The 135,632-nt window shown below is 40.7% G+C and overlaps 2 protein-coding genes across 2 annotated transcripts in view; both read right to left on the reverse strand.

The window, feature by feature from the left end:
• Nucleotides 1-25,546: 25,546 nt before the first annotated feature.
• Nucleotides 25,547-115,364, reverse strand: DERA (deoxyribose-phosphate aldolase). Its single transcript, XM_053921766.2, has 9 exons — nucleotides 115,217-115,364; nucleotides 86,724-86,821; nucleotides 85,434-85,581; nucleotides 83,894-83,989; nucleotides 81,597-81,731; nucleotides 67,456-67,584; nucleotides 30,910-31,022; nucleotides 26,496-26,645; nucleotides 25,547-26,130 (listed from the first exon to the last, which is right to left on the reverse strand). Exons 1-9 carry the CDS (start codon nucleotides 115,245-115,247, stop codon nucleotides 26,074-26,076), a joined length of 957 nt encoding a protein of 318 aa, XP_053777741.1. The 5' UTR covers nucleotides 115,248-115,364; the 3' UTR covers nucleotides 25,547-26,073.
• A 9,716-nt stretch (nucleotides 115,365-125,080) lies between these two features.
• The window catches only part of STRAP (serine/threonine kinase receptor associated protein), a 21,978-nt gene continuing 11,426 nt past the window's right edge, over nucleotides 125,081-135,632 (reverse strand). Inside the window, exons 5-10 of the mRNA XM_024575666.3 lie at nucleotides 135,330-135,426; nucleotides 134,307-134,444; nucleotides 131,605-131,741; nucleotides 127,040-127,189; nucleotides 126,340-126,405; nucleotides 125,081-125,632 (exon numbers count right to left, since the gene is read on the reverse strand). Of these exons, the coding sequence (XP_024431434.1) occupies nucleotides 125,571-125,632; nucleotides 126,340-126,405; nucleotides 127,040-127,189; nucleotides 131,605-131,741; nucleotides 134,307-134,444; nucleotides 135,330-135,426 (650 nt within the window). The 3' untranslated portion in view covers nucleotides 125,081-125,570. The remainder of the gene's footprint in view (nucleotides 125,633-126,339; nucleotides 126,406-127,039; nucleotides 127,190-131,604; nucleotides 131,742-134,306; nucleotides 134,445-135,329; nucleotides 135,427-135,632) is intronic.

Below are 135,632 nucleotides of genomic sequence, written 5' to 3' on the forward strand. Positions count from 1 at the left end.
TGGCTGCCTCTTCCACGCCCCCAACCAGATACTGGCCCTCGACCCAGGCATGTGCCCTGACCAGGAATGGAACCATCAGCTTTTTGGTTTGTAGGCCAACGCTCACTCCACTGACCCACACCAATCAGGGCATACAGCCCTAGTTTTTAAAAGAGTCATAAAACTGTAGTGGAACAACAATAAAAAAAAATTTTAATTAAATTTTAATGATTAAAAAAAAGAGCCATGAAAATATGGTCTAGGGTGCAGTGTCCCAGGGCTGTTCCCAGTCTGCTTTGCTCCTACAACTGTTCTGCTCAGATGGCTGCTTCTCAGAGACAGTGTGCGCCAGGGTACTCTCTTAGCTGCTTCTACCGGCCATGCCTTCAAAGTGAACCTGGCAGCCTGCTGGCACGCCTTCACGTCTCAGGCCTGACCGAGTTCATCTACATGGCAATCGATTCCCTATCCTGGGGGCTTCATTTCCCAAGACACACAGCCCGTCCTCTCTGAGCACTGATGTCAGCAGAACACCTGGACACCTCACTCTTACAAATGCGGGCCTTGCAGTTGATGTTATGTATGCCAAGTAAGTGTGACAGATGAAAGAGGAAGCCTTTCCCAATGCTGGATCTAATGAGGGTACAGGACTTCTATCCTTTTAAGGCTGACTGGCTCTTAAAAGCACTTTGGTTTCAATGTCTGTCAGAGACGGGTAATGTCTTGTGGCATCAAATCACAATAGTATCTTCACTAATGGGGATATAATAGTAATAGATACTAGCATAGAGTTACACAGCATGAAACTATGGCTTGTCATTTCTATTTGTATCGTTTTTCTATAAAATGAAATAGCATCAATACAGATACCCAGCAGTCTCTGTTTATCCTGCTGCTCTGAAGAAATATGCTAATTATATGCTGAAAGAAAATCTAATGTATTAAGGGCAGAATCAATGTCTGTTCAGTCACCATTTACTGAGTCTGGTGAAGTTACAAGGAGAGATTATCTTCTTGCCCGAAAGTAACATACAATCTATATTTCCTGCCAAAGCTTTCTGTGGGATTCTGTCTACTATACTTCATTACAGTATTTTCCTCTTTTTTATGATATTTCGGTATTAGATGAAAGCAGAACGCTGGAGAGCTGCACCATATGACTATGGGAATTTTGTTGACCATTACTGTAAACACCCATCTCCTTAATCTCGAAATGCGCATCCTCATGTACTAAAGAATCTTGGGAAAGGGAAACAGTTGGAAAGTAAATTTAAACCTGGTTCTGTTGAAATGTCTTTAGTAAGCAATTTTTATATGCTAGAAAAGTGTCACACAAAAGAAAACTCTACACAGCAGCTTTGAGTGTTTCCCTGTCGTTCTTGGAGACATAAAGGAAAAATAAGATCTACAAGCAGTAAAAGGTAGTGGGCCTAATAACCATCCCTTTTAAGAAAAGAAACACGGACAGCTACTGTAAATCAAACTTATTCAGCAATGATGTCTTGCCACAGAATGTAGAGAATAAGCTTGATGAGTACTAGTGCAAAGAATGGAGGGAGGGTGCTGTTGAGAGAGGAAAGGGGTCAGAGGTACAATGATGATAATTAAAATGATAGTTATAAGGCTAACTAGCAGTCCCTGAGCTTTTTCAGTGAGCCAGGCACTTTCTGAGACTCTAGGTAGTGTATTAATCAGGGTTCTCTAGAGAAATGGAGAACTCTGACATATACACATACACACACACGGCATATGTATGTATACATATATGTGTATGTGTGAGGAGAGAAACAGACAGAGAGAGATTTATTATAGGAATTGACTCAAGTCAATTGATTATGGAAGCCAAAAAGTCCCATGATCTGCTGTCTGCCAGCTGGACACCCAGGAAAACTGGGGTATAATTTAGTCCAAGTCCAAATGCCTGAGAACCAAGAGTGATGGTGCCCAAGGACAGGAGAAGACGGACATCCCAGCTCAAGCAGAGAGACTGAATTTGCCCCTATTCCACCTTTTTTTCTGTTCAGGCCCTCAATGGGCTGGATGATGCCAAACCACATTTGAGAGGTCTTTCTTCCTTACTCAGTCTACCCACTGAAACGCTAACCTCTTCTGCAAACATTCCTGGGTGTGTCTAAAACACACCCAGAAATACTATTTTACCAACCATCTGGGCATCCCTTAGCCCAGGCAAGCTGACATACAATTAACCATCATAGGCGGCCGCTGTTATTATCAAGCAGCCCGACTCCCCTTTTAACCACGCTGCTCCACTGCATATTTCTCCAGCTGAAAATAGAGACATACACGCTTTAACACGTGTCAACATACTTATGGATGAGCATGAGGTTTCCATTGGTATTAACTATAAAATATAGAACCCTTAGTTGCTATAATCTTTACTTAATAAATGGGAACAAAAGGAAAACAAACATTTAGGAGACTCTGACTTGCCAAGCATCATAGTAGGTGATTTGATAAATGCATTCCCGATCTTGTTAAAGATCTTGTTAAAACGCATTCCCGGTGTTGTGGGTGGTAAGCAGTACTCGGTGTCTTTGGGTTTACCCTTGTGTCAATCCCACCTTCTGATGACAGTGTCCGTGCTGGAGGGATGAAACAGATGTCTTGGAAGCCCATGAATAAACCCGTGTGATGGCGTAGCAACTCAGAGTGGTTCGGGTGAAGCAGAACAAAGACACTCAAAGAAGAGTCATAGTTTTCTTGATGTTGCTTTGATTTTATATACCAAATGTGTTTAAGAAAAAATAAAGAAAGCTTTAGTAGAAGGCCATAGGGGTCTCCCATGGAACTCAACTGCGAGAAGTGTATCCAAGTCCCCTGCAGATAGAACGGGGAAGGAAAATGTTGATAGAGTTTGCTCTTCCCTTCTCACCAATGGTCCTTCTCTTTCCCTCTGCTCTCTATGGTGATTCTTCTCTGTGTCGGATTACTGACCTCTTCTCTTTGCTCAGGTGCCTCAGGGCCACCCAACCCCAAGATGCCTCCAGCAACCTTGGGAGAGAGGAAATATTTGGTCTAATCCACCTTTTAGATGATCCACCCTTACATCCAAACATCTATGACCCGAGAGGGAGGATCAGAGTCATAAAATATAAATGTGTGGCTATAACGCCTCCACCTAGGGCTAATGAATGTGTATGGGGGAAAGGGGAGCTGAAGGTCTTTCAGGCAATTTAACCAGTATCTAGTGTACATCAACACTAGAAGGTTACTGCTACACTGCTTCCCAGGGGAACTTGAGCAAGATGCTTGGCCTCTGCATATCTCAGTTTCCTCACCTGTGAAATGGGGGTAGTAAGACTTTTGTAAGGGTTATGTGACTTAATTCACATGACATGCTTAGAATAGAATGCATTTTATCTATTATTATTATTATTGTTTGTTGTTATTGTCTGGGGTCAACTCCTAACCCCTATAACTTCAATAACCTAGAGATTCAAAACCATTCAGCACACTCTTTATTTCACTGAGATAATCACTCCTTTCCCACATGAAAAATTTAATATTCTATCGATTTGGAGGTAAAAGTATAGAAAGATTCCAGACTAAGAGGAATGAGAGGTTTAATTCTTTTAGAAACACATCACTTTAGGTGACTCACACTTCCCCACTCTTTAGGCATAAATAACAAAGTTTTATGGTTGATAAACAATGGAAACTTTGGGATTCCAAGGAGGAACATGTAGAAAAATGAGTCCCGGGCAGTGGTCCTTTGGGCAGTTGGCCGAACTACTGTGACGGAACTGTCCAGTCGGTTAGTTCCAGCAACCAATTTCACTGGCTGCACCATTCAAGGGACTGGTAGCTCTGGAATGTGGGCGGTTTTGAACAGAGCAAAACAAAGTGACCCATTAAAGCAGATCTCAGTGAAAGACACAGGGCCCTGCTGGGGCTGGTTTCCAGTAAGCGGCCCCACTGTGCAGAGCAGAGGCTTTCTTTTCAAATCTTCATTATTTGGAGTTACTTTGTGGTTTCTCGTGTAGATATAGTTTTGGCACCATTCTCTAGCCCTTGAAACTGTCTCCCCTCCGTTTTGAGGCTTCTGTGTAACATCGTTGACAATTATTCTAATTCTAGTCACTGTCTTAATTCTTATTTTTTCTCTGAAATCTAAAATTATACACTTCATTTAAAGAATTTAGATAATTTCTTGCTTTTTTTTTTTTGGTGTGCCTCCCCCTCCCTCTCCCTTTATTATCATTCACTTTTTCTGCCTTTCTGCATCTTCTGTCAAAAAAAAGCTATTTTTTAGTTCTTTCCCTCTGTACTGTCACTTCAGATTCACAGTTGCTAAGTGTTCCAGGAGCCTACGAAAGGGACTTTCTCGTGGTGTGATTTGCAAACTTTGAAATAACACCCACCAGCAGAAGCACCATATGCTACGAAGTTGCACAGTAAACTGACAGGAGCATCTCATTTGTCATCTGAAATTCAGAAAATGTCAGCAAGTTTCATATGCAGCAACTGCCTAAACGCCTATCTGGTTAGCAAGGAGTAACATTTACTATAAATGCACATGAAAATATGAAATTTTATACTGTGATTCTAGAGGAATAATAACAGCAATGCCAGTAGTAAGACCTATACGACTGGATGAGCATATGGACAGACATAGCAAATTTATATACTCATTTAATATTCTATGTGTGTATCTCTAGATGAATGATTTTATCTGTAAGGTTTATGGCATTTAGGCTATTCACATTCTATAACATTGGTGATTCAAATGTGCCTTTTTATGATAAAATATAATACCAAAGAATATTTTTTAATCCATTAAAGGCAAATTTAACATAAAACCCAAGCTGTTCCCTCTGTGATTAAGCTAAGTTTTCATCCAGCTGCACTTAGCTGCAACAGAGCAAGAGAGAAAACTGCTACTTGGCAATCCTTCCTAATTAAAGGATGTTAATTACTGCTAAATACTATACACTTTCTATGTTATAAAGGTTCATCTACAGCAGTGTTATTACAATACTAACAATACTAAAGAAATTAATGATAATTTCAAATCTAGCAAATGTGGCCAAAGTATCCATTAGTTCATACTTTTAAGTGACTTCACAATGAAATTTCTGAACCGGTGTTGCAGAAAGACCGGAACGGCCTCACACATTCAGCACATCCTTTATGCTCTAATCCCAGCACCTGGTGGTGCCTCCTCTGCAGAAGCAAAGAATGTGTGACAATGAAGAATGGAACACAGTAAGACTCTAGGTGTTTCCTTCCCTCTGAATTCGCCTTGGCCAGCGTGGCCTCCCTGGAACAAAGGATGTACCACCGAGCACTCCACTCTCTGTATGACCAGCAGATCATGACCAGCAGGGAAAGGGAAACTAACACTGGGTCATGGAAGCTTTCTCATTGGACACAACAGTCCTTCAGGGTAAATGTAAGTACCCCTGTTTGCACATGAGGATTTGGAGGCTTGGAAGTGAAAGCTGCTAAGTGTACCCAATTAATAGGTGGCAGAGCTCTACTTAAAGCCCATTCTTTCTGACCTCAGTTCGTGGGTTCTTTCCATTTGGTTCCTTTTACCATACATCAGGGAAATCTGAAAACATTTTGCCTTATGAGCAATTATTCTGCCTTCCCTTATCGCTTGGCCACAAGCCCTGCTGTGTCTATTTGAATTTTGGCTCTAAAGGTGACTTGTAAAGGGAACTCCAGACTCGGCTCTACCACTGATGGAAAGTGTAACCTAGAAAAGTCACTTCGTGCCTTTGAGCCTCAATTTCTTCACCGACAAAACAAGTAGTCACCCTAAGTCTCTCCTAAGGTTGTGATGATGGTCAAATAAGGTAATGAATTGGGAAAGAAGGTATTTATAAAACTATAAAGTATGATACAAGACAAGGCACTTTAGTAAAGTTCTCCACAGCAGAATGAGTAGAGAAAAAGAGCAATTTGGACTCTTTATAACCCACACTGGGTAATTATTTTTAAATAATTAAAATCCACCAATGGTTATAGGCGGTTGCATATCTGAGGTATTACGGTACTGAATACTTAAAAATATGAGCTCTTGGATCAGACGGATAGACACAAGTTCAAATCCGGGCTTCTCCAATTTCTGTTTGTTTGAGCTTAATATGTTACTTAACCTCCCCCACGCCCCATCAGTGTCTCATCTAAAAAACAAGAGAAGGTACTACATCACAGCCAGGGCTGCCTTTATAGACATGCAGCCTGGGCACTTACACAGGAGCCCATGCTCAGACGGGCTCCACACACGGTTTAAATGCTCTGCTGTCACTAACTTGAAATCCTTCATAGTTTTATCTTTGGACTTGTGTTTTGTAAGTGAAGTCCAATGTGACAATGGAACATGCATGTGAGAAGAGGAGACATGCACAGTGCATGTCTACCTGAATTCCTTGCTACTCCCCTGGTGTGTAACACTGAGGCTGCCCCGTGAGCACAGAGTCATGTTCAGGGAGATTTAGAGCAAGTGCAAGATAAGCGTGTTCGGTCTACGAGTGAGTAAATGGAAGCATTGACAGCCTGAGACGCTATTCTCATCTTTTGACCTAGAACTTCTTTGAAATAAAGAAGCCAAGTGCATTCACACAAACAGAAACAACTAAGGAAGCTTATCATACCCTTTTTTACATAGATGATACTTCCCTGTGTTAGCCAACCATTTACTCTGAAAATGACGACACTGAAGGGAACCCGTGGAGTCTCTCCTTTTCAGTCCTTCCTCATTCATCAGTGAAACAAAGGTAGAGAGTATGGAAGCAAATGTGCATATTTCAAGAAGTGAAATAAAAACACTCAAGTTAGTTTTGCACAAAATTCTGCTATTCTGATAAAAACAAAATACATAGACATGTATGAAATACAGAATACAAATTATATAATTTTTGATAGTGCATATGAGATAAATGTTGTTATATTTCCATTTAAAACTGCTTACAAATAGGAAGATAAAGGAAAAATTTATGTTAATAATTAATAAAATTGTTTAGTTAGAATGAGATGAGGTACCAAAGAAGAAACACCATTCCCAAGCTAAGAGAGACAATGGAAGAAAGGAAGGAGTTTTATATTTCAGTGCTTTTCTGAATAAAGGACTCCGCGTCTTCACTTCCCCACAAATGATGTGCCCCTCTCTGCTCTTGGCATTTGTGACTGCGAAATCATTTGGCCAAGGGTCTCATACTTACTCAAGACACAGTAAAGGTTGGCTACTGTTGTTGTGACTGTTCCTGGGGTTTTATGCTGTTAAAAGTGTAAAACAGGGGCAGTAGAAAGCAGTTCTGGAGCCCGACAGCCTATGTCCAGGTTAAAATCCATATTCTTTCACTTTGTTGTAGCTGTGTGATCTTGGGCAAGTCACTTAACTCCTCTGAGCCTCAGAAAATGACAGTGCGGACATCACAGGGTTGTTGCAGTGAACCGGTGAGTTGGCGCGCCTAGAATAATGCCCGGGGGACGTGTGAATGTTCATTACACTTCAGTTATTGGGAAACAGAAGAGGGAGGAATTAATTCGATTTGGGGGAAGTTAAGGAAGGCTTTACAAGGGAGATAACATCTGAGTTGTCCCTTACGCACTTCACATTCATAAGTAAAGAGTGGAGATGAAAAGCCAGCCACATAGACAGCTCGAAAGGGCCTACACCGCTTACTGACTCTGAGGGCCAGGCCACATTAACCAGAGACTCTTCCGAACTTTCCGATAACTCCTGTAAAACTATTTAGGCCAGCATGCTATTCTCTTTACATGTTGATTTATGTTCTTAGGAAGACCATTATAAGAAAAAAATAAAATTCTTTAAAAACACAGAGTTGTCAGAAACAATCCAAGATTCCCTCTCTGGAAGACTGCATAAGAGAACCTCTTAGCAGAACAAAATTGCTCCTAATGTGCAGACACACACAGGAATCAATCAGCCCTTTCCCGCAGCTCTTGTCTCTTCATTTTATATCGTTGCCCAGTTTGACAAGAAATCCAGAGAAGGGCTGAGGAGTGTTGTCAGCATAAAGATGGGAGAGAAGTGATGTACTAGGCTAATAAAAAGACTCACAAAGGTCCCTGAAGTCATAAATCCTTCTTGTGGCTTTTAAAATCTGTTCCTTTGTAGGACTGCAATGATGGAGCTTTGACAGAGTGCCCTTTCTGTCCTCTCCCTGGCATGTCAGGAACCCTGAGCTAAGCGTGTGGAGAGAAAACAAAATGCAATATAACTTCCTGCCTTAACTAGTCTTCTCTCCCTCCGTGTGGGTCTGTTGCAGCCTTGCTGATGGAGACAGTGCCGCCAGGGGCCTCCTCATTCATTCCTAGCCCCGCCTCCTTCCCACGTGCACTTGCAGAACTACCTGATTCTCTTAGGCATCAGTCTAAATCCTGGGGCTAATCCTTACTGATTTTTATTAAGTAGGTGGGCTTCTTTTTGGTTTCAAGTTAGGTTCTTCAGGTGCATCTGGCATGAGAAATACTGTGAATCCCGCGCTGGATTTTGACTTACCACAACGTATGGACAGGACCCAGGAATTCCACAAATGGGTCATCTTTGAGTGTGAGCGATGGTAGCCGTGTTGGGGGACGTGGAGATGTGACTTCCAGTTGATCGGACAACAGAAGGCTCCTGCCCCGCTCCCTGGTCCTTGAAATATACGTTCTGTCCTCCGCTTTTGTAGCCAGCCACAACCTTGAGGGGGTAGGGTGTTGATGTGGACAATGTATGTGACTGAAGCCAAGATTCTGGCTTCTGTGTGGGGAGATTGACTTGTCTTATAAGCACCCAAAACCAGTCTCTTTTGTAAATTCCCTTGCTTATTAAAACTGCCACCTACCCATCAGGTGTGGTCTGCCTCTTTCCTCTCTCCCTCCCCTCTGTGGCTGGGGTAGCAGAATCCCCCAGGGGAATTTCAAACCAACATTCAGACACACTCAGCTGCCGTGTTTCTATATTTAGGATAATCTGCTTCCCCCCACTTGTAAAATACAACTGATGTTTATGTTAATTCAGGTAAAATGCAATTAAGAAAGTGAATTGATAAAGGCCACTACAAAAATGTACTATCCAAAAGAAAACACTAACATCTTTTTGTTGGTGTTTTTATTTACCTATATATTGGGTTGGCCAAAAGTTTGTTTGGTCTTTTTTTCCCATAAGATGGCTCTAGTAGTGCTTAGTTGTCTGTAACTTCAATTCAAACAATTTTGTTATATTGTGTTGTGACAGCTGTCCTATCAGCATACATTTATACAAAATATCCAAAATGGTGAATTTTTGTGTAGCCATTTTGATATCAAAGATGGAAGAAAATACACAAAATTTTCAGTATATTTTGCTTTATTGTTTCAAGAAGGTAAAAATGCAAATGAAATGCAAAAATAAAAAAGAGTTGTGCAGTGTATGCAGAAGGTGCTGTGACTGATCGAACGTGTCAACAGTGGTTTGCGAAGTTCTGCGCCGCAGATTTCTCAATGGACAATGCTCCAAAGTCGGGTAGACCAGTTGAGGTTCATAGCAATCAGATCAAGACATTAACTGAGAACAATCAGTGTTATACCACACAGGAGATAGCTGACATACTCAAAATATCGAAATCAACAGTTATTCGTGAAAATGAAAAATGTGTCTTTTATTTTATGGAAAAACTAAACGGAGTTTTTGGCCAACCCAATATAACTTTTCCTTACACAGTGTAAACATTTCCAAGTTGCTGGGGATATACAGGAAGCTAAGTGCCCTTCCCCCAACAAGGACATTTAAAACAAAGCAAAAAAGGAAAATCTACCCTTTTAAAATAAATCTAGTTTTTCCTTGAACCATCTATAGCAAGTAGTGTGTTTATTCCAACTCGACTGCCGGTGTCCCAAATGTGTGTGAGTGTGTGGTTCGCTGTCTCCTGTATGTGGACACAGGTTCCAGAGAGACAGACCACGTGGAGCAGGTTCACGCTGACCCAAATGCAGTGCGAGCAAGGCGCAAACCTGCTGCGTGTGAAAGCATCATCCCCTGGTCCGTGGTGAGTAATTCAACGCGGCATTCAGTGCTTTAGGAGAAATCTAGTCTCACTGCTTCGTAGCCACTTTTTCATCCTTTAGTTTCCTTGAGGCTACGCGTCATTCACTGCATGTCAGCATGCCTTCAGGCTGTTTTAACAAATCAATTTTGCTCTTAGAGGATGAGGAGCACTGCCACCAAGTCTTAGTCGCTGCTCATGGGGATGAGGGTGGGTGCATCCGGTGTGTAGTCGTGTCTCTAGGGGTTGGACGGGATCATGGTCCCTAAGGTCAAGCTGGACCAAGAGAGTTTTCTCCTAAGCAGCCTGTAGCACCTTAGGCAGGAGGAGAATCAGGATCATCAAGAAGAGAAGTGAAATTACAGCTAAAATTGTGGAGCTAATGGTCATGTCTGAATTATATAAGACAAGTTGCAAATGGGAGATTAAGTCATGAACTCAAAAACTAGAAGGATCAGAACAGAGTGAGGATATGAAGAAAGAAGAGACCCAGGATAAGAAGCCTAAGACTTAAGGCAATATATGTTTGAAGCACCCTTTTTTTTTTATAGAACCACAGAATCCTGAAGATATTTAAAAGAATGTTCCTAAGACTCTGGAGGCCGTTCCAAAATAGCAATTCTGAAAATGTTTTTTATCAGTGACAAAGTAACATTGAAGTGTATAAACAGCCTACACTGAGGGGGAAAAGCACCCATTCGGGTGTGTGAATTCTGGCATATTTGTTAAACATCAGACACATTAGTTTAGAGTGACTCTTTAAATATGCAATATGATCGGATACAGGAAAAACCAAGCTGGAGCACTGGTGTGTTTTATTTCTGTATTGCTAGAGGTCCTATACTTTTCTTTGTTGTCTTTCTCAAAACACAGAGTCTTCTTACTTGAAAATATTTATGTGTGTCTGAGAGCATAGGAGGTTTTTGTGCATTGTTCTTTGAAATGTTTTTTCTACATTACTGCATTCTCACACATCTTTTTCCATGGGGCAGAATGACTGTTTTTCTTTATAACCATAAGTTCACAAATCCACAGGGACCCTAGTTCTGAAAGATTGGGCGGGAAGCTATATTAACTTTATATTAATAGATGAAACAACTCAGCTTTATTTGAAACCTTTATCAGTCTGACCCCACATGGAGAAGGGCCTTGGTGTGCTAGGTCACCGTAGGTCTGGTGACATATCTGATGCCTGCGATTCAACTTACAGTCGGATTTCACCAGTTTGCTTTGAGATTCGGGCAAAATCATTTCACCTTCTGGAATGTGTTTCTTCTCCCGGTGTTTCCCACTCACTTCACAGAGTTCTTATAAATATTAACATCCACAGGCATTAAGCACTCCTGAAGAAAGGAATGCCTCCAAACGCACGGCTCCACTTCATGATTATCATAGAAAAAATCAAGAGGATTTTACCAAAGCACAATTACTTTGTGCTAAATCCGGCTAAATAATGAAAAAAAATGCATGAAAGAGACAGAAACTAACATACATCCTAAAGATGTACATACAACAATATTTTAATCAGGGTGAAAATAAAAGTAAATCCGTAAGCAAACTTTGCAGAAGGTATTTTACACTGTTGATGTGCTTGATTTTAAGTTATTGTCTTTCCCGTTTGATCAAGAACATAGAATTCCGTGCAGGGGACAGAAATCTAACCAAATGTTCAACGTCATTGGTCACCAGAGCAAACACAAGCTAAACTGCAATGACATGGCTACACACCCAGCTGAATGGATAAAGGTAAAAAGACTGGCATTACCAAAGGTTGGTGAAGATGTTAGGCGCTCAGAAAAATAAATTACTTGTGGGAGTGTTAGCTGGCACTTTCTTATGAAGTTGAATGTAACCCACACGATGACCCCACAATTGCCTTTCTAGGTATCTACTCAATAAAAATGAAAACACATATCCACAAAAAGACTTGTACAAGAATGCCCACAGCAAATTTATTCATAATAGCCCTAAACTTGTAATAACCCAAATGTCCATCAATGCCATCCACAGAGGAATAAATAAAATACATATGCTCATATCATCAAATACCTTTCAGTAATGAAAAGGGGAAAACTGGTACAGCAACAGGATGGATACAGCTCACAGTCACTTTCTCGTGTGAGGGAAACCAGACAACAGAATGAGTCAGGTTCACCTTCACTATTCTGCTATCACATCGCAAGGACTGTTGCCCATTTCTAGTCATGATACATATCTACACACACACACACAATTTGTGGCATGTTAGAATGTAAATCATTACATTAAGATTAAATAAATTCAAATAATTTTAAATTTTTGAGTGCTTTCTATATGCCAGGAAGTATGGTAGGTGTTCTACATGCATTGTATCACTTAATGGCAAAGGTACTATTATTATTGCCATTTTAGAGGCAAGAAGAGCGAGGCCTAGAGAGGGTGATGGCAATCACAGAGCTAAATGTAGAACTGGGAGTCAAACTCACATCCATCTGAGTCCAGAACCTGAGGGAAGAACCAATGCCTTCACCCAGCCCTCACTGTTCAGTGCTAGCCTTGTTTTCACAGAAATACAGAACTTAATCTATCAGCCCTTATTAACCTATGTGATTTATCACATTGTGATAGAGAAGAAATGAATCACGGAGGGACTATTTACTGGAAAATATCTACATTTATCAGGACCTAGTACTCAAGAAGGAAGAGAAAGTCCTATCTAATCTGGAAACAAAAAATACAGGTCGCTTGCAAGAAGAGTCCCCTATATCGGTGATATAAAAGGATTTACTGTGGTAGTGAATGCATGAACTGCTTTGGTTCCCCACCTACTGCCGCCCCCAGAAGCTCATAGTAAGTCCACGCACCTTCATTCTCACACCAGCCAGCCGAGTCCTAGGACCTTTACCCTCAGGCAAGGTACAAAGACTCAGACTTCAGCTCCTCCAGGAATTAAGGCAAAAGAAGTAATTAAGCATTTAAACAACCAACACACATACGCATGAGTACATGCCTCCATGTACTCATGTACATACATAGGTACATAAGTACATGTACACATGTGTACCTAAGGAGGCTTACTATCAGTCATTCTCCCATGTATTCTGACGCTGACCAATGGGACATCCTGTGTTCCCTTGCTGGCCCTACATTCTGGAGTCTGGCAGCCCAGGGGCAGCCACTGGCACCCCCCATACTGCCTTGGGTGAAGTTCTCCTGGCCCGTGTGTGCGTCAAGTCTCGGGAATGGATTGCCACTTTGATTTTTTTTCCCCCTTCTGCTTCTCCTGCTCCCACTTCTTTGGGGACTAAAGCCTTGACTCTTGGCCTCATAAAGTGAAGACACCCCTAGTTAGCCATGTTTCCTGACAAGCTGGCCAGGAAACCCCACAAACCAGATTCCCTCCTGTGAGTCCTTCTGTTTTTGAGAGCTACAGTGTTCTGATAATGCTTAAAGATGGATTCTTCCAGGATAATGCCCTGATTTACACCATTTTTGTGACGTAAATACTGCCACAATGAATAAATTCAAGCTGCCAACACATCATCATTTGCCATGAAGTTGGGAAAAGCTGGGTGGCTGCGATCATATAGTGCTTATACTGTATACTGTACAGATACAACGGAATACAGGACCTCAAAAGCATCAGTGAGTAAAATGGCATCAATAAATTGGGAAGTCTTAAGTTTTGAGTGTTTATTTTGTTTCCAAACTTTCCAAGTTATACTTCTTGTATTATCACAACTCTCTTTGTTGAAGGAAACTAACAGTTATTGACCATATTCTGTATACTAGTCATTTATGTACCAATTTTACTTAATTCTCATTATAACTCAGTTGATGCAGGTTCTGTTATCCCCATTCTTAGATGAGAAAACTGAACCTTCTTTTAAACCAACAAAGGTAGGATTTAAGGCCAGATCTGTCTGACTGCCAAGTTCATGTTTTCTTCATACAGACTTCCTCTTAGCTCTCTACACAGCTCTACTTGATTTTCTGCATGTTGAGGTGTGCCTACCATTTCTATGTTAGCTTATCCTTTAGATTATAAGCTTTGAAACTATAAAAGAGTATTGTTCCTATTCCACCTCGAGTAATGGAAGTTTAATGAATTTGGTTGACAGATTTTATAAAATCTGTTCACTTATTGCATTAGTTATGAAAGTAATACATTTAAAAACAAAAAACAAAAAACAATCACAAAGAAGAAAATAAGCCATACATAATCCCACTGCCCTGGGGTATCCAATTATTGCCATTTTGTTATTTCCATATTTTTCTTTCTATGTGTAACCTTTGGAAATATAATTGGCATTATACTATACATACACTTTCACATTATTTTTGACTTTGATTTTTATACTTCATATTATTTTCCCATAGCCTTTAATATTCTTATATGGCATTCTCTTGTGTTCATTTAGCCATTTTTCTATTATTATTCTTTATGATTTGTTATTATTATAAATAATGTTTGATGAACATTCTTATAGATATATTTGTGCACATCCTTATTTTCTAAGATAAATTCTCATATGCAACAGTGCAATTTTCTGGGTCTTTGTGTATTATCAAGTTGACTTCTTCCAAATTTTGCCAAATTACCCTTCTACTAGAAGTAGATCCAGTGCCTAATTACCCACACACTTGGCAACATTTGGCATCATTGTGTCCGTTGCTAATCATTGCCAGGCTGATAAATAGAAATCAATGTCTTCTATTTGCTCTTTCCTGACTGTCATTGAGTTTGAACAACTTCATAAATTTAGCTGCCTATGTGATACAAAATGCCTGTTCCTTTTGGCTCACTTTTCTACTATAGCACTTTATTGATTGATAAGCATTTTATATATCAAAGCATTGATTTTTTTCCTTGTTGTGTTGCATATGTTTTCTCTAGATTCTTTTACTTCAAAAACTTCATTTTAAAATAGTTATAGATACACAAGTTGCAAAATACAGTACGGAGTGCACCTTTCATCAAGGTTCCTGCATTGGGACATCTTACATAACTGTAGAATATTATCAAAACCAAGAAACTGACATTGGTACAAGCTGGCTATAGACTGCAGACCTATATGAATTTATTTATTTACTCTTTAAATCTACTAATGGATATTTTTGACAAATTTTAAAGCATTCATTTTTTTTTAATTTTCCACTTCTGGTTTCTCATTTCACATGCAAGAAGCTTGCAAGCATTCACACCATCTTAACAAATAAAAAGCTGAAGAGACTGTAAAATCAGCAACTCTTCTTGGATCCATAAGAGAGGGGAGGACCCAAGAGAGAATGCTGCCCCCAAGATTGGAGAGATGGGCAAATGGAGTCGTGGCTTCCGAGAGCAGACTCACAAGCAGAAATCACTGTGGGAACCAGTGCCGGGGGAGGAAACTGTGAACTGCAGTTCAGGAATTGCTGGAATTTCAATGCAGACAAGCCTGAGAGTTACAAAGTCTAACATTTTCTGTTTACAAAACCGCTAGTCATCCTCAAACATTACCTATTGTATGAAGCTTAACTTGCTGATATAGCCTCCCTCTGCTTACATAACATTTTGGTGCATGTCAATAAATCCACGAGTGGTATTAAGACTATTACATGCAAGGTACAACAGACACAAATGAGGTAATATTCTGCCTTCAGAAACCTGGGGTAACTATATCTATGACAGCATCTCTCAGACTTTTACCCTCCACGTTTATTCTGTCAGCAAACTGGGAAGCACTGAGCACACAGGTACCCTTTTCTATGAAACAGTTTGCCCATGTCATCGCACCATCTAAAACCTCTCTACGTCATTCGACCCCCACAAATCCATACTCAACTTTCACGACGTCCCTGAAATTTTTCCAAAGTACTCTCCACATCTAACCCAACCAGCATTACCAGTAATTACCCCCTAAACCTAACAATTCATGTTTTATCCTTCCCATTTCCCTAGTAATTTTATACTTAGGTAGATGCCTTTGTGCATTTGTGTGTTTCGTATTTATAGCTGTAATGGTAGAAACCTACAGTAACACAGCTCATTATACAAGGATGTGGAAATAACACGGGCCAAATCCCAGATCCTAAGGCCCAGCAGTAAATATAATAAAAGCCTAATATAACATATTTAACCTATAAGGAGGGCACTGTTTCCGTCCCCGAACAGCTCATTACAGAGGTTCCACGGCATTGCTGTTTCCCCACATCCACGGCAGCCTGCAGACTGCTCGAGAGCATGACCATTGGCAGGGTGGTTAAATGAGCATTGGGGATCTGTTTTCGCCCGCTGAAACTCTATGAGTTTCCTGTTCTTGGAATTATGGCACAAAGGCTGCATTTTACCAAAGTGCCTGGCTCAGAATCTGTCACAGTTGTTAAAAGTACGGATGCTGGAGCCAAGAGTAACTAACTAGCCTCAAATCTCAGCTACGAGTGCGACCTAAATCACTTCACGTCTCTCTGCCTCCAGCACCTCATCCGTACAATGACAACAATCATACCTACCTGATAGGTATGCTGTGAGGATTACGTAGTTATTACATGTAAAGCACTTAGAACAGTGCCTACCCCATACTAAGTATACGGTAAATTCTGGATTACTAGGCCCTACCAGAAAATGTGTTCAAAATATTCTACAATTCTATGAATTCCCAGTTACTTAAAATACACATTTAATAAGAAACACTAGAGACTAATCTTGAATCTGAAATTTATAGATTTATCCAAATTCTTTAAAATACTTTGTTTCATTAAATTGAAGATTTTTAAATTAGAATAGCAGTTAGTCTTTTTTGAAAACTAATCTTCAGCATATATAGCAGTCATATACATGTTGAGTCTACCAATGAATCCTATTATAAGTCCATGCTTGCATAATTTTATTATATTAGGATATTTATATCCATTTTTTAGAGCTCAAATCAGGCATTTACAGGACCATAATATCTCTTCTTTGCAAAAACTTGCTGCAGGTGTGTCAAATGTTCTAATCACTCCACCAGGTACAGACACTGACAGCAGTTAAAAGATATAATCAAGCAACATATTAAATAGTTCCAAAAGCTGGGAAAGTGAAGCTAACTTTCAACCATGGAATGGCTTAAGCAGTGGGTAAATTTGGCATGTTTGCTCTTAGGTCATTTAAAAAGCATTAAAACATATTTCAAAGATTTCGAACATGCAATTATTTTTTCTGCCACTCAAAACATAAAATAAACATTGCCTTAAAAAAGATATGTGCTTTTTTTATCTAGCAAAACAAACAACTTAATGAATAAAAATTGTTTTCCCAAACCATTTTTTCATGCATTTGCAACTCATCTGGCAAGTTTTAACTCTTAAATTATAGAAACTATTTGTAAAATATATCATGGTTCTTCCCCAAAGTAAATGCATTAAACTCAAGTTGTGGTTATTTTATGAACAACTCCTCTGAAAACACGTACCGTGCATTTATTTAGGAATTCCGTTCACAAGTAAAGCTGTATTTTGTCCACCTGGACGGCACTGATTTTTTGTGCTTGTCTTGTGGATCAGTCTTATTTTATAATCATGCCTTCCCTGTACGTATCTACACTAATCAGTATGCTCTAAACTAATTCAACAAATTAATCCGGAGCACCTACCCTCTTTAAGGTACTCTCCCAGATATGTGAAGAGGGTTAAAGTGGTTACAAGGCTGGGCACAGAGGCCACGCAGACAAGCAGGCCGAATGCAAGGCTATGTGTTTCCTCCCTGTCATTTTACAAGTTCCAAGCATAGTGTCATCACGATAAAGGGGGGACACACAGGCCAACCGACCACTGTCTCAGACCATCCCTGTTTGCCACCTGCTCCCCATTTCTTATTCTGTGATCTCCTAGTTTTTAAAATGTTTCCCTATACTTGGCCCAGGCTGGCACGTTCGTTGACTCATTGAGAGACTCTTTGCTGGCTCAGACTTCTCTCCACTCCTAACTGCCAGACTTGCAAAGCTCCACGTAAGAAACCGGCGTGCCAGTCCTGACGCTGCCTAGTGCATGACGTCCCCATCCCTCACCCAACCTTCCTCCCCAAACCTGACAAGCCATAAAAGGAGATCAGAACAAGACACAAGGCAATACTTTTATTATAAGAATAATTTCAAGAATTATAGAAACCAGTCTTTACTATTAAATCAGAAGACGGGGAGAAATGGCTTCTGATTTGGAAACTTCTGTTCTGATGATGGATGGGCTACAAGGATGACCAGCAGGAGGAACTGGAGTAGGAAGCATATTTATACTCATAAAAATATTAGGTTTTTTTAAAAGATTTTATTTATTTTTAGAGAGAGGGGAAGAGAAGGAGAAAAAAAAGGGAGAGAAACATCAATGTGTGGTTGCCTCTCACACGCCCCCTACTGGGGACCTGGCCCATAAGCCAGGCATAAGCCCTGACTGGGAATCAAACCAGTGACCCTTTGGTTTGCAGGACTGCGCTTGATCCACTGAGCCACACCAGACAGGGCAAAAGATTAGGTTTCTATTACCAAAATAATATATTTTACACGGATGATTTTCTACTTTTTTTGTAGTGTCATCATGGTAGTAGAAAGTATAATGGGAACTTTTTGAACAGCTTTTATATGCCAGACACTTTCTAAGTTCAGTGTTACTTATTATTCCCTCCATAGTCCAATGAGGAAGACATTTCACCTGGGGGTTAGATATGAATCATGCCATAAGCCTCAGACACTGCAGCTTCAACCCCCATTTCTCAGCACTGTTTTAAAGTTGCTATTGTTTCTACTATTGATTTCAAAGTGAAATTCTAAATCCTTTGCATCAGAAAAAGTCAGCAGATCAAAGTAGGTGTCACGCCCTAGGCAGGTGGACCCATGACTTCTATGGATCAATAAGGACAGGTACATAGACTGGCAGCAGGAGTCCCCTGGACCCAGTTTGGCATCAAAGAGAAGCAGAGGAGTTAGGGTTAAAGGAAAAAAAATCATGTAGCGACCCCATATTTGCAGGAAGCAGCTTGTTGTTGAGGCAGAGCCGGAGAACAGAACTGTAACGTGAGTAGGCCTAAAGCCATTGTTCTCTGACAAGGGGTAATTAAGGCCAAAATAACTCATTCACACAGTCTGTGTTATAAGGAGCTATGTGTCTGTCAGTGAACAGTAAGAATTCCTGTTGGCCCAGGACACGGGCATGGCATCTCTCCCACACAAACTTCCTGTAGTAGCTGATCGGAAAAAAAGCATACTACCTATGCAAAGCTACAACAAAAAGTACGAGAGGAAATGCACAGAGATAAAATGGAAGACAAAGAATACTTACCAGGAAAACAATGTCTCCATAAAGCAGATAAAAATTAGGTCCAAATGTATTTGCCATAGACTTAAAACAAAACAAAACAAAACCCTAAACAAAGCTACCTTATCTATAAAGTAAGAGCTCACATCAAATATACAAGAGCTTGGGGAAGATATTGCCACACAATAGGAAATGAAAGACGATTTGGGAGAGCCCAGGAAACGTATTTCACTGGCAGCAACCACATTCTGCTGAAAAGCTAAAAACATGGAAAGAAACAAGAATGTTAGGAATAGAAAAAGAGTGCAATTCTTTTGAGTAGAAAAAAAATTCAAAAGAATTAGAAAAAAATACTAGCTAGACAGAACAGATAAAAAAGACCTTGCTATAATGCAATAAACTGAATAAACTTCAGTATCCTGAAGAAGAGGTGAAAATAATAAAATAGGAAAAAAGTTAGATACACTTCAATATAACTTTCCAGCAATATAAGTCATAATTCTATAAATTGAGAGGGGACACTGGACTCCAGGAAAAATTATACAAAATTATTCAACCCTAAATCATGTTTTAGTAAAGTTACTGGAATTGAAAGGATAAAATAACTGTTGTGAGTCGTGGCAAAACGCTGAAGTCAGAATGTTACTTTCCGCAGCAACACTCAATGTTAGAGGACATTGGAGAACAGAACAGTCCTCAGGAAGTAAAGTGTTTGATCCAAGAATTGTACACAAATAGTCATTAAAATGTGATGAAGATGAACATTTTTTTGCTTGTGAAAACTCAGGAAATACACCCCAAACTCTTCTTGAAGAAACTACTAGGTCCAAGTTTTGAAAAGCTGAGATAAATACAGTACTAATACTAAACATTGACTTCATTTAACTGTACACCTAAAACTAACACGATTGCGGAGAATGTGGCCACTGCACAAAATTACACGTTACAAACTCTAGTGATGTAGAGATAACAACAGCAAAGGCTTGGAGCCGAGGAAGACAGATGGTGGGTAGTCATGTCAATATGCTGATTTTCTTATCTGATAGAGCTGAGGATAGGAAGATCATTGAAGCTGATAAATCATGTAATAGAGCTATACGTATATTTCTAAGTCTAAAGAATATGATATGAAAAATTAGGTAATATCAAGAATAAGGTGAGTTGGGGAGGAATTGGAAAAAAACTAATTTTATTTTTACTCCTGGTAGGAAGTCAGTAGATAGCTGTCTAGAGATATAGAAATTTAAGTATTTCGGGGAAGATGCAGTCTCATGTATTGCTGGCCGGAGTAAATGTAAGGGCCTCAGGGACTTCTCTAGCCCCACTCACTGTATGGAACCAAGAGACGAGGGGCGACTACATACAGAATTCAGCTGTAGAGACTGACTGGAAGTGGAAATTCAGCCAAGGGGCAATGAGTCCTTTCCTATCCCAAAGTATGAACAATCGCTCCAGTACCACTTTGTCATAGTGGAGTTGACTGACAACTATCAGTACCACGTGCCACTTTTGAATACCACGTGCCATTTCCCCCCAGAAGGCCAAACGTGCATTCCCAGCTTCCTTTACAGCTAGAGCGCAGGGGTGTGACTGAGGCTCCAACAAAGTGGACAAGCCACACAGGTGTTTGTTACCCAGGACAGCGATGGAAGAATCCATCTTTGGCCCTTGTGTTAAATGAGGGCTCGGCTTGCAAGGGCAGCAAAGGCACTGATTTGGGTATCAAGTGCCCACAGGTGGTAGCGTTGGGTCTTCCCTGGAGCAGCTAGTTCTAAAGAGAGGTTTCAGGCGTTATTCCTAGCCAGCTGCCTCGATGCCCAACAGTCTGGCCTTCCTATTCCGTAAGGTACTCAATATGCTTTAAAAATAAGTTTCTTTTCCACTTAAACCATGTAGAGAGGAGTTTTGTTTTCTGCAAGTATGAACCATGCCTGACCATGTATAATCTGGTAGAACACACACTTAAAGACAAAACATTTTAAAACATCTTTTTGTGTTAAAAAGAACAAGGACCTAATGTTTTCATTAACCCCAGTCTGGAGATCATTTACATAGTACCTTCAAAGTAAGAAGCCAAGTATCCGTGAAACACCGTTCCTTCCTAGAACCTTTTATCTAGTTCAAATGTAAGTTAAAGAAAGGGCTCTGTTAAAAATAGGTCTTGGTTTTAAGTGCAATTATATTGGAATCACCAAAAGTTAAGGCACTCTAAATAGGTAAAAATCACATACAGCTGAGTCTTACTATGTCAGCTTGCTGAAATCCCTTGGAAGATTTTGGGGATAATGAGTCTAACCTCATCTAAAATGTTTATTCCAGGCTCCAAAGCTTGCTTTTAAGCCCAAAGTATAATTGAGTTCACTGCCTACTGTGAAAGGATTAAGGGATAATGTCATTTCTATTGTCCTGTCTCTTGTTCTTGGCTATGAAAAGCAACAAAATGTACACACTTATCCCGGAGTTTCAGGACTAACAGCTGCTCCAGCTGGTGGGTTTTACTACTGAAAGCTGCACCTACTTTGGAATCTAGGTGTTGAGTGCAGGCTTTCTAGTCGAGGGGTTCTTAAAGTGTGGTTCCCAGGTCATAGCATCAACAGCAACTGGGAACTTCTGGGCAATGCCAATTCTGGGGCCCCACAGCCAATTTACAGAACCGGAAACGCTAACGGTGGGGCTGGAATTCCGTGCTTTATAAACTGTCCCAGTATTTCTGTTGTATACTAGTTTGGAAAAGTAGTTAGGATACTGCTTTCTTTGGCAGCACAACCAAGCACTCCCATCAAAGGAGAATCCACTTCTGAAAGGGAATAGCAAATGTACCACCTTAATAACACATTTCAGAGCATTAAAGGAATCCTTCCCTAGAACTAACCTAACTTCACATGTACCATGACCTCATTTCTTCTTCTACAGAGGAAATGCAGAACTCTCACTTATGAACACCTACTGTAGAGGTACCCATTCCTGGGGCCGTTTGACACCAAGTGCCCTTCAGTCTTCTCCCGGGTCCCTTTACCTTGTAATTTTTTGAAACTCTTCATCATCCTTGTCAAGCTCCAGAATCAAGTATAACCTCATTTTACTACTCATATAATTAAAACGCATTTCCTGTCACTGAATCATAGAAAATGCCACAAAACCTAGGCTTTGTCTATTCTACCTACATTTTACACGACAAGATGCACCAATACTACTAAAAATTTTTAAAAATCAAATTTTGTTCTTTCTATATATTCAGATTCCTCCCCCTCACCTCTGCTCTTTCTAAAAGTTTCTAGTTCCTCATAAGGTCACTAAGTAGTTCACACACATCGCATTCAACATTCTGATCCTCGTTTGTCCTATTAAGTAAGAGCTGACCAGATGGCTATTCCTCTGACTCTCTCTCCCGAGCAGGTTTTAGTTCATTAAAAATGATTATTTTTACTACATATTTCATATATCAGCCAGATGTTACCTGTGGTCATTTCTGGGAAGGATCATTTGGTGGTGGTTACAAAATACATATGTTCTTTCGGGAGGGAAGACTCTTGCGCACGATCGGGAAAACAACTGTAGAAGTTGATTTCGCCTCATTCCTTTCTCGTAGTGCCAAAGTGGGCACAGCATTTCGTTTCCTTAGAAAGTTTAATCAAGTTCTCCTTCTTTCTATTCCTGCACTCTGGCCCTATTTGTGTTATATAAAAAATGATCACGTTGATGGAAAAAAAAAATTAATACTGGTCTCCCTCTGAACTACAAGTGCAAGTTGATTTTTCCAAAGAAACTGATTTGGTTTTGCTAGATTGGGCTTAAGACATGTATGTATAACATAGCAAACTGTCTGCTCCATCAGGAGAGACACTATGTCATGTTCTCGTGAGGGTGCACGTCCAGGCAGATATTTGAAACAGTTCCCAGGTTGAACAGGTCTCCTCAGACGCTGTATTTCATACAAACTAATTTGTCTCAGTTTCCCGTTAGTGCTGAAATAATCCACAGTGAGACGATACTGTATTTATGAAACTGTTTTGTGACTACACTAGTCATTTTCTCTCCATATGTAGACAAACTAGAATCCAAATAAGCCCCCATCTTTTTTTTCCTTATAAAAAGCAACACTGAACTTCCTTTTTTAAAAAAATTCAGTTCTTGGGGTCACCAAAAATCCTGAAAGCCTAACAGATAAAATTAACCACATTATCATTCGGACTAAATTTATTTAGATGCTTGGTGTTTGCCAAAACACTACTCAGAAGGCCAAAATGAGGCTTTTGCAAGTCTGAAGTTCACGTGCTGACAAACATACTAGGTATGGCAGGACTTATGAACAATTAAGGAATTTTCAATTCCAAAGCCCTGGCTACGTCTTGTAGAATCTCTCATAGCACGATGTGCATCTCGGTTATGGGCTCAGCTATGACTTTCTATGTGACCTTGCATAAGTGTCTTTTCTCATATAAAAAATGATGGGTAGAACTTTAAGCCCCTAAACTTTATGACTGGTTGTACTCAAATAACTTTAAGACTTAATATGCTTTATTGGACAATTGTGACAATTTTCAGGGAGATTGCCTTTATTGACTTAGAAGCTTTAAACAACGCAGCAGAACTCATTTTCTGATTGCACAAAGCATCTGACCCCAGACAGATCTGCTTGCGAATCACAGTCACCTCAAAAACGCCCTCTTCCTCATGTTTTCACAGCCATCAGCATTTGCTGGGGTCGCCCTATTAGTCACCTAAGTTACATTTCATTTCGAGAGCCAGGTAAGGTGCAGACATTCCTGATGAAGAAGCCAACAGTCCTTGGAATAAATTGTCTCCCCAAAATACAAGATTATTTACCTTTAGATCAGGCCATGCTCATCAGCCTCTAATAAGTCTGAGGGACTCACTAGTCTTAATTTCCTATGTGAATCTATAATTGTCTGCAGAGGTCAATTTCAGTGGATGCCTCATATAAATTAGAATTGAAGATAATGATGCCTGTTCACTTGATCAACTAAAATGACCAGCTGGGTTTAACAGGAGGAAAACAGAACCACTGAGAAATTGGAATAGCTTCAAAGGTGATAGAATGTAATTATTTACTGTGAAGTTTCTTCTCCAAAGGTGACTGACCATTGAGCTGGTCAGTCACGTTATGAAGGAGGATATGGCATTTGGAGTCACTGACCACATCTGAAGGCGTAAGTCAGAAGTCAACTTTCTGTAGTGTTGGATGAAAGCAGGATTACTTTTCCATTCTTATTTTAGTCCTACCACTTACAGTCGGAGAGGTGCTTTGAGGGACTTGCCTAATTGACTCCTGAGAGGCAAATTCTAATTTAGATTGCTACAATCAATTTTTCTCTTTATAGCCATAAAACATTTTCTTGGATTTGTTTTAATTATCCTTAGGGTACTATAACTCCAGGGCTGAAAGCACCTCGATATCACCTGCCTCAACCCTTACATTTTACGGACGAAGAAACTGAGGTCCAGAGAGGTGAAGTGACTGGACCAAGGTCACGAAGCTGGAAAGAGGAAGAGGCTGAGCCAGAATTCCGCGGATGAGAGATGCAAACACAACTGACTCCTAGTCTAGCATTTCTCATTTACGAGTAGCTGGAGATTCATTCAGGAAGGAAAAGATTCCATAAAAAAATCACAATTTAAGAACAAAGAGGCGCTATAATGTGGTAAAGGTGCTAGCAAGCAAAACAGGCAGAGGTGTAAAGCTGAGACCTCAGTGGGCAAAGGAAGCAGTAGACGACGGTGCAGACTGTCATTCTGCGTAGCCCACAGTGAGCTCAGTGTACGAGTCTGTGTGTGCACAGGGACCGGTACACACGGGGGTGACCGCACAGACTCAGGAGCCACGCTGTCTGCCTCGGCTTGATTCTGGACTGCTACTTTTAAGCTCTGTGATCTTTGGCAACTTACATAAGCTCTCTGTGCCTCAGTCCCTCATTTGTATAAAAGGATGATAATATCAGTATTCATTTTTGGAAGGATTTAAACCTTAATGTACTTACATAGCTGTTGAAGGGATTAAACAAGGATTAAATAAACTGATGTATGTAAAGATTTTAACACTTACTGTGCTACATTATTTTCTGCTGTTTTATCCTTATTCGATATACCAGAAAAATCTTCAAAGTTTCAGAATATGTACCTAAGTTGTATTCACTAATAATGTACTGGGAGGGGGTGTTTATCTGAGATAAATACCCAAGGAGTCTACTGGAGAGATTCAGGATTCAAAAAATCATTAACAAAACCTCTTCATATATTTCATGGATTAACTTTTCAATATGTACTACCACCATTTAAAGTTAAAAAATAAACAAGTACACGGGTTTGGGTTTTTATTTAAAACAATGACACCCATAGCTTTGTATAATAATGACAGAAACTTCATTAACAAAACAATTAATAAAAGAGCATATCCTGCAACAATTAAAGACGGATTTTCATGGCAGGAAATCAGGGCCGAGTCAGTGCCTCCTGAAGTCGTTCGAGTGCCGTGGCGTTTTCCTTTGCTACAGTACGTTTCTTGGGCGGTTTAACATTTTTTCCCTTCGAATTTAATGTTGTCAAAGCTATTGTCAACATTTAACTCAGAGTTTTTAAGAGAAAACCTTCAGGAAGTTAACAGTACAGATCTAGTAATTAAGACCATTTCACATGTGCCTGAAATGAGTGCCGTGTGTGGGTTAGTTGGTATGTTTCTTTCATTCTTTGAATTACATTCCATGGAAATTTCAGGGGAAAAAAGACAGTTACCTGTTCCCTCTTTTTTGAATTAAGTAATTTTAAAAATTATGTAGAAAAATAATTTTTAAACATTGTAAAAAAAACTTCTCTGGAGTTCATTGCTGATTTAAGACATTGGAAGATCATGATAAGCTGCGTATCTTCCAGTCACGTGATGATAAATCTGTGAGGAAAGCCGTTCCATTAATTAGTAATCATTATATTATTACACATATCAATTAATAATTATACTATTAAATAACAATTCATCAGTTTAATCAATGTTTCATAATAATTATACTATTATATACTAATTAATAATTTTAATTAACATTTCATTATAAAGCCCTACTATTATGCACTTCAGCAAAATCTCCATCCAACCTACTTCAGGAAGGAGCAGGTTTGCTTGGAAGAAGCAGACTTGGGTATGATGATGTAAATCGGATGAGTGTTCCTCTCTAGTTCTCACAGCCCTAGAGATGACTTTTCATTGCTTTCTCAGAAACAGTCGTCAGCTTGTTCTAAGGACAGTGGGTTATTACTCACCTGTCTCTCGATGTCCAAAAGCAGAGCACTGGCACCTATTCGGAAGAGTTCTGGCTTCAGCCACTCATCTCCCAGCTCCTCCTTCACGAGGGAGAGCCAAGCGAGGGAATCCTTCGCTGTGCGGATGCCTCCTGCTGGCTTAAAGCCTACCTAAAAGGGAAGGTGGGGAAGAGAACGAAGTTTGTTGTTGCCAGATTACTTTTGAAAATGGTACTGCATTCATACAAGACTTGATTCTCTCACTCTCCTTTTTTCGTCTATTTCCATTCACCCAGCAAAACAGCTTAGATCACTGGCTCATGTCCATTCACACTACAAAATGACTTTCCCAGGATTAATGGGAGGAATGTCACTGCTTCTGAGCAGACACTAATGAGAGTGAATAACCCTCATTAACATTTCACTTATCGGAAAGCCATAAACCTCAACCATTTAGACTACAGCTGTGAACCTGAGATAAACAAAAAAAAATGTGTCAATAAATAGGAAAACATATCACAAAAGCCCATTCATTCTATATTCCTACAGGTAAGCCTGTGTAGACACCTTTCAGACCTTCCTCTTGAGGTGAAAAAGACATGTAAGTGTATTTAAAACAAGAGGAGCAAATCGACAAGGTCACACAACCGAATGGGCAGCAAGCAATCAGCAAGGAGGGTTGACAGTTGTTTTAATCAACTTAACTGCAGGGACTTTTTTACCTAAGTTGTAAGTAGACAGTTTTTGAGGTCTGTCTGGAAAAAATCTAGCCATTGTTAACATAACGAGAACAGTTTGGGCAACATTGATGTAACCTGGCAGCCAAAGAGAGTGGACTGGAATGCGCATGCATGAACAATGATGACTTCACTGTACCCGTCACTGGGGACAGTAGATGCTGCTGAGTGAGCATGTGTACTGTGTGGTTGTCACATTCAAAATGACTGAACGAGTACAGCAATAGATCTGCATCAAATGTTGCATTAAGCTTAAACATTCCTTTGTGGAAACTATTCGGATGACTCAGAAGGCCACAGCTATGGACAACTGGTGATTGGCAGCTTCATCACAGCCACACGCCCACTCAAGTATCATGTCTCGTGCAGAGTTTTCTAGCAAAACATCAAACACCCAGATGGCTCAGCCCTGCTACAGCCCAGATTTGGTGCCCTGTGATGTCTGGCTTTTCCCCAAACTAAAATCACCTTTGAAGGGGAAGAGATTTCAGACAGTCAATTGGATTCAGGAAAATACAACAGGGCAGCTGATAGCGATTAGGAGAACTGTGTGAGGTTCCAAGGTGCCTAGTTTGAGGGGGACTGAGGAGTCATTGTCCTGTGTACAGTGTTTCCTGTATCTCGTATCTTCTTCAATAAATGTCTCTATTTTTCATATTACATGGCTGGATACCTTCTGGACAGACCTCATAAAAAGTAGCCAGACCAGTTAAATAAGCACAGTAGAAAAAGACAGTGTAGGGGCTCTTCCCACTTCAGTAGTTTTTGAGGGTGACCAAAAAATAACACAATCAGCCAATACGTGATGTTTACAAATGATGTCCCTGAATCCATCAGAAAAGGATAAATGTGTTTCACATATAGTAAAATCTGCTTATCTGGATTTACTTGTCTCAAGAACTTGACTAGGCAGTAGAGACTCCATCTAGATGGAAGCAATCAAGAAAACACCCCATGGCCCAAACACTTAAGCTCGCGCACTTGACCGCTCAGAGCTAAGGGTTTCATAGGCAGCACCAGCAGAGTGCTGCTGACAGAATACTAGAGAAGGGAGACAATACCGAGCCAGGCTAGAACCCTCACAGTTACTATGGACTCTACCATCTTCCTCATCACACCTCTTTCAATGGATGAGCAGTCAAGCCCTGACTTCTTCGCTTCTATATGCCCCCTGTGCACACGTTCCTATCTACTCTCACCTCCACTGTTTTAGTGTAGCCCCTCACCAGTTCTCACAAGGAGTATCAGCAAAGGCCTCCCCCAACTGGTTTCCCTGCCTCAACCACATAATGTCATACAGCTAAGCAGCAGCTGTATAGATTCTAACTCTATCTGCCGATGGCTCTGGAGCCCCAATGACTCTGGAAGAGTGAAGGGAGCTGGAGGAGTGGGGAAGATGAATGGGATGAGGTTATTTATTGAGAAGAGGCAAAAAATAAATAAATAAATAACATCCCAATTAGCCAATATTAGCATACATATTAATCCCAGGAGCACTTCTATCATTAAGGCCCTTCTGCATATAGATTTTCCATGTGATTCAGTTGTGTTAGCGAGTCTGTGCGGGAATGCTTCTAAGGAGAGGGTCTTGCATAAGTTTGTACTTTTTTAAGGGAAAGGATATAGAAAACATAAATCTGCAATGAAATTATGAAATATTAAACCTCTGCTTCTCAGGAATGACACTAATCATGGTCTGAAAGGTGGCTGATCACATTTTAAAATGCCCCTTAAATCAATAATGTAGAAACTTCACAGTCTAGGGGCTGCCCGGGCAACTTGTCAACAACCTGGAGGATGCACCTGATTTGCGAGATACACCTGCAGCACCTCACTGTATGAAATCAAATGTGATTAAAATGAATACAGTTTGACTTGTACCTGCCCATATCCATTAACATATTTCATTAAAACTATCATAACTTTGCTTATTAGCTGAGAAAAAGGGTCGACACAATCACAAAAAAAAGTATTGAAAGACAACGATATATCCCTCACTCTCTCCATTGGTCTAGAACATTGAGCATCTAAAACTTTAACTGAAATTCTTTGCTGGTTGTGTAGGGGATCTCCTGGGAAAAGACTTGTACATTTTTGTGTCCTTAGCATATAGGATAGGTTAACATGGCACATAATTAATGACTCAATAAATGTTTGTTGAAACCAAAACAGGATTGGGTTCCCAAAGGATGCTTTTAGTGCCGGCTAAGGAGCTTACGAAACGCAGAGATGCCTGAGGTCTCCCCTGGACACAGAACTGCAGGGAGGAGGCCCCGGCCTCCGCACGACAAACAGATTCGCATTTATTTGTGTGTTCGTGGGCTGAGGATAAGAACCTCTGGTGTAGTAAGTGGTGGGTCCACTCACTCCATTGTGAGAGAGGGGTGCTGAAGATAGGGGTGTCTCATTTTTTATAGCTTTACGTCATTTTTTTTTTAAATGTGGATCACTGCAGAAAAGCTACCAAGTAGAGATGACTCAAGTTGGGTCAACTTTCACATGTAGATCACAGAAGGTACTTCACCTATTTGTTATTTTTTTAAGATATGAAGTTATTCTGAAGGAGAAAATTCTAGAAGGAGTTCATGTCCTCTCAAATCTAGTACATTCTAAAAAACGTCTCTAAGTCCAAAACAAACTAAAGCTATGGTCACATATAAAGTCATCACATCCAGTCGGCAAAGGGATTAAAGGTCTTTTGGAGGGGTTTCTATTTGGCAGAAATCAGGAGATTGGTTTTAAAAGATGTTTTCTGAGGAAAGGAAAGTCCCATTAAAAAAAAAAAATTACCTTTCTCTCCAGTGATGTACGAAAAAAAAAAATTCTTTGAGATAATTTGCAACTAAACAAGCAACTTGAAGTAAAAAAGGAAAATCCAAACTCACTTTAAAAAACACCTCATACGCATTTTTTCTTTTAACTTCATGTTTCAAAAAATATGTATTATTTTTCGAAAAGCTGACAAAAGCCAGCATACACCCTCCTCAGCTTAACAGTCTTCCGAAGAGCACATCTAACTGCCATAAAACGCAAAAATGGATATTTAATTCAAGAGCTATATAACGTCTAGCTACCTTTTCCCTGCTGTTTCACAGCATTTCATTATTTTGTTTAATAAGTTCATCTCCTCAAGAATTTTCTCTTCACCTCATATTATTAAAAGTAATAAGTTTTTCTGGACCGGGGGTTTCCCAACAGAAAAACCAATTTATGTGTGTCCTTCAATAATGACAGGAAAAGATTATTTCCCATTATACTGCACACTTTTCATATCGCCACCACAGCTTATCATTCAATAAATGTTACTCCGCAATTCTTTCCATTCCTCAAGGAAGTTTAATTTCTGCATTAACCCGCTTTTGCTGGCCAACGCCTTACCAGAAAGCCTCTGTGTTGCAGCAGAATTAGTTCGTTAAAGAACCCATTTAGGAATTTCTTGTCAGTGATAAAATTGTCTTCGGTTAATAAAAAAACGTAAAGTAAGTTTACATGTTGATCATACTTACTGACTCCCACCCTCACACTCACTTCTGCTAATCACTCATTTTCTCCGCGAATGTGTTCTTTTGTAGTGAAAGGTAAATTCAACATTTATCTTACTAAGGGGAACTCACACAAAGACAGTTATCGAGGTTCTAACCAGTATTATAAATAACATTATCTTTACTTTGAAGAAAGATTTGCCAGCAATAAAATACCTTGTTTCCGGTTTTCCAGAAGAAATCTCTAATGGCCCGCAGCATTACTATAGCCACCGGGAAGGTGGCATTTACTGTCTCTTTCCCAGTAGAAGTCTTAATAAAATCTGATCCTAAAACAAAAGGAAGAAACACTGTATGTTAATTTAAAAACTTATTTTTTTACACTTCTGAGTCAATGGAAGAAATGAGTTATGGACTTTTTTTCCTGAGGAATACAACTTTATTTTTCATGAATTAGTTGAAAAACTTTTTTAAAAAGATATATGTGTTCTTTTAAAAATAATTCCTTCCATAATTTTTCTTCTCCTTATTATAAGATGAATTAAATTGAGCACCAGATGGATTGTCATGAACCCCTGGGGCTCCTGCCTCTGTATTTCCATATCACCAATTAAAATCAAGTTGGTTTATTTAAGGCACAACTAAGATGAATAAAGCAATTTTATGCCCTCTGCTTAACATCACATAACACTTAATATAATAACATATAATACTACAAAACTGGAGTGCCAAGTCCTTTTCCCCTCACGTCCTCATGCTTGCTAGAAAGGACGCGGCACAGCTGTGACGGCACAGACGAACCATTAGCTAGCTGATTTCACTTAGTTGCGTGCTAATAACAGCACTGTCTTCCAACCAGATGAGGATTTTCATGACAGACACCATGCTATTTCATAACTTGCAATATTTTAAACAACTTCCTGTCTCTCAAATATATCTTTTTTAAAAAAGAGACTTCATTTATTTTTAGACAGATGGAAGGGAGGGAGAAAGAGAGGGAGAGGAACATCAATGTGTGGTTGCTTCTCATGCTCTGCCCGCTACTGGGGACCTGGCCTGCAACCCAGGCACGTGCACTGACTGGGAATCAAACTGGCAACCCTTTGGTTCACAGGCCGGTACTCAGCCTACTGAGCCACACCAGCCAGGGCTCAAACTATCTTATACCTATTGATGTTTAACAGAACAACACAAGGAGACAAAGATAAAATAATAGCAGTTAAAATTCACTCTGGGTGATGCACTGTGCACTACTTGTAGTTGCTCCAAAAGAATTAACTCAGTTAATCCTCATGACAACTGTAAAAGTTAAGTACTAAAATGGTCCCATTTTTAAACAGGAAATTGAGGCCCAAAAAGTAAAGTAACGTGTGTGAGGTTACATAGTGAGAGGAGGTAGAATTTTAACCCAAACGATATAGCTTACCCAATACGCTATAGTGTCTCCAAGAAACTCACTAGGGCCGCACAGATGGCCAAACAGAACTTCTGTCTTCCATGTGGTTCCCTATCCCCGAAATAATCAGAGTGTGGACCACAGACCAGCAGCACAGGTACTGCCAGGGAGCTTGTTAAAAATGCAGACTTCTCAGGCCCCACACTAGACCAACTGAATCTGAGTATCAACAAGGTCCCTAGGTGACTCCTGTGCAAATTTACGGACTGGCCCACTGCATCTGTGGATGCACAGGTAACGTGAATCTCTGATTCTCTCAATGTCTGTCCGAGAAGCAGGCGATGCAAGTGGAGGAAAAAAGTGGCCAAAACGTCTCCCTCTAGTTTCGGCTGGAAGAGATACTTCCACCACTATTCTGTGGACTGAAAAGTTCAAATCAATACACCTTTAGTAAGTGCACTGTGTGTAAAGCACATGAATAATATAAAAACAAGTCATTAAAACCCTTGCCCTCAAAACCATTCAATGTGGAGATGAAACATAATTCTGGGTAATCACTTGATGAGCTAGAAGTCAGCAGATCTGGTTTCCAGCTCTGCCTCTGAAATACCTCGCAAATTCCATCTCCTAATCGCTCCCATTTGTAAAATAGACCTGAAAATTCTTACTGGCTTCAAAGCATTATCCAAGGAATCAAAAGAGACAGTCTAATGTGAAAGCACTCTGAAAACTGTCAAGTGTTACACAAATAGGAGCAAAAACCTCGGTAGGCTCGCAATCCGTAGAAATACCATAGGAATTCTGACATATTGAATAGGTCACTGGGAGCCTTCTTTTCTTTGGGTCTGTAGGTAGGTAGGCCCATTTGGGAGAAATGGAGACATACCCATCATTCATGCATTCATTCAACAAATATTTACTAAGTGCATACTATGTTCTAGACTGTTCTAGATGCTAGGAATAGGCCACTAAACAAAACAGACAAAGTTCCTGCAATGGTGAGAATTTCTAGACGAGAAAGGCAATAAATAAATATATACATGTAACAAAAGCCAGGTGGAGATAAGCGCTGTGAAATAAAATAAGTAAGAGAGTGATGGACTTGGGGAGAGGGAGCTGTATTTAAATCGAGTCTTCACAAAGGCATCTGATGAGAGAAATCCAGAGTGAATAAAGGGAATCTGTGAAAAGAACTTCACAAGCAGGGAAACAGCAAGTGCAAAATGCAAATGCTAAGTTCATTAATAAATGAATGAATGAATGACCATGGAACCTAGCTCGTACAACATCAGAAGACAAGCAAAATAATAGATCAAAGCCTCCAAATAGATGTAAGAAGGTGAGGGGAACATCCCAAAATAATTCATGATGGGCCCAAGATCTGGTTTCTAGTATGGGACACTGTGGATTCACAAGAAGGCTTTTAGGTACAACACTGGACATCATCTGAATTCCTGTAAGCACCTTAGAAAAGAAGACTATTAATATGAAAGACAGAGACCACATTTGGGGACCTAAATTAAAGGTATGGTTGCTTAAAAAGCACACCATCTAATGTTAACCACAAGAAGGAAGGGTTTGGAGGCCGGGTAAGGAAGGAGAGTCTCCTAGTGTATTTGGGAGGAGCAGAGCAGAACTCCTACCCTGGGAGCAACAGCAGCCCAGGAGTAGTAACAGTGGCCTACACATTATTTGTCTGTCTGTCTCCCTTTCTTAACTGTATTGTAAGCACATCCGAGGGCGGGTGCTTTATCTTTCTTACGCATGTCCCTAGAGTGTGACACATGTGAGCAGCTCAATAAACACATTTTAGATGGCGATTGGACAGATGGGTGAATGGATGGATGGATGGCCACAGCTACCAAGAAAAGGCACATTATTTTCCACCTTGCGCTGACCGAGAGGGAAAGGAAGACAGTTTGGAATTTCATTCTAGGCTCACTATCAAAGCTGGGCAGGCGGCTCAGAAAAAAATATTATTTTAATTTATTTATTTTTAAGTAAACTTCTAATTTTAGAACAGATTTAGATCTACAGAAATACTGTGAAAAGACAGTGCAGAGAGTTTCCTTCTATCTCACACCTACTTTCCCCTGTTATCAACAACTCGGGACAGCACATTTGTTACAATGAATGAACTGATACTGACATATTATTCTTAACCAAATTCCATACTTCAGAGTTCCTTAGTTTTACTCAGATTCCAGTCTCACTCAGGATCCCACCACACATTTGTCATGTCTCTATAGGCTTTTTGGGGATGTTTCTTAGACTTTCCTTATTCTGATGACCTTCGTAGTTTTGAGGAGTACTGGTTGGATGTTTTGTAAAATTTCCATCACTTGGGGTTTGTCTGATGTTTTTCTCGTGATTACACTGGGGTTATGAGTGTCCAGGGAGGGAGACCACAGAGGTAACGATTGCCGTTTTCGCCCCATCGTACCACACGTACATACTGTCAACAGGACTTACTACAGGGTGATGTTCACCCCAGGCACTTGGTGGAGGTAGTGTTTGCCAGGTATCCCCACTGTAAAATTGCCCCCCTTTTCCTATTTTCAATACTGAAACTTTTGGAAAGAAGTCCATACAAGGAATAGGGAGTCACAATCGACCTCCTTTGCGGGAGAATAACTACATAAATTATTTGGATTTTTTTGCATGGGAGATTTGTTTCTTTATTCACTCATTCACTCATTCACTCATTTACAATCATTTATTTATTTCAGCACAGACTCAAAAGACATTTATTTGATACTTGGCTTTATAATCCAGTATTGCTTTATTTTGTTGCTCAAATGGTCCTAGCTTTGGCCACCAGGAGCTCTTTCAGTTGCTTCCTGTATTCCTTTGCGTACCCCCATCATATGGACTTTTTGTTTTTCCAGCCTTTTCTGTTAACAAATGCTCCAGGCCCACCTGGAGTGTTTTCTGCCCCAGTCTTGGAATAAGCCATTTCTCCAAAGAGTGCTGCCTGCTTTTGGTGGAGACTGGCACTGGAAACCAAGATCCTGGTGCTGGGTGTACTCATTGCTACTGAAGGGATCTTGCTTTGAGGCCCTCCCAGCTGACTCATCAAGAAAATATATGCATGCATACTAACCCATTGATACACACATATCTATCAATAATTCCACGTGGAGCTATCTATATGTACATTCAACTAAACACGAGCTGTGCTGATGTGTCCAACTCTTGACCCATTACATGGATCACCTTAGCCCTCTGCCCTTGATTAACTGTAAACTCCCACTCTAGCTTCAAGAAACCTGCCACCTGTTTGATTGTTCACACCCAGTAATCACGTACAGTGCTATCAGAATTGTTAACCATCCATCAACAGACACAACTTTATCAACATCAGGAGAGTGCTAATGTAGTTTCTTTGCCTTCAGCTTTATAAACCACACTCATTTATGAAGTTACATAGGTCAGCACTTTTTTCTCCCACCTCCTTAGTGGGGGGTTTTCACACATTTGTAATACAGTCGGCTTCTGTGGTCACAGTCTGCATTCTATTTTGGAATCCCTTGGCCCCCTAAATGTTTTTTTTTATATGCATGCATTAGGGTTCACTCTTTGTGAAACTTCTACTGGTTTTAACAAGTGTAGAATGTCAAGTGTCCATCATTTAGTATCATGCAGAATATTTCCACTACTCTAAAAAACTTCCTGTGTTTCACATTTTCATCCCCCTTCCCACAGGTGACCACTGATCTTTCTATTATATGAACAGTTTTGCCTTTTTCAGAATGTCATATAATTGGAATCACAGAGCATTTCAGACTGGCTTCTTTCCCTTGGCAATTGCATTTAAGGTTCACCCATGTCATTTCATGGTTTCATGGTTCATTTCTTTTTATTGCTGAATAATACTCCAATATATAGATATACCACTGTTTGTTTATCCACTCACTTATTAAAGAATATTGGCTGCTTCTGGTTTTTGGCATTTATCACTAAAGCTGCAATCAACATTCACATGCAGATTTTTGTGGGGACAAAATCAGTTGGGTAATTGCCTAGGGAACAATCGCTAGATTGTATAAGATCAAGATAGCTTTAAAAAAAGTGCCAAACTATCTCCCAAAGTAGTGGTACCATTCTGCATTCCCACTAGCAATGAAGGACAGTTCCTGTTTCATTATTTTTCAAATAAGTTTTCAATTTCTTGCTCTTCCTCTTCTCCTTCTGGCATCCCTATGATTCAGATGTTGGTATGTTTGGAGATATCCCAGAGTCTTCTTATACTATCCTCATTTTTAAAAAATTCTTCTTTCTTCCTGCTATTCTGGTTGGACGCTTATTTCTTCCTTATGTTCCAAATTGTTGATCTGAATCCTGGCTTCCTCTCCTTCATTCTTGGTTCCCTGCAGTTTTCTCTATTTCACTTAGTGTAGCCTTCATTTCTTCCCTTATGTTGTTGCTGTACTCAGCGAGTTCTTTGAGCATCCAGGCCACCAGTGTTTGAACTCTGCATCTGATAGGTTGGCCATCTCCATTTCATTTAGTTCTTTTTCTGGGGTTTTGTTCTGTTCTTTCCTTTGGGCTGTATTTCTTTGTCTCCTCGATTTGGCAGCCTCTCTGTGTTTGTTTTTGTGTATTGGTGGAGCTGCTTTGACTCTATAAAAGGAACCTGTAAATTGTGTGGGGAGGAGCCTTAGGTAATCACCAGGTTGGGGCAACCAGTTTCACCATTTTGTGGCTCCACTGGGGGGAGGGTTCAGGGAGGGGTCACTGTCACTGCCTAGTTTCTGGAGGTTTGCCCAGCACCCTCCCCATTTCCAGTCACTTCACCAACTCCCTGTATGCAACTGGCGCCCTTCCAGCTGTTGCCCTGCTGCTGAATCCCAGAGTGGGTGGGTCTGCATACGTTCTAAGATCGTGCTGGCCCTTCAAGCAGAATCTCTTCAAAACCCAGCAGTTACTTCTGCTGCCCCACCCCCCACTGATTTTCACAGCCAGAAGTTATGGGGATTTATCTATCTGGCACAGGAGCCCTGGGCTGTGTAGCCTGGCTTGGGGCTTGGATTACTCACCCCCAAAGTATCTTTCCCAATTTTCATCCACCTCAGGTGAATGTGGGACTGCCCGTTCCACCACTGCTGCTGCCTCCCCACACCACACGACGCCTCTCTCCAACCTCTCCACATCTCCGCCCTCCTGCCTGTCTGAGAGAGTTGTCAGACTTCCATACAGTCCGATTTTCTGACAGTTCTGAGTGTTTCTTGTTTTGAGGTTTAGTTTGTGGTTGTGTGAGGAGGCAAAGTATGTCTACCTACACCTCCATTATGACCAAAAGTTCCTAACCTCTTTTAACATTTCTTATAGGGAACATGTGCTGGCAATGAATTCCCTCAGTTTCCATATGTCTGAGCTCCTTTACTTTTAACAGACAATCTCACCGAACATAGATTTCTAGGTTCGTGGTGGTGGGGGTGGGGGTTCTCTCAACACTTTAAGTATTTCACTCTATTCACTTGCTGACAAAGTCTCTAATAAAAAGACTACAAATCATTTCCTTTTTCTTCGATAGGTATTTTCTTTCTCTAGAACTTCCTGGATCTGTGGTTTGGCACCTGTCATTTAGCTTTGGAAAATTCTTGGCCATTACTACTTCAAATATGTTGACTGCTCCATTTTCTTTTTTCCCTTTGGTATTCCAATTACATATATGTTACACCGTTTGCAATTGTCTCACAATGTTTGGATATTCTGTTCTGTTTTTCTCAGCCTTTCTTTTTTGTCTTTCTTTTTCACATCAGGAGGTTTCCCTTGACCTATCTCAATGGGCATTAATTCTTTCCACATCTACTGATAAGCCTGGCTACTAATGGGCTCAATCCTATCTACTGAGGAGCTCATAAAGCATTCTTCACTTCTGTTCCAGTGTTTCTGATTTCCAGTGTTTCCTTATCATTATTTATTAGAGTTTCCGTCACTCTGCTTACATCACCTATCATTTCCTGATACTATTTTTCCCATTGGAGTCAATAATATATTAGTCATAGCTCTTTTAAATGTTTCTTTCTGATAATTCCAACATCTCTGTTATATTTGAATCTGATTGTAATGCCTGTTTTTCTCTACAGACTGTTTTTTTCTTGCCTTTAGCATCTCTCATAATTTTAGCTGAAAGCCAGGCATGATGTATTGGGTAACAGGATATAACTAACATACTAGTATAAACAGGCCATTAACAAGATTTTATGCTATCCCAAACAAACTCAGAGGAGTATTAGCCCCAGTCTTTTAATGTTTACTATATCTATAGGGACCAGAGTCTTCAAATCCTATAGTATCTTTGGTTCCTTTCCTTTCCCGCTTACTTTGGGCTTCCTAAATATTCCTCATCAGATTATCTCCCCCTTCCTCTGCCAGAGCCAAGAGGGGAGGGATCTTTCTTGGCTCTTCACTGTGAGAAATTGCATGCTCCTGGAGGTAAAACCCACAAAAGTCCTGGGGTCATACTCAGTTTCCAACTATTTGTCCAATTTACCATGTAAGTGTTCCTACCAGTTTATGATTCTAGCAGGTAAGCAGATCTCAGTTGTAACTCTCAGGATTTGCTTGTCTCTCCAGATTTCAAGACGAGAGTTTGCCCTGCTACATAAGTTCTTTAATGGGTCTCAGAAAATCCATTGACTTTCTATTTATTCGGCGTTTTCATGTTCTAAGGGACAGGAATGACAACCTCCAAACTCTTCATATGTTGCAGCTGAAACCAGAAGTCCTTAAATATTAAGGTCAGCCTTTATGATCTAGAAATCAGGTATGGATGGAGACACAAAGTACAGATGGTATTTATGGTATTTAGACATATGACAACAAACTAATGCAGTCAGCTAGAAATGGAAAGATTCAGAGTAATTCACTTTAGGTAGAATTTGGTATAAACCTTGAAGGAGAAATAAAATGTAAAAAAGGGAAGGCAGATAAAAGAACCACCCCAGTAGAGGAAAAAAAAAAACAAACCACAACAAGCACAGAAATTGTAATACTCACCCAAAGGATAATAAATGGATCCATCTAAGGAAACCCTGTGAGAGACACAAGGCATGGGGTTGGGTGATGGTGATACCTGGGGAAGGCGGTGCCAGTATGTTTTTGAACATGTGATGTAAAAGTCCCTTAGGAAGCATGATTTCTGACCATCTGAAATCAGTGTTTAAGATGCTAAACCTTGTGTCTTGTAAGACAGCTGGAGGAAAGACAACGGACAGTCAGAGACGCACAAGAGAGTGAAACAGCAGTGCAGGCACGCAGGCGCCACAAGCTACTTCTTTAAACGCAGGAATAAGACCAAGCTTTAATCACACAAAATACTTTAGAAAGTACATTGGTATTTCACTACTGTCCAAAAAAAAAAACCAATAGATTTTGCAACGGGACTAAGTGGGAACACACTTTTATTTTACTTCTTATTTGAAAATTGCTTCCTTTGCCCCTCTGCTAAAATAAAATTACCTTAGAGAAATAAATGCTAGATTTCAAATATCCAATACCACAGAACACCAAAGACTCTCCTCAGAGCTTATGTAAATCCAACATTAGCTAAGCTCACTTCTGCTCAGCTCGAGGAAAAAATCTTACGAGAAATATCTCACAATTAGAATAGCTATCCATATAAGTGTTTTTTCATCAATGCCCACAATTTCAATGAAATGACTAACTTAGGAGATGAAAGATCTGGAAAATCCAAAGTAACACGTTAAACAGGATAGTACTCAACTGTAATTAGTTGAAATTAAAATTAATAATAAATTTATAGTATTATATTAAATTGTATTTTTTTATTTTCCTAACTTGAAATCTCTAGCACAATACTTTTTTTGTGGTCTAAAGCAACTCAAAGCTTTTCTAAGGCTCATAATTACAAGTCTCCATGGTACAGTTTCATTAAAAACTTTCATTAAACAACAGCTGCCCTTGTATATGGTCTTCTAATCAATTTGGTCAAACAGAATGACTTCTAATCAGCTGTTGATAAAAATAGAAGATGAAATTTTAATTCTAATAGATTAACCACAAACTCAAGACAGTCTTCAAAATCCATCTAGCTCTATTCTCCAGTGGATTTAATGACTATTCAGCAACTCATTACTAAATAGAACAAGATGAACATTTTCCAGTTCATTAAAGAAATGTACTATGTATTTTTGCATTGTCCTCATGATTCGTTACAGGGAGTCTTAATTACAAGATAATGGATAATGGTTATTAAATGCAGACTGCAGTAATGAAGCTCTATTCATTTGCGAACCTCAGAGACTGCAAAGAGAGGAAAATAAAATTACTAGCTTCAAAAGATTAACGGATCAAATTATTATTCAATTTTGAAAATCTCATTCAGACTTCATAGAAACAAGAAGAGATTAAAAACTAGTATTAAGACCAAAGTAGTACATTTAAAAAAATAATATCTTAAGGCTATGGCTGTATAATAAGCTTCAGATGTGATTATTAGAAAAACATACAGCCGACAATGGGAAAACATCCATTTTCATTTCCTGAACAACCCTTATTTATGAGAGAGGAAGTTACTAGTGGGATCTGAAAGACGGTCTTGGTGAGTATGGAAGATACGTGCTACTATGCTACGAGAGAACAGCACAATGGAAGGTATTATTAACATTTTATACTTCACTAATGAAAAATAGGATTCAAATCAACTGCTGCTTGAGGAAGCTTGTCATTAAGTGGAATTCATGCCAACCCAATAATAAGAGCTTCTGGACACATCACTCATTAGCACCACGTTTTCTATCATGCTCTAAAAAATGACTGATTCAAGTTAGCGAGGGAGTTTTATATGGTAATTCTGATACTAATTTATACTTGCAATCTGCAATGGGGCACCTTTGTTTTCTAACAAATATAATGTAGAAAAATAGGAAGCCCCAACTTAAACGTATCCTTTGATATTATGTTATTTCATTCAACAGAGGCCTGAAAATAATTTGGGGAGACATAAGGATGCAGCGTTGCGGTTGAAGCACTGGCCGGAGTAAAGATGAAAGCAGAAGGTCCCCGTGGAGGTGTCAATATGGTGCTAATACTCAGTCTGGAGACCAATTATACCACAAAGACATCCTTACGTGATCCAGAGATAATAACCTTGTGAAAAAGAGGGGAACCGTTTTCTAGAAGAGAGAGGAAAAAACGTAAGAAAGAAAGAAAAAAAAAAAAACACTCGCTCTCTCACTCACGAGTGAGCTCTGGAAATACTTCCCAGTCGGTCCAGTCTATCTGATCAGAAAGGCAACAGTGCATCAGAACTAAGCAGTGCGGCATGTTCAAGCTCAATGGCAATCAGAAAGCAATCACAATCTTGGAGTTAGAAGCTATCCCAAATACCCCAAGGGTAAGACTGGCTCGTGATAACCACATTCCTTGTAGTTGCCTTCGCCTCAATAAAATAAAAAATGTGGCCATTTGAAGTAATGTAAAACAGTATGATCCAAATGCAATACAAGGTGGGAACTATATAATACTGGGTAATTGACAGGAATGTCCCCTATTGGCACAATTTTTTAAGCAATTATGTTAACCATACAAGGATATGTGGCAGAATCCCTTGACACAAACAACAGTCTTTAAATTATGTCTAATAAGCCGGAATTTTCCTTCACTTCTAAAACTTAGTTTATTTGAAATGGCTTCAGAGTTGTAATAATGCTAGAAAGTTATCAATCAATGAAAATATCTATTTTAGAGAGGATTTAAATTGTTTAATATATTTCTTTTTTTAAGACTTCATTTATTTATTTTTAGGGAGAGGAGAAGGGAGGAAAAAAGAGAGGGAGAGAAACACTGACAGGAGAGAAACATCAATTGGTTGCCTCTTGCATGCCCCCAAATGGGAACCTGGCTCGCAACCCAGGTATGTGCCCTGACAGGAAATCGAACCAGTGACCCTTTGGTTCACAGGCCCGCACTCATCCACTGAGCCACACCAGCCAGGGCCTTCCTTAAGAATATTTTTAAACAGTGGTATCAACATTGAGAATTTCATGCTGTCCAAAGAGAATTTTGATGAAAGGGCCTTATAGGACCAGCTCCCTGACTCCAGCTGGGAGTCCCCGGCCCTGCCCTGTACGCAAGCGAAGCCTGCACCCTGTGCCACGGCAGGCGCGCGCCTGCGTGGCTGCCGCGCACGTGAACAGCGGCTAGTCCGGACTGGGATGTGCTGTGAGTATAAAATACACGTGGGAGTTCGAAAACATAGAGCCAAAAACAGTAAAGTCGCTCACTATAATTTTATATGGATTACACACTGAAATGATATATTGTGGATTTACTGGGCTAAATAAAATTTATTATTATAATTACTTTCACCTGTTTCTTTTCACTTTACTAATGTGGCTATTAAAATTTTTTAAATTACATATCTTTATTAGGCAGGAACGGTCTAGGGCTTCAATGAGACACTGAAATCTGTATTCACCCTGCCTAAGCTACAATTTGATGTCCTTTTAAACTAATATCCTTTAAGTGTTGGTTTTAATTTATTTAGGAAAAAAAAGGCTTAAACCTGCCCGAGGTAGAATAAGAAGTTCCCTGGTGACAGCACTTAACTATTCTCTCTCATCTAAACAACTGTCCCTGTGTCTGAAGACTTCACTTACCAAATGCAAGTTCCGTTACCACCTGGACTCACCCTCCTTAGAATGCGGCGGATTATCTATTTGGAGAACATACAAACAGGTGCCTACTTCTTATGTCCAATCCCAACCCCACACAGCGGAGGAATCCTAGTAAATACATTCTTCTCTTGTTTTGAACATTTTCAGTGGTTTCAGTGCCTCTTATGGATTAATACCCTGGGAAGCTGGCCAGCTAGCTGGCCCCTTAATCCTGCCTGGAATTGGTCTTGTTTTCAGGTTTCAAACACAGAGAAATAATTCCAAACCATGCTTACAAACTGCATGTGACTTGTGCTCACAGCTTTGTGCTCAAGCCAGCCACTCTGTTTCCCCATCCTTCAACACCCACTCAGCTAACATTCACTGAGCACCTACTATGTGCTAGTACCACTGCACACACTGGGGACACACCAGTGCACAAGACAAGACCTTCCTTAATGGGCCTCTGCACTGTTAACGGCAACATTATAGAAGTTGTCTTCTCTCCGCCTGGCTACCTGAAGAAAAAAATCTTTATCTGTCCCCATCATATTTCCCTCCGTTTTTCAGAGATGGTAGTGGCACTGCTGAAAAGGAAAAAAAAAAAAGAGATTCATGACATTAGGCTAGTACCCAGTGATCAAAAGAAAATGCCAGAAATGCGCATTGTTATTGTATAGATGTGATGGTTGGAATAAAATAGCAACGAGTTTTAGACTCAATATAAAGTGAAAATATCAACCTGTAAATCAAATCACTGATGCCAAATGCCTCAAAGTCAAAATGCTTCCCTTTTTTGGCCAGCCTGTGCAGCTGAACTTACTGGTGGAGGGATTTATTATGTTAAGCAAATATCCTCTATTGATATGGTAGTTTTTTAAAGTCATCTTATCTTAAAATGACACAACCATATCTAACACATTCTTTTTTCCTTCTCATTTGCTGGGAGAAAAGACGGAGATAGAACCTCAATATGAGGTAAAATGTGATTTGGTATCACTATATTTTGGCAAAGAAGAGTAAAATGAAGAAGCATTTTAACAAAATAACAAGATAGATATGCTTTTAAACAACTGAATTTCATTCTGATTGTGCTTCCCATTGTGGAAAGCAAGTTTGGAATACATAGTATATGTTAGCATTAAAAGTCAGGTATGCTTGTGTGGAATCTATTAACTCGAGAGAAAATTACTCAAATTGAAGAAATAGCTGTTAAAATGGATTTAGAAATATATTTTACTGAACAAAGCAAGCTAGAAAATTAGGCTACTTTATCAGGATTAGAAAGTGCTATGAATTTTAAACACAAAGCTTTTAAAAACAATGCAGAACATATTTGAGATTATCATACCTCAATGTCATTATAAGTCTTTTTCTCAACAACTGATGATTTCTGCGGAGTTACTTTTTACAGTGACCTGTCTTTCGTAAAAAAAAAAAAAAAAAATTGTGCTAATTTCTCTGTGGGCAGTTTTATCTCTGCGACTGCTTCACTGTACCTGGAGACTCACATGCTTTCCAATAGCAGATGTATAGATGGGTGAATCTGGAAAAGGCTCTGAATGGGAGCTCGTCAGCATGTGGAGCTCTTGGTTGGGCCGTGTGGGTTACTGCAGCTACCACTTCCCGACCACTTACAGAGACAATGCTGCCTCTCAGACTGTTCACACACAATTTTCAGGTTAAAATCCCGTCTCTATTTTTCAACTAGTCACACCTCCATTTTAATCTCTATTCCTTTTCACTCAGCCACCGCCAGAGACCTTGATTCCTCAACAAAAGAGGGATGTGCTGGGAAAGGAGGCCTCGCAAATCTCCTCCAGGGTAAGAGTCTAATCAGAAAGGGTCACCTCAAACTTTGGCCAAGTCCTGGGCACCATCAGGATATGAGAGTCATTCACGAATTCCTGAAAACACAGGAGGCAAGGAGAAAGGATGGGAAAAGGACGTCTGTGAACTGGGCAGGGAGAATGGTCCTGACCTAGACTCCGGAAAAGTTATGAATGAATACAGCATGCCTGCGAGCTGGATCCATTCTGCTTATTCACTAAAAATTATCTGGATCTCCTTGGATGTCACACATTTGTTCTCAAGGCACTGAACGTGTGTGTGTGTGTGTGTGTGTTCTCTCTCTCTCACACACACACACACACACACTCATATCCTGTAGTTTCCTCATAACAGATGGGCTATGGGTTCCTTTTTCAACAGTCTTCAATAGAAATTACATATAACCATATGGTAATGATGTATGTTTCAGACAAACAGTTTAAACTACACACTTATTACAGAGGTTTTATCTGCCTCTCACAGAACTTCCTATTACAAAACTAATAGGTTTGAGTTAAGGCTATTCGTGTTTAGATTTCCCTCATCAGAAAACAGAATATAAATAGTTTCTTAATATGGATAGTTAGATATTAACCTACCTCCCTTTTAAACCCACATTTAAATGTTTATGCATATTTAATGTGTTTAATACTACCTGTATAATTGCTTGGAGTGTGGCATTTATTTCCTCCCCATTAAGGACATGTTATATCATAGATGTAATTTCTCCCAAGGATTCCAGAGGAATTATTAAATGTCAAAATCCAAAGTGAATACATGAGTAAACTTAAAAATGTAAAACCTAAGTGAAGAAAATATTTCAGCTGTTAAGTCTACAACCAAAAATGGGAAATAGAATTTACAGTGATACCCGGTAAGGTAAAAGGGCATTTAGAAATTAAGTTAGAGACAGTTAACAGTGTCAACTTACGCTGGACGTCCACGTACTTTGCTTCTGACACAAATGTCATAAATTTACTCTTGAGAAAGGTTTACTGGGTTGACTTGGCCCAGTTTTTATATTTAATTTAATACATGAAAACTAAAGAGCACAAAACTTTTTAAGTATGAAGGGCTACGAAGTATTGAAATACGGAATGGACAAATAAGACAGGTTTGTTCATGGCATCTCAAAACTGACAAATGCTTAGAGAATAAAATTCTAGAATTTCTACTTTCCAGGATCTGAATTCAGTCTAATATTCCATTGGTGCCTTCTGCTACTCACCCTAAAGTATCGTGTGCTCTAACAAATTCTGATGATGATGACAATGACAATAATAAAAGCAATAACAACATTACTAGCAGTAGAATACATCTCCGTTTTGAGAACTCACTAGGTGCTGGGCTCCAGATACACATTTCATGTATCTACTCCCATTTAATCTCCACAATAACTTAAAAGACAGGTACTCTTACTATCTCCATTTACAGATGAAGAAACTAGGGGTTATAGATACCGAGAAGCTCATCTAAGACGACAATTTATAAGCGTCATGAATGGAATTTAACACAGCTTTTTTCTAACTCAAAGTCCAGACTTCTAATTGCTACACTTCTGTCTCCTAAACCAGAGTACTGGTAGTTGTTTTGCAGAAATACCGTCTACCTAATCAAATTTGCATCCTCCATCCATTCTATCCCTGACAAAATCATACCTGGCCCAGTTCAACTGTTCCCTTCAATATGAAGCAGCAGAGACATTGCTTTCTTCCTTTTGAATGAAAACATGATGACTGGAGCTGTGGCAGCCATCTTTCAACCATGAGGAAAATGAAAAGAGACAGGCACCAAACCTGACATCGATTATGAACTAACAGCAGTGATGGACTACACCTCCAAACTTTTTTTTTAAAGATTTTATTTACTTATTTTTTAGAGAGAGGAAGGGAGAAAGAGAGGGAGAGAAACATCAATGCGTGTGGTTGCCTCTCATGCACCCCCTTCTGGGGACCTGGCCCACAACCCAGGCATGTGCCTTAGACTGGAAATTGAACCAGTGACACTTTGGTTCACGGGCCGTCACTCAACTACTGAGCCACACCAACCAGGGCCATCCAAAATTTTTTTATGAGAAAAGTAATTCCTTACTTATTTAAGACATTGTTAAGTTCAGTGCCATTTGTAACCACACTCAGTCCTAACTGCTGAGGTCCCTGGACTGTTTGCCTTTGCTCTGTTGAGCTAGAAATCCAACGGTGCACTACCTCTATTAATTTCCCTTGGGCATCGCTCTCTGCAACCATGGACACGAAGCATCTCCCCCTCCACACTCCCTCTGCTCTGCCTAACTGAGACCCCTGGATACCACCAACTCCACTTATCCAGGCTCCTAGCCCCCCACTCATCCACAATGGTAAATCACAGGCTGTCAGAGTTCCCCTGAATAAAATGTGGAAGAAAAAGGAGCCAGTGAAAGAGGACGCTGGTAAGCTGTAGGTATTACTGGGAAAGGCTAAAAGTGAAAAGCCTCAGAGAAACAGAGATGTCTGCTGGCGGAGCGACCATCCGAGGCTCCTGGATGAAGCGTCTATACACTGATCCGTCTGACCGCACTACTGAAGAAGCAGAGGAGGGAACTGGTTCATCGACAAACAGAGAATATAAGGAGTTCTAGCAATAGTGAAAACACTGGAGGAAGTACTCAGGTCCAAGTCCTGAAAAGCTAAGTGGAGAATATACCGAGCCTCCATAAGCGAAAACAGTGTTCAATGAGTCTGCCCATCCCAGTGAACTACACGCCTTGAGGCCGGGGCTGCCTCACTGGTCCACACTATACTGACCGTACATCACTAGCACAGTGGTCACAGTGTAACCCTAACAAATACAAAACCTAGATAAATTCAGGATCAGGTGAGCTTTAACAAAGCATAGTGTCCTTACAGAACACAACTAACTCGATGATCCCGCAGCTGTCTACGTGTATAAATAAGTGGGATTCTATTTAATTAATCTCTTTCATAAGCACTTATACAGCACTTAGCATGTACTGGGTACTGTTCTGAGAGCTTTATACATAACCTGACAAATATTTAAAAAATTCAGCAGTTACCTGACACGTCAGGCTCCGACTGAAGCCATCTTGCTGAGAGAGCTTGGGAGAAACATGGGGAATAGACCTGTTTTCAGGCTATCCAAGAAGTAAGCTTTTCTGTAAATGAAATGTATTGGGGTGACCTTGGTGAATAGGGTCATCCAGGCTTCAGACGCACATTACTATGACACATGACCTGTATATGCACTGTGCCCACACCCCACAGTCACACCATCTTCCATCACCACACATTTGGCCCCTTTACCCTCTCCCGTCCCCCACGCCCTCCCCTCTGGTAACCCCCATCCTGTTGTCCGTCTGTGTCTCTGAGTTTCGGCTTCATATCCCACCTATGAGTGAAATCATACGGTTCTTAGCTTTCTTTACTGACTGTTTTCACTCAGCACAATGTTCTCAAGGTCTGCCCATGTTGTCGTAAATGGCAGTATTTCACCACTTCCTGTGGCTCAGTGGTATTCTACCGCACACACGCACCACATCATCCTCACCCTGTCCTCTACTGAAGGACACCTCGCGCTTCCATGTCCCGGCCACTGAATAATGCTGCAGTGAGCACAGGGGTGCATATACCTCTGTGAATAAGTGTTTTTGAGTTTTCTGGTGCAGATACCCAGAGGGGTTGCTGGGTCATATGGTAACTCTAGTTTTAGTTTTTTGAGGAACCGCCAGACTGTTTTCCATAGTCCTTGATAGCAGCACAGGCTTATGATTCCCGGCCCAAGGGACCTTTCCTCAACCTAGTCCTATCCCAAGTATCTGTGAATGACTACTGTGTCCTAGGCTGTGTGCTCAGCAATGACTAACAATGCCTAACTTTCCTGACTAGAAACTGCTCCATTCTGGGAGAGAGCCAGGCGTATGTGCTAAGTGGCAAATACAAGTGTTGGAAGGACAGGGACAGTCAGGAGATGCAATTGGGCACCACGACAGATCTGCAGCCCACAAGGGGGCAGGCGTGAGGCAGAGAAGGGCTGAGGTTTCTTTCTTCAGCAGGGAGGAGTCGGAGGAGAGGTATGTGCAAGAAGAGTAAGTTATACAACTCTAGGTAAAGTTTGGGTTTTGTTTTTCTGACTTTAGACCTAGTTTTAGTCCATTGAACTGAGCAAACTGATATTAAATTTCTTCTGCTCTCCTTGTCTAGGCTATGTAGTTAGTCAGAGCATTAACACAAAATATCTTGATTGGCAACACTGTTTTCAGCCTAAAGAGAAAATGTCCTGACTTCTTTTCATGGTGGGGGTGGGGGGTGGAGTTCAGGGTGAGGAAGGGATTCTAACCCTATGGTTTCAACTCAGTGGATACGTTTTCATCCCATATCTCCACAAAGTCCACATCTAATGCTCTTCATCCATCAAGGAGTTTTGCCCAAGTAATAATGTTACACAGTTACTGAACCTGTTACTTCTTTTTAATGGATTTAAATTGTAACAGGCTTAAACTAAAGACTGAGGACCTAAGAGTGGAATTCCAGGCATTAGCCACAGGCACAGCAGGAGCGGGGTGGTGTTCAGAGAGCCTGCAAGGGCCGTTTTCTAAAACTGGACCACTTACACCAGCACACTTAGCTCCTATAGTCATGTGTTCACTGTAATCTTATCTGCTTAAAAATGTACACTCCCACAGCGCACAATCTTCTGTGTCTACCGACCTGACAGAACCTAGTGATATCCACTTCCTCTGTTCTTTGGTTCAACATTAATGATGATACATGAGAAAACTTCGCCATATGTAAAGTAAGTTTTCCTCTCCGTAAACTTTCAGGGTCTTTTCTAAGTGCCTGCGCCCTGTGAATGGCTGACAGGGGCATATGGTACACAGTTTACACTAACACTTTCTACCAAAGTTTTAGGGCCATGTGACGGAGAAGTTTTCACTGAAATACTGTATCATAGAACACAGTTTGGAGATCACTGTTTTAGCTGAAAATTGTCCCAAAACATACAACCTCTCTTTATTCATTTGGTGGGAGGCAAGCAGGTCTTTACCTTTTCAGTTCAGACACTGTTTTACTAATATTCCAAATCATCCAAAAGCAAGTGGTGTCAAATTCATCATACTGGCTAGCTAATGACAATGTGTTTTGAAGTAGACTGCATGAAAAGAAAGAACACAACCTTCTAAACTTTAAAAAAAAAAATTAAGTAAAATTTAATTCGAACTCCATAGAGTGTGAAACCAAATCCTCAGTTGCTGTTTCTTCTTTATCAAATTATTCAGATTCTAATTTTTAAAATATGTCCAAAAATCCTATTAAATTATCAAAAGATTTCTAACCCCTTGCACTAAGAAACACACATATATAGATGATCTTTGTAATTTATAAATCAATGTTTCCTAACCTTGATTTTGGAAACTCCCAAGGTATTTCTATGTTAGTCTATACGATTTTCTTTAAGTCTCAAAAAAATTAATGAACATAATCTATGTTGATTTTTGAGAAAAAGAATGCAGCAAAGAACCAAGGCCCCGTTAAGTCACGACTGCTGTTGTGTGACGGATTCATTCGCAAATACTGTCTTGTCTTTAAGAAGAGGGCACACAATTTAACACACTAAGGAGATTCCTAAGAAAAATTTAAGAACATGGCTGGTTCTTTTTTTCCTTATGTCAGAAAATACTACCCCCCTTTCCACATTAGCTTCATTTTTCTTTTCAGTGCATTAACAAAACCTGAGAATCGTTGCATTTAAAATTAATCTCTTATTAAAACTATAAGATGGCTAGATTCATAAATCAAAGGAAAAACAAAATCCGATGAGGGAACAGGGCTGTGAGACAGCAGTTGGTCTTTTTTAGCTCAGTTTCATTTCGTTTTCTGTGGTGGCTCCTTGGCTGTATGTAAGGTCTCAGGCGGAATTACGTGTGCTTTTAATTTTTTCTCTGTATCTATTTATGTATTTTGAATACTTAGATTCATATTTAATAATCTGCCTATATTAAACTGCTAATTGACTACACAGACAAACCAGTTACATTTTCTACCTTTAATTATTAAATCGAACCATTTGATACACAATTTTCCAACCTTTGAATGGAATGCATTCCCAAGGTTTGTAAACTCATAGCTGGCTGCAAATTAAAATGTTCCTCTAGAGATAAACAATATTCCACCTGATAGTAAGTCCCAGGTCAGCCCAGGTAAGCATGTTTTACCTTCCCTAAACGTAAGACCTACCAACCCCTACTAAGCGTTCCACATATCAGTGTTTTCTTAGGAAACAGAGGACAGCCAGGTGATACATGTGTCAGGCTCTACAACCCATCACCTCTATGACTCTGTCATCTGCCAGGTGGGGGATGGGGTCACTCTGAGCTTTAAATTACCCATGGAGCTTGCATTTTGATGAGGAATTTCAAGATGACAAGGTGAGGAGGGCTGGGTATCCAGTCCTTGGGGGGAGTGGGTGGTGAGGAGTTACGGGAGCTGAAAGCTTCTTAGGCACCAATCACTAGAAATATTTCTCACTCATGAGTCACGTCCTAGTCACTCTTGCCTCCTGGCAATCCGCCACCAACCAGACTCACTTGCATTCTTCCTTCAGCCCTAGAATCTACACCCTCTCCCCTGCCACTTACTGGGTGCTGTAGCTGATGTGCAGCTCGCCACAGCAGAGAAATACAGTCTCACTGCTTCTTTTCTTCCGGAAACAAGCACTCAGCCCTTAGACACATGAGCAAAATGAGCAAAAAAGGTCCTCCTTAAACTCTAGCTTTGCTTTCATTATTTAGAACTCGTTTCTTATGAGTTGAATCGTGTCCTCCCCAAACTGCCTCTGTCGAAGTCCTAACCGCCAGCATGCTGGAGTCTGACTTTAATTGGCAATAGGGTCACTGCAGAGGTAATTAGTAACTAGAGTAGGGTGGGCCCCTAATCCAATATGATCAGTGTCTTTATAAAAACAATGCAAAGTGAACGAACACACACACACACACACACACACAGTGAACAGGAAGGCAGAATTTGGGCTGATGCCGCCCCAGAAGCTAGAGGAGAGGCATGGAACAGATTCCCCCTCTCTGCCCTCAGCAGGGACCAACGCTGCCACCACCGTGACCTCAGGCTCCTGGTCTCCAGAACTGGGAGACAATAAATTTCTATTGTTGAAATCACTCAGTTTCGGGTACTGGTATGTCAGTCCTAGGAAACAACATAAGAATCGATTTCAAAAGATAAGAACGACATCACACACATAAGCATTAAGAGGTGAGTCTTGAGCAGTTCAAAGTTAAGTCACTTACATTTCAGGACCACATTTCAGAATAAATCCAAACTCAACTCTCCAGGGTGTTGCTGCACAGAGCTGGGGCTGGGTAGGGGACTGACAGGGAGATGAGCTGAGGAAGGAGGGTGCAGCCAAGAAACTGGCCCCGGGCCTGGCCAAGCAACGGCTGCAGAGGAGAAGACGTGAATGGGACTGCCTCCCTGCCCAAGACAAGGTGGCATGTCAGGAGAGGGTAAGAACACAGTAACAGGCAGCGACTAGCTAAGGAAAAACAGAAGAGAGAGAGGGAACTCCCACAGGGCAGCTCTAGGGAGCAGGGGCATTCCCAAGTTCTCTGCCGCTGCTCTGGCTAGTTCCTGGTCACATGTTCAAGCCCCATTAAAGTCAAGGTGACACACACTGGATCCTACATCTGTAACTTCTCTAGCAAGTATTTAGAGTTTTTAACACAGTATCTGGCAGCCATGATTGTAGTTTTATCTGAGTGACCCTATTCAGGTCACAGAGAAAAGGGACCTTTTGACTGAAAATCCACAGTGGGAATTACTTTTTAACCACCCAGAGCACCTGAGCTGTAAGAAAGTTTCTAGCCAATGCCTCCTTCCCCAATGAGCCAGCAGTGTATCCATTTCTGACTCTGTATCCAATGTGTATCCATTTCTGACTCTGGGAAGCAGCATACAGAGCACTGGGTCTTCACGTTCCCCCAACTCACGGCCTCGGCCTCCTCAGAAAATTCTTCCTCTGATACCATTTACTCTACTAACACTGTTACTACTATGTAACAGGCAGAAATTCAGGCAGATCCTCTGGAAATTGGTGGTCAGTAATCCCATGTATATCTAGAAATACTGAAACACTGCACAGCTGGAAGAACATCAAATGCAACATCCCGTAAGATCGTGAGCCTGTGGCTTCACAAGGGTCTCTGCTTCTGAGCATGAATCTCCTTCCGGCCTCCATGTGAGTCGCTGTTCCTCTGCGTCAACTGTCTTGAATTTAAAACCCTGAACTTTCCCACCCTGCTGAAGGAGCAACCAAAGAAAACTGTTAGTGGAAAGGGGTGGGTTAACTAAAAAGTATGTTCAGTGATAAGGGAATGCCTGATCAGCTCACAGGAGCACGGGTGTTAACAAGCAGAGCAGGAGAAACAGTATCAGCTACGCCTGGGTGTGTGCTGACCGACAGCAGATGAAAAATGTACTTCAAAAATAATTTCAGCAGAAAAGTCTATTTAATAAGCGCACAATTTAGAAAATACCATCTCACATGAAAATGCCTCCAAGTAGTTTGAAAGATTTTTATTTTATATTTTTGAAAGGCATTATACTAATGAGTACTGGAAGGTGAGAACGCTGGGAAGGGGAGAAGCAAAGGCGCTTTTTACTTATCCGAGTTATCGAAGCTGCAATCCCAGCTAGAAGCCTCAACCTCTGTGAATGCAAATGTAGGTAACATCATAAACTCTGAGGTAATTTATATGCTTTTTCTTTTTATTAAAAAATAAACAGGAATATTTTAATTATTCACTAGAATGTTAATATCAAACCACTGTGATAGCAGCTAACATTCTACAAACAGCCTTTCGCTGGCTTTGTGTGACATGGATGATCTAAATTCTTTCCAATTTCATTGACTATTCAGTGCCTCCCCATTGTCCCTGCCCAATTTAGCAGCTTTGCAGCATAGAAAACATACTTTCAGATGCCCCAGTTGATGATAAATTTTTTACAAAATGCATACTTGTAACACTCATTCTTGGGTCACACGAGCAACACAAAGCATCACCCCAATAATTCAAGTCAAAGCAGGAATTTCCTTTTCCTCCTGAATCACTAAAACAACTGTGTTAGTTCTCCATTTTGCTTCACGGGCCTTGTCTTGCTAATGCTGTCTTTCTTTCATCTTCACAGCCTGAGTCAGATTTCCTTAACAATGTTACACAGTTTCTTCCTTGTTACAAGAAGAAAAAAAGAGAGGGGCAGTGGTGAAACTGACAATAAAAGGAACAAGTGGAGGAGGTCTTAGAAAGGGAAGCAGAGACACGGATTCCTGGCCTGGGAAAAGGCCTTGCTTCTCTAGAGTTCCCCATCCGGACAAACGGCATCATTAGAGGTTGTTTTGTCCTCTCCCTCCCTGCTCAGTAAACAATCATTCATTCATCAAACGCTATTCATTCTGCCCCTTTATTTCCCATAGCTGCTCACTCCTCCCTGTTCTCACTGCACTCACCTCCACCATTCGGCCCCTAACTGTGGTCTGCGAGACTGTTCCAACAGCTTCCTAACCCGGCGCCCTGTCTCCAGCCTGCAATCTCTGCCCAGGGGATGTTCCCCAAACCAGAATCTGATCATTGCTCCACCACCACAGAGTGGAGGAAGGGTGTCTTCTTGAAGACCTTTATCCCCAGTGCCTGGCACTTGGCAACTTCACTAAATCCTAGTGAAGAAATGGAGGGAGGAATTACAGTAAGTCTTCACTTAATGTCATCAGTGGGTTCTTGAAATTGCGACTTTAAGTAAAATGACACATAATGAAGCCCATTTTACCACAGGCTAATTGATGTAAACAGAAGTTAGGTTACGTACAGCATTATTCCTGGTCACAGAAACATCACCAAACTTCTAAATAAGGACCCAAAGCACTTCTAATATTAAACACTGAAATAAATGTGAGCTACACATACACTTAAGAAAGATTAATAAAAACCAATAAGGCCATTCTTTCCCAATCGTGTATTACAGTCCAGGGTTGTGGGTGGCTGGAGCCTCTCCCGGGGGCGGGGGGCACAGGTGGGAGCCCGCCCTGGCCTGATGCCCTTCCATCCCAGGGCGCACGCACACCCACAGCCACACCCAGGTGGGATCATTCAGACACACCAGTTCACTTCATGTGCTCGGCTCTGCGATGTGGGAAGAAACTGGAGTCCTGGAGAAAACCCACACAGACGAGGGGAAATGTGCAAACTCCACACGTGCTGGCCCCAGCTGGGAACTATTTTTTTTTCTTTCTCATCAATGTTAAAACAAAACGTTGAACAAAAGAACACTCTTTGAGGATGTGTTGTACTCAGTTACTCATTTCACAGGGTAAGAATTTTCCCTACCTGCAAATGGGAAACCCAAATTCTCTAGCATGGCAGTAAGCCCCAAGCTACTTACCAGCTTCCTCCTGCACCTCTCCCGCCACTCCCCCATCCCCCTCCCTCCCAGCCACACCAGCTTTCTCACCGGGACACGCTCTTTCACATCACACGTGCTTTTCCGCCTGAACCGCCCCTCCTCCACATCTGCACGTAACGGCTCCTGCACAAGCACCACTTGATTCTGCAAACCGTGCAATGACCCCTCCAGAGAAGACTGGTCAGGTTCCTGCAGGACGTGGCATAAATGTCCCAGTGGCTCCGGACTTCCCAAAAGGGTACAACATAAACCCTATTTATCACTTCCTCATCAGACAAAGAGCTAATGTGAGTGCTTACAGGGAAGGGGCTATGTCTTACCTACTTTCCTCTCCCTTTTCTCCCTTCTGATCCTTCTACAACGCCCAGAATAGTGTTGGAGAAACACTAATGTTCATTAAACGCTTGCTGGATAAGTCTATTCAGAGGGAAGACATGTCCCTAGGCATGAAGATGACAGATACATCCTAGCTCTCTCCTCTTCTTGACTCGCCTCCTTCCCTCTCCCCAAGTCCTCAGTCTTCAATGCAGCCCTTACCGGCCCCTTGTCCCTCCTTTCCTTCCACTCCCAGCACGGCTTCACGTTAGGGAAGTCGTCATTCAAATCCTAAGCTTTATAGGTCGAAGATGAAAGAAGGAGAAACTACGATCTTACTGCCAAGGGGGTGGAAGAATAAAAAATGTTCTGAGAGACCGAATTAAAAATATAAACTCATGTCCTTCCAAAAGAAAACCAAACAAACGAACAGTTATGTATGTTGGTTGGGACCGATGCAGGATCAGAGGTGTCCAACCTTTGGTGTCTCTGGGCCGCACTGGAAGAAGAAGAGTTGTCTCGGGCCACACATTAAATACACTGTGACACGTAATCACAAAAAAATCTCATAATGTTTTACGTAAAATTACAATTTTGTGTGGTGCCGCCTTCATAGCCAACCTGAGCCGCAGGTGGCCCTCGGGCTGCAGGTGGGACCCCCCTGTGTCTATATGCTAAACTATGGACTGGCCTAGGGACCAAATACCCAGGTATAACCTTGTTTCTATGGGACTATAATAGGTTCAGAGTTCTACATAAACATTCTGTAAGTTAACTAATTATTAGGACCCTCAGTGTGTTAGTCACGGCCTGTCTCTACTAAAGCGCCCCCCACCCCCTGCCGCTAGAATTTGAAATTCTCTCTCTAAATAATTTGCAGACCACCAGTGTGAGAGGAAAGAACACTTGTTCACATCAGGGAACCTGGATTTCAGGTCAGACCTCTCATTCCTGCCCGCAGGGGAGAGGCAGCCGCGGAAGTTTTAAATAGGACTAATTCTCTCAGCTCCGTTCAAGACCAAGCGAACCTGGAATCTCTCGTGGCAGATTCTTTCCGGCTGTTTATTTAAGAAGACCTTCCGGAAATTCTCGTGTGCAGCCCAGGTTGAGAACCTCATTCTAGATGGTGGTTTGACTTTAGCTATTTGTCCCTGGGCAAATGCCTTGTGAACTTGACCCTTAGGGATCTTGGTCTCCCCACCTAACAAAATGAAAGTTTTGTGGCTGATGCGACTTCTTCATATTTTATAATCCTTTTTGGTTTCCAAAGCATGGACAACCTTTGTCTTGCTTCAACCAACTTTTTCCTCAGTTAACACATATTTCCAAGTTTAAAAAATATTATTTCATTTATTTGGCTTATAAAATAAACCCAGAAACCTGCAAATATTTTTTTAAAGCAAATAAAGAAATATTCACCCATGCAGAACAAAAGAGAACACAGGAGAATCACTTGTTCCATTTTCTAACTTTCAAATGTTCAGTTGCTCCATTTCTCTTGCCTTATCTGACAATGTACAAATCAAGGAAAAACAGACATGAATTTGTAAAAAACCTTTTAGTGACTTAGACAAAGGGGGTGGCAGGCAAAATTCCAGTATGAAAGGTATGTTTCCCACATACTAACGAGTTCCTGGGAGGACAAAAATAACATACACAATCACCGAATTTTATGGATTTTGTTGAGAGCCATTATGTTAAATTTTTTAAAAAGGAAAAGAAGCAAGCTCCATCCTATTTCACCCTCTCAAATGTACAGTTTCACCATTCTAACAAAGACTTTTTTTTGCATATGCTTCCATTAAAGTCACGAGTGCAGAATAAGCCGATGATTTCAGTGACACCCCCTCACTTCTTAAGTCGCTTTGCTGCATGGCTTGCTGAGCAATTTAACACACACAGTCCCTAATTTCTTTATGCCAGTGGTGGCAATACAAGCTTTGTCTTGCTTCAACCAATTTTTCCCTCAGTTAACACATCTTTCCAAGTTTAAAAAAATATTTTTTCATTTATTTGGCTTATAAAATAAGCCCAGAAACCTGCAAATATTTTTTAAAAAGCAAATAAAGAACTATTCCCCCATGCAGAAGAAAAGAGAACACAGGAGAATGAGTTGCTCTGGTTTACAATATTATGGAACACTGTGTAGTCTTCTGTCAGTATTTATTATCAGTCATTTAGTTTATGATCGAGAATAACTTTTGATTACTGATGCTTGTAGTATTACTCACTCTGTCGTGGACTGTTTGAAGATCTGTATTTTTATTACAAAGTCTAATAAAAATAAAGTGAAAAACCCATAGGTCCCAAAACTGATTCCTGGCTTGTGTTGTATGTCACTCCTTTCCAATCTAAAAAGTAGTTCTTTCTGCTGTTGGTCCCTGTCTCTTGCTCATAAGCGAATTTATCTCCTAATGCCTCATTCTTTATTTTAGCCATTAATCTCCCATTGAGAACCTTACCAAATGCTTTTTGCTGATAAAAATATTTAATATTGACTAGATTTCCCCTACCCACAAAACCATCCAACATTGGTTAGAGGGGCAAAAAAAAAATCAATCTTTTGTACCTGAATTTAAGTTTGCTGATTTGACTCAAAGTATTTTTCTCTACCTTCTGTGGGTCTTTACAGGAAATAATAGAACCATAGTGCAAGAACCCTATTTCTCTTTGTTACAGGTTGAACTGTGCCTCCCCCAAAAGATATGTCTAAGCTCCAACCCCCAGTACCTCAGAAAGTGAAGGGACATTGCAGAGGTAATTAGTTAAGTAAAGATGAGGTCTTGCTAAGTAAGGTGGGGCACAAGATGATCAGTGTCCTTATAAGAAAATAAGTGGCACAGATACACACAGGGAGAGGATGGCCACATAAAGACAGAGGCTGATGCATATAGGACATTTTGGGGCCCTATTTCACACATGTGTGTGCACACTGTGTGTACACACAAACAGAAAAAGCATCTCTAGTGGTTGCTGAGGATCACTTCATCTAACAGTATTTCCATCAGGCTGACATCCTGCTCGTGATTTGCGCATCTACCTCCTGATGCGGCCCATCTAATTTCTGACACCTGCCAAAATCCATTTTTCCACAACTTCTAAAAGTCGGTCCCTCCTACCTTGGGGTAACAAAGAACAATCATCCTTTTCCACAATGCGTGTGTGTGTGCAGGCGTTTGACCACAACATCACAACCCCAATGCCTGTTCTCCTCCTAAATGACACATCCACTTTCCTTTGACTCGCTCTCCCTGGGAAGGTTTCCGTCTCCCCCATTCCCTGCTGGGAAAGTCCTCTGCATAGGCTCCAGTACCATTTCCTCTCTCCCATGCCCTTTTATCTCTCACCCTTCTGCTTCTTCATCCTCCGACCGCCCTCAGCTTTGACATCTCCCCTCGTCCTTCATCAGATGGACAAGAGAAGGATAAGTCCACTTTTACTGTCACTCCCTAGCTGTCCTCTGCATGCCTCAGGTGGGGGAGTCTGAAAACAAACAAGAGCTTTAGTCCAGAAGTCAAGGGCAGTTGGTAAGTCATGACCCTGCGGGTGTCCCCAGTGCATCAGCAGGGCAGGTAAACCGCTCTTGCCGCAAAACATGGAAGTGCCTGAGTGACAGTGCTCTTGGCGTCCTCTCTCTTCATGTCAACGGGCTTTACTGTGGGCCCACCAAGCGCTTGTTTTACTCTTCTCTTTGTTTACTTCATGTCTGTCACCTCCTACAGTTTTTCTCCAAACACCATGTCTCCCTATTATCCTACTTTCCTTGTCCTCCAAAAAAGTACAGTTCGACATACAGATCTCATTCAGTGGCTCTAGAAACGCATCTGTGCCTCCAAAGGCTAAACGCAGTCTGTGTCTAGTATGTCACACACACGGCAGCTGCAGGCTGGAGACGAGGACTGCGCAGTAACTAAAGTACGGAACCGGGAGCCAAAGTCCTTCAGGTTTCTGCCACATCCTCAATGCAGGACGGCCTCCGTCTAGTCACTGAACTTCTGAGCTTCAAGGCTCTCACCTACTAAAGGACAAGGTATTTCCTCATTTCCCTCTTCAGGCAACTGCAAAAAGAATATGTAAACTGCTAACTTCACATGACTCATTAACCTTGATTTGTTTCATTATTCAACAAAAATATGTGTATCAAGTACACCCATTCAAAAATTCTAATTTCCCAGCATTTAGGAGTTTGCTAGTAGATCAGTAACCACCTGGTACAGACATTAAAGAATAATAGCCACAGTTAATATGTTAAGAATTAAAGATAAAAGAATAACAATATCAGAGACAAGAGCAAATGTCTACGGACCTGACATCTATGTCATGTACCACAATTTCACTGAGAAAAAAAAATGCTTAAGGTTTGTTTCACTGGGAAAATACAGATTAAAAAATTAAATTTTATACATGTTACTTATCAATGTATCTACTGATGCCCCTGTACCTGAAAACCAAACCTATCAATACGCATTTCCTAGGCATTTAGTACGTGTTAGCCTGTGTGCCCACGAATTTCTTCTCCAGGCAAGCCAGGTCCGGAGAAGGCAGCTGTGTGATTCTGAAATAAGGCAGATTACATTTCTAAAATTTCACTCAGTAGCCCTGGCCGGTGTGGCTCAGTGTACTGAGCGCCAGTTCGATTCCCCGTCTAGGGCACATGTCTAGGTCTTGGGACAGGTTCCCGGTAGGGGGCCCGTGAGAGACAACCACACATTGAGGTTTCTCTCCCTCTCATTCTCCCTCCCTTCCCCTCTCTCTAAAAATAAATAAATAAATAATCTTTTTTAAAAAATTTCACACAGTAAAATTTTACACAGGCTAGTATGTGCCACATAAAAAACTAAGCTTTTCCTTTTCTTCCTTTTGAACCCCAGAAGCCAAGCCAAGAGGAGGGAAAGAAAGTGTTTTATGTCTGAGCGTATAGACTCACCCTTTTCTTGAAAATGATTCGCATTTACCAAATTCACCGTCACTAGGTCCTGCACTGCTGGGAGGCCAGCAAATATAACCTCTTCTGCAGAGCTCTTTATTTCGCACTCAACGAAGGAGCGGGGAGTGGGGGTGAGTGGGGGTAAACTTTCTGAAATTTTTTCTTGGGGGGGTCTCAATTTAAACTTACTTCCTGAATGAGATGTCAAGATAATTAGTTTTTACCCTGTAAGTGCTGGGATTTTCAGGGCTAGTTTAAGAAACTGCAAATAAATTCACACTTTAAATCCTTTAACTCTTAACCTAACACACATTTATAGTCTTATGCTTTCCTCACTGATAAACTTTCCATTGCAGCAAACCTTTCATAAATTGAAATGCTTTTCTATGAAAAGCAAATCTTATTAAAAAAAAAAAAAAGCTGGAACACCCAGAGGGCTGGATGTTCCATATGGACCAATACTCCTCCAGCACACACAGATTCGTGGCCTGAGACGAAGGACTCAGTGTGACTTGGGACAATCTTTAGAAATATACAGCTACAGTGCCATTTATTCCACTATTTGATTCATATTTAAATTTTTTAATTTTTTTAACCTTAGATGTTAATTTGGTATTAATCACAGTATCTTTTTACGGGTTTGATGTCCTTCAGTCATAGCAAGTTTCCACTTTTCCCCCCTTTATTTATTTATTTTTAATGGCTTCTCTTATATTTTCTTGTGTTTCTCTGCTTCACCTCACTGTTTTTGTATTACTTTGATCTCGCTGGGTTAAATTTTGAATATCCCCTCCCCTGGTTCCTAGTTTGTTTTATTCTTTGTTTTCTGCACATTACAAAATCCCAGCCAAGTGTCAAACTCATCTTGCATTCTTTCAAGGTCTGCTTTTCTCAAGCCCCATCGTTCTGTGTTAGGACTCTTCCTTCCCACAGACCTGCATCCGCAATTCAAACCTGACGACGTTATGATCTCATCTTCAGTGTTTTCCTACTCCACCTTACTTATCAGGCCTGCATTACTTCCAAAGATAAGGTCGAGAATAACTTCAGAGCAGAGCTTGTTAACTATTGCGTGTGTGCAAACAGCCCACCATTACTGAGAGATAAAGCCACTACTCTACATTCTGGCATTTGCTGGGCTAAAATCCCTTAGCAGGAGATTGACCTGCTTTCAGACTTCTCTTTTCTATAAGCTTGTTTCCTTTTCTATCTTTCTTCCTATCGCCTTGTTCTTGCACAGTCTGACGAAAAGAATATGGCTCTCCTTTCTCCTCCCTGGTTATATTTCCTTCAAGTGTTTACTCCCACCTCACCTCCTTCTTTCTTTCTCTTTCTCCCACCACAGCTCCACTAGAGTAAATGGAAGATCAATTTTCTTTGACAAAAAGCCACAGCAAAAAGTTTTCATTAGAACTTTTTTGCCTCTAATGACTACTTCAAAATCCTCAAACCTTTAATATGTCCTACAACTTTTGGATTGCCTAAACAATGCCATCAATATATAATCTATCTCCTGTTATAGGTTTGCTCTCAGAATAACATGTCCAAACTCTGCAAAGTTGTGGCACGTCTGGAAAGATGAATCTGGATCTTAACATTTCACTTTGCTTGTTTTCACTTTTCCTTATACTGTTCTCTTTTCTTTTCATTCATTCATTCATTCGTATATTCCAAAATATTTTCTTAGGCTCTCCCAGATGCCAGGCACATAATAATCACAGGGAATACAGATAAGTAAGACTTAGTCTTTGGTCTCAGGGAGGTTCACACTTCTGCAAAAAATCTAAAGGTAGAGCAATTGATGATAATACTATGTGACAAATGCTACTGGTATTTACAACTGCAGTATATACAATTAATTAATTCCACCTTAGAGGATCATGGAGCGCTTTGACAGAGTACGGAAATCTTATTTAAATCTTTAAAAACAGATAAGGAGAGGAGAGAAGGCTATAACAGGAGGAGAAAATACTACATAACAAAGACAGAAGACCTGGAATATTTCCAAAAATCAATAATGACCATATGGAATAGAAGCAAAATATCCTTTGAACTGTATTCTTATTTTGCCATAGGAGAGTACCTGCCTCATAGATCTGCTATGAAGAGTAAATATAAACATACATAAGTTCCTTCAGTCCCTGGCATATGGTGAATGCTCCAAAAACGGTAGCTGTTATTATTTTATTATAGATTACATATGTGTATTTCATCTTTCTTTTCTTTGCTTTTCCCCCCGGTTCACGGCTTGGTTTCAGATCATTGTGGCTGCTGAGTGAGTGATGTCCAGTGAACTGACACTCTACTTGGCACACATCTCAGGAGCTGAGGGGTCTGTTATAGCTTCCAGAGTAAAACAATTAGGAGCGATGGCAAATAAACACAGCCGAGAAGTATACCATAAAAAGGCTAGCTAGACCACATCTAATTGTTATTCTCAAATAATCAGACTCTTTTTACGCCTTTCTTTTTTAAGAGGGAGTCAAGACTTAACAAAACAAGTTCATAGCCAAGATTCATTGAACACTCCTACCAATATAGTAAGCCTTGGGGTACGTACAGAATGAAATCCAGCTCAGTAGCTTCTATTTCCTAAAGCTACACAAAATGCTTTTGAAAACTGATGTTCTGAATAATGCTTTGTAATAGTCTGTGGGAAAAAGAGATTCAGTTATGTTCCTTTCTTACTGAGGTGGGATGGAGTAGGAAGGTGTACTGATATTTTCTAGTAACTTGCAAAGTATTTAATTTAGAGTTATAATGCAGTCATATACATTACTTTATTTGAATTGATAATCAGATTAATTTATTTGCTCAAGGTCACAAAATGTGCAAGAGAGAACAAGGCCATGCAGGTGTTCAGACTCCAAGGACCAAGCGTCTTTCCCAAAGACAATTTAAAGGCTGCTAATCATTTAGTTAACCAACATGCAAAAACCTTGGTTAACTAAGTTTTTATACTTACAATGATGTATAATCCTAGACTAACATAATTATATATTTCTATCTCACTCTCTCTCCAGAGAATTATTTTTGCAATAATCTAAATGGCTACCAAAGTCATAAGATGAATTATAAATATAATGATAAACCCCTTTTCTTTTGAAGTTCTGATGCTAAATTAATGAGAAAACAAAAGCAATGAAGAATTCCAGACATCACAGAGTAACTGTTACCAAGACTTGCCTTCTTTCTATAAATAACTTTACAAGTGAACAAAATATATAAGGCAACTATTTCAGGTTCGGGAAAACTGGCAGCTTAAGGTACACTCTAAAATAATCCAGATATACATTAGCAGATAAGAACTTTCAATTAGCTATTACAAATATGTTTGAAGACTTCAAGGAAAACATAATCTCAATGAGTGAAAAACTCACTGGATACAACAACGGTGTGGTGATTGCTGGCGGTGGGTATAAGGTGACTAAACGGTAATGAAAAAATACAATAAAGATTAAATTTAAAAAAGAAATAAAAATAATAGTAAAAACAGAAAACAAAAAATATTAACATATTGTCCTATTTCCTTCTTGCAGTTTTTTTTCTGTAAATATTGTGTATGATTTTTAGCCCAAATTGAGGTCATACTACAAATCTTAGAATCTGTTTTGTGTTCCCTAACTGTATGTCATAAGCACTTTCTAATGTTATTCTAAAACATATTTCAATTCTTACAAAGTATTTAATAATATAACTACATAATGATGTTAATCAAAAAGAAAAGTCAACTTGAAACTCTATATACAGTAAACTATCCTTAAAACATGGGGGTGAAATAGAGACATTTTCAGATGAAAATAAGCTGAGAGAATTAATCCCCAGCACACGTGCAGGAAGGAATAAAGATAGAAATAAAGATGGAAAGAATAAAGATGGGAAAATATAAAAGACTAACTTCACTTAGTTTCTGTTAATTTCCTTAAAACACAAATGATTGTTTAAACAAAAATCACATCGTTGTACTGAGAAGTTCATAACACAGGTGGAAAAAAAACATGAAAATAATCCAAAGGACTAATGAGTATGAGTGGAACCATATTAATTCTAGCTAGCCAGTGGTAAGTTAAGGATGCATACGGTAATTGCTAGAGCAATTTCTAAAAATATACAAAGAGGTTATATAAAAAGCCAATAGAAAAAGAATAAAATAAAATAAGTTATTTGATATACCCCAAGGTAACAGGAAATATGAAACAAAAAACAGATCAGAAGAGGAAATAAATTGCAATATGACAGAATAAATCCTACCTTACAATAGATATCGTGAGTGTAACAGAATTTAAAATTGTAAGTCAACAACATGATATCTGGAAAAGCTAAAATATTTGAAAAGTAAACATTTCATTCTAAATAAAATTCTAACATTCTAAATAATCAGAGAAGTCCAAGGGAAATTAGAAAATATTTTAATTAAATAATTTTTTAATTGGCTCTTTGAACACATTAATAAAACTGGCAGACCCCTACTAAGAGTCTTTTTCTAAAAAAAAAAAAAAACCCAGAAAAGCAAACGAAAAAAAAAAACCCATGACCACTATAAGGAATAAAAAAGGAGATATAACTACAGACCCTATAGACATCAAACTAATGAAAGAGTATTAGAAACAACCTTATACCAATAAATTTGCCAAGTCAGTATACTTGCACAATGGAATACTTCTAAGCAAACTCATACGCAGAATGACAGGGATAGATCCCATAGCTATTAGCTTTGGTTGGGGGAGACAAGCACGAAATCTCATGTGATGCTCTGAAACTAGCAAAGCGAATCGATGGTGGGTGATTAAATCAGATCAGTGGGTATGTGGGGCAGAAGGTCAAATGAGTAGAATTCACTGGCAAGGGGCACATATGGTATTTCTGGGGTGATGTAATATACACAATGTGAAGACTCATCTCACTGTACACTTAATACCTGAACCTTACTGAATAACAATTTACACCAAAGAAATTAATTTTTAAGAAAAAATTAAAAATTACCACCAAAATAGGAAGCAATGTGAATTTAGTTCAAAAATTTTTTTTAATTTAAAAGAATTCTTCAAAAGTTTAAAAATACTTTATTTCTATTACACACCTTCCTAACAGAATAGGAAGCAAACACTGTGGGCCAGGAAGTGTGCCACATGCTTTCACATGTGATGCTTCACAAAGAGTGTGTCTTTAATTCATGGTAAGATCTAGCACGGTGCCTTGGGAGACAGAAAAGGCAATGAAGCTGGGCCAGAAGACCTGGGGTCAAATAATGATTGCATGTCATCTCTTGGTTTTGTGACCTTAGGTAACTCAATTTTAAATTTCATCAACTACAGGACTGACATGAAGATGAAAAAGGAGTATTTTAAAGGAGACACTGATTAAAAGAAGGAGATAAACAACATAGGGACAGGGCTACAGGAGACGGAAGATACAGGGGAGAGCCTGTTTCAAGTCACGTGTTTGTCTGTGGAGGGGTGGGGGAGAGGGTAGAATGGAGGCATCCAAGCGTGATGCCTCAACACCACATTCCTACCATGAGCGGTGGGTGCAGTGACAGGACAGGGTCAGCTGATGGCCCAGACTGCATATACTTCCATTGTGAACCAAATGACAGCATTCTGGGTGGACAATCCCTTGTCCCGGCAAGGAGCATGAATGGGAGGCTCCTTGGCCACTTCAGACTCCAAGGGGCTTTACCCAGTTTCCTAAAAGCCGCAGGGAGTTTTCTATTACTATAGCTCTTCGAAGTGCCAATACGACTGATGCCCATCCATTCCTTCTAACCCCAAGGTTTTCAGAGATTTTGCTCTACACGAGACAACCAGACCGGAGCTCTTCTGGACACGGCAGCAGTAACCAGAGCAATGCCATCATTAAGGCCTAGTCGGCTGATCTTCGGAATCAGTAGGCCGAATTCTAGGGAACAATGTCAGGCCTGGCAGAGTATTCTAAAAGTACCTGAGTATAAAAATCTGGAGGGTGACTACAATAGAGGCCCAGATTTAAGACCTGAGAAGTCTCGTATCTTCACCCAAATACGGAGCCACTAATAGGGCACCTAGAAATTCAACCCTCCATCACAGAACAGTGTGGTAAGGTTTTATCTGACAGAGGTTTCAACTGCTGGCCGTGGCACAATGAGGAGACAATGAGCCACGTGATGGGAAAGGAGCAGCATCGGGAAACATTCTTTAAGAAAGGTGACACCTGTGCTGAATCCAAAGACAGTAAGGAGGTATTCAGGCAGAAGGTATTTCAAGGCAGGGGTCACAACACAAATACTCAAACGGGTTGAACGTGCCACCCAAAGAAAACTGCAAGAAATTCACAGAGCTGCAGCAAATGATGCGCAGGGAGAATGGGGAGACGACAGAGGCAGGGCCTGGGGAAGGACCGTTTTACAAATCAGGCTGAAGGAATTTACAGTTTACCTTGAGATGAAGAAAAGCCACTGAAGGATTTCAAGCAAGGAGTACCACAATCAAATTAGCATTTTTAAGAGATCATTCTGGCAACCGTGAGGAGAAAGGACTGGAAGGGGACAAAAGTACAGACAGGGAAACGAGTCAGGAGACTGTTGAAGAGACCCCCCGCAGGGAATGACAGTGGCCTAACACAGCAGCACTCAGAGTGGAGGGATGTATTGGGACAGAAAAGAGGCCCAGTGCCCTAGACTTGTTCCCTGATTTACGTGAAAGTGAGAGAGAGAAGGAGTCAAGCACAACTCCTGGGCTTCAAGCTTGGATGTGTACTAGAATAAGTCAACCTACATTTGAAAGCATCAGAAACAATGATACTGCACTAAATTTTTCAAAAACGTATCAGCACAGAGGCACAGGTTTCCTTAGACAGTATGGGTACACCATCACTAAAAAAAATCAAACCCTTAAATTCACAGCGAGGAATAAGCCAGAGCTAAAGAAATTCCTGTCTAACATGTTGATGAGTGAATAATCAAATAACAAGGAAGGCAATTCACTAACAAGAGAGCCATCTACTGCCTTACAAGGATAGTGCAGCAATGAGATGCCACCAAAAAATATGGAAGAAAGCCAAGTGTTTTATTTAACACTTCACATTGTACATGTACTCACAAAATATCTGACCCCTCCTCCCCAAAATCCAAGTGGTTAGCACTTTTAGCTAATAACGAAATGTTTTCACTTACTTATTTCACCTAAAAACATCAATTCAATACATATCATCATTTGAATATAATATGCTTACCTGCCATCATTGCTATCATACTGGCTTTGTAGACATTAGTAAGAGATCCAAGTTCTCCTGTGGCTAAGATGGTTTTGAGATGAGCTGTCCCACAGGCCTTGCGAAACTGACGAATCTCATCATACAGGGCTGGAGAAGGAAATAATTGAGACAGTTACAAAGCAGGCAAGTGATAACATGACTTGGCAGCCCTTTAGAGCTGGTAGAACCCATCTCAGATTTAGGAAACATAAAGCATTTGTCACTTTCTAAAAACCACCCCAATTTAACATAGCCTACAGCGTTCTGTTGTAGGTCCCATCCTGCCACGAGGAATGCTTAGTTTGCTACCACGAAACCGTTTCTGAGCCTCGGCCCCAGGTCCAGAGCCACGAAGCTTTTAAAATACCATTGTAATGACATGCAAATTTCCAATAATTTCTACCTCTTCCAGATGACAGACACTTATAAGAAAAAAAGAAATTTACCTACTATACATGTAGGGGCGCACCACTTTGCAAACGAAAGAAAAAATTCTTCAGCTCCTTATTAATTCTTCCATTCACACATAAGAAGTTGTCTTGTTGGAATATAAAGTAGGACTTTCCTGAGAGCTCGGCTAATGACGATAAAGACATAACAGCTTGTCCCACTATCTGCCAGGGTATGTGCCTGCAAATCTGACTGAGAAGTGTCGAGGCAGTACCGGATGTATGGGTGCGGAACCTGTGTAGAGGCACGTACAGATGCAGCCTTGAATCTATGAACCCCGTCCCTAGACCCCATCTGGCTTTCTGGGGCTCCATACAGCATCCTGAAAGCAGCTTGATTGTCACATTTAAACCAAACACAACAAAATAAAATCAAAACAAAAATAAAAGCAAAAACACTTCAGAATCAAAGTAACAGAATTTCAGTAAACAAAATGAGTATAGTAAGAATAGTTTTAAAAAACTATTTTACAGCCTTTGGTCCTGACACCAGTGAATTTGGGCTTTCTCTCGCCCTCCATCAGGTTGGCCATATTAATTTCTTCAACTTAAACTATTGCAAATTAGGACTAAGATCGGGGCCTTTTCGTTCTTCTGTGTGTGTGTTTCAGAGTAGTTTCATAAGCACACAGACTAAGCTGAGCAGAAAGGAGACATTCATAGAAGGGTTAGGCTGAGGGTAAGCATTTTTTAATACAAAAAGGAAAGTTCTATAGTTCACAAGTTTCCGAAAGTACATGTAAAAGACTTAAAAGACAGCAAACTCAGTCAAATCCATGGAAGTTATAACAAGAAGAACAAAACTTGTCTTCCCAGTCCTAGATAACCTGAACTGAAGTTGAAGCTTGAAAGTGAAAACAATACAGATAAAGCCAAATAGTCTATTACAAGACGCTAGGTAAACTTCAGTGATTGCTGCCACAAGAGATGGTACTTGCAGATTTTTAAGAAAAGATGGAGTATTTTCACAAAGCCCTAATAATCTCTAGTTTTGAGTATTAGAGATGATCTGAGAAGCCACACCACCTGCCTCACCCTGCCCATCCTACCTAAACTGTGAGAAAATCACCTTACCTGTGCATCCAATATGACAACATGTGTGACAATGCTACTAGGTATCAACAGTAAAAAGACTTTGTGATGATAATAATTTACATTCTTTTAACTCATTGCCTGACTTACTGAACCTAAAATGAGGGAGTTTTCTCTAAGAAGTAGTGACAAAGAAATCTCTTGATCTAAAAATTCAAGAATGCTAATCCAGAATTAACTTGTGATTTAATTAATGACTTTTCTTCCACAGCGCAGTGTGGCCATCAAAAGCAAGCTGGGGAGTCAACAAACGTGGATTTAAAACCCAACTCCACCACTCACTGTGTGACCTTGGGCAAGTTATTTCTCTTAGCCTCAAAACCATCCTAAAAGTGTCAATACTAACATTTATTTTATAGGGTTCTTATGAGGATTAAATATATATATATATATATATATAAAGTACTTAACACATTGCCTGGCTTATTATAAGCACTCAAAACATGTAATCCTTATTAAGCTCAGAATGCTAGTAAAATGAGTTCCGTTAAGTGCTGTGTGATGAAAGTCAAATCTTGTTTCGTGGCCTGATCCTTGTACTGCACTGAAAGTTTTTATAGGGATTAGTGCTCATAACCAGTGAGCCATCAGATAAGGCTTGAAAGTATTTTATTACAGCACTTCTAAAGTGAACTTTTGCCTACATAACAAAATTCTTAACACTGGTCTCGACCATATTTTGGACAAAAGCACCATCCTCTTTCTAAAGAGTATTACCTTTTGATATCCGATGAATTTCCCCATCTACAATTAAAATCAACCAGAAAACCTGGACATATTTTATGACTCAATTATCAGCCACCTGGAAGTTATACTCTTTAATCCATGATCCAAAGAGAATGAACCAAAAATGATCACTTAGAGCTGAGCTGGATTCAACCAGTGCCGTTTTTGCCTTTAGCTGCCAATTCCTCAAACCATTTCACTGACCTATTTCACCACATTAAGAGGGACAGGTTTTTCTGAGCAATATCTTAATCTGTGAAGTCCAACACTGGGAAAGTTGCCATTTGCTTCTGTTACTATTCTTCCCAGAGCACACCAGAACAGTTGAAGAAGAAAGCATATCTAATGTGGCCTTTTTAGTTTCTAGTTTCAGGGTGCGCAGGGTGAGGCAAGTGCGGGAGCGCGGTTCCTAACCCTTTTGACCCAGCAATTCCACTGTTGGGATGATACCCTAAGAACCCTGAAACACCAATCCAAAAGAACCTATGCACCCCAATGTTCATAGCAGCACAATTTACAATAGCCAAGTGCTGGAAGCAACGTAAGTGCCCATCAGTAAATGAATGGATCAAAACACTGCGGTACATTTACACAATGGAATACTATGCAGCAGAAAGAAAGAAGGAGCTCCTACCCTTTGTGACAGCATGGATGGAACTGGAGAGCATTATGCTAAGTGAAGTAAGCCAGGCAGTGAAAGACAAATACCATATGATCTCACCTTTAACTGGAACCTAATCAACAAAACAAACAAGCAAACAAGCAACCAATAAAATATAACCAGAGACACTGAAATTGGGAACAAGCTGACAGCAACCAGAAGGGAGAGGGTAATGGGGGAAAAGGGTGAAGGGTTTACAGGAACAACTATAAAGGACACATGGACAATAACAGGGGAAGTGGGGTGGAAACAGGGGAGGGAGGTGGGGAAGGTTGGGGTGGTGGGGAGAGGTGGGGGGAAAGGCAGAAAACTGTACTTGAACAACAATAAAAATCAAAAGTATTAAAAAAATAATAATAATGTGGCATTTTTAAAATGTGGCCTGGGCTCCATCAGGTGAATGCTTCAACATGGGCTCCTGAATCTTATACAAAGGCGAAACAAAGTGATACAACAGTGATACAAAGATGAAGGAATGGTTAGAGACTTTCATCAGTACTGCAGCATCAGCAATGGCAGCAGATGCAAGAGCCCAGTGGCCACAGCCAGCAGCAGAGTACGGCGCGGGCCAGTGGCAGCAGCACCAGCAGGGGCCCTGTGACCAAGCTCCTCCCCTGGCTAAGTGTGGCTGTATCCTCCGCTCTTTAACTGGCCATTCTTGTCTCCCAAGCCTGGTTTTTCAGGCTTCCTACTACTACAGTGAGTTACTATATATCCTCCTAATAATCCCTTTCGGTTTAACTTAATCAGAATTGGTTCTGTTTTCAACACATAAATCTAGCATAACAAATACTGAGGAAGGATGGAATAGCAGACGAGAGTGTCAGTGCCCCGAATGTCTGGGTTCGTGTCCTGGCTGTAAAATTTATTTGTTGTTTGATTTGGGCAATTGACTTAATCTTTGTCCCAGTTTCCTCATCTATAAAATGGGGATAATAGAGGTACCGGCACTTCATGGAGTTATTTCAAGCATCAGATAGGTTAATACATATAAAGTGCTAAGGACAGTATTTGTCACACAGTTAATGCACAAGGAATGGCAGCTACTTGTTTTCCTATTGCTGGTAGCAGTGGTAGCGCTGTCTGTTGCTGAGTGCCAATTAGGTTCGGAGTACACAGGGACTGATAAAAGCAGAGGACACCATGACCTATGTGTAAAATAGGGGCACTCATTCTCTTCGGGGCACTGGCAGAGCAGTCTGGAGCAGAGAAAGTTTACTACATCACAAACAATGTTTAAACCTCAGAGCCCATGCTCCTTTGGATAACACGGACTCCTGGGGTATAAGACAGTTTGGGCTACTTACTACATTTGTAAACTTGTAGAATGACTCAATTTTCTAAGCCTAATTACTTAGGGGGCCACAGTTTGCTCATATATTTTTCTGAAGATTAAATAAAGTAATACATGTGGCTAGAACAGCATCAGGCATACAGTAAGCATTTAATCATTCAATAGTAGTTTTCCATGTTTTTCCTTACATACTTCCAAGAATGCAAAAATAACTTTGTAATGTAAAACAAAGCAAGCACTGCTGTAATACTTATGGAAGCATATTTAGCATTTACAAATCTTGCATATAAGAAAAAGAGACCACTCGAACACAAGCCACAGAAGCCACAAGAAAACATATTAGACGTGTCTAGACAGCTCTGAGCAACTGGGCATGACCGTGACGAACACCTTAGAACCAGACAGGTGGTAAATGCAACTGAAACAACTCGACGGCTGAACTGTAACTCAGACAATCTCAAATCGTTACGTCCTTTAACATGCTCAACCGTCACTTTCCCCTCAACATAAACAAGCAAAACAATGAGAAAAACTAATGGGTGGATTCCCCCTACATTAGCAGCAAAGGGCAGCAGGAGGATGTGGATTTATATAATTGTGACTAAACTATACGTGTGGAGAAAATGACAAGTGAAGTAATAAATGCAAGAGACCCTCTTTCCAAAAAATTCTTCATTACTCAAAAGAATGAAAAATACCCTATGTTTTCAAAGCATCTTCCTTCAAAAATCCTCAAACGGTTTTCACTGCGTCGAGGGACGCTCTTACCAGAGAATCTGGCGATCATTAACCAGCCTGAGTACATGGTACTGGGCCAGGAAGACAGCCCACAGGAATAAGAGATTATTATACACCAGGAAATTGGTCAAATAAGTAAATATACTGGGAAGGATGGGAGCAAGATTCCTCACTGATGAGAAAGAGGGACATAAATATAGAAAGGAAGAGGTGAAAATAAACCACGTGATGCTGGCTTGTAATAAAAGTTGTCAGTACGAACTCGTGTGTTCTAGCAGATAAACAAAGAGATGATAGATAGGCACACAGACAGACAGACACAGATGTGTACACGTGTTTAGATGGGTACGCTGTGCATGTGTGAACATTCATGTATTTCCTAGCTCTGTCCACTGAGGCGGCCTGGGAACACTACCCTCCCCACAAAATCTTCCATGGCACGGCCATACGTGCATTCAATCACTTCTCTGTTATTGGTATTTAAGGTTTCTGATTTTTTGCTCTCACAAACAATACTTTAGTAAACACCCTTCTTGTTAAATCTGTGTGTACTACATCATGGCCTTATTCCCTGGAGTACTGACTGACTATGCTCATATACTCACATGCAATACACACCCCTCACAAAAATTTCGAACATTACAGAAACTGAAAATTCCCCATTAAAAAGAGAAAGAAAAACCAATTCTTATACAGTCAGAAAAATAATAATTTGGAAGGCTATTATACAAGATGACTGACAAATGAAAATGGAATTCAAACACCATGACTGCAAATTGGTCAGAATGCTGCAGAATTTAACGAAACGCAAACTCCAGAGAAGTGGCTGGCGAAGTGATGTCACATTAGAAACCTGGTAATAAATGTTTTGACGCCTAACGAGGTTTTCGGGAGTAGCTGAAGTGGGTGTCCTAGAAACCCAGGGTATATTACATTGCAGATGCTCCATCGATACAGCGCCTCAACCAGCAGAAGGGGTTGTCTCCTGTCTGTCCCCTGCCGTCCCTCCTACTACTGCCACATCGATGAGGAAAAATGGAGGTCAGAACCTGACCTTCTGCTCATCATTCCCAGCAGAAAAACTAGTGCGGGCAGAGAGCTCACGGACAGGAATCAGAGGACTCGGCCACTCTGGGAAGGGTCTGGTGCATGGCAGGGAGACCCACGGAGCAGAGGGGCACTCGGCCCCGTTAGAAACAGCATCCGAAACGGGGAACGAGCACCACCTCTGCCTCCCGAGTCGGCAGGAACTTGCATTGACAGCACTTCACTTTTCTCTATTTAAAGTGACCGTGTTTCTCCCCAGCGTCCACTTAAAGGGAAATATATTCTCAATCTCCAGGCTGCTGACACTCTGTTAAGTTTTCTGGGACAGCACTGCTACAGACACTATGTGAGTAAAGCTTTCATGTGTAGAAATTATGATGTAAGAAAGAATCCTAGTGTTTAACGACTGTATTTCCTATGTAAAAGTCATAAAGTACATTTCCTTTTATAGTTCACGCTATTCAAAGGCACTTAAGAAATAACTGTTAACGAACATATCTAAGCAATTATATTCTGAGTACCAGAGAGATGTTCCAACACCGCACAAAAGTGGCCTGAAAATAACTCTTAAGATAATTACATGTACAGTAAAACACTTAATATAAAATTATACGGCAACTGTTTAGACTAAAAAAGTCACAAAATGTTCAAGAACAGTTTTCTTCCACCAAGGCATCTAATTAATCTTGTGTGAGTAAAACAGAGACGAGCTAAAACACCAGGTAGTAAAATAACCTACGAGAAATAAAACACACATTTTTGTCAATAGTATGGGAATTTTTGAAGAATCAGAGCATAAAATCAGAAACAAACAAGCATACAGCTTTCGTAAGTATCTCCAGAATTTTTCTGTTACAAACCACCCCCCACACTGAGACAGCACAGATTATGGATGATTTCATTCTTTCCCCCAAAGTGTCTGAGGACGTAGAGGCTGCTTTTCTCATCTGATATTACTGTTAACAGCGCTACAAAATGAAGAAAAACACTGATTTCTTTTTAAGGGATGTTCTTTCTACCATTCTCCTCGTACAAAAATAAAGTGTTGCCCAGATTCGAGGTTTCCAGGATCCATTTACGTAAGATACAATGATAGACGCTGTAGCTTTGGCCCACACACTCATTCTCACACCCTAAAACTCTGGATCACCATGAGGCATGTACTCCACAAACCGAGTTTAGAAGAGCAACTCAGGGCTGTAGAACTTAAGGGCTGAAAGGCATGAAGCTCTGGATATGGGAGACAAACAATATTTCCAGTTGCTACACTGAACATACTATTGTGGAAAAATGTCACAGACAAAGCCACCTTTGCAGTCAGGTCTGCAGGTGCTCCAGGGTGACAAGGGTTCTCAAACACTAGTAAAGGCAGGTCTAGGTTTTCAGCTCGAGGAACTAAAAGACTTGAATGAGGCAGAATCTGATAGCGCTGACTATGTCACTGTAAAATATTCGGTGAACATACGCAGCAGAGAGGGGTCACAAAGCGGCAAAAAAATGAACACCTCTGTATATTTACAGAGCCTGGAATGCATTTAATTTTCAAAAGCTGCTCAGTAAGATTTATGCGCTGACGAATCCCTTCTGCTGAATGCTTTCTTCAAAGAACTGTTTAAGGATGCAACTTAGATGTCAACTTCAATACCATCATTAAAAAATACAGTGTTACAAGCACTCATCATGGGAATAATACCCACAGACTAGGCAACGCCAAATATAAAATCACAGGCCATTGTAGTTCAGAAGAGCTATAGAAAGCCTGAAGTCTCATCCCTCCATTGGTAGCTTATTTAAATGCAGGCAGAGGGAAGTGACGTGTTTGCCCGCAGACTAGATATAATTAGCAAAATTACAAAGACTAAAACCCAAGCCTTTAGAGTTCCACTTCCCTGATTGAATGCATGTGCTATATGAAGGTTCCTTCCCTTGACAACACACTACCATCAGCAGGAGGAAGGGGGCGAAAGAGAAGAAAGTGCAGTTGGCCTGGAGGGAGTCATCTGGGCTAAGCAACAGGATGGTCAATTTACACGTAGTATCTCATTAAATCCCTTTTGAAACCCTGTGAAGTAGATGGCATAACTGCGACTTCACAGAAGGAACAGAAGACACAGAGCAGTAACTTGCCCAAGAGAAAAGAGCTTCTATCATCATCCCCAAGATCATAGAAGCAGATGCACTTTCTGGCTAAACTCACCAGAGCAACACTTTATTGCTTAAGCCACCTGTGTGGCAGCGAACTCCAGAGCCAGGCTAACTAAACAGAAATACATGGCAAATACAGTATGTACTAATTAATCAATATGCACATTCAACAACGCCGCAATTATCCTGCACCTGAAGTATGTGGAACCAAGAACTAGAAGCGAAAAAAATGTTCCAAGTTAGTGCCTCTCCACAAACTATGGGATGGTCACGTGGGGGCCGGGGTGGAATCAAAACCACCTGGAGCAATTTCACAGTATAGGAGCCATTCTTCCCTCACCTCCAACCCCCAATTCTGATATTACACATACCCGGGGGGGAGGGTGCAAGAGTCTGCGAGAGGGGTAGCTGGGGCAAGTGATTTGAGAATGCCTGTCAGTCACAGACCCAGAGAACACACTGATGGTTGCCAGGGGTGAATGCAGGCAGGGGACTGGGTAAAAAAGGGGAAGGGATTAAAAAGAACAAATTGGCAGTTACAAATAGTCACGGGGATGTAAAGTACAGCATAGGGAATATAGACAATAATACTGTAATAACTATGTATGGTACCAGATGGGTACTGGAAATATTGGGGAAATACTTTGTAAAGTGTAGATTGTCTAATCATGATGCTGTCCACCTGAAACTAATACGAAATAATATTGAATGTCAACTATGATTGAAAAATAAAATTGAAAGTTCTTTAAAGAACATGTCTGTCAGGTGATTTGGAGACCCAGCAACACCCCACACCCGATCCAGTGAAAACCACTGTCCCGAGCTGTAAGCTAGGGGGTGTGCAGTTCTGTGCCCAGGAAAGGACTGAGGGAAGCACTGACAGGGGAGGACCGTGGGCCATAATGAGCGAAACAGGATGTGACAGTAAAAAGCTTAGGGGCAAAGGACCAGGCAAAGCAACAATACCAAAAATGTTCACATGAAAAGACACAGAAGTCGGAAAGCACAGTAGTCTGGCCCATTAGCTATGGGACAAGTCACCTCGGAGATTTCAGCCCGAGAGAATGGCCATCTTCCAGTATAATACAATCATGGATACAACAATGCTGAAATCAAATTGCCTTTAATAGAATGTGTTTAAGTCAGACAAATGTAGATACTTTAAAAAATTTTTTTCTAGAATGGTTAGATTCTCTGATCGTGTAAAGATTCACTGATCTTTTAATGTCTACTTACGTGAAAATGATGGATGAAAAGCAATACAGTTTACGGGGAAACGGAAGATCAGTTGGGGAGTCAGGCAGACACGGGTTCTGACATTTCGGAGGTTCGGTAGTCTTCAGCAAAAGGAATGTAGCCAAAATCGGTGAAGTGAGTTTTCCAAGGGAGGGTGTGCAGAGTCGGAGGGGAAGTTTCAGAGCTTGCCAGGACAGCATCTGAGGACCACCCACACTCAGGGATGCCAGGGGAGGCGAGGAAGCTTGTAAACTGGACATAACCAGAATCCTCAGGTGGGTGGGGGTGGGGGGTGCCTCAAGGACCTACAAATCACCAAAACCATGACAACAGAGTGTTTCCAAAAGGGGGAGACGCCCACTCTGTCCCATGCTGCAGAACAGTAAAGATAAACAAACAACGAAGAGTATCCCTTAGGCATAGTGAAATGAGAGGTCATTGCTATCTTGGTTAGAACAGATTCAAAAGGAATAAGTAAACTCAAGAATTTTAGCCATTGTCAGGGGAACAGAAAGGGAAATTTAGCTGGGGATGAGGGGGAATGTTGGTATGTGGGGGGTTTTAAATGAATAAGAAAAGCTTACATATGTTTAGATGCTGATGGGAATGAGCAAGTAGAGAGAGGCTGAAGATACAGGGAGGGAAAAAGTGGCCAATAAATGGATAAGGCCTCTGAAAATGTGGAAGGAAATGAGAGCCATGGCACAGCAGAGGAACTGGACTGGGAAGGAAGGAAAGGAAGGAGCAGATCTGATGCGAGGACCTTGAGGGAGTTCCTGTCTAACGTTTTCTATCTTCTCTGAGAAGTAGCAGGTGGGTTGTCTACTAAGAATGAAGGAGCCTCAAGGTGGGCAGGAGACTTAAAAAGTTTGAGAAAAATAGAGACTTTAAATCATCACCACAAAGAATTTAAGAGGAGTATGAGCCTCCTCCAGTCTCTTCTTTGAGTTCACACCCTAAACTGTGGATCTTTGTGACCACAACAAATGGCTGAGATGCACCCTGAATATCAGATCTGAAAAATACAATTCTTTCTTCCTTCCACCAGCGTCCTACATACCTCAGTGCACAGAGAAGGACCTACATTTGAATGTGTAATAGCCCGACAGCCATTTCCATCAGCAAATTCCAAGAAATCAATTTTAGACTCATATTTTAATAAACAGCTTATATTAAAACACGAAACTGAAAAATACAATATGTAATCAAATTGAGAACAGAAAGACATAATATTGCAGTGGAAAAAAATCCTAAGTCATGCTTATTTTTATTTAGAATTAAATTTCTAGTATTAAACGTTCCTTTTCAATTTGTTTTGGGTCAAGAGGTTATTAACATCATAAAAAAGGGTTAATAGAAAAGTATGGTGTAGGACAAAGATGTGTTATTATATTTTGCATGGATGCCCGTTATTAGGAAATTACCAGTTCTTAAAAACAACCATTCCTAGTTCATTAATGGATTGCCAACTACATCAAAATCCATTTCCTGCTGTATTTTATTTTCCTACTTAGGAGTACTCTGGAGACAAAAGCACAGGTTACAATATAAACTATACTTCCATATCTACAATGTTTTTAAGCTTTAAAAAAAACACATATTAACAGGCATTGCATGCATAAAACAACAGAATGTAATAAAAATAAAATAAACAAGAAAAATCTCATGCAAATTATAAATTTATAGAAGTAGAAATAATTTTTAAATTGATAAAATGTGAAGGTAAAGTTGAGAAAATCTTTCCAACAAGTAGTGCAAAAACATAATGATGAAAAATAAAAATGTAAAATATCCACACCAAGGCACACTATTGTGAAATGTGAATACGAAGGATAGAGAAAACCCTAAAAACTTCTAAAGAGAAAAGCACAAGGAATCACAATGGCAGTGGATTTCTTAAAAGTAACACTGGAAGCTAAAAGACCACGGAGAAATGACTCCATGATTCCAAAGAAAATATTTACATTCTACACAGAATTTAACACCTGGACAAACGTTCGTTTCCGTATGACACTGGAACGGAGGTAGTGCCGGATACGTGAAGTGCGGTAGACACAAACTCACCAATATCTGTTTCTCCTTTCCTTCTTGGTACCCAGAAGACTATACTTTCAGATTTCTCCCAGTTAGGCGAGGCCATGTGTTTAGATCAAGTGCCTGTGAGCAGAAGTGACATGTGCCACTTCCTGACGAAAGCCTTAAGAGAGAGGTGTGGGCTCCGTGCTTCCTGAAGAGGCCTCACGCTGTGGAGCCACGAGATGGAAGCAGTTTGGATCACTGAGTGACCCCAGGAAAGACAGCTGCCCTGGAGACTTACCTGACCTCCAGCAGACTTGTTTGAGCCACAAGAGACTTGATAAATTAAACCATAAGTTATGAGGCTTATTTGTAGCATAGTCTGCCCTAACCAATACATAACCTACCAAAAACATTTCTAACTCCACCAGTTCTCAAAAAGTTAACAGCTACCCTGTGACCCAGCAATTCCCTTCCTAGGTAAAAATACCCAAAAGAAATGAGTGTATGTGTCCATGAAAAGACAGATACAAGACTATTTGTAGCAGCTGCAGTTATAATATCCAAATACTTTACATTTATACCACATACCATAGTAAAAAACAAAAAAAGATTATTTATAAAAGACATAAATTAGGGCATATAGTTTTTTATCCAATTGAATCACATAGAGTTTATTTCCAGATATGCCTTAAATATTATGCTTCCTCATTTTTTCTCTTACCCTAGTCTTAAATCTTAAATGAAATCTGCGACTAAAAGCAGACAAGCAAAACTACTATATAGAAACAAGGGACATCTACTTCAGACAGGCCTTTTAAGGTTTATTGCAATTTGCCAAAACACACATGGGCTACAAGAAAGGGAACAGAAATCGAAAGCACAAAGAGATATTTGTGAACTCTCAAGAATTTAAACCTGGCAAGGGCTAAAAATATTGATGAGTATAGAGGGGAGTATATAGCAATAAGAATGGCCTAATATTTTTTTCTAGAATATTCAGAACTCTTGGGTCCCTGATTGCTTCACCCTAAACACAGCTGACAGTTTCGGGGGGCTGAAGTCTCTGGTCCAGACTGTTATGCCTTTTGACCTCATATATCTTTTTATTTCAGCATTTTTGCTTTGTTTCAGCCAGTCCTTTGCAGTTAAACGGTTTACTGTCACATCCACTTTCACTCATTATGGCCCAGTGTCCTGCCCTTGTCAGTACTTCCCTCACTCCCTTCCATCTGGGCACAGAAATGCACACCCCCTCACTTATTAAGAATGTACAGGAATGCAATTAATATTCTAAGCTAAAAGACAACATCTTCCAGCTCACTTGCCACCACGCATGGCCATATAGTTCAGTTAGGGTCAAAGAGGTGTACGCACAAGTGTGAGATCTGGGGACAGGATAAACCCTTCCTTCCCGTGGTCTAGCAGATTAGTGTAAAGGCTGGAGCTTCATTCAGAAGCTGTCCTAGATAATGAATGCCCTTGATCATGAGTAGACGCCACAGGATTTGGAAGTAGAAAAGTAGCATAGTTCCCCAAGAATTTTGTGAGGCTGCCACAATACCCCTGAAATAACCTCCACAATTTATATAAGAGAATAAATCCTCAGTGTTTAAACCACTGACTGAATCTTTGCTACTCTAAAACCAAAAGCAATTCTTAATGGATAAACAATTGAATTACGATTTACAGACAATAAGAGAGATGGGATGATAAGAGTCACAGAAAGATATTCATGAGATATTCGCAAGTCCAATAAATAGACTAAGGAAAAATACATTAAATATAATCTTACTTTTATTTAAACTTGTAAAAAGGGTGGAAGTTGCATGTTTATATAAATGAAGAAAAAAGTCTGGACAGTTGTAAACTGCAGGGTCATTTCTAAGGGAAGAGATTATGTGGAACGTACACCTTCCTTTATTACTGGTTGGTATTTTTGTTTTTACCAATGATCAGGCATAACCTCCATAATTAGAATAAAACATGTCTTTTATTTGGTACTCACATACCTACAGATAGCATTAAAATTTTTAAACTACTTTTTTATAATGACTTTTTTAAAAAATAGGAAATTGTACTTATTTTAGCTATAGGTAGTGTACAAAATATATTTAAGACAGAGGTAAGATCTATTTCTTTACTATCTAATTATAAAAAAACAATAGCGTGTTACTGGAATGAGCAATGTCTTACTGAAATCAGCCTGATAGTAAGTCATGAATCTCAAAGGTGAGTATGAAATAATATTCACAGAAGCTGCGTGCAAAAATAGGAGTACAAACAGGCTTAGCAGAGTTATTAATAATTCCACATTCTAAAAATCCACAAAGATTAACATAAAAAAGAGAAATTTCCTCCATCATATTAAAATAAAATCTGCATAAAAGACTTGCCTGGAGTGATCATTGCATTGAGTAAGAAAGCAATACAGAATAGAATAAAAGTTAATAATCTATTGCATGGAAATAACTATTCACCGAAGCACTCAGAAGGAGATCTAAGGAGCTCATGCAGGTAGGCAATTTCTAAGATTTGTAAGGGGCACAAGGATGAGTGATCCTAGCCATGCTTTCTCCTAGATTCACCCTCCGATCCAAACACTTGTGATCTGGATCAATAATTTCCCAAACATGCTGTCTCCTTCCAGCTCCCCACCACCGTCATCTGCCAGGGAAGAACTGCGTCTCCCTCATAGGTAAGGACATGCACCTACCTTCCCACTGGCCTGTCAGCACCAGGGTCCTGTTAATTACCACATCGATTTCCGTAGCTCCATCTTCCACAGCCAATTTGATCTCTTCTAATCGTGTTTTTAAATGAGTCTGTCCAGATGGAAAGCCAGTGGCCACTAGTAGAGAGAGAAGAAGAAGAAAAAAAAAAAAAGGAAGGGATTTTATTTGGTCAATATCTCAAAAAAGAATTTCAGACCAAAAAAAAAAAAAACCCCAGCATTTAGTGACCAAAGCATTAATGACACTTAAGAATTTCACACATACCCTGAAAAGTTAAGTGCGAAGAAACTGCAGGTAATCTCACATAGTATTGGCATTAGGACAAACAGTGCGCTATCCTTTAGAAGAGCTGGAATTAAATTGCTTCAGACATGCTCACGAGGCTGCTCTGAGTAAACAGGAATTTTACAATGCTATCCTCACACTGATGCTCATAAAATGGTACCTTGATGGGCACTAATTCTGAATCCTACTCTTGATTAGTGGGCCATCAATGTACTCTTGATTTACCATTCACATTTTTAGCAGTTGTAACCAAAGTGTAATGTAGGTTCCTGTCATTGCCTACCTTAAAATAACCAGCCAAAGAGATAGAAATAAAGGAAAGAGAATAAAGAAAAAATACCAGATTGGTCCAGAAAACTGGGACAGGGACAGCACTGGGAAGAGCAGGGCCAAGTATAAACAATAGGAAAGTGAACATACAACTACACTTTTGGAAAAGTATCACCAATTTTTACAAGCGCATCATTAACTCCATTCTGGTGTCTGAAGAAAATCTTTTGTGTTGACTTGATGTTAATAAATTCCTTGGGTCTTCTACCTTAGAGGAAAGCATGTTTCTCTGTTGTACAGAGGAAAAGCTGAATTGACTGAGGCGGATGAAAAATTAACGTTGATAAAGGTATAGCTGCCAAATACTTTGGGAATCTTCACAAAGGTTGTATATAAATACTGTATATTATGTTTCTTTTGATGTGTTTCTAATAAAATAGTGATCATTATAGACTCCTTTTTTAGCACCAAGCACCAAGATACTCCTCCAATATCTTTTTATTTTTTCAAAGATTTTATTCACCTATTTTTAGAGAGGGGGAGGGAGGGAGAAAGAATGGGAGAGAACCATCACTGTGTAAGAGATACACTGATAGGCTGCCTTTCACATACCCCAAACTGGGGTCCTGGCCCGCAACCCAGGCACGTGCCCTAACAGGGAATCCAACTGGTGACCCTTCGGTTCACAGGCCAGCTCTCAATCCAAGGAGCTACACCGTCCAGGGCCTCCAACATCTTTTAAAAGGAGAATCTACTGTTACCTCTATCCATTCATCCATCTGTTAAGAGGCAGACACACATACACACATACACATTGAAGCTTTTAAAGACTTTTCTTTCCTTTATGCCATGTCCTACAGTGTCTATCTTAAGCCACTAACTCTTGGACGTACCCTTTTCTTTATCTTCCAGGCTTTGAGGTGGATCTCATCATCTCTCACATGCACAGTGATAGGTCTCCCTAACTCTAATTCACCCTCTCGAATTTGTCCACTACCATGCCCTAACTCAGTACATCATAAAGTGGATCACAGCCCGCCCCTGCTTAAAACCTTTCAGCACCTTCCCCAAATGCCACACCCTGGCATGGTCTCCCGATAAGATCTCCAGCTTCTACTCCCACAGTTCCTGCTCTGTCCCACCTTAGGATCCAACAATTGCAAACCACCTGCAGTCCTTCTGCACCCATACCCATGTTTGTTCCTCTGTCAAAAATGCCATTCCTTATCTTATCAACACTATAAACTCCTCCTTTCCCTTTAAGACCCAGGGCGGTTACTACCAACTTGATGAAGCATTCCCTTACTCTCAGTGTCCCAGCCTCTGCAGAATAAATCAGTCCCCACTCAGAGGTACAACTGTACCTTCCACATATCCTTATTAGCATATTTTTACATATATATAAAATATGACATATGTGGCATTATGATTTTTTTAACCTAACTATTCTCCCAAAACAACTAAGTTTTCTTAAGAATGGGGAAACAGTTCTATATTCTTGGGAATTAATATAATTCCCTTTAAGGGAATTAGAAATTACTCAATCAATGTTAATTGCTACTTAGAAGGCAATTAATAAATACTAAAAGAGTAAATAAATACAACCAATCAAATACATAAAACTAATTAAAATAATGGCATAAAACTGTAATGGCCCAAGGTGTCTGAGCGGAAGAGCTGGAAACATGTCGACAGACAACAACAAAAGCCACACCAGTCTCACCTGACGCCACGGGGATGTTACAGCCTGCAGCCTTCAGCGCTTTCACGGCGTCGCACACGCGCGCCGGGTACACACACACGGCCGCCGCAGTGATGCCTGCGAGAAAGAAATCAAAGCAGCCTTCCGTACGACAAGTTCAAGTGGCACAGTATGCTCCTAATTAGTATTTATCACATAACACGGGCAGAAATCAAAATATAGAAAACAGTCATTCCCCTACAAAGCCACCAAAAAAATGATGGGGATTTTATTTTCCACATTCCCTTCCAGGTCCTGACAACATGGATCACTTGCTCACCATTATATTCATAATAGAACAATTGTGATGCATGGTTCTTTCGAGTTAACATAACATCACTTTCTAAAGATTCTTAAATAATAAACGTGGGGGTCTTGCCTGCATCAAAGTATCTTATTTCATGCACTTAACAAAATCCAGATTTGTACACAGTCAGACATTGAATCAAAAAATGGAAGTGAACCTCACAGGGTAACAGCACAATGACATTTAACTAATCCTGTGCCCTCTTTTGTAAGAAATAATACAGTGTAAACCTGGCACCCCCAATTGGAGGTGGGAACTTTAAAAAAAATTAAAATTAAAAGACCAAATAGCCACTAAAAAAAACAAAACAATAACATAATAGCATAAGACTCCTATGGAGTTATTACTTTTTTTTTAGCCCTGCTCCCCCAAAGTCATTACCATTCAGTGCTATTAATAGGTGATGTTTTTATTGTCAACTCAAAAGAAACATAATAAATACTTTTCAAAAGCTGTAGAGTTTTTTAGGTCTACAATCTATCTATGAATACTGGCCAACTGCAACATCTCCAGTGGCACTCTCTACAGACAGGTCCCTTCATGGGAAGCCCTGGGTCCTAAAACCAGCCAAGCGAGTAACAGGGCACGTCTCCTTGGAAATAGCATCTCACCTTCCAGGCCTCGGTTTCCTCATTTAGAAATAAGGTGATCAACTCTCAAAGGTCTCCTCCCTTTCTAAAATGTGAAGGTTCTATACTTACAGCAGCTCTAGAAAGTTGCTGCGAGTCCTTTCATGTATACTAAAAGAGTGAATGTAACTTTTTCAAAAGATCTAACCCCATGTACAAGCACGCAATATTTCCCATTTGCATTTTATTCTCAAAAGTATTCCATTTACTCACAGAAAATACTTTATGTATGAGATGTGATTATTAAGTAATGAGACTGGCTTTTCCACATGTGGCTAGGGAATCAGAATCAGTATTTTAGACTCACTAGATAGAAAAATTCTAAAACTGAAGAAGCAGAAAGAAAAACCGAGAAACTCTCTGCCAGAAACTTTAATCCTTGACGGCAAGAACTGAACTAAACCTAAGACTCGGGATTCTTTCCCTGCCATTTTCAGAGACACATCTCAATTATTTGTCTATGCACATAACTCTATTGTGGATTTTACTGCTGGTATCATTTTAGCAGCTAAATCTTAAGTCCTCTTAGGTTGAGTCATCAGTACTGTAAAAAGGTACACACCCCAGATTATTCACAATAACATACCTTTATCATGCACATTTAAAGCTTTTAAGAGATCTTCCCGGATTGGGTACTTGGCTTTATAACAGAGTCTTTTAACGTTGGAATAGGTGTCATCGCCTGAAAGTGTAGTAAGATCTATAAAGGTAACAGCTTTCAGAAGCCAAGCAGCCTGGTTTGAAGACAAATAAAAATAAGGTTAAAAAAATGAATCTGCAACCCAGTTAGCAGAGAACCACTACAAAGACATGCATGCTAAAACGTAACATCTCTGCTCCTCCAAGGCCGATCATTCTGTTACGATACAAACTGCTCAACAGTGACCAACAACACGAACATAAGATACAATACTTTATGTAGAATAAGATAAGAGGGTGGAAGAGTAGCCTTATTTTTTTTTCTCCCATAGACAGTCCAAATTTAAATCCCTAGTAAATCAAGGCTCCCCACACCTGACTTCTCTATCTCATTCCAAGGGGCCCTTCATGGCTACCCCAAGAGGGGAGAAGGTGGGAACAAGAGCATTTCGATCTTACATTTTACCTCCAGCCCTGGGATCTCAGGTGAGGCATTATAAAAAGACTCCCAAACTTAAAACTTTGTTTCAATTTAATCCAATTCCATTTTTAAAATAATACTCATATTTCACAACTTATTCTGATGAATTTCCTTTTAACTTTTCAATCAGAATATTTCCAACGATGAACAAAATGTGAGATGTCACCTGAAAGGATTCGATCCCAACATTTTGCCTCCCTTGGAAAATGAACTCTCGGTTCCTTTCGGTCCTGGGATGCACAGCACGTCTTTGGTTGGTACCCACGGGAGAGTGTGCTTACTGCACGTACTCCACAAAACATCATTTTCTGAATTTTGAAAAATTACTTATGAAAATTAATAGTCAGGAAAACAAGATGGTCAAAGGAGGTGACCTGAGGGCCTCAACAGTGGGCACATCAGGTTTAGATGTTATGGTTGGAAAATTAAAACAGAAGGCATCCGAAGGAGGTATATCTAAGACACTGAATAAATGTGTTGAGAAAATATGCCATTTAATGCGCTCATGAATAAAGATGCCTCAAAATCATTTGCGGCTTTGCCACTCAAGAGTGGTAACATTTTTAAGTTGTTTGGATAAATGTGTTATCTTTCTCCAACCCATCATCATCTTACATGAATTATTAAAATAAGTCATGGACAGCTGCAATCTTTTAAGTTTAGATGCATCTTGAGCGAAATTCAATACTGTGGCCTTGAGGGAAGAGCCCAGGCATTGCAAACTACAGGAACAGAGTGCTCGAGAAGAACCCTTACTTGCCACTCCTTTTTCACGGTTCTGCGTGCCTGGATTTGCTCTGCACGCCTCAGAACTGCCGGTTGATTCACTTGTATTTTGGAGATCCAGCTAAGGTCTAAAGGGGAAGGAAGAACACCTTATAAAGCTTAAAAATTCTATTAAATATATTCACCTATTTTTTCCATGGTCCTTGAAAAGCTATTATTTATCATTTGGCATGAAAGTTCTTGTAACGCCTACATTTCTTTTTCGCACAACTGACAGGAAAGAGCCTCGTTGAAAGAAGCCCAGTCATGAAAAGGCATACTTCATGTAAAGTTCAGTACATGCGGAGTGAGAAGGACGGGTATTGATTCATTACACAGACATGTCTAACAATCGGGGGAAATGTTGTGTTACCCAGGCCACGTGCCTCCCTTCTGACAGCAAAGACTTATGTGTGAGTGCCCAGTCCAGGAGAGCAAATGATTAATACGTACTTAAGTGAATTAATGTTGGGGCTTACAGGTATCCGTGATCAATGCCCCCCTACTGACAAGATTAATATCTACTCTATGCTGATATGCTGCAGCCCATTCCTTCCTGAAAGGGGGATTTTTCAGAATGTATTAGAAATTGCAACACTGATCTAACAGAAGTCAGAAAAATGCAAACAAACAAGCTGCTCAAAATTCCAGGAGGTATCTATCTCTGTCGCTTTGGTTTTGCAATGCTCTCTCCTACCTCCATCCCACACTCCTTTCTCTCTGGTTGACTGTAATTTCTACTTTAAGACCCAGCCTAAGTGATTTTCCTTGGGAAAACACCACCAGCCCCCCCAGACTGAGCCCCCGGGTGGATATACCTCTACTGCGGAACTTGCGTTCAGTTCATCAAGGAGTTGCGGTAAAATTGTCTCTCGTCCTTCCTATATTGTGAGCCGTGACCTTATTCATCTTTGAGTGTCTAAACCAAACACTGTGTCTGCTGCACAGGTATTTCCACTGCATCCACCCACCCTCTGTAACACAGGTGCCTCATAGTAAATGGAGCACATGCCCATTTACCTTCTGTAACTAACCTCACTTCTGTATCCCTCTAGCAACCTCATGGTTTTAAAGAATCTTCTTAGAGGAGCCTTGAAAGACTACAGTGGACAAGGTGACTCATGGGGAAACGTGTCACAATTCAACCATTATTTATTTTGTGACGGGGAAAACTGCTGACTGCATACTGTCCTATGTAACAACACAAATAATGAGGTATTTCCATCCACCACAAAGATAAAACCACAAAGAAAACCCATTTCTACAAAAGACATTCTTTCTCTCTCATTCCATTTGATTCTTCTTATCAATTTTAATGGTATAAAAATTCCAAGTTAGCATTTGAGTGATTGATTAGTAATGATATTCTTGTTTAAATACCACTGAAGAAGGAACATAGTCTGGGTGCTTTTTTTCCTAATTATTTTGTTAGCTGAAATCATTTAACAAACAGATTTTTAACATTTCAATCCATCTGCTCCTCAAAGACATTGTATGTTTTCCTGCTTGTCTGCTGAGCCAACCGCACAGAGAATTGGGAGTCTAAGGTCAGGCAAATGAAATCTGCCTCTATTTTCCCACCTGAAGATTGTTTTGGTTCTTGGTAAAACCCAAGGGAATAAGACCAGACAGACACACTGGACTCAACCCAATTTATCTGAGACCTATAAGAACGCTCTCTAACCAAAGATAGGGGGGCTCTTTTTTTTAATTACTAGTAATGGTGATCAGGTTCATGGTCAAGACTGGACAGGCAGAGAGTGAACATGAGTGAAGCAGGCCCTTGGATGGAATACAACGCTCACCACCAGCTGACAGCGGTAAAGAGACGGAAGCATACGACAGTGGGGCAGGCTTTGAGGGGCCGTCCTTTATTTCATACAGCCTTCCTGGGAGCGCCTCCCCGGCTTGCCTCTCCTCCCCGCCCACCACCACCAGTGCGACCAGAGAGGTCTCAGGCAATCCCAATCTTCACGATCTGGCTTCTCCTCCCTCTCCTGCCCCATCTTCTCCCTCTCTGCTAACTGAGCCTGTGGCACAGCCTTTGCAAAGTGCTGGGAGCTCACTGACACATCCCATCTGTTCTGTCCCTGGACCTGTGCATGCCGTTGCCTCCTTCTGCCTGGAATGCCTTTCCTTACCCTGCCTGTATAGTGAACTCTCACTCAACCTGTAAGACCCAGGTCAAGGACCTGAGTAGACATTTTCCCTAAGAAGACACAGAGATGAAGAGCAGGTACAGGAAAAGATGCTAAACATCACCAATCATCGGGGAAATGCAAATCAAAACCGCAATGAGATACCACCTCACACTTGTCAGAATGGTTGGCATCAAAAAGATGAGAAGTGTTGGCGAGGATGTGGAAAAAAAAGAACCCTTGTGCACTGTTGGTGGGAATATAAATTGATACAGCCACTATGGAAAACAGTATGAAGGTTACTCAAAACAAAAAAAAAATGAAAAATAGAACTACCAAATGATCCAACAATGCCACTTGGATTTTTATCTGAAGGAAACAGAATCACTAAATCCAAAAGCCACTGGCACCCCTGTGTTCACTGCAGCACTATTTACAGTAGCCAAGATATGGAAACAACCTAACCATGCACTGAAGAACAAAGAAAATGCGCCATATATATGAATATATGAGAAATAGGATGTTATTCAGCCATGGAAAAGGAAATCTTGACATTTGTAACAATATGGATGAACCTTAAAGGCATTATGCTAAGTGAAATAATTCATTCAAAGAAAAACAGCCCTCACTGGTGTGGCTCAGTGGATTGCATGCCGGCCTGCAAACCAAAGGGTCGCTGGTGGATTCCCAGTCAGGGCACGTGCCTGGGTTGCAGGCTGGGTCCCTGGTGGTGTGGTGCACGAGAGGCAACACACATTGATGTTTATCTCCCTCTCTTTCTCCTTCCCTTCCCCTCTCTCTAAAAAAAGTAAATAAAGTCTTTAAAAAAAAAAAGAAAGACAAACATTGTATGATCTCACTTATATGCGGAAGCTAAAAAGATAAAAACTTAAAAAAACCTGAATGCATAAATACATAGAACAGGTTGGTGGCTGCCAGAGGCAGAGGTTGGGTGAAATGGGTAAAGGGAGGGACCAAAGGTACAAACTTCTGGTTACAAAATAAGTCAGGGGGATGTAATGTACAGCATGGTGACCACAGTTAATAATGCTGTACTGTATATTTAAAAGTCATTTAAAAGCTCTCCCCACAAGAAAAAAATTGTCACTGAATGGTGATGAATGTTCCCTGAATTTATTGTGGTAATTATCTCACAACAATACATTTATCAACTCATTATGTTGTACAATGTTGTATACATAAAATGAACACAGTGCTATAGGCCAATTACATCTCAATAGAAAAAGACTCCGTTCAAGTGTCGCCTTCGCTGAGAGCCTTCCCTGACCCACAGCGGTTGGGCTATTTTAGCCTCCCTGCTCTCCCACGCTCATTTACAGTCTACCTTTAGTGCAGTCCCCTTCGTTCTGAATGGCACTGATTTCTCTAAATGTTTACTCTCCCAACAGATAGGTAAAAATCCAAGCAAAGTGCTTAATACATGGATGGCATTCAAGAAATGAGCTAAATGGTCCCAAGGGTCAGGAAATGATCTAATTCTGGAAGTCTTTCCCACTTGCTTCTTTTAAAAAAAACATAGTGTTTATTCTTTCCCCCCCAAATTCATTAAAGTATAATTGACAACTAAAAATTGTATATATTTAAGGTGTGCAACTTGATGTTTTGACATACACTGGAGATACACTGTAAATCAATGACCACAATCAAGGTCATTAACATATCCACCACCTCCCACATCTGCCTTGTTTGTGTGTGTGCTCAGAACATGTCAGACATACCTTATAGCACATTTCCAGTCCAAAACACACTATGGCTCACTCTAGTCACATGACTGTATAGATCTCCTGAGCTTACTCATCTTGCATGAGGTAACTCTGTACCCCAATTGCTTCTGATTAGAAAGCAAATGGATCTGACTTTTGGATCTCCACAAGACGAGTTGGGACTGAAGCATGAACGGTTCAGTCCCAACTGAACCAATTACCTGAAGACATTCCTGAAGACATTCACCTTAAAAATTGGTATTTACTACAATTCCCCACCAAAGGTTAGAACCCGCAAGGCCTACTCACACTTCTCAGGTACGGCTTTGCCATAGGTCCCTGCAAACCATCTACTGGAGAATATAATACGATTACTTCTCTCCCAATATCAGCCTCCACTGCTAAAAATATCATTAGTGGCCATAAAATTATCCAGCCCCATATTTAATCTAGCCACAGAATTTGCCTCTGTGACCTCCCATGGTAATGAATTATAACTATCTCATTTTATTAGCACTTAATTTGCTACTCTTTAATTTCATCAAAGAACGCTTGTTCTCATATTACGGGGTCTGGGAAAAAGAAAGGACTGATTGGCCTTTGTTATGTCCTTCGTAATTTTAATATTTTATTCGAGTACCCTTTAGCGTCTCCTTTCCAGGAGAAGTGATTCTAATGCACACAGTCTCATCAGGACCATAGAATCCGCTCTTACAGGGCCAGGAGGGGTTTCAAGTACACGTGTCTTCGGGGAGAACAGATATGAAACCGTAATTGGAGGGCGATAATACTCTTTTTTTAATACTCTCCACTGAAGAAAATCCCACTGTTTCTCTTAGTATATCATTTGGTGGCTCTCAGGCTCTCTGTCACTTATAAATTTGTTCTCAAATACTCTTCTCACAATTATTTATGATTATTATTTTTCCTGTTCAAGTGTCAATGGAGACAGAGATCATTTTCCCCAAAAATCTATTTTGTAGTCTTTCCATCAGTCCCATGTGTATTTCTATGGATATTCTTATATTTCTTCACAATATAAAACATGTAATACCAAATAACTGTGAAGGAAAGTTTACTTTGTATTTTGATTTTATCTTTGTTCTTAATGGAGAAAAAAAAAACTGTGATGTTTTATTAGAGACTTTATCCCCCCAAACTTTGGAAGGGTAAGAAAGATGAAATTCCCCATGTTTTCTCTGTTCACTCTTTCTGGGTTTTTATACGTAACTGTACCCCCGAATCTGTTCCCTCGTGTTGGCTCCAGTCGCTTTCTGATATCTACTTTGTACACTTTTAATCCCAGACTCTACTGCTAAGAACCTCTTCCTAATTGCCTGTTATTTCTGTATTGTTTGTTCTCAATTCTAGTTTGCAACTTCCCAGGAATTACCCACACCCTCCCATATGTACAAGTGCCTAGCACAAAAATAGCTGCTCAGTAAGTCTGCTGCAGTACAGTAAATTTATTTTTTACTTCAGACACTGAAGCAAGTGAAATATCGACTTGATCATATCAAGTCTTTCAACCTCAACCATGGAAAAGGTTAGCTTGGCTAGAAAAAACAAAAACAAAAACCCTGGATATTAGCATACGCCTGACCCAGCCAGTCTCAGAAGACACTCACTTTATATAAATGAGCAGACTCAGCCTCGTCTAGTTATTAAGCCAGGAAGATACAAGACAGAGACTGTGCTGGGAGCCTGATCCTTACCAGAAGGTGGGATCTACAATTAGTCTTCTTCCCAAGACCTGGAGTCCAATAAACCCTGGGTGAGGCCACTACAGGGCATCTAGGCCACCACTGGACACGAGCCAACCCTTCTAACATTCTACTGTGTAAGCCCAGTCCTTAAGTGTCCAGAGAAATGCTCTTGAACCAGGACACCAGCAACCTGACAACATACATTGCCTCAGCACAGAGCCGTGCTACTGTGTCGTCTCCCCAGAGCCACCTGCCCCTAACCTCTAATTCCCATCCCACATACATCACCAACCAGAACATTCTGCAGGATGTCAACCCAAGTCCAGGTGAGTAATGAGTTTATTACACCTCCTGAAATAACTTCAACCTACCGGTAAACTGCCGGCACCAAATTAAAGCCAGCTTGATTGGCTAACTTGATCCCTCAGCACTAGTCTTCTGTATTCTCTGCCTCCACTCTTCTTCCGTCCGGCTGTCACTTCTAGTATGTCTTGTATCCACAGCTACATGGGTTACACCACTCTTTCAGAATGTTCGAGGAGTTGGCTAATGTCCAATGGATGGGCATGGATCCCCTAGAGTGGGGTGTCCAACTCATTTTCACCGGGGGCCACACCAGCCTGGCAGTTGCCTTCAAAGGGCCAAATATAATTTCAACTCCTTAACAGTTAAGGAGTAGTTACATTTATACAGTCCTAAAGTTGTTTCGGCCTTTTGAAGGCAACTGCGAGGTTGAGGTGGCCCCCGGTCAAAATGAGTTTGACACTCCTGCCCTAGAGGGCTCACCGAGGTCTGACTATGACTTCCATTTATTTATTCATTCAACTAATACAAAAGTGGTATCCCCAATGGAGCCAGACACTACTGTAGGTAGGCTCTGCAGATCGAGCAGTGAATGAAAAACCAAAATCCTTACTCTCACGGAGCTTTTTCTAATGAGAAGAAATAGGCAAACATATAAATATGTATTGAATGTATTATATAATATATATGGGCTACACTGAAAAGTTATATAGGATAAGAAATGGATGCCCTGACAGGTGGTCCGGTGCTTGGAGCGTCATCCCGTACACCTGGTGGGTATCTAGGTCACAGGTTCCAGCCCTGGTCAGGGTGATTATGGGCTTATGGGAGGCAACCGAAGTCTCTGTCCCTGTCTCTCTGTCTCTCTCTCGATCTTCTCTATCCATATCAATAAATATATCCTCAGGTGAGGATTTCAAAAAAAGAAAGAATGGAAGACGCAGGGATGGGTAACGTTGGGGAAAGTCTCTGGTAAGAAAACATTTGAGCAGAACCCAGTTGAAATAGGAAGTGAACAGCGTTCCAGGCAAAGAGAAGAGCAAATGCAAAGGGCCTAAGGCAAGAGTGAACACGTCACATCTGAGGCAAAGCAGAGACACAGGTGTAACTGGAGAACAGTACGCAAGTCGGGCAGGAGGTGGTAGAGAAAAAGGGAAGAAGGCAAGGGCCAGACTATGTAGTAAAATGTATTCCAAATTGAGAATCACGGCCCAGAGATACGTCATGAAATCAATTCTGTCAGCTGCAACCAGCATTAAGAAAGAGAGAGAGAGAGAGAGAGAGAGAGAGAGAGAGAGGGAGAGGGAGAGGGAGAGGGAGAAAGGAAGGAAGGAAGGAAGAAAAGGAAAAACTATCAGGGTACGCAGTATGTAATACAGGTAGGGGCCACTTACGGAAGTTCTTACTTAATTGCATGTCCGTAGATACGTACTGTGTGGCAATATCAAATACAAAGCCTATTGTGAGGCAGGGCCAGTAAGGTTAGAAAGCCCCTGAAGTAGGAATCTTTCGCCCTGGAAAGGCCTTGAGGTATGCAATGGGAAGTGTTTAGAGAATTCTGAGTTGGGGGCTAAAGGATTTGATTTGCATTATTTTAAATTTTTTTTTGGTATGATGCTTTTTTTTCCTTTAATTTTTTAAAATATTAATGTTCAAATGCAGTTGTCTCCATTTTCCTGCCACCACTTTCCCCACCCTAACCACCCTCACCTCCCACCCTCAATCCTAACCCCCGTTAGCTTGGTTTCCATTTTAAAAGAACGCCTCTGGCTGCTGGGGGAAGCCGATTAAAAGGCCCACGCAGGAGTGGGTGGTAGCTTGAACCCGACACTCCGGTGGCCTGCAGAGAGTGGTCAAAATCACATCAGTCCACGACTGACTGGAGCATCTCCACTCTGCCTTTAAAATGTGCCTTCGGATAAATAAGAGCAACTCATTCTTTGGTGCTATTACTTCCTTTCAGGGAGTAAAGAGTCCAAAAAAGTTGTTATTACAGAAGCAGCTCCAAGGCTCACAAAGCACAATATTCAAAAAAAATTTCCTCTGCTGTCTACCCTTAAATATGGAAAAACTCTTCCAGAAAAGTGGAAGAGTTCACAGATTAGAACAAACCGTCAGGGCTGGTCTCTCTGAACCCTTCCACGTTTTGACTGTTGCAGGGAAAGCTAACAACGCTCCCCAACACAGTCCATCTGCTGAGCTTTTAGTCCTCACTACGGGGACCATACCATCCTCGGCAACCATGACATGCCCAGGTGACATCCCCTGTCTCATCTGGTTTGGCATTTGTGTCGAATATTCATTTTAAACAAACACACCAGTTTGAATTTGGTAGCCTCCAACTCCTACCATGGTCTCTAGCAATAGCGTGTTTAAGAGTGTGCAGTGAACAGAGGTCTCACCTGAACACGTGGTTCACTCTCTAAGAAACCAAAATCAGGCTGTTCTGCACCCTCCCAAACATAACAGAACTAACACTTCCAGTATGCAGGGGGTTCACTACTAACTGAGGGTATTGGGGGTATTTGTGACGAGCAGCAGCTAAGTCCTCCCGGCCGTGGGTGATGGTAAAAGCATGCACCGCTGTCGTTTCTCTGCAGTCATTTGAAATATCAGCTGGCTGTGCCCCAGCCTGAGCCCCAAACTGCAAGAGATACACACACACCGGCCACCAGTCAGCAGGGTCAGGAGAAGCGTATGAACCTGTAAGCTAGGTGAACACGGAATGTGTATGGGGACTCTCTCCGGTTCCTTGAAGTGAGCTGAATGAAAGCAATGCTCTGGTCATTTTTATAATCAATAAATCTAAAATTATTTATTTGAGGTTAGGCTTTTTTATTTTAAAAAAAACTATCAGCAGCATGAACTCAAAAAAAGGTATGTTTAATGAAAAATTAAATTCTGAATTTCCATTTCTGAGGGAAGCTGATGATCTGTAATTTGTACAAAATGCTTTTCAACATTTATCACTTGCCAACATAGCTCTACAGAGCTATCACTGGCTCCAAGAAGACCCAAATTTGCTAAAAAGCATCGTAGGTACTTCAAAAATTAGCCTATGCCTGAAGATGACTAAAGATGACAATTCAACAGCCTCAGAAGACACTTACATAAAACTCTGAAGCCTGGCTTTCCCTTTAGATAAAACGAGTGCTCTAAATAGTGCTCATTTTGCATCCAAATTTCGTGGTGTCTATAAGAAATAAAACAGTAGCTATTCATTTTTTGGCTCCAGAAGCAGAATTTCACAAACAACTAGAAAATAACAGTTTTATATCAGAATCAAACCAAAATTCATCACATAGCTATTATTTGACAAGCAAACTTAAGAGGGAAGCGTTATCTGAGGACAAGGAAAGAGGACTCAAAAACAGCAGAGACTGGGGAGGAAGTGCTGGCATCAAAGGGCAGGGAGAAAACAGTGGCTGACTTAAAAACACAGATAGTCAGATTGGAGCAACTACATTACACTGCCAGCCTTAATGAAATAACTGATACAGGCAAGCGTCGTCAGTGGACGGAAAAGACTCTGAGTGATAAGCTCATGGGGAAACGATTTTCACACAGTATTAGAAGTACTGTCTCACACATTACTTGCAGGTCAAAGGGGGTAAATTGGAACTATACAATCATCGGATGAGCTATAATCTCCTTAAACAAATGATCAAAGTCAACATCAGTTAATAGCAGAACACTCACTACCTGCAGCACGACACAATGTGATATGAACCGCACCACATCACCGACGACATACTCCTACCAGAACTGTTGAATCTGAATCTAATCAAGTTTATATACGGCATGGTTAGTTTTACGTGTCCACTAGATTGCCCGGTATTCATTCAAACGTTATCTCTGGCGATGCCCTGTGGAGGTGCTTCCAGATGGCATCAACACTTGAATCTGTAGACTGATTAAAGCAGACCGCCCTCTGCAGTGTGGGGGAGCCTCACCCAATCCCTTGAAGGCGCCCGACCCAGTGAGGACACTGGTCTTGTCCTGACTTCAGACAGGAACTTACACTGTTGACTACTCTTCTGCTCCTCCCGCCCTCAGACTCAGACTGGAATTTACACAATCCTCTCTCCTGGGTCTCCAGTTTGCCTCCGTAATCACGTAAGCCACTTTCTTATGCTAAATTTCTTTATATCTGTATCTGCATCCCTATCTATCTAGCCACTACTGATTATGTTTATCTAGAAAAACCAGAGAATACAAGATACAACATCCAAGTTAAAGGAAATACAGAAGATAGAGAAGTTACATGACATCATGAGGAAATAATCTGATAAACCCACTAACTGGGGCAATCTATGGGTCAGATAAGCCAATATCACCAAACTCAGTAAAAAGAAATGCATTCTGTTTCAGATTAAGGAAAACAAATACAACGGACAGAATGTAAAGCCTCCTCCTTACTTGGACCCTGGCTTGAATGTGACAATGATATATTATAAAAAAATATTTTTACTCCTTCAAAATGCAAACAAATATTTATGAGTGAAAGGTCATGCTGATGATGATTTTAATTTAAAAAAATTCAGAAAAATATTGCCAAAGCAAACAGTAAATTATTAACAACTGTTAAGTCTAGGTGATTGGCATATATGGGTGATCATTATATTAGTCCTTCTACTTTCCTGAATGTTTGAAATTTTTAGTAATAAAAAGAAATTATAAAACAAAAGCAAGCTAAAATACGTAACATAAGGAGTGAGGGAAACCGTGACAGTCGGCCTCCAAAAAGGCCACAGTGACTCAGCCAGGATTCACGCTCCTTCCACAACAGACAGCATGGCCTATGCGACCAAGAAGATACTGTGGAAACGCCAGCCTGCGACTTCCAACATTTGCCAGTAAAAGACACTGTGGCTTTTGCCTTCCTTTCTTGGCGCCCTCTCTCAGGGAGAAGCCAGGTGCCATGTCATCAGGACACTTGGGCAGCCCTGGGGATGTCCACGTTGTGAGGAGCTGAGGGCTCCCACCAGTTACAAGCACTCAACTGCCAATCATGCGAAGGAGTCAGTCTGGATGGCAAACCTCGAGATGGCTGTAGCCTGGGCTGGTAACTCACTGCAACCTCAGGAGCGACCCCAAGCCAGACCACCCAGCTAAGCCATTTCCAAATTTCTGACCCGCAGAAGCTGTGTGAGATAATAAATGTTTACTGTTGCTTTTAGATCACTAAGGTTTGAAGCAGTTTATTTCATAGCAACAAATAACACAAAAACCAACACGAAAAGCTTTTAATAGCTAACTGATTCACAAGTATAACATAGCAAATTAGAAGTTATTTTATTTTCTTCTCAAACTTTAAAACGTATACTTAACACTCCACTAATGCAAATGCATAAATCGAATTACACTAAAAACTAAACTATACATTTAAAATTAGTATACTTACTGTGCATGTATACATATTATACATACATAATAATATAGATATATTATGCCTTGCTATGGTCTGCATCCTTGTGACCCACAACCCCCTCCAAAATCCGTACATGGAAACCTAATCCCCAAGAAGACAGCACCGTATTTTTCAGACTATAAGATGCACTTTCCCCAGCCCCCCCCAAATTTGGGAGGAAAACGGGGGTGCATCTTATAGTCCAAACGTAGCTTACATTTACATTGGTGAAATATTACGTTATTTATGTTATTAAATATGTTAGCACATTTTTTGCTTCAAAATTTGTTTTCCTATTTTCCTCCTCTAAAACCTAGGTGCACGTCTTATGGTCTGAAAAACACGGTGTTTGGGGCAGGAGCTGTGAGGGGGTGATCAGGTCGCAACAGTGGCACCTTATGGGTGGGATTAGCACTCAGAAAGCTCAGAAACACCCAGAGAGGTCTCTCCCCCATTTGCCATGTGAGGTTCCAGCAAAAAGCCCTAAATGGGGCAGTGGGGCCTCACCAGACATTAAATACACCTACGCCTTGATCTTGGACGTCACTGCCTCCAAAACTACGAGAAACAAATTTCTGTCGTGTATAAGCTGCATAGTCTATGGTATTTCTGTTACAGCAGGCCTAACAGACTAAAACACAACTCAATTAAAAAATTATAGTGAAATTCTACATTGAAATAACATAGCAATAGACACCTATGTTTAAAAACATAGCTTAAATATAAAAACATAAGAAAAATTCAGCTCAATTTATTTAGAAAGCTAACATATTTTTGGCTTTTCAAAGTATCTTTAACCTGATGTCTATCAATTGCTTTTCTAAGCTCTCCTCCACAGAATTCTGTTAGCACTGAAAATGCCATTTGCCGTAATAAAACTAGTGTCAACCAATGACTGACCTCTCTGGGGAATGAACAGAAGCTTTTCACTGGCACTCTTTTATGCTATTGTTTAAATATGTTTAAACCTATGAAAAAAAAGCAATACTTTTTACTCTGTTGGCATTTTTCCTAAACTCTTAAGGGGAAACATTATAAAAAGGGTTTTCAGAAACGAAGTATTTCTATCAGGTTCCCAGTGTGAAGCATTTCATTAACTATTTCAAAGAACCCTTAACCTGCCAGGTTGGGACTATATAGTCTTCCGCAGCAATCCACATATCAAAGCCGTCTGAGAAATGTACTCTAGGCTTCAATCAAGAAGTCAAAGAAAGAGGCAGTTGAAATATCCAAGAGTTTCCCACCCATTCCGTTTTTAATTTACTCCACTTCCAAGTGAGTTTATTGTAGAACTTTCACAGCACAGTAGTAACACATCCAAACCAAGGGGCTGCCCACTGAAGCCCCGTGCCAGGCTGACAAGGGCATTCACAGGGGCATGTGAGGGAGTGGCTTCCCGACTCTGGAGGTCCCCATGGCCAAGGCTTACAGACAAAGAAAACAGTAAAAACCACTGCACAGGAGTGGAGGGAGTGGAGGCCACTAAGGGGCAACAAAACATTGTAGGAAGCAGAAGAAAACTTGAGAATAACTGTAAGTAGTGTCCTGACCCATAAACCAAGAAGAAAAATCTATTACGGACACAAAAATAAGGGGGTGCTATGGCAAGCAATGTCACAGCGTGATCTGATCGTAAATGACTAACTGGGCGGGTCATGGTGAACAGTCATGCCCCAGGCATGTAACTTCTTTGGTTAAAGGTATTTCTGTTCCCCTCTCCCTCCTTATAAAAACCTCAGCCTCCACTGAGATGTGGAGATGGGCCTTGCGACACAAGTCCCCCGCCTTCCAGGTGGCCAGCACCTGAAAATAAACTACTTTCCTTTACATTAGCACCTGCCCCTCCTGTATTGGCTCTGAAGCGGCAGGCAGCCAGACCTGCGTTCGGTTATAGTTCTCCATGCAGCCGGGACAGCTTCTGTAGCGGCCCAGCTGGGACAATGTGGGCCCCTGGAAGGCCCAGAGTGCCCGGGCTGGAATCCCAGCTGACCTGTGTTCAAGCCCTGGAAGACAAAGTTGAGGGAAATCTCCCTATCCGCCACTCGACCCCCCACCCCAAATAAGACAGAAGACAGACCGTGGAAAAAAGATAAAATCAAAACATCAGTCTAAAAAATTGTCCAACATCCAAGGAAGAGGAATTTCAGGAGAAAGTCAGGGAAATGAAAGGGAAAAATTAATCAGAGAAATAATTCAAGAAAATTTCCCAGAACTAAAGGAAGCTACGGTTCATAATCAAAAGAGCCCATCAACTGGTCAGGGCAAGTTAAAAAGTGGCCCTGCACCAAAGCACACCACTGTGAAATTTCAATCCTCCAAAGGCAATGAGAGCATCTGTGAAGTTCCAGAGAGAAAAATGAAGGAAATCACATTAAAAAGCGATGACAAGAAGACCATCGAGTCTGTCAAGACGAACGCTGGACAGAAGCCAAACACAACGGAAGAGTGAATGCCTTGAAGTTCCTGAGGAAACAGAGTTTCAAATATAGGACTCTGTACTCAGCCAAACCTTCGAGTCAATATGACTGAAGAATGAAAGCATCTTTCGACATCCAGAGCCTTCATTTCCAGGAAGTGGCTGATGGCTGTACTCCATCAGGTCATGAGGACAACAAGGACAACGAGGAAAACATGGATTGCAGGAAACGGGGGGGATCCAGAGAGCAGTGTGAAAATAGAGACCTGGGATGAAGGCAAGGCAGAGCCCGGAGGACCGGAGGTGCAGCAGGCCAGCCGGGAGGCGGGATTGGAACAGGAGAGGGGAAGACACTAGGGGCGATGCCTCCAGGAAAAATATAAAACTAATAAATTACACGATCTCTTTGTACCAAAAAAGCAGTTTCATCTCTGACAGCTGGTGTAGGACTGAGTTAGAAATAATTACATTGAAAACTAAACAATTCCAGAGAAAATAAAAATTTATTCAAATAATAAAATGTAATCACAGTATACCATATGGCTTATAAATTAATAGCTACACAGTCACAATAGAAATACTGAAAATTTATCTAACTAAAATTATATATAATGGGAGGATGGAAGAGGGGCTCTAGAGAGGAAGGGGGGAGATAAAGTGAGAGAAGCTAAATCATTATGTTCCACAGCAGAAAGTCAATGAATTAAAATTTAAAACTTAAAAATTAAAAATAACAGTAGAAGCATGCTGTTTTGAAATATGGAGTTAAATGCGAGAAGCAAAGGCTGCCTCTGGGGAGTAGGAACCGTGGATGCAGCAGAGTGGGACAAGCGTTTGCTGTATTAACTCTTCTAGACATGCCTTCCTAAAGAGTACACATTGTCCAGTCAATAAAAATTACAATTATATTTTAAACAAGAGGAGGGAAGCATTTTATAATTAATTAGGATGAATACCAGCAGGCCTTATAGTGTACAATCAAAGAAGTCGGGGAGTACCCTTTACATTTTTTTCTTTTTTTTCTTTTTAGAGAGGGGAAGGGAAGGAGAAAGACAGGGAAAGAAACATGGACGTGCGAGAGATACCTCAATCAGTTGCCTCTCACATGCCCCCAACAGGCCTGCAACCCAGGCATGTGCCCTGACTGGGAATCGAACTAGTAACCCTTTGGTTTGCAGGCAGGCACTCAATCCACTGAGGCACACCAGCCAGAGCTTTTTTTGTTTTCTTAAAGGGATCGTCTCCCAAGATTAGTTAGGAGTGAGAGTTTGAACCCAAGATTGACACTAGGAGCCAATTTCACCTCAGTGTTTATAAACTACTTAGTATTTGTGGATTACTTTATCGCTCCCATAATTCTCCCAAGAGATTTGCTTCCAGGCACACGTCCAGCATTAAGGGTCACCGATTATTTCCCAATAATTCTCTAAGTTCCATCCAGCTATTTCACTTCCCCTCTGTTTTGAAATTTCATTAGAAAGTACACCATTATACTCCTAAAAGATGCAGTTTCTCCTTCCTTACAGGCCATCAGGACTTACATTCTAGACTTCACATGTGGACTAATACAATGACTAAAATCTCAGTGTTTCCCAGAGGTTTTGATTTTTACAGAAAGAAAATATCTCAGGGGCAAGAAAACAAAAAGTCCTTTACAGTTATACTCTACCTGGCCACTCCTTCACCTTTATGAAATGGACTCAACTCTCTCAGCCTAAATCAAGTGATGGTTCTTCAGCCTCCACCTACACCTGTTACTTCACCAGGCAAAGTAAGTTAAGAATCTATATGGGGCTCATAAATGCCTGTCAAATTTGGACAACGAACAAATGCACGTACATACACACACACTTACATATCAAATAATATTGTGAATTAACAACAGTCTTCAGAAACTGTCGTCTAAAGATGAGCTCTTTCATGCTTTTCAGTCACATTAACATCTTAAATAAATTTGCTAACAGACAAAACTTCCCGTCACAAGACATCTTACTGCCTAGTCTTGACTTTACTACTACACATTCTCACGAAGAGACACCGTAAGACTTACTAAGCCAAACTTGGATTTCCAAATACATAGCCTTTTGCTCTAACATACTCTGAGAAAATACCTGATCAGAGTGTCTCCAAGCCCCTAAACGTGCCTAGTGTTCAGAAAGAATCATTAGACCTTAGAGAAATTCATCGAGAAGCCAGAAAACGTTGGCGCCCTGCTCAGGAAAGACCCTTTAAGAAGATCTGATCAATTATTCTAGGAGCTAAAATAAAAGCTTCAGAGAAAACCTACTCAAGTCTTTCCTCTTCAGAGAATTAGTGGCAGACTTTCCTAAATTAAAATCTAAAAGTGCCCCAAAATGCCCTGTTATTTGACTTCGCATAAGTCAATAAAAATATTATTCACAAAGCTGCCACCCGAGCTGGGTGTCGTGCGTCGGGTCTGCAAGAACACTTACGGGTGGACACAGACCTGCAGGCCGTTAATCCTGTCAAAATACCGTAAACACAATTTAAATGCTGCAGAGTAGAACTAAAAATCATAATCTCTTTAAATTTGTTTGTTTGTTTGCTTGTTTGTTTATATCCTCACCCCAAAACTTTTTTTTCATTACTTTTAGAGAGAGGGGAAGGGAGAGAGAGACACACATGGATGCAAGAGAGAAGCATCGATCTGTTGCCTCCCAATCAGTTGCCTCCCGTGTATGCCCAGACCAGGGGTCGAGGATCAAACCCACAACCGAGGTATGTGTCCTGACCAGGAACCGAACCAGCAACCTTTTGGTTACGGAAGGACTCTCTACTAGAGCCAGACAAGCCAGGGCATATTGGTTTAAATTTAAATATGTTAACTCTAGAAAAAAGGAAAAAAATAAAAGATGTTAGTGGAACTTAATGGTTACATAAAATCTGTACTTACTTTTCCCAGAACCTAGTACCCATCACCGCTGCCCGTACTCAAGGTCCTTCCGCTCTCCCCACACACTACCCCACTTAAATCTCGCCTCAGGAAAAATCCATTAGCAGTCCTTTGTACCGCACCCATGAATTTAAGGTAATACACGACTTCTCCCAGGGACATTCAGTCTTATGCTTTGCCTCTAAGGTAAGATATAGGAAATTAGGAATGACATATTTTATGAGGAGTGTTAACACAACTAATTTTCTAAAGTTTGTGAGTTCACATTATTCCTGACACTTAACCTTTTGGAGAAATATTTTGTAAATGACCTACTGAGACTCACTACCATTTTGTGATTAAAATGTGTATATTTAAATTTTGAAACCAATGCCTACTACCCCCTCAAAACATTGCCAGTTCTCACACGATAGTGTAAGAGCACGTGTCTGTGACTGCTTACTTAAAACAGTCACAGGATGGCGCCAATACCACACATCGACTGAACACTGACTCTACAGAAGTCCAACACCCAAGAATAGGAACTTCAGGAGAAAGTTAAGAAAATGACAGGGAATTATCAATTGATTAATTATCAATTTTCAAAGATGCTAATCACAAAAACAAGTTAGAAAATAAAAGAACGTGGGATGGATAAATTCCCACCTGGGGAGGAAAACCATAATGATAAATACCTTTAATGTATTCTCATATGCAGGAGAGCAAATCACTAGAAAGGTATTGAGTACATATCTGGTTTCAAAGCCCACTGCATTCCCACCTGCACAGCAGCTCCAGCTGCCCTAGGCTCCTTGGACTTCTCCCGATTCCATGTTATTTTCCACTCAGCAAATACCCTTGTTCACAATCAGCTGGTCTTTAGTTTGAAGGTCATAACTTTCCAACATTCCTAGTACGTCTTGTGAAAGGGAAGGGCAAGTAATTGTTATTGCAAGGCACTCAGGTGCCAAGCCAGTTGCTCTACTTGTAATATCTCATTTAATCTCTACAATTACTCTATGACTTAGCTTTTATTCACCCCATTTTTAGGTGTGAAAACTCAAAAATTCATAATTAGAAGAATCAGGATTTAAACCCCATGGAATCTGAATTCAAAGTCCAATGTCCTTTCAAAAAATAAGCTCTATTTAATAAAATGGGTAACCATCCCAACATACATATCTTTTGCAGAAAATTTAAATCTAGGTTGTCTAGAATTGCATAACCAAATTCTCAATCTTGAACAAGAGATCCTCCTCTGAAACTGAAGTAAACTAAGTTTTGAAAGAAAAGTAAAAACAAACATTTAATGTGTAGCTACTGTAAGTACTATGCTTCTTCTTTTTAATCCTCACCTGAGAACATGTTGATTGATTTTAGAAAGAGGAAGGGAGAGAGAGAGGGAGAAATATCGATCCACTGCCTCCCATACTCGCCCAACCAGAGATCAAACCTGCAACCGAGGTATGTGCCCCGACTGGGAATCAAACTCCCAACCTTTCAGTGCAAAGGACAACACCCCAACCAACTGAGCACCTGTCCACGGCAGTCCTATACAGGATTTATGTCACCTTCTCACTACCCTTTGATCTGCAGACAATATCAAATGCTTCCCGGATCCCTACTCACCACAGCCTCATGCTATTCCACTGTTGCCTTTATCTTCGTTCAGCATATTTTTAAAGGAGCCTGGAATGCAGGTGCACCCCTTCAACAGCAGGCATCTAATATGTGCTAAAACGCCCTGACCGCAAGCAGGCATGGCTTGAGTAGATGTTGTCTCCCAAAACCAACCAACCAACCCCCATGGCCTGATGGAGCGTGACTGCCAGCGCTGTCTGGGAATAATCTGTTCGAACTGAACTGGAGTGGAAACCACCAGCTGCTGGGAGCTGACTCAGAACACCGTGTCCCACAGCACCTGATGGTCTGCAATTTCTCAGGAAGTTCTTTTGAGGCACAGGTTTTGACAAGGTGACTGGTTTTCCCTGTGCTTTCAGATGCTCGTGACAAATCATCAAAATATCAAAGCACCACCACCCTACTGTAAGAAAGAAGCCATGAGAGGCACCAACTCCAAAGCTGGCCTGAGTCAGGTGTACAGTAACAGCTCCGGGCCACGGGGGGCTGGAAGCATTGCCCCTTGTGGAACAGACAGGAACACAGGCTTCCCTCCCACGGGCCACTGCACAGAGCCAGGTGACCCTGAAGCAGTCAAGGAAGTCACATGATGGAGTCAGCCTGCTAAAGGAGCTGGCTCTGGCCCAGTTTTCAGAGAAGGCTCCTGTCTGCATGGAGGGATTTCACAGCACAGATTTAAGGTCCACTGTACAAGACACAGAGTGAAGAGAAGTCAAGTGGCAAGGTTTCAGGTGCAGCGAGAAGGCTCCCCACCACCCAACATTCCCTGTGGTTAAATATTTCATATTGTACAACTAACATGTCATCCCTTGGTACTTATTAAAGTCACCTTCTGCAGGAAAAAGTAGCTCTTTACCAGGGGTATCCAACCTGCAGCCCTCAGGCCACATGCAGCCCAGAACGGCTGTGAATGTGGCCCAACACAAAACTGTAAATTTACTTGAAACATTATGAGATGTTTTTGTGATTATGTGTCACAATGTATTTAATGTATGGCCCAAGACAACTCTTCTTCCAGTGTGGTAGAGATGCCAAAAGGTTGGACACTCCTACTACACCATCAATCTCGCACACACTGCTGGGAAGTGCATTTTGTTCTTCTCCCAGCTTTTAAAACAAGGGGGAAAGGCACTCTCAGAGTAAACAGCTCGCCTTGGCCAGTGTGGCTCAGTGGGTTGGACGTCTTCCCACAAAGCAAAAGGTCGCAGGTTGGATTCTGGGTTCTGCATTGTGGATTCTACCCTGGTCAGGGCGTAAGAGAGAAGCAACCAATCAATGGTTCTCTCTCTCATTTCCCTCTCTTTATCCCTCCCTTGCCCTCTCTCTAAAAATAAATAAATAAAAATCTTTAAAAAAGAAAAAAACAGTGGACACCTCATAGGTAGGGAAAGCATACAGCAAGGGGTAGTACATCTAGGGGCAAATCTCCCCTTGCCTCGTAAGGGATACCCCTGACATGAGGTGACCCTCAATTATTCAGGGGCCAATGATCTATCTATACAGGCTGATTTGGGCTGCTGGCCTTTCCCTGTTCTTTTTATTGCTTGCCCACGGCATATCTACCACATAGTCCAAAATGCAAATATATGAAGATTTGAATATCAACATTTTTTTGTTCTAAAAATCCCTATAAGAGAAATGAGGAGCAATAAATTTAAAAAGTATTAATTAAAATAATACCTGGAGATTATTCATAGATTTCCTATGTACCTTTACTTTGGGTTTCCAGTTAAGGCAGTTAAAAGAGCAGCTGGTCATATACGGAATGTGATGTTAAAAGAATAATTAAACCATGGGTACATGAAGAGGCAATGTAATCTTCAGGTTAAGAGCAGTCCCTAGAGTCACACAGACCAAGGCTGAGTCCCAACTCACCACTCACTTGCTAGCAGGCTGACCACAGGCAAGATGCCTTGCCTCCCACAATTCACCTCCCTCACTTGTAAAGTCAAGATAAAAATGGCATTGGGACTACATAAAGTTGTAGGGAGACGTAAAGAACATGGGCTAACACATGTACTTAGCCCAATGCCTTGCATTTCATAAGAACTCAATAAATATTAACTTGTATTATAATATCCGTATTACTACCTTCATGAAAGCAAGAGGATTTTAATTTTGTTAGCGTGATAATAATCAAGTAGTTATGTGGCAATATAATAGTCATCTAGAGATTTATTCCCATACTACTTTCAAAGTAGTATGGAAACAAATCACATGATGTCATTCTGCACTTACTTTAAATTGCACAGCACGAAAGGAGGGCTGGTAAGCAAGTGTGGCAAAATCAGTGCCTGCTGAATCCGGGGGACAGGCATGTGAGCTCATCACACCAATCTCTCCACTTCTGAGAATATTTGAAAACCTTCAAATTAAAAGGTTAAAAATAGCCCTGACCAGTGTGGCTCAGTGGGTTGGGCATCATCTCCCGGGCAAAGCCATAGGTCACTGGTTCAATTCCCAGTCAGGGCACATACTTGGGTTGTAGGTTCAGTCCCCAGTCGGGGTGCATACAAGAGGCAACTGATAGTTATTTCTCTCCCTTTCTTTCTCTCTCCTCTCCCCATCCCTAAAAATAAATAAAATCTTTTAAAACAATGTTTTACAAGAGCAAACTAGGCAAACAACTAGAACAGGAACAGAACCATAGAGATGGAGATCACATGGAGGGTTGTCAATAGGGGAGTGGGAGGGGGAGAGGGGGGGAAAGGTACAGAGAATAAGTAGCATAGATGATAGGTGGAAAATAGACAGGGGAAGGGTAAGAATAGTGTAGGAAATGTAGAAGCCAAAGAACTTATAAGTATGACCTATGGACATGAACTATAGGGGGGAATGTGGGAGGGATGGGGTGGAGTGGGGGGGGGAATGGGACAACTGTAATAGCATAATCAATAAATATTTTTTTTTAAAAAACCAATGTTTTAAAATTAAAATAAATAAAACAAAATGTTAAAAACAATCAGTTGGTCTGTCCATATACATTTATTGAGAACACTCTAAGAGCCTAATACTGGTGGCATGAGATAAGAATTAACCATTGTTTAAAAAAAAAAAACAAAACACCAGGAAGGCGTTGTCTTCACCTTCCTGGCATGTTGCCATAACCAAAGCCTACACAAGGAAAAGGGCTCTGACCTGTAGAGAGAGATTTCAGAGTCTACAGAGGGGGTTATGCACCTGGCTCATCGGAAACTCCCTGCAGCCTTTCTCAGCCAGGGTTCCTCGAAGAACCCGAGAATTAAAAATAAATAAATAAATGACATGAATGACTTGTGTTCTCACTCCTCTCAGTGGAAAACTAGGACCCTTCCAGATACATCAGAGAGAAACTGATTCACTGTTTATACCAGATGCCCTCAGCCAGTAAGGCTTAAATCTCTTGCAGACTCTAATTGCGGAAGGCTGCTAGAACCTCCACTTCAGACCCGCTTGTTCTTAGTTTACTCACCATTCTAGTAACCTTTGTTCTCTTGTTTCTAGCCTAGTGCCTACTGGAAACAGCAAATCGGAAGGCGGGAATCGGTATAAGTGAAGAGTTACAGCCTCACCGCAGGAGAGGGACCAAAACATGTATCAAAAACACTCAGTGAACCAAAAAGCAGAGCAGCCCAGCCGCTTGATTAAAGCAAAGAGGCTCTAAAAGCCTCAGGAGTCCATCCAATTTGTACCTTGTATACTAACAGTTGATGATTAATAATGAATACTTACGATATTGGGCACTTGCAAGGAATTGCATGCTTGTAACAATGATCCTCCAAGGCACTGAGAACAATGAGATTCCACCCAGCGCACTCTACCTCAGACAGGGCCTGAACCTCCAGAGTTCTATTTCTCCAGGGGAAGACACTGAACGGTTTTAACTCCCCTCTCTGTACTTGTGCTTTCTCAAAAATGCCCACAATGACTATGCATTACCTTCATAATCAGGCAAAAACAATTCTTAAAGATACTTAATTTTAGGAAGATTTCAACCCAGATGCTTAAGTTTTAGCCTTGTTTTCATATTTAAAAGATTAAACCTTCACATTAAACTGTTCTCCAAAGTTCACAGATAAGTATGCCTCTTAGGTACCAGTTGTTATCCTCGGTGTTAAGGAACGTGTGACCGAAACGGTGAGAAGAAAACTGACAGCGAAAAAATTCAAAATGATGTGGCCAGGGCTAGGACCAAAACGCCGGGGGCCATCCTGACTGCTGTGTATCCTTTCCAGGTAACCCACAATGTGTGAGGTGAAGCCTACAGGGCCAAGTACAGACTCCCCGGCCTTCACTCCGCAGGATGCCGAATTTCAACTCGTTCTGTTAAAAGTGACTATTGTAAAGCGCCAAACATTCTAACTTTCTTTGAGGAAGTGGAGAAAACTCTGCTATTCTCTGAGACATCTTCGGTACTATGAGCACCGCTGCCGACTGGACTCCACACGCTCATCGTCACCGTGTCCCTCAGCGTCTATGATGGAACTACGGGGGTGGCCTTCACAACAGTCAGAGTGCTCATCTCCAGCCCAAAACAGAATTCTGTGTGAATGAAATAGGCACCTTGGTTGAAATACAACGCACTGTGCAGATATATGCACCTGCTTAACTGCCTTGCTCTCCTGATTTGTCCAATTCCTCACTCATTTTAACGTGTTACTTATTTTAATCAGAAAATGAAACCCTAATTTCTCCCCAAATTAGCTCACTGAAACTTTGCTAATAAAATAGTAAAAAATATAATAAACATATTTATACAAAGGTAAAAGTGACTGAGATGGTTTATCAAAAAGTAATATATAGCAATTTAAGATTCTCTGAAGCTCTAATTCATCTGGGAAAGATTAATCTCTAATTAATCTACAGTTTATTGCAGGGTTTTTCTGAATGTGCAGTGTTCGTGAAAATCATCTGGGCAGCTCGTGAAAATGCAGGTTCCTGGGCCCCTCGCATTACTATGGACAGTTAAAACTACAGTGGGGCTCAGGAATGTATATTTTTAAATAAGCACCTCAGAGGTTCTAATTCAGGGCCACAGCCCAACTGAGCTCCTATAAAGCTAATGGCAAGGGAAGTTATGCAAAGTATTGGAATAAACCAGCAAAGAGAGAACCGGAGTTTCAATTCCAGTACTGCCTCTGACCAGCCATGTGGACCACACGTTTAATCTCCCTGCATCTTAGTTTACTCATCTGTAACAGAGGGTCCTGGACTAATAGCTAAAATGCCTGCCTGCGATGAAATATTGGTTTTAAAAAAAAGAGGTAACTATAAATGTGAACGCTATTATTTTTCCAGAAAATAGAGTTTGAAATATTCATAAGCCATGTTTATTCAAGGATTTCTACATTAGAGATAAAGAGTCCGTATATCTGAAGCATTCCAGATACCTAGCTGAATGTCATATTATTTTAGGTACTTTAATGAAATCACACACGCACTCCTATCCTGTGGCCATGGAGTAAGAAGCGTGACCACCTTGTGTTTAGGAGAAAAGCTTATCTGAATCTGGGTTACAAGAGCAGTTAATTTGGCTCTTTTCACCAGACTTGAAAGCACCACAATCTTGACATTATTAACCACATCCCAAATGAACCAAAGCACCTGTTACGTGACACCCTTTTAGGAGGTAATTACCAGAGGCTACTCTCATCTGAGACTTTGCTGTAGGGAGAAAGGCCCAACTGTAAAAAGACAGCCAGAGGTTGCAGCCAGAGTGTTCTCAACATTTTTAAAAATCTGTAGTTTGCTGGAGCTGAGATGAAACATTTATCCCTCTCTTGCAACCACTTTGGTTTCCAGGGAACCGACTGTTCCGGCTGAGGCAGGCTGAGGAAAGGTGCGTCGCAGAAGCTCACACGGCACACACGAAAGCCAGCTGAAAATTTTCAAAGTGCCTTTTTATGCCGTTAACTCAAAGATGAACACATTTCAAGGTGACCCAATCCTCAAGTGACAGACAGTGTTTTAAAAGGGCCAGAGCTCTCCACTTAAACAATTTCTAGTGACACGCTCACACTGCATCCTCCAGGGCTCTACCGGCTGTCTCATTTGCTAGTCTGTCTTTCCTGGCAGAGGCGTCCCATTTTAAATGAGCGCTTGAAGTTTGTCTTCCTTCCTAACAATTAAACTCCACAGGGCTTAGATGCTTTAAAAAAATTTTTTTTTAACTTAGCAGGCACCATGGAGGACTTTTAATTATTCAATTATACAACAAACCCAAATTATTACTTTGTAGTTTTTTCTATTTATCAAAACAGTACCAGAATAATAAAACACAGCCTCGTCAGTCATGCTTATAAGCAAACAGTAAGAGACTTCTAAGGCAAAATCGAAGTTGGTGTTCCGAAAAGGGTGCCCAATTTAAAATCTAACAACATACATGATCGTTATGCTGACTCTGTGTATGTATTTCATACTCAGGATATGATTTTTCTTTCTTCTTCACTAAACTACTGTTCTTCATCATTACAGCAAAATGAGAAAATTAGAATAGAAATGTGAAAATGAGTTTCCTGTAGTTAGTGAAACATGCCAGGCTGGTTTTGCTCAGTTCCTTTGCAGAAATTACTCCCCGTCAAAAATATCCTTTCCCAGAAAACCACCCCTAGACTCTGTGAACTCCTCTTTCCAATCTGACCGCTCCTCTGTGGTCACTTTCATCTTACTGCAGTGATTTCCAGGACTGTCCCCTTAGGCGACCATGAGCGCCGGGACAGCACAGCCCAGGGTATGCTCACTTTGGTACGCCAGCCAGCAGCGTGAACAACAAGTAACAGGTGCCAGGGACAGTGGGCGCACTACTTTGGGGTTTTTTTAATTTGTATAAATGTATAATGCATAAAAATAGATTTAAAATTTTATTCTGGTCCTCTCCTACTTCCTAAACAACTGTCTAAATGGGCATGGGAGGAAGGGGGATGTGATCTGTGTACACACTTCAGCCAGGCTGGGTGGGGGACTATTATTGCCCACAGTGGGGTGTGGGAGCCTAAATAAGTGAGGGACGCACTCATACACAGGAGGAGCCCAGAGTCCCATCACAGCATGGAGGGTATCTGCCCAAAAGGGCAGCCAAACATAGAAACTCGAGACAAGCAGGATAAGGAATCCATCCACAGGGCGGGGAAGCCTGACACAGACTGCCACACAACTATGGGGGGTGTCAACGGCGGCTGCAGCCTGATGCAGGAAGATGACGGCACCCAGCTCAGGCAGTCAGAGCCTGAGAAAGCCGAGAGGAATGTCTACTGTGGGTGGGGTATGTATCGCCCAGCATGTGAAGTTTCACATAAGGAAGAGAGAAAATCCAATAAACCCCGTGGTGTTGGACTAGAATTGGAGGCATCACTGTGAACTCACGGTGTTCACCATATACAGATATAGTGGGTTGGCCCCAAAGTCTGCATGGTTTCTTCCGTAAAATAAAGGACACATTTTTCATTTTCACCAATAACGTTATTGATTTAGATATTTTGAGTAGGTAGGCTCTCTCTAGCCGCATGGTGTAACATTGATTGTTCTCAGTTAATGTCTCTATTTGATCACTATCACTCAACTGGTCTACCCGACCGTGGAGCACAGTCCAGCGAGAAATCTCCAGCACAAAACTTCGAGAACCACTTCTGACACGTTCGATCGGTCAGAGCACCTTCTCCATACTCTGCACAATTTTGTGTGTGTGTTTCAGTTGCATTTTTACCTTTCTTGAAATAATAAAGCATAATGTACCAAAAATGTTGTGAATTTTCTTCCGTCTTCAATATTAAAATGGCTACACAAAAATTCACTAATTTTGATGTTTTTGTAAATGCAGGCTGATACGACAGCTGTCACAACACAATCTAGCAAAATTGTTCTGAATGAAGTTAAAGACAAATAAGCACTACTAAAGCCATTTATGGAAAAAAAAAAAAACTTTTTGACCAACCTAGCTAGATGAATACAGAAGAGTGTGTGTGTGTGTGTGTGTAGTACATACATTCTCCAGCTGTGCCAAGTGACAGGCTTGGGGACAGAGACACTCCAGTCACCATGAGCATTCCTACTGCGCAGATCTTGGCGTCTAAGTACTATTATTCAAGGAAAGAAACGCTCCTTGGAGAAATAGCTGGCTCCAGTGCTAGGACAGGGAAAAAAGTATTAAATAAGCCTGGAATACCTGCAAAGCCAGAAAATAAGGAAGTAGTTTAAAAATTATGCAGTATGTCAAAAAAAAAAAAGAGAGATAGCGAAAAGCCAAGGCAAAAGGGCTCCCCTTAGCAAAATCTGAAACAATTTGAATATTAAATAATAACAGTAACGATTCAGGAAATCTCAAATATATACTAATATAAACAAATAAAATGAAAGTTTGCAGAATAACAGGATACCTAAACAGTTTCAAAGTACTACCCTCAAACGGAGCTATCTAATTTCTTAAATAGACAAAACGGAAAATAACTATTGATACGTACCGTATTTGCAGTTATTTTCCTTGTACCTCTGGCTCGATGCCCGAACCAGACCAGCTCCGTAAAAGCAGGGACTATCCTTGTCCACCTTACATCCCCAGGGCGGTAACACAGTACACAACTGGTACCCAGTAACTACTTGTCGAACAAATAAATGTGCTTCATAAAAAGCCAAATCCCATCATGGTTCTCAGTGTGACAACAAGCCAAAGCTGATCTCCTTTATCATGTTTTAAATAAATAAGATGCCCTTTCTGTTTGTTCTGAGTTGGATTATAGAAAGTGCCTTTACAGAGCAAAACAGTCTCTACATTCCACAGTAATCGTGACCTCTGATGACTGCAATTTGTGGATATGGGCCTACAACAATCTGTTGTTAACATAACGCAGGAAATCCATAGAATTGTCCCCATCCCCTCCCAATTAAAAGTCGGTCTCCAATTACTTTTTTTCTATTGTTTTTCAGATATCCTTGAAATTTCCTTGTTACCAATTATATCTCAATAAAAAAGAAAGCAAACATGGTTTAACTGTATTTCTTGAAAGAAAAAAAAAAACTTGTAAGTTTAGGGGAAATAACAGGGCATCCTCTGTGGGTACAAAGTCACACAGTCACATCCCTGAAGATCCGAAGTAAGACCTACACCCCATCCCTGAGCCCCATCCACCGTCTTTCAGGGTCTTCTAATCTAGGGAATTCCTTTGTTACAAAAGTCCACATTCCAGAGACAAAACTAGAACACAAAAACATAATCTCCTTAAAAGTCACTCCTTAAAGGCAGTGACTAAAGTGGAATCAACTTGGTGAGGAAATCAACTGTCTTTATACAAACATGCTCTTACCATTCAACAGGAGTTCTGAACCGCCTCTAGACCGTTTAATTAAAACAGGTACTTTTACAGAAAAAAGAAGTACCTTATGTGTTTTATATAACTTAGTTAATTTTCTCAAAATTAGCCCCTAAGAACAACTCTATGTACTACTATTTTTTATTAACACTTACTCGGTATCCACAATGCACCACATACCTCAAATCCTCTTGTTTAATCTCCAAACCACTTTATGAGGCAAATACTACTATAAACATTTTTCTAAACAATCTAAAACAGATTAAGAACCGTAAGCACTGGGTGATTAAGTAATGTGCCCAAAGTCCCACAGCTACAATGATACAGATACCTAAGCTATACAGCTTTAACTGAGATCCTTAACCTTTGGCCGAATCGTGGTTTTGCTATGCTTGAATTACCAGCTTTTCACATTTTTTTGAAATCAGAACTAAGTTTTCTTGCCAGTAATATTAACGACATAAAAATGGTGAAATAATTCGTTAGGCACTCTTACAAATCTTCGTGCCCCTAAAATCATATGCGACTTTTGTAAATTACACAATACAGAGGCCTAACAACTTTTCCACCAGGAAGGTCACTTTGCGGATACAGCGGTGTTGAAATTATCCGTCGGAAGGCAGCATTGGATCACTCAGGAATTCTATTAAGAGCGGGCAAGGGAAGTTATCAAGTATTTTTTGTTTGTGGTTCGGGGATTTGTTTTTGTTCTTTGCAATCGAAGAGCTAGAAGGTGAACGAGTACGTGGACAGATGAAAGTCGAATCCCTTCCTATTCCTTTCGCTTAAAAAGAGAAGGCTTGGGGGTCAAAGACTGCGGGAACGCGCCCTCCAGTAGGGTCTCCCTCGTCCGGCCTCGGGCCCGGAGGGGCCCCCGCGCGCTACCGCCGGGCTCGCAGCCCCCCGCGCGCGGCCGGGAGGAGGCGGCAAGCGAGAGGCGGCCGCGCAGCAAGCGAAGAAGAGGGTCCTTACCGAGCTCGGTGCCCGGGTTGCGCGCCGACATGGTGCGGGCCCTGCAGCAGCCGCCGGTTCCTGCGCCCGGGTTCCCCTCCGCCCAGCCCTTCCTCCTTCCCCGCCGCCCCGCGAGAGCGCGCGATCGCCCCGCCCCTGTCCCCTGTCGGGGCGGAGCCGCGCACCTCGGCCGCGCGGGCAGGACCCGAGTGCGCCCTCTGCGCGGGACCCTCCCGGACCCGCTCCGGTCCTCCGCGCGAGGTGCGGAACGCGGGCACCGGCTGGCGGAGGGAGCGCTCCCGAAACCCGTTTCAAAATATTGCAGATGACCGCCCGGGGTAACAACTGAGGAGCTTCTGACTACGGGACTGCATACCAAGAGGGGTGGTAGCGCTGTAGCCTGAACGGTAACGGGGTCCAGGGGAAGAAGACCTGGTTTTTCAGCCTCGCTCAGACACCGTGACACGTGCACGTTAAGTGTCTTAGCGAGCTTCATTTTCCTCGTCTATCAGAAATGACCTTGACAATTTCTTGGACCTTGAAACTCTGAATCTGTGACAGTAAGTGTCTGAATCTGTGACACTTTTTTTCAGTCTGATTTCTGTGGCCAGAAGATGAAAATTGTCTGGAGTTGCCCAACATGGGCTACTTCGTCAAGTCATCTGTACTCACAGAGGGCCCTCCTGAAACAAAACATGCTTTAAATTTTTTTTAATATTTTATTTATTTATTTTTAAAGAGACGGGGAGGGAGGGAGAAAGAGAGGGAGAGAAACGCCAATGTGTGGTTGCCTCTCACATGCCCCCACTGGGGACCTGGCCCACAACCCAGGCATGTGCCCTGACCGGGAATCGAACCAGTGACTCCTTGGTTCACAGGCAGGAACTCAATGCACACCAGCCAGGGCAGAAAGCACGCTTTTAGATGTATGCTGGCATTTGAGTTTTAGAACAGTCCTGCCAAGTACGTATTGTGTCTCCATTGCTGTATCTACAGACAACAGAGTTCTTGTTAGAAAGGCATCCTGCTGTAGTGGAAACTGAGTAGGCTCGGAATGCATAGAACCCCTGAATATACCAGCAATTCCACTTACTAACGAGGTGGTTCTAGGAATGTTATTGTCTCCTTCTCCGAAAAATGGGGATAATCAAAATATATTTGCCTGTCAAGTTGTTGCATATGTGTAAAGTCCCTAGGACACGCCAAGGCATATACTAGGTTAGGTGTTCAGCAAATGGAAATTGTTAATACTATTGCCAGGTTCACAGGGCAATTATGGGACTAACTAGGAAAAGTAATCCCAGTCTTATTTCCCTCCACTGAGCTGCCCCTCAGCCTTCTCAACACTCAATTATTGTGACTATTTTGGATGTGTCTATCAGGGCTGTCCAACCTGCGGCCCAGGATGGCTGTGAAGGCGGCCCACCACAAAATCGCAAATTTACTTAAAACATTATGAGATTTCTTGTGTGTGTGATTATGTGTCACAATGTATTTAATGTGTGGCCCACGACAACTCTTCTTCCAGTGTGGCTCAGAGATGCCCAAGGTTGGACACCCCTGGATTCTATTCGTATATATAATAACATTTCCCCTTTATTTTTACTTTAACCCTGAGAAAGAGAAAAGCAGGCCCTAAACGCCTAGAGCTGGCCTGGCACAGCTACATCACTGTGCTCCTCAGTTAAGCATAAACAATTCCACAGAAAGCCAACATCAGCTAAGGCCCTCGTGACCGTGCTGAATCAACAAAAACGCAAGGCCGCTCAGAATCATGTCTGAGCACAGGAAAAAAAAAAAAAAAATGAGCTTTGCCCAAACCACAAAAATGACCTAACAGCCTCCTCCTATCCTGGCTACTATAAATGACTGTCACTTACACCCATCATATACACATCTTTACCCATCAGTTTTAACCTCATCCCGTTTTTCTTGGGTTTTAGGTAAGAATTAAGATAACTTGTCATAGAATTAGCACCACTTCCTGCCTGCAATCTAATCCAGAGCAATGGCACAATTCCTTGAAACTTGCCCCAATCACCAAACACAAGCCCAATCGCATGCCATTTCTAACATGATCTTACTAAGACCCCCCCCAGATTCCCGTGGTGAGCAGTCTCCCTGGTTGCAGTACGTCTATGAGCCCGAACTTATCCAACTACAGGCGTGTTCCCAGTGGTCTTCGAATGGAGAACACTGACATTCTTAGAAGATACAGACAACAAATAGAATTCTCTTTTTAGGGGCAGATAAACTAAGCCAAATTCCAAGCCATTCGTTATACATTCATATATAATGTAAATTTATTAAAATAAAATGCAACAAAACAAAAAGCTGAGAGACTTCCAACTTAGCTGAAAAATCAGAAAGGGCAGCCTCCTACAGCAAACATTTTAGCAATATATCTGACAAGAATTTCTCAAGGACTTCTTTCTAAAATTGACCTGTTGTCCAGTACTAATCTGGAATTAATCTCTACAGTTGGAAAGTAAACTGGCAGCAGAGAGATAGTGGTGAGAGAATGCAAAATATGCATTTCTTTAACGGAGAAAGGTTGCCAAGCTTCACTTTGTGAGCTCCCCTTTCACATCTACTGCATTCTGAAATTTCGGAAGGACCCCTAAGGCAAGACCTGTGAGAGAAAGATCTATAGACCACCACTGCTACACTGGAATCTCCCGAGATTTTTCCGAAACCCCATTCTAGGCTTCACCACAGCCCTACTCCAGGGCCCTGGAATCTGCATTTTAACAAGTTTCAGCAAATGATATTTATGCAAGCTAAATGTAAAAAGTCATCAACCTAGGTTCAGCGGAGAGCATACTATGCAAGCCAGTCTAGAAATATAGACCAAACTGGCACTTACAAGAGTGCAACTATCTTTATTTCATTCTTTTAATCCATGAAGATTTTGCATGTCATTTCTTTTTGTGGATATTAATACAAATTTTAAATTGCCGTATACATTTCTGCTTCCCACCCCCACTCCTTCTTCAATTAAAATTAAAGCCCCAGGAATGTGTCATATTTACCTTTAAGAACCTACCCGGCCTGGGAGATAGAAGTAGAATTCCAAAGGTCATTGACGACTGGCTTGGTTTGTCACGTGCCTAGTGTCCATGACAGTACTTGGCACGTAGTGGGCTGTGAGTATTTGTTAGGTGAATGACTGCACATTACTGTCTGTGCTGTTTCCCTATAGCGCCCGTGGTTTTATCTAGTCCAGTTTCTCTTGACGGCAGCCTCCTGTTCTGATTTCTCAGAGCAGTCATTCCACTAAATTAGTCCGCTTAGACTACACATTGTCAACCAGTACTTCTCAGTGAGATGGGGAAAGTATAGAGGCAGGTAGGACTAGGGAGGGGTATGAATATTAGAACTGAATTATTTCACAACTGGAGGAAGACCCACAGACCGTGTACTTCCTACTTCACAGTGAAATAAGAAAAATAAGAATTATTTTGAGTCTTTCATAAAGCCAAAGTTATCCAATTTCAACAACAGTTTTTCGTTCTGAGACTGTGGCCATCACTACAGCTTGGATTTTAAAATGTCCTTTTTTTAAATGAAGATTGTGGTGGTAATTTTTTTTCATAGCTTTATTTGGCAAGATTAGCAGTAGACCATTCTGTCTTGCCCACTTCCCAGTTTTTCTAGTACACCCGTCCACCAAATCCCAAAGTTAGGGAATTACTGAAAGATTAAATATATCTTAGTTAATACTCTAATGAGTTAAGCCCTTCACATCAATTACTTGGTAATTCCCCAAAATATCTAAGTGTGAGAACTATCATCTCCCCTTATAGATAAAGAAATTGAGTCTCAGGGAGATAACTTGGTAAGTGCCCGAGGGTGATTCAAACCCAGGCAGTTTAACCCTACAGACCACACTTACTGTGCCCGAGGATGATTCAAACCCAGGCAGTTTAACCCTACAGACCACACTTACTGTGCCCGCTGTCTCTCTCAAGCCAGACTCATCAGACACACCATTTAACCCCTCTGACATCAGGTTTCCCGTGTACAGCTAGGCGCCACTTCACAACGGTGACACACTGTGTGACGCACTGTTAGGTGATCTGGTCGTTGTGGGAGGATCAGAGTGCACTTACACAGACCTACGTGGCATGGCCTGCTACACGCTGAGGCTACAGCCTGTTGCCCCTGGGCTACAAACCTGTACAGCATGTTCCTGTACTGAATACCGTAGGCAACTGTAACACAGTGGTTTCTATGCAGCTAAACATGAAAAAGGTCCAGCAAAAATGGGGTATAAAAGTTAAAATAGTAGCCCTGCATAGGACACTTGGCAGGAATACAGCCCGCAGTACTGGAAACTGCTTTGGGTGAGTGGGGAGTGAAGGTGAAGGCCTGGGACATGACTGGACTCTGCCGTGGACGTTATCACCACTGCGCTTAGGCTACACTAAACTTACAAGACACAAGAGTAAATCCAGCACGAGAGGAAATGATGCAATGGAGAGATGCCATAAACACAAGATGAGGCTGCCACCAGGGTGACAGGGCAAACTGTTGTACAACAAACTTCTATTTCGAAAAGTAGAACTACAGTCTAAAACAGTCAGAAAAAGCATAGCGTAGTAGATACGTGAACAGGAACATAGCTATTGTGGCCAAGTATTACGTACTGCACATTATCTGTACGTGCCGTCATCCCACGACTGGCGGTGCAGGGCTGCTCGCACCAGCACCAGCGCAAACCTGAGTGATGCGTGTGCCACAAGACAAGTTGGCAACGACGTTACTAAGGCGGTAATTTTTCAGCTCCATTATAATCTCATGGGACTGCTGTCATGATGTGCCGTCTATAAACTAGTAAGTTATTTTCCACTTGACCAAGTTCCATTCTCTCATATAACTACGTAAAGTGATTCAACCTGTAAAATATTACTCATTAGCTGTTAGGTGTATGCTCCAACCTTGTTTCCACAGGTAAATTTGTTAGATGCCTCCTTTGTTTCTTCAGGAACTCGATTTTTTTTAAAAGATTTTATTTATTTATTTTTAGACAGGGGCAGGGAGTGCAAAAGAGGGAGAGAAACATCGATGCATGAGGTACAGCGACCGGCTGCCTCTTGCACACCCCCAACCGGGGGCCCCGCCCACACCCCAGACAGGTCTCCCAACTGGGAATCAAGCCAGTGACCTTTTGGTTCACAGGCCAGCACTCCATCCACTGAGTCACACCAGCCAGGGCAGGAACTCTGATTTTAAAGTGACACTGTGTCACACTGAAAACCGTGCATTCCTAGATATAAGAAAGCCAAGCCTCCCTAGAATGTTCTTGCTCCAGTAATTCTTCCTTAGGAATCCCCTTAGTGTAAGAGAACATGTAATGTACACATATATGGTAACCATATTAAAAATCACTTTTTGCTTTAAACTGTCCAGGTATAAAACACAAGGTACCTACCGAAGACGTATAGTCCCTTGATCTCCATTTTCTTTTTTTAATAATTATTTTATTGTTGTTCAATTATAATTGTCTGCATTTTCCCCCAATCACTCCCCCCACCAACCCCAGCCAAACCCACCTCCCTCCCTTGCTTCCACCCTCCCCCTTGATAATTGTCCATGTGTCCTTTATAGTTGTTCCTGAAAACCCTTCTCCTCATTATCCTCTCCCCGCTTCCCTCTGGTTACTATCAAATTGTTCTTAACTTCAATGTCTCTGGTTATATTTTGTTTTCTTTGGTTGATTAGGTTCCAGTTAAAGGTGAGATCAAATGGTTATTTGTCCCTCACTGCCTGGCTTATTTCACTTACCATAATGCTCTCCAGTTCCATCCATGCTGTTGCAAATGGTAAGAGCTCCTTTCTCTCTGCTGCATAGTATTCCATTGTGTAAACATACCATCGTTTTTTGATCCACTCATTTACCGATGAGCAAGCACTTAGGTTGCTTCCAGCACTTGGCTCTTGTAAATTGTGCTGCTATGAACATTGGGGTGCATAGGTTCTTTTGGATTGGGTTTCCTCGGTCTCCATTTTCAATTCCCCATTTTGTTGTTGCTTTCTAAAAAATTACATCCCTTTCCCCACCACCCCCACCTTAGCCTCAAAGGAAAGGCAGGCTAAATTAATAATTCCATTGAGCCTAAACTATTAAAAATATAACCTATAAGTTAATGTAAATATGGTACGTCTTTACTATTTTGTAGCCACTAACAAGAACGCTGAACTTTATTTACTAACGGAAAAACACGTAAGAGAACTGATGGACCACACTCAATCCTGGTTTCTTGGAAGAAACCTCTGGATGACACTAAAACTGAAAAGTAAGGATTCACAAGTTAAAATACTAACCATTAGGCAGGAATTTGGGTTACCATCACCTACTGGACATTAGAACATAAAAAGGAAGCCCCAGAGCAAAAATGCAGTGGGAAAGAGTGAGTGGGTGGAGATGAGGGGACTATACCGTACCAGCGGGACTCCTCCTGGGTAATTAGTTGGGTCTCAATTTGGCTGAGGCTGTTCAAGGGTTCACAGAGGCAAGGACTTTGAGTAGGCTCCTGCCACGTGGAGAGGATGGTGTGCATGGGGGTAACTGGAAAATAATTCTCCTGGCCTGGTAAGATTTGGTGCTAATGTAGGGCCTTGTTTGGACAGTTTTTGAGTACTTACAACAGACCAGCCACCTTTAAAGCAAAGGTAGTGTTACTGAAGACAAAAAAATATACAAGGTTACTTCAGACAGTGACAAGAACTATGAATAAAATGGGACACAGTAAGTGACGAAAGAAGGGATACGGGGCTGAAGACCTGGATCACAAAAAGGTGAACCATGCAAATCTTTAGGTGAGAGAGCGTGAAGTAGCAGAATTAACAAGGAAAGTGAAAAGGCCTTGAGACAGAAATAAAGCAACTTTGGCTGGAGCAGTGCAAACAAGGGAAAAATATAACGGTCACAGAAGAAGGCTGGAGTCAGATCATCAAAAAAATACGGTGCAATGTAATGGGAAGCCACTCTGGATTAAAACAAGGCAGTCTGCTGCCTTTCAAATCCTAAAGCAATTAAGTAAATTTCCTGCTGTGAGGAGTATGAAAAGGATACAGGCCAGGTCAGGGAGCAGGGGCAGGAGAGAACAGTTACGGAGGCACTGCCAAAAGTCTAAGTGAGAAATGACGACAGGCTGGCCTCGGTGGCTGCACAGATGAGGCAGGTACAGATGCAGAAAAGCCCACTGGACTTCCATGTACACTGGGTACTGGGATTACAGAGGACATCTTTGTCGTTTAGTTTGAACACATGAGTATTAGGTAGTGCCAGTTACTGGAGTAACAAGTTGAAAAGGAAACAGGATTGGTTGAAAAATTACAATGTTCTAGATAGGTAAGTATGAGATGCCTATGCAAGATTAAACTAGAACACTCAAATAGGCCATTCAACTCTGGTGCTCAGGCAGGCAGGCCTGACATACAAATTGGGAGACACAGAACAGACTGAAAGCCACGACCATGGATGATTTTTAGTTTCCTTTGGAGACAGCAGAAGGTATAGCCCTGAGGTCAAGCAGAAAAGGAAGCGGCAAACAGAGCAGTCAGAAGGGTATAAGGAAGACCAGGACTATGGTTTCATAGAAGTGCAATAAAATATTTCAAAAACAAGGACATAGACGACTACTGAATGCTGCTTAAGACTTTAGTAAGATGAAGACGGAGAAGTGATCACTGCATTAGAAACACGCTGGGCATTGGAGACTTTCCCAAGTGCAATTATAGTACACACATACTTGAACTTTTTGCTAAAATAAATTTTACTGTAGGATTTATTGCTAAGTGTGGTACATAGACTAATGGCTCCCAAAATGTATCCCTGTCCTAGTCCATGAAACCTGTGAATGTTACCTCATACAGCAAGAGGAACTTTAGACTTGATTAAATTAAGGACCTTGACCTAGGGATATTATCCAGGTGGGTCCAATGTAATCACAAATACTGTTAAGTGAAAGAGGGTAGCAGAAGAGTCAGAGATTTGAAGACACTGTGCTGCTGGCTTTGAAGGCAGAGGAAATCGGACCACCAGCCAAAAAATACGGGTGGCCTCTAGAAGCTGGAAAAGAGAAGGAAACAGATTCCCTCCTACGGTCTCCAGAGGAACGCAACCCTGCCAGCACCTTAATTTCAGCCCAGTGAGACTCTTTGCACTTCTGACCTCCTTAACTCTAAGATGAATGTGTGTTTTTTAAAATTTTTCTTTCTTTTATTGGTTCTAGATAGAGGGGAAAAGAGGAAGAAAGGGAATCACCGATGTTTCTGTGAAGGGAATCACAGAAACATCAATCTGTTGCCTGCTGCATGAGCCCTGACTAGGGACAGAACCCACAACCCAGGCATGTGCCCTGACCAGGAATTGAACCTTCAACCTTTTGGTTTGCAGGATGCTGCTCCAGCCGAGCCAAACTGGCCAGGGCTGAACTTGTGTTGTTTTAAGCCACAAATCTGTACTATAACAGCAGCAATAGAAAACCAATACACAAGATACCATACACTAGCTCTTCCCACATCCTGCTTGGTACCTGTCTACTCAGTATATACAAGGCTATAAAGAAAAACAAGATTACCCTTTAGAGTTAAACTAGTAAAATCCCTAAAAACATATCTTCTGTTGTTAAAAGTAGCTAATGATTGTAAGAAATTGTAGTAATCTAGCAAAAGCTGAAACCTAGAATGACTTGACTGGGCAAACCAGTACCTTAACCTGTACTAAAAGCACAAGAACTGCACAGCTTATCCAACACATGACCCAGAGATCTGACCAACGTGAACATTCTAGTCACACAGGCATAAGGCATATTATGTCAGATCTTCATGGCCTGAAACCCTTCAACTTACAAACTTGTAACAACTTCTACAGATTCTAAGCCGTGTGCCACTCAGTGATAGTGCCGGCATCTACCCGTGTAGTTTTATGAAATCTAAGTATTCCCTTGGGTCATAAATTGCAAAAATGCCAAGCCATCTCCTGATTCCAACCTGAGCTGATTCCAAGGGTGCACGTAAATCTCAACTCCATCTAGGAGAAGACAGACTCTACGATTGGAGTCTGGCACCCCGTGGCACTGGGCTGACGGCGCTTCCACAGAGCAGAGGGCCAGGCTTTCCCTGCGACCAGCAGCTCTTCGCCCTCTAAGGTGGTCACAGCCTGCAGTGCTCGCTTCTGGTTACCACAAATCTTCAAAAACTTATATGCTTGCCGGTTATTTCTTTTAAAGGAAAGTTATCAAGGGTCATTCACAAGATGAATAGGAGAGAAAAAACAACTTGGCAGAGATGTTATTCATTGTTTGAAAGTATTTCCAAAGCGCTAATATCAATACCCCCTCCATATTTTAATAAATGAATACAGGTCTAGACTCAGTTGATTCATTTTATTGGAAGGCTGGCAAAAAGGCTCTCTGAATGCCACCTGAACTTCAGGATACGGTGAAATGAAAGTGCAGGTCTACCGTTACCCCATTTTTATAGTTTGCTATCCACGCCTATATGCACACAGGGAAGCACTAATGTGCAGTGATGTTCACGGAATTTTAATAGAGTTTTGGGATGGTGATTTTGAGTGATTTTTCTGCAATCTTTCTGCTAATTCTGAACTTTTTTTCTTCTAGCTGGGCATGTATCATTTAAGTCAGTCATTATTCTGAAAGTTTGTTTCAGGCAAGTCAAGCATTTCTACCCAGTATAAGGAGGTAGTAAATGCAGCCCAAGCAAACTCCAATAATTCAGTACAACAGAATTTCAAAATTAGGAAACAATGTTTGCTACAGATTCTTTAATCAGATTGTTTTGATACAGTTACGATGTAGGTGATTTCCATTTACAAAACTCAAATTTATCAATTTTCCCAAGAAACACTTTTTGGTTTTAGAGGCATTTTATTTAAACAAAAACAATTATATATTCAGAAGCAGTGTACAATGAACAAGAGATCAAACTAGTTACTTTATCATGTATTCCCTCTTCTTTATGAAGAGCAAAAAAAGAAAAGGCTTTCTGCTTTAAGGGAAAAGTCAGAAAAATAGGCCAATATATTTTTTCACCATAATAACATAAACAGCTACAGGAACCTAATTGTGGTAAGAGAAACTGAATGTTGGCTTGCACATATGCATTAAAGAGACAACAGGCCATCATACTACCAGGGCATAACTCCACCTGCCTTCATCAGGTGCTCTCGCATTTTCACTTGCAGGTACCACCAAGTCCGTCCAGCCCCGGAGCTAATCCACATCCTCAGCATTCAGTGCTCCGTGGTTGTCGTAGGCAGAGACCAACGCTAGAAGGCCGATGCTGGTCTCTGCTCGCCTGTTCTGTCCGTAAACTGTATACTACTGGGGCATGTGCAGGACACTCAGGCCTTCACCTCAGGAGTTGAGCTATAGATCGAATCCGAATTCTCGGAAGCAATTTCTTCTACAATTACAAAACAAAACAAAAAATTCACATCAGTCAACTTTATCAAGGAAAGAAGGAAATCTACATTTCCGTGTAAAAAAGGAATAAAAAAGGTTTTGGGGTTTCTTTGTTTTAGTGTTCTGGCAGAAAGAGAGCAAGTGCACATGCCAGTAATGACCAGACTCGTACCACTGAAAAAGCAACGAAGGAAGAATCCGTGTGTTCTAGCCATCACTCTTGGACACCGTAACTTAACCTCCCAGGGCCCCTCTTCCTGGCCAAATCTCCAATGACTCCGTCACATCTTTGAAAGACCTGACTCCTCCTTTATTGGAACCCCAAACAATGTGATACAATCACGGCATATACAATTTGTAGTGGGAAAGAACACTTAGTATGTAATAAGTGCTTAATCAATGTTAAATAGCAACCACAACTGTAACAAATGGCTTGTTTATTTTAGCATCTGACGCGTAGTTAGGCTCTAAGTTCAGTGAGAATGACCACATACCAGTCGTGCCATACCGCAGCTCTGTGCCTACTGCTATGCAGTAGGTACTTAAGTATTTGTCACATAAATGTGTATATATAGATACCCATTTAAATTTTCCATTATTTAAGTATATTCGTATCAATAAGTTTCCTCTGTCAATAAGTAAAGCTCACATAACACTTCAATTTGAAGTCCCCTAGGCGTCTGCAGAAGTTAACTCATTAGTATTTACCTAGCTCCTCTTCCGCTGTCTCTGGAAAACTGATCTTCGGCTTTGCCAGCTCACCACTGTCTTCTTCTATGAAAAGACAAGCAATAACACGGGCATTACAATACTACTAGTAATATTGCAGTACACTTTTAAAATATACTTTTACCAGTAATAAAGTAAAATACTTTTGTTACATGCAGTAACAAAAGTATTTTTTAAGCAAGAAGAGTATGCCAAGACTATTCCAAGCAATGAGATACAACACATAATAGGAATAACCCCTTTTTTAGTAATTATAATAGTATGTCTTTCCTTAAAAATTACCGTTAGGTTCATACAACTACATTGGGACCAGTAACTAACTACTTTTATTGCAAACACATCTACCTTGTCAACAAGGACCAGGGAGTAATGCTACCAGAGATTAAATATATTTACTTATAAATTCCTTATATTGCCCTCTAACAAATTCTGAATTAGGTCCATTCCATTCACCAAATCACCCAATGTAAAAATACAGAAATAGAGTAGATTATACACAAAATTTAAACAAACAAAAGAACACAGTAGCCAATGTATAATCACAGGATTCTTTGTGTGACCCATGTTACATCATTTAAAGTCTCTGAGACAGAAACATCAAAATAAAATCAATGATAAAAAATGACAGACACAAAATTACATAAAGTTGAATTTGATAACTTTGAACAAAAATGCTTACCAGGAAGCACACATTTCCAAAGGCCATATGTTTTTCCTACTACAGTCTGCCATAGTCTCAAAGTTCCATCTTCAGAACCACTGGCATAGAGCTCCCCATCAGGACTAAATCTCACGCAGTGAATTGGACCAAAGTGTCCTTTGTAGGATTCTAAAAGAGGAGAAGGGCTATTAGACAATTTAATAAATAACAGGTTAGGTATTGATACACTAAAGAAAATACTGTCTATATTACTGGATTACACCTAATTAAAAATAAAATGATTCTCATTACCAAGTGGTACATCATGTCTACCATTTATCAGTAAGATTATCCAATTCTAGCACACATTCTGGTATCTGATAGTCTTTCTTTCTAAGAACAAAAAACAAACCAACCAACCCTGACACTTCATGTCTCAGTAAGGATGACGGAAGGGGGTAAATGAAAACCTCCCTAAATTCCACAGGAAGTAAATCTAAAGTCTATCAGCTCAATCCCAATTTCCATATCCTAAACTCACTGCCTATTTACCAGGGAACCGATTCTTCATTATGACTACAGAGAGCCACTAGATGGAGCTCTTTTCCACACTGTCTCTCTTAATTTCCTACCAGACTTGAGTACACTAGTCATTTCGTCATAGAATATTTGAGATATAAGGTCAATAATGATACCTAAGTATTTTCATCTATGACATTTAATGAGAAAATGTACCAATTAGTAGTGGTAGTGGCCTATTTAAGTCACATCCTTATTTACAAACTTTTCCCATTTACTTTCTAATGCCTCCATCACCTCATTAGTTCTCAAAGCTCTTTAGTGGACCACTGTTCCGTGTTTCCGGGTTTATTCACCTCAAAGTCTCTCAAGCACCATCTTCCCCCATCCCTGTCCTACCAGAGAATATCATGAGAGTGTTTGTCATGAGTAAAAATTATGCAAGTAGAAAGAATAAGAGATTTTGGAATGAGACATCTGGGCCCAAGGTCTAGTATTCACTAACTATGACCTCAGATATCAGGCAAATAATTTACTTCTCTTTTCCAAAAAGAATGATACTCTGAAAACTGACATTAAATAAAAATTCTGTTAAAAACCTCTTACTTAAAAGTCATTAATATTCAAGTAATAAAGGTTGAACTATAAGCAATGAAAATAGATTCTATATGGTCCATTTGCCAAGGTTCCATTAATCCAACCCAAATCTATCAGCCTTCTCAAAGAAACAAAACATAAAATCGTCTTTTACATCTGGTCAAGATGGCAGCACAGGCAGACATGACTCGCCTCTTTGCACAACCACATCAAAATTACAACTGAAATGCAGAAGCAGCATCACTCAGAACCGTTGGAAATCAAGTTGCAAGTCAGTCTGACAGCTACGGAATTGAAGAAACCACATACATCCAGACTGGTAGGAGGGGTGCAGATGCACAGTGGGCTGGTCCCTCACCCATGCGTAGTGGATAAAAATTTTGAAGGGCTGTATCAGGAGTGAGGAGTCATAGCCCCACACCAGGCCCCCAAGCCCAAGGCACCAGTGCCAGAAGGTAAGTCCTCTATTCTGGCTGCAAAAAACAGTGGAGATTGAGTCTGTGGAAGAAACTGCTGGAGTTCTAAGTGGTCCCTCTTAAAAACCCCACAAACTGACTCTCACCTACTTGGACTCACTCCCTCTGAGTTCCAGCATTGGGGGAGCAGCTTGAAAGGCACCAGTGGCATAGAGGGAGAAACTGAAGTGTCTGGTATCAAGGCGAGCTGAGGCCATTGTCCCCTTTCTAAACCCTCTCCCAAAAAGCCAGCAGGCTAGTGCCATATCTAAGACTCCATCAACCTGGCTAGCACTGTTTGACCAGTCTTGGAGAACCCTAAAAACTCCACCTCACCCAGCTTACAGGCCCATCCAAGCTGCTTTTCCATACGAATGGCTGGTCCCGGCAACTTTCTAAATCCTCTCAAACATACAGCAGCTGGCCTCAGTGAGCCCCAGGCTCTGCCTTAGCAGCAACCAGCCTAGATTCACAGCTTGGCCTTACCTGGGAATCTCCCAGCCCAGCACAAGTAGCAGCAGCCACCTGCAGATTGCTTTATAGCTCAGGCAGGATGCCCTGGGCAAAACACAGGTGGAAGGTAACCTTGGTCTGCACCACCCTGGAAAACCCAGGGCCAACTCACCCAGTGGACAGCTACAGATCATGTGGGAGCACCACCACCCTGCTTCTGCACAGCTGATCCACAGTGAGCAGAGGTTGGTGGTCAGTGGTCACAGCCAATCCTTGTAGCTGACTGGCCTGTGTTAAGTCCTTCCCATTGATCTGCCAACAGCAACCAAGGCTCACCTACAAGAGGAGGGTGCACTCAGCCCACACAGAGGGCACACCTCAAATACCCATCTTGGTCGATAGGGAAGACTGTGCTATTGGACCCCACAGGACACCTACATTAGGTAGGCCACACTACCAAGACATGGAGTCAAAGCAGCTCTACCTAATATACAGAAATAAACACAGGGAGGCTGCCAAAACCAGGAGACAAAGAAACAAGGCCCAAATGAAAGAACAAACCAAAACTCCAGAAAAAGAGCTAAATGAAATGGAGATAAGCAATCTATTAGATGCAGAGTTCAAAACATTGGTTATAAGGATGCTCAAGGAACTCAGTGAGGACCTCAGCAGCATAAAAAAGATCCAGTCAGAAACAAAGGATACGCTAATTGAAATAAAGAATAATTTACAGACAAACAACAGTAGAGTAGATAAAGCCAAAAATCAAATCAGTGATTTGGAACATAAGGAAGTAAAAAACCAGCAATCAGAACAACAAGAAAAAAGAATCCAAAAAAAAAAAAAAAAATGAGGATAGTATAAGCAACCTCTGAAACAACTTCAAGAGGTCCAACAATTTGCATCATACAGGTGCCAGGAGGAGAAAAGAGCAAGAAATTGGAAATCTATTAAAAAAAATAATGAAAGAAAATCTCTTTAATTTGGTGAAGGAAATAGACATGAAGTACAGGAACTGCAGAGAGTCCCAAACAAAATGGATACAAAGAGGCCCATACTCCAAGACACATCATAATTAAAATGCCACAGGTTAAAGATACAGAGAGTATCTTAAAAGCAACAAGAGAAAAGCAGTTAGTTACATACAGAGGAGTTCCCATAAGACTGTCAACTGATTTCTCTAAAGAAAGTTTGCAGGAAAAAAAGGGACCGGCAAGAAATATTCAAAGTCATGAAAAGCAGGGACCTACAGCCAAGATTGTCTACCCAGCAAAGCCATTATTAAGAATCAAAGGGCAGATAAAGAGCTTCCCAGATAAGAAAAAACTAAAGGAGTTCATCATCATCAAACCCTTATTACATGAAATGTTAAAGGGCCTTACTTAAAAAAAGAAGATCAAAACTATGAACAATAAAATGGCAAATACAAATCTGTCAACAATTGAATCTAAAAACCAAACTAAGCAAACAACAGACACAGAATTATGGATATGGAGAGGGTTCTGATGGTTGCCAAGTAGGAGGGGCATGTGGGGGAACATTTGAGAGGTGAGGAGATTAAGTAGTTACAGAATAGTCATGGGGATGTAAAGAACAGGAAACGGAGTAGCCAGAGATCTTATATACATGATCCATGGACATGAACAATGGTGGGGGAATTATCTGAGGTAGTGGTGGGGTGGGGGGGTGCTGGGTGGAAAGGTGATATGGGGGAAAATCAGCACAACTGTTATAGTATAATCAGTAAAATATAAAAATAAATAAATTGTTTAAAAAATTGTCTTTTGTTCTGTCTGTATCATTCTAACGAGCTTAGTTCACTGGGTGGCCAAGCAGGATAGCAACAGAGTGGCAGCTTATAGACCAAAAAAAGCATAAAAGCTAAATACATTAGTTCAAAAAGCAAAAGCCATTTGGGAACTAAAGTAGATATTGAGAGCCATACTATGAAATACCTAGCCCATCAGAAAAATGTAAAGTTACAATGAGCATTAACTGCAAATTAATCTTACATGCCCCTCCCTTTCCTTTACTGAGGACTATTATCATGAAAATGGAAGCAAAAGTCAAGATTCTTAAAAAGAATAAAAATAAAATAAAAACGAACCAAAAACTCAACCTCCCTCCAATTCAGATCCCCAAGGTATCCCTATAATAGTCTACAGCTATTTCGATACCCCAATTCACTAGAGAATCTTATGGATTCCTCTGTTGGCAAAGAGAGGGGGAGTTAGGCAGATGGGGCTACACACCTGCACTCTACTTCAGAACAAATCTCTCTGTACCTGCTTAATACAACTTTGACACAACCTCGTCCCCCCAATAAGTACACTGTACTATTGTACAGAATGTCAGAATGCAATGAACTTCAGTTAAAAGGAAAAGGTAAATTAAGTTCAGCATATTTAAGTTCTGTAAACATTTCTACCCCAAATGGATAAGAATCCTTTACTGTTTCATCACTTGGAAGCTGTAAGCTTGTGGTTAGCTGAAAAATTTGCTGGAGTGTTAATTATTAAAACCTAACATTTGATAAAGGTAACTGTATCATTTTAAGGGAGGAAAAAGAAGACAACTCACCTAATTCTTCTCCACTATTATAATCATACTTATAAAGTTTAAAATCTTCACCACCTGCAACAAGAAATTCCTTCTCAGGATGAAGAGATGCAGAATTGATGGTTGCAGGAGCTTCAAAGGATTTAATTGGGTCCAAACTGGAAAAAATTCATATAAATACTCATAAATTTTTAATCTTGCATAAATAATACAAAGAAATAATTAGTTATGTTTAACTCGCCCTAAATTCTGAAACCCAAGGAACAAATAAATATTCATCTAGTCAAACACAGCGATGTTAAAAAACAAAAACAAACAAAAAACCCTCAATAATATTAGCAAAAAAAGTTCAGAAGGATTCTATGCCCAGGTAGAATGCATTCCAAAATACAAAGGCATTTCTTTTTTTTTTCCCCCCAAAATACATGATTTATTTCTCTATAAAAATTCACATTTTCTCGGTTAATATCTTTTTGAAAAGTTGTCACACCTGCATTTAGTATAACATGTCATTAAAGATCAATTATTTCATCTTACACAGAAATAGCTCAGTAACTTAATTTTTTTTTGAGCTTCATAAACGTTATTTTGCTTTAATTCTTGAAAACATTTTCATGTGCAATTTTGTTAGGTTGCATAATTTTTTTTTAAAATATATTTATTGATTATGCTATTACAGTTGTCCCATTCCCCCCCTTCACTCCACTCCATCCTGTCCTCCCTCTCCCTCCCACATTCCCCCGCTACAGTTCATGTCCATGGGTCATGCATGTAAGTTCTTTGGCTTCTGCATTTCCTGTTATACTATACAAAGGCATTTCAATAGAGGGATTCCACATTTTGTGCAGTGGATGCCTTCCTGGAAATGTTTGTACTAGCTAATTAAAGCAGTATTAATATACTGGGATATTTTTGTTTTAGAAAAAATTTAATTCTGTATTGTTACCTTTCCAAGACAAACATAATCTTTGTAAACAAAAAAACATTTTTAGAGAGTAATGATATTAAAGAAATTATTTACACAATATTCTCAGTTGCTGAGAATTTATAAGGCTTCTGCTTCAGGATAAACCTTCAATCCCATAAAATACAAATTGCTAAAACTGGCTCACTTTTTACTATCCGGCAATAAAAGAAAAGCTAAATTTGAGAATAGAGCTAATAAAAATTAATCCGTTAACAACAGCTTCACCTGAATACTGGTGAGTTTGGACACCGGCTCTAGTCCAACCCTAAAAATCATGACGTCCTCCAATAGAAAACATTAGTGCATTCCAGCCCCCAAATGCCTCCATCCCATTCCCATCATCACACATTACAAAGCATGGAAAGTACAGTTAGCCACGACTTACGTGGATCACTGAATGAACTTTCCAGCCCAAATGTCAGAATATTCAATAGACCAGCAAACCCCTGCCACCAAAACATGACTTAAGGCAATAGTCTACAGCAGGACTGCATGTGGCCAGAGTCAGGAGCGGGCAATTAACAGAGCTGCGCAATTCAATGGCTCTGGGCAACAGTATTCCATTTTTACCCATTCACTGGGTGTGTATGGACTCCTTTACATTCTTGATTGCTCTCACCTAAACTGAAAAGTTGGCCCTTTAGACAAAAGTTTCAGAATGCTAATCAGAGTAAAATGTAGTATAATCTTTATGGAAACTAAGTAACATGCATACTAAGAACTTTAAATATATCCCTACCCACTGAACTCTACTAGAATTCTTCTTTTATAAGGGAACAGAGGTGCACACTGACACTCCCTGCAGTGTTATAGGAGGGAAACTGACACATAATCTAGTGCAACCTATACTGCAGCGTACCTAGCAAAAATGTTCTCCTAGAATTTTTAATGGCTAAGAATATTTTACAATAAAAAATATACTCATTAGGGTTCCAGGAACCAAAGTGGGGCTGGGAGCCCCATAAATAAACATACATGTATAGCAAAGAAAAGAAAGCTACTATTAATATTCTGAAATCTATGGTTGTAGAACTGTGGGGAAACTTTTTTAAATTGTATTTTCCAAATTTTCAACAACAACATTTACTATATTTACAGTCACAAAACTTAAGTCTGTTAAAAAAAAAAAATCATTAGGTCTACACATATTTGGAATAGGAAAAAAAAAGATTTCTCCAAAATTTTAAAGAGAAAACAGGAGAATCAAGATTTCAGCGGTTTTTTGTAGTAATGAACATTAATTACAGCACCAGTCTGGTGATTCTTTAAAGAAAAATAAAATTTAAAAGTTAAATTTTACCAATAAATGTCCTAAATATCTGAATATTTGATTCATTTCTCTGATTAAAGTATACCAAATTCTTTATAAACACATTAACGGTGTAGAAACATTTCTCTCCATATTACACAGCAGCAATTTTCAACTGGTTTAAATGTGCAATACCTGATGATTAAATCAGGGGAACTGCCCTCTTTTCCCTAGATTATCAAACAAAAAATTACAACAGCCAACACAATAGACCTTCAGTGTGAATAAATCAAAATTATACCTATGTTTTCTCAGATCCGCAAAAAATACATTTTTGGTGTGCTACAGATTCTCAGTAATTAGTTCGTATGCCACAGTTTTATAGTACAGGCCAAAATTTGCCTTTTAAAGAGTCTAATACTTTTTCACATATGCCTTCTAATTTTTAAATATCCTAGGTTGTCCTCTCTTACCAAAAAAGAAAGTGAAGGTATTTCTTGGACATACCTTACTGCACTATGAAAAGCAATAGTTCGTCCATAGGTTATTACCAAAATCTCTCCCTCAGGAATATATTCCATACTGCTAACAGACATATTAAAATTTAGAGATTTCACTTCTGTCATTGTAGCGTGATCCCAAAGGCTGGAAAAAGAAGAAAATAAGGTGGTATTTACTCATTTAAAAAGCACAACTCCTAATTACATCTGCAGATTAACCAATAATCACAACTGTAAAACAATCTCCATTCCAACGTACAAATTACAGAAGACACGCAGAAGTTCTGGGTTCCGATACAAGGTCAAATCATCATTAGCTTGTTGATAAAGTCAACTTTAATATTTAAATACACTTCCCAAACAATTCAGCAAAACTATGCAAAAACTAAGACACTTATGCCCTAATCTAATTAACTTCAGTGGTGCTCTAAATAATGGTTCTTACATTTTTAAAAAAAGATTTTATTTATTTATTTTTAGAAAAGGGAAGGGATGAAGAAAGAGAGGGAGAGAAACAGCAAAGTGTGGTTTTGCCTCTCACACACCCCCTATCGTTGACCTGGCCTGCAACCCAGGCATGTGATGTGCCCTGACTGGGAATCGAACTGGTGACTCTTTGGTTCGCAGGTCAGCACTCAATCCACTGAGCCACACCAGCAAGGGCTGGTTCTTACATTTTTGTGACTCTGATAATGACTACGTATCTGACTGTATCTTTCCATAGAAAAATACATCATTTTTTTCTATACAAAATTGTGTATAAAATTTCAGAGGTTTCATGGACTCCCTATAGTCAGCCTGTCCCTGACCCAGGTAAAGAGCACCTGCCTATAATTTTAATTAAGTGTCTTGTAAATTCTACTCTGTTGTAATAGTAAATGGATACCTCCAGAAGAATGTGACCTATGTGCTGAAGTTTTAATGTTCAGAGACAATGCTTCCTATAGAATAGTTACAAAAATATCTTTAAAATATAAGCTCTAAGGTCCATTACGTCTCACACCTTAAACAGTAAAGCAACATTCCTTACCGGACAGTTTTATCGTCAGCTGACAGAACCTGCTTGTCCTCACTGCACCACAGAGCCTTTTTAATACCAGACGTGTGGCCGCTGATCTCCGTAGGCTCTGAAATATGAAAATACATTTGTTAACATCTGACCTCCCAAAATGAGCAATACTGGAAGAATTTAATATGTAAAAAGAAAAACCACTTTTTAAATTAGACCACAACTTTATAAAGCCCAGCACAGTTCAAACTTGCTGTTTACGTAGAATACATTCAATTTTTCTATACGGGAATAAAAAATTTCCTGCATGACAAAGAACCAAAG

The sequence above is a fragment of the Desmodus rotundus genome, chromosome 3, assembly GCF_022682495.2.
Source record: "Desmodus rotundus isolate HL8 chromosome 3, HLdesRot8A.1, whole genome shotgun sequence".
Classification (NCBI taxonomy): domain Eukaryota; kingdom Metazoa; phylum Chordata; class Mammalia; order Chiroptera; family Phyllostomidae; genus Desmodus; species Desmodus rotundus.

What these genes read in the sequence shown, in the direction of transcription:
- DERA (XM_053921766.2), bottom strand. Translation starts at nt 115,247, where the DNA reads ATGTCGGCGCGCAACCCGGGCACCGAGCTCG. An exon ending in TAACATCCCCGTGGCGTCAG is followed by an intron (nt 81,732 to 83,893) that starts GTGAGACTGGTG and finishes TCTCTCTACTAG; the next exon opens with TGGCCACTGGCTTTCCATCT. An exon ending in TCTGGAAAACCGGAAACAAG is followed by an intron (nt 26,646 to 30,909) that starts GTATTTTATTGC and finishes CTTCCCTTTTAG; the next exon opens with GTAGGCTTTAAGCCAGCAGG.